This window comes from Myxocyprinus asiaticus, chromosome 14, assembly GCF_019703515.2.
Source record: "Myxocyprinus asiaticus isolate MX2 ecotype Aquarium Trade chromosome 14, UBuf_Myxa_2, whole genome shotgun sequence".
NCBI classification, from domain to species: Eukaryota; Metazoa; Chordata; class Actinopteri; order Cypriniformes; family Catostomidae; genus Myxocyprinus; species Myxocyprinus asiaticus.
Window position 1 is genome coordinate 13830850 of NC_059357.1, and position 125918 is coordinate 13956767.

The 125918-nt window shown below is 38.7% G+C and overlaps 7 protein-coding genes across 16 annotated transcripts in view; 5 read left to right on the top strand and 2 right to left on the bottom strand.

The window, feature by feature from the left end:
- LOC127452363 (trafficking regulator of GLUT4 1-like) overlaps positions 1-5651 on the bottom strand; it is an 11218-nt gene extending 5567 nt beyond the window's left edge. For both annotated transcript variants that reach the window (XM_051717795.1, XM_051717794.1), the window contains exons 1-2: positions 5426-5651; positions 3407-3767 (exon numbers count right to left, since the gene is read on the bottom strand). In XM_051717795.1, coding sequence (XP_051573755.1) covers positions 3407-3671 — 265 coding nt within the window. In that variant the 5' untranslated portion in view covers positions 3672-3767; positions 5426-5651. The remainder of the gene's footprint in view (positions 1-3406; positions 3768-5425) is intronic.
- A 4023-nt stretch (positions 5652-9674) lies between these two features.
- LOC127452352 (major vault protein-like) lies at positions 9675-37993 on the bottom strand. The gene is made up of 17 exons (XM_051717769.1): positions 37834-37993; positions 33122-33286; positions 32294-32489; positions 31497-31620; positions 30214-30345; positions 29190-29284; positions 27934-28170; positions 27270-27395; positions 21055-21249; positions 19856-20091; positions 18737-18934; positions 16740-16884; positions 13416-13627; positions 12842-12958; positions 10995-11121; positions 10375-10563; positions 9675-10190 (listed from the first exon to the last, which is right to left on the bottom strand). Exons 2-17 carry the CDS (start codon positions 33256-33258, stop codon positions 10062-10064), a joined length of 2595 nt encoding a protein of 864 aa, XP_051573729.1. The 5' UTR covers positions 33259-33286; positions 37834-37993; the 3' UTR covers positions 9675-10061.
- A 4491-nt stretch (positions 37994-42484) lies between these two features.
- Positions 42485-48930, top strand: LOC127452360 (prohibitin 1). 5 transcript variants are annotated; one of them, XM_051717791.1, is made up of 7 exons: positions 42485-42602; positions 44197-44299; positions 45137-45298; positions 47603-47745; positions 47933-48049; positions 48135-48230; positions 48713-48930. In XM_051717791.1, the coding sequence occupies exons 2-7, from the start codon at positions 44215-44217 to the stop codon at positions 48923-48925; spliced, it is 816 nt and encodes a 271-aa protein (XP_051573751.1). In that variant the 5' UTR covers positions 42485-42602; positions 44197-44214; the 3' UTR covers positions 48926-48930. The 5 variants fall into 5 exon arrangements, with proteins under 5 accessions (XP_051573751.1, XP_051573750.1, XP_051573749.1 ...); XM_051717790.1 differs by lacking the exon at positions 42485-42602 and adding an exon at positions 42637-42826 and having other exon boundaries at positions 48713-48925; XM_051717789.1 differs by lacking the exon at positions 42485-42602 and adding an exon at positions 42953-42978 and having other exon boundaries at positions 48713-48925.
- A 3445-nt stretch (positions 48931-52375) lies between these two features.
- LOC127452354 (zinc finger protein 652-like) lies at positions 52376-102071 on the top strand. 4 transcript variants are annotated; one of them, XM_051717777.1, is made up of 7 exons: positions 52857-52960; positions 62621-62651; positions 86084-87710; positions 90188-90335; positions 90489-90604; positions 93689-93833; positions 98372-102071. In XM_051717777.1, exons 3-7 carry the CDS (start codon positions 86700-86702, stop codon positions 98947-98949), a joined length of 1998 nt encoding a protein of 665 aa, XP_051573737.1. In that variant the 5' UTR covers positions 52857-52960; positions 62621-62651; positions 86084-86699; the 3' UTR covers positions 98950-102071. The 4 variants fall into 4 exon arrangements, with proteins under 4 accessions (XP_051573735.1, XP_051573736.1, XP_051573737.1 ...); XM_051717775.1 differs by lacking the exons at positions 52857-52960; positions 62621-62651 and adding an exon at positions 52376-52836; XM_051717776.1 differs by lacking the exon at positions 62621-62651 and having other exon boundaries at positions 52846-52960.
- Positions 102072-105300: 3229 nt separating this feature from the next.
- LOC127452359 (probable phosphatase phospho1) lies at positions 105301-108965 on the top strand. 2 transcript variants are annotated; one of them, XM_051717786.1, is made up of 3 exons: positions 105318-105431; positions 106315-106352; positions 107123-108965. In XM_051717786.1, exon 3 carries the CDS (start codon positions 107179-107181, stop codon positions 108031-108033), a length of 855 nt encoding a protein of 284 aa, XP_051573746.1. In that variant the 5' UTR covers positions 105318-105431; positions 106315-106352; positions 107123-107178; the 3' UTR covers positions 108034-108965. The 2 variants fall into 2 exon arrangements, with proteins under 2 accessions (XP_051573747.1, XP_051573746.1); XM_051717787.1 differs by lacking the exon at positions 106315-106352 and having other exon boundaries at positions 105301-105431.
- Positions 108966-112576: 3611 nt separating this feature from the next.
- On the top strand, positions 112577-116722 carry natd1 (protein NATD1). Its single transcript, XM_051717797.1, has 3 exons — positions 112577-112822; positions 115638-115756; positions 115844-116722. Exons 1-3 carry the CDS (start codon positions 112723-112725, stop codon positions 115958-115960), a joined length of 336 nt encoding a protein of 111 aa, XP_051573757.1. The 5' UTR covers positions 112577-112722; the 3' UTR covers positions 115961-116722.
- Positions 116723-118690: 1968 nt separating this feature from the next.
- On the top strand, positions 118691-121773 carry LOC127452364 (transmembrane protein 11, mitochondrial-like). Its single transcript, XM_051717796.1, has 2 exons — positions 118691-118760; positions 120636-121773. The coding sequence occupies exons 1-2, from the start codon at positions 118714-118716 to the stop codon at positions 121150-121152; spliced, it is 564 nt and encodes a 187-aa protein (XP_051573756.1). The 5' UTR covers positions 118691-118713; the 3' UTR covers positions 121153-121773.
- Positions 121774-125918: the final 4145 nt, after the last annotated feature.

The window sequence follows — 125918 nt, forward strand, 5'->3', positions numbered from 1 at the left end:
TTTCATGTCTGTCTGTTAAAACAGTTTGTTTATGTAATGCCACTGTTGATTCTTATGCAAAAAACAAAAAATTAATTATTTTCCATATACTAAATGCTATGGGGAATTTTTATTTTAATTTTTTTATTTTGGATTATCACAGTCTGGGATATGTCAATGATTAGCAACAACATTGATTTTGATGCATTGTTATTTTTTGTGCAGTGTCAGATTTAAAAAAAAAAAAAAAAACTCACACTCAGGACCTTAGAGGACAAAAATGTCCACGTCAAAAAACTGCCATAATAATATTATAGATTAATATTATTTTCCACATTAACATCAGTCCTGATCATAACTACCAAATATTCATTCATTTTCAGGATTTTAACTCTTTAAATGCCAGTTTGTTTACATAATGCCACTGTTGTTGTTTTTTACACACACACACACACATTTCTCAATACACACATACAAAACACACTCTGATATCCATACCAACACACCCACACAATTTTAGCTGCATCATTAATTAAATTGGCCAGCAGTGCTCTATAATACAGCAAACGGAAAATAGGAAAAAAGCATGTATTTGCTCCATAGGCTAAACATGAGAAAAATGGCGGCATCTGGTGGAAAATATTAAAGATTAAAATTTTGAAGCCAGGGCTCCGGAATGAAAGAATAATATCATAGAATTCATGCTTTTATGCTTTAATGGCACTGGGATCAAATATTGCAGTTTTAATGGGTTTCAATGGGGACACTTTTGTCCTGAAGGTCCTGAGTTTAACTATTTTGTGTACACAGTGTATTATAGATGTATTTTAGGAACTGAGGTTAAAATATCAAAATTCCCCCAAAAATACACACCTTTGGCTAAATTTATGCCGTTGGCATTAACACAGCCAGAATGATCGAAAAAACAATAATGAAAAAGACAAAAATGTCCCGAAGGTCGCACAAGGGTTAAATTTCTTATTGGTAGTAGGTAACAGCATCTGACTCATCTACTTGTTGAGAAAAACAGAGTGCGGGGGAGGGGATGAAAGCTGAGATGATACAGGAGAGAAAGTGGAGAGAGGCTATAAATCATTTTGTATGTCAGTCTGACTCCTGGTCTAAAATTGAAAATAATAATAAAAAAAAATAAAGTGCTGAGCGCTCATTTTTCACTCAAGGAGCCCCATTTACACCTGGCATTAAAATGCGTCTCGGGTGATTCTAACACAAGTGGTCAGACGAGACACATCGCTGTTTACACCTGGTCGCTCAAATGTGTCTCTTGTTACAACTTGTGTTCGAATTTCGAGGAGTGTTTCTGTTTCATGACAACATACATCAATCACTAATTCAGTGTGTTACTGCACAATAATAACTCCTAACAAGTCAGGAAAAAAAGGAAACGCGAATAAAACTGCCATGCTCTTTCCCCAGATGCAGCATAAATTAAATCTTAGCACAAACGCAACGTTTCGTGCAGAATTATCTGTTGTTTTAGTAGAATTCCCTTTTAGGTTTTTCAAATTTTCCGATCGGGCGGTTATTTTAAATAACATATAACACATATTGCCCGCACATAACGGGCAAAGTTTAAACTCTTGTTTTAGCACAGTGGTTGATTGACAGGTGAGGTTTGGGAGGCTGATGCTTCCCTGCTGTCCAGGACGCATTCAGGATGAATTAGCGTTTATACCTATAAATGTGATGTGGACTCATGCGTTTTTGACTACCTCCATAGACCTTTTAGAACCCGTTTTCACCTGCATTTAGCGCTGAACACATCTTAATACCAGGTGTAAACGGGGTCAAGGACAGAAGGGGGCAGTTTGTGCATGACAGTATGATTGAAGTGATAATCAAAGACCCCGTGTAATGGCTTGACAAGAGTCATTTTCTTTCCTTTTCTGACTTATTTCCTATTGACACAGGAAGTTGGGGTGGAACATATGAAAGGGCTCCTCCCCTTTTGTTAAAAAGCCAATTAGCCTGTAGTTTACGTCACAGGCGTGAAATATTGCTGCCTTTAAGTGGACCTGGGATGCTCACACCTCCGAATTAGGCATTCGTTACTACGGCATGTCACGCATTCAAGTGGGAAACAAAATATGGAAGAAGCCAAACTTAAACAAATATGCAATGAACGACGGCAAAAGCTCTTTTTCTGTTGTACCGGTGAATAAACATAAGTGAATAAACCTGCATCACTTATGCACAACATAAATTATTTATTAATGCATGGTATTTAACAAATGATTAATTAATTTGCTTAAAACAAAGAAGGGTGAGTCATAAGTTGACTGTCATTGTAGCGAGCAGGGCATGGCCGAGCGAAGATGGTGTGGAGCGAGGCCGGAATAGACACCTGGGGTGAATTATCTCTCGCAGCTGTTGCCGTTTCTGGTGTTAGCGGATGAGAGATAAAGCCGCAGCCAGAGCCGCAGAGGAGAGACACACACAGAGAGAGATATGCACAAAGATGTCTGTGTGTGTGTCTACTGTATGTTGTGGAGGTGCTGAACAGCACACTGTTATGTGTGACACTGAAAAGTGTGTGTTAATAAATGTCTAACATTGTGGATTGTTTACCCGGCTCCCACCTCCTCCATCTTCAAGAGAGTTTGTGATGTGTCACAGTCATATATTGTATAATTCATTAATATTATAAAGTACAGACGTTGAAATAATTTTGCAAAATCATGGCTTCCCATCATCTTTCATGTTGACATGCCCCCTTCCAACATCCCAACTCAGAAACTCGGGAATCATCAAGAATTCCGACTTTCTCACTCGTTAATACGACTTCAATTTGACATTCATCTCCTCGGAACTTGTAATTACTATATTTCCGACTCCACTTGAAGGGCACATAAAATTTGCTACTTACTATTGCTATTCGGAGATAGTTGGTATTAACGGGAGGTTCCATTTTCATTAGTTAGCATTTCATTGGACAAACATTTGAGTGCAAGATGAGTCATTATCTAAAAGTTAATTTTGTCAACTTTTAAGAGTGCACTAGCATCTAGATATCCTCAAAGCTAATAGACATGAACTAAAGCTCTCCAGTTTTGATTTCATTGGGTCTTTAAATTACAGCAGGCCGAAAATCTACTTTTTGTGTTGATTTTGGGACAAAACCTGCAGAATTCTGTGAATGGATTTTAACATCGTAAAATGTATTAGATGGAGCTCAAAGCACTACACTCTTATTGGTAGCTGACATTAACCAAAGTATTTAATAAACAACATGCAAGGGACGAGGGATGTCTAGAACTTCATGAATAGATTCAAATTAATGTACATTCAAATTCTGAAGAAATCTGTTGAGCTTTGTGTGGGTGCAGATTCTATGTGGACCTAAATATGAGGCAGTAGAAGGATTAAAAAAAAAAAAAAATTTTTAAAGAGTTTTTGACTGATTTACTTGTTTCCATCTTCTCATCGATGACTGTCAGGTGAACTTTAGGTGGGTCTTCCTGTGAAGGGATGGGGTCTAAGGCAGGAGTAGGTGTTGTGACAGGGGGTGGATCTTGTTGCTCATTCTTGACTGGCTGTAAGGAGTTAAGGGTGTGGTCAGACTCTGTGCCTGGTTGTTGATTGGTCCCTTGCTCTGGTTGTTGTTTTTGCTGTTCTTCCTCCACTGCACAAGTGGCAGCAGTGGGAACGCTGGCATCAGTGTTCAAAGCCATGCCCAAGGTGCTGAATTCCAGAGATACACAACTTATGTATGCTCAAAATCGCGGTTTTGTGTCCTTAAAAACGTTGGGTTTTTACACCACTGGGAACTGTTGGTTAAAAATAAATAAAAACACTTAAGATGTTATATAAATTGTATTATGCTTTCCCAAACAAATTTCATATGCATATTATGTTCTGGAAACCTTCCTAATTGGTTACACTCATTCAAAAATTGAAGTTGTCTAAATACTTGGCTAGTTCCTAGCATTGCTGTTGTACTGTAGCTGTTCTTATTGGCACTTCAGTTTTATCTTAAAACTCAACTTAAATCCTTGTCTACCTGCTTAAGAAGACACCTTTCTTGTAAGCTGCTATGGCAATAAAGCATTCGGAGAGAACAATGTAAACATAAAGTTACTATGCTCCATCTATTCATTCACTCTCTTCTTTAGTGAGCTGTAACCAGTGGCAGTTTTTTTTTTATAATTTTTTTTTTTACTTTGCAACATTCACATCTAAATCTTAATCTGCCCCTGTCCAGCAGGCTGCATCTCATCTACCTCAGAGCAGGAATCGGTCCTGAAACAATGCAGGGAAAGAAATGAAACACAGGACAGAATAAGCCATCATAACCTTGTTTTGCTCCTGCTGTCCTCATCTTGCATTGAATCTCATCATATACACATCTAGATGGATATTAGATAGATATTCTTTATGAAACTACTTGTTAATGGAACTACACTTTAATCAAAATTTCGGTTTGTCTGTGTTTTTGTGTACGTCACATCATGTTGCTCCAGGAGGACTGCCATTGTAATATGTATAGGCCTAATGTAAATTTCATTGGATGAAAACAAGCTTTCTTACTAGATACAAATCGCAATAAACATTTATGTTATTACATATATATATACATAACATGGAAACTTTAAAAAATCATTTTGATGCACATATGAAAACTAGGGGTATTAATAGAAACACCCTTCTAATATTAATCAATTAGTTTATATCTCATCAGGTTAAAAAGACAACTTCATGAGAGAAAATGAGCTGTTTTTGGCTTTAATTTACTTTGTCAAACCCCAAATCTCCCAGAAACATCCATGGCAAATCTTTGTAACCACAACACCATATAAGCACCATATTCATCCAGTAGCCTATAAATATAAATAAAGTGTTATTTTTAAGTCCATGACAACATGCTGCATTTGAGAATCCTCATAAACGCCATAGTATATCTCAGTATCAGTAGTCAAATCAATGTGTCAAAAAAAAAAAACACACAAAAAACCAAAACAAAGAGCTTCAAATGACACACCCATATCTGTAACTATAATACCTCTGTTAATTTTGAGTGTATGATTTATGGCAGATACATTCCGAAAATGATCATATGCTTAATGAACACAGCGTTTAACATTATGTTCAAATCAATACCATAATCAATCAACCTCACATCAATTACTTTTCCATTTCATCCGTCTAACTCTCTGAAACTGACAGAGGTACCAAACAAGAAATAAGCACATAACAGGGACACTCGCAGGACACGCTTCCTCCGTATGAGTGCTAAATGACATTAATTCATTGAGAATAATTTTTAAACAGTTCACACAGAGACCAGCACACGCACACACACGGAGAATCCAGCAGTAACAAAAGTGACACACCCACAGCATCCGACACACGATTGTTCTACTGATGCGCGAGGACCAAAATGTTCATAATAAACTACAGCAACATGCAATATCGAAAGTGAACCCACCTTAATCTACTGGAAGATGTCTGCAAATATCATTATAATCCTTTTCATTTTGAATTTAAATAAACAGTGGACATATAAAAGTAAGCTCCGCAGAGGATGCTACAGAATAAAGCTTTACACTTTATCCTACATACACTGCTACTGTATATCAGTAATAAAAAAACAAACGTGCAGCGATCTGTATCAGATGCTCCACTGCGTTTCTCGTATCTGAGTCTGTTCTCCCTCACTGGACCTGTGTGCGCGCGCCCGACTCTGTGGCGTGTGCGTGCTTTTTTTAGTGGGTTGTTTGTGGAAAGAAAGATCTGGAGCTGAGATGCATGACTGTGCGAACAGGGTACGACAACACACTAATTTTACACGATGAGTGAGAAGTGAGGCTGCACCTTTATTAACATATTTATTGTTTTTCTTTTTTCGGCACATGTCTCCTGATGATGAGAGATCCGCAGTTCTCTTCACCCGCAAATTATTCTAAGGGCCTACTGCATTAACCACAACAACGTTTGCGATCTATTGCTGGCAGATGCTGTTTGCACCCTGATACAAATAATAGTAGATGCTGTTTGCACCCCTAATTAAATACTAACATACAGTATAAGGGCATCACTGCAGCGTGTCCCACAGACACACTACACCAACCCCTAAACCTAACCTTAACCTTCCTTTACAAAAAATGACCATGGTTTATCCACACAGTAACCATAGTATCACTATGGTATTTTGTAGTAAAATAATTGTAACCCCAAAATGAAACTTGGTTACCATATTAACACCAAATTACTGGAGTAACACCATTGTTAATCGCATCAAATCTATGGTTTCCACCAAAAAACATGGTTACTACAACATTACTATAGTAAAACTATCTTAATATTCATTTTTATGTATTATTATAAGTAATATTAAAGAAAATATTAAGAGTGGAGACAGGAAACAGAATGGGGGGAAAAAGCACGACAAATGCAGAATCGAACCCAGGTCGAAAAGTCAAAGATGCACTGGCATTACATCCCACACCACTGAAACAACAATTATGTATATGCAGTTTGTAATAAGTTTCTATGTTTCCAATACACTATGGGGTGCAAATAGCCACGCTGTGTGTCAGGTACTATTTTCACCTATTTATATGTCCTATATGTGATTTATATACCTACAGTTGTGGCCAAACATATTGGCACCCTTGGTAATAGAAGCAAAGGAGGTAACTGGAGCAAAGAAGGATGTAAAAAATATGTCTTTATTGTTTATCCTTTTGATCTTTCATTCAAAATATTCACAAAAATCTGTCCTCTAAGGGATATCAAACGATTGCAAACACAACACAAGTTTTATCAAAAAACTAAGATTTTTGTCAAATATATGTGTGGCACAAAATGTGTGGCCAAGATAACAGCTCTGAGTCTTTTCTTAAAATTTCTGATGAGGTTGGAGAACACCTGGCAAGTAATCTGAGACCATTCCTTCATACAGAATCTCTCCAGATCCTTCAAATTCAGAGGTCCATGTTGGTGGACTCTCCTCTTCAGTTCACCACACAGGTTTTCTATGGGTTCAGGTCAGGGAATTAAAATGACCTTGGCAGAACCTTGATTTTGTGTTTAGTGAACCATTTTTGGTTTATATTGATATTTGTTTTGGATTATTGTCCTGCTGGAAGATCCAACCATGCCCTATTTTAAGCTTTCTGGCAGAGGCAGTCAGGTTTAGATTTTTTTATCTGTTGGTATTTGATAAAGTCCATGATGCCATGTATTAGAACAAGATGTCCAGGACCTCTGGCATAAAAACAGCCTCAATGGGGTACTTTTCCATATGGCTATCTCTGTGTGTGGGTCAAACCCATCTCTGGTGTTTGCTGCCAAAAAGCTCTATTTTTGTTTCATCTGACCATAAAACCCAGTCGCATTTTAAGTTCCAGTAGTGTCTGGCAAACTGAAGACGCTTGAGTTTGTTGTGGCATAAGAGCAGAGACTTTTTTTCTTGAAACCCTCCCAAACAACTTGTTGTGATGTAGGTGATGTCTGATTGTAGTTTTGGATACTTTTTGACCCCAAGACCCAACTAATTTCTGCAATTCTCCAGCTGTGATCTTTGAAGATTCTTTGGCCACTCAACCACCCTCCTCACCGTGCTTGGAGACAATATAGACACACGTCCTCTTCCAGGTTGATTCTTAACATCTCCAGTTGATTGGAACTTCTGAATTATTGCCCTGATGGTGGAAATGGGTATTTTCAATGCTTTAGCTATTTTCTTATAGCCACTTTCCATTCTGTGAAGCTCAACATCATTTTGCCGCACATCATAACTATATATAATTGGTCTTACCCATTTTGATGGTAGATGGAAGAGAATTTGGCTTGTGTGTTACCTCATATTTATACCACTGTGAAACATTAAGTCATGGCTGAACAATTTCGTGTTCCTTGTTACCCAGGTGTACTAAAAAATGTAAAATATGAATGGGAATATCCTTTAGATATATTTTAAGAATAAGAATTTCTAGGGGTTAGTTTTTTGGAGAACAATATTTAATTATGAGAATTTACCCCCCCTTCAATTAGTTTACTTCAATTAAAGGTTCAATTATTGTGAATATTTTGAATGAAAAATCAAAAGGATAAATAATTAAGACATTTTTCACAGCCTTCTTTGTTCATATTTACCAAGGGTGCCAATATTTATGGCCACAACTGTATATATGAACTATTTAATAATCACTCCGTATTTTATTTACGCAGGCCTATTTCAGAACGCCATTAGCCAAATCACTATTAATCTTCCCCTTGTACAAGCTGGTATGAATAATGATAAGTAAATTATTACTTATAAGCAAACCATAATTAATAAGTGAAACAGAATGAATAAAACTAAAACTAATGTTGGCTTTGAACCATTTTCCGCACTTCATATTACCAAGATTAAACCCATAACAACGTGGCTGCATTCAGGTGGCAGCGCTAACATGTGGCCAAACACAGCTTGATATCAGGACCGTGCACAGACATTTTGAGGGGCAGTAACTCAAACTGAATACAGTTACATGGAATGATTTACAAACTCTTCATAGTCATATTGTTTCTTTTTTTCTCTCTCCCCTTTTCTCCCCAATTTGTAATGCCCAATTCCCAATGCACTCTAAGTCCTCATGGTGGAGTAGTGACTCGCCTCAGTTGCCTCCACGTCTGAGACCGTCAATCCACGCATCTTATCATGTGGCTTGTTGAGTGCATTACCGCGGAGACCTGTCTCCGTGGTGTGAAGTCTTCACGCTATTCTCTGGCATCCACCCACAACTCACCACGCATCCCACTGAGAGCGAGAACCACATTATAGTGAGCATGAGGAGGTTACCCCATGTGACTCCATTAATGTGACCCTCCCTAACAACCGGGCCAATTTGGTTGCTTAGGAGACCTGGCTGGAGTCAATCAGCACACCCTGGATTCGAACTTGTGACACCAGGGGTGCATAGTCATATTGTTAATAATTAGGCTTAAAGGAATATTCTAGGTTCAATACAAGTTAAGCTCAATCAACAGTATTTGTGGCATAATGTTGATTACCACAAAATAATAATAATAATTTCAACACTTCCCTCCTTTTCTTGAAAAAGCAAAAAGTTCGGTTACAGTGATGCACTAACAATGAAAGTGAATGGGGCCAGTTTTTGGAGGGTTTAAGGGCAGAAATGTGAAGCTTATAATTTTATAAAAGCACTTACATTAAATCTTCTTTTAAAAATTGTGTATTATTTTAGCTGTAACATTGTATAAATTGTTGTTGTTTTTACAGTCATTTTAGGATTTTAGTGTTTATGGCAGTAGGTCGTCATGGCAACAAAAATTGGATAAAACTTTTTACAGAAAGGGTTAAGCTATTTTATCACACTAACATAATTTTAATATGTATATTGTTTATATCTTGTGTCTATTCTTTTGAAACAGTGGGTACTTTAACATTTACACATTGGTCCCATTCACTTCCATTGCAAGTGTCTCACTGGAACCCAGATTTTTGCTTATTTTTCTTAAGAAGGAAAAAGTTGAAAATACATTTTTGTGGTAATCAATATTATTCCACAAATGTTGTCGATTGAGCTTAACTTGTATTGAATCCAGAATATTCCTTTAACAAATGCTGGGAGATTATCAACAGTTACACACACGTCATGCCAAATCGCGGCAAAATTCGTATTGGTTATTCGTTTCACCGTTCAGACACGAATCAGCATGATGAACAGTTAAAAGGTTGAGAACATACTTTTATTTGATATCTGAGCAGGTATTATTAGACACTTAAGGCGTTTAATTGTTGAAAATGGCATAGTAAAGAAAAACATATTCACAGGGCACTCAAGGCTCTTTTATCCCTTTAATTTCAATCTATTTGACCCATTCACTTTAACACAAAGTTTTCTTAAGTCAATAAAAAAAACTACCTATTACAATGTTGCATGTATTAGCTCATATAAAAAACACAAGCCAGCATGGTGCTGCCATGCTGCACTTTCATGGCTTTATTGCAATAACTATTGGGAGTGATAATGTGAAGTATTTCATTACAGTTTCATTTATGCATATAATGTAGTATAAGGCCTCTCAACCGCTCTCCTCTTTTTGTTATTTCTTTATTCATTTTGGTCTTCTTTTCCCTGCAGAGCCCCCAGGAAGCCATTGGCGGTAGTAAAGAGATTAATTGGGGAGGATCCATCTGTGATAAGAGTAGACTTTAGACCCAAAGACTGCAGGAGCTTCACCTGAATGAAGGAACGGGATACAGTTTGTGAGATAAATAGTTATTTGTTATATTTAGTCTATTGTCGAACTATTGAAATGACAGAATGTTAGTGCCAGGTTTAGAGGGGGTCATAATCAGTTCTGAATTGACTCTTTAGTGATATCTAAATAGTTTTTCGGACTTGACATGAGGACAAAATATACCTGTAGCTCAGGCCCAGCTCGAGCCATTTCCTTTATGGTTTCTTTGCCCAGACTCTCCACCAGCTTACTAAAGCGCAGGCTCTCAATTTCTACCAGCCTCTGCTGCTTCTCCACCTCCAATTGGTCCATATCCTTCTTATAGGCCAGCTCCTGCTCACGTGCCTTAGCCAGACGGGCCAGCTCAGCATCCTGACACACAAAGCAGGTGAAAAGATAACAAGTGTGTCAATTGTTGATTTGTTTCACATTTATGTTTCGCATTTGGTGAGAATAGGCCTTAAGACCAAGTATAGGTCTCTGCGGAACATTAATGGGTGTTTTCCAATCTGTGGGTGTTTTCAAACCAGGATGGGTGTTTCTAAACTATCTAATCAAAGTAAGGAATCTCAATGTAGAAACCAGTGGGTGTTTCCAAATCAGGATGGGCATTTCTAAACTATCCAATGAAAGAAGGGAATCTCAATGGCTTGAAAACCCCCACTGACTGGGAAAAGCACATTTTTGTTCTGCAGAGACAAAAGTCTCCTTAAGACTGGTCTTAGGACTAACTACATCAAAAATGCATGGTAGGAATGGGTAAAGATGAAAACTAGCACATCAAAGTAGAGTGGATAACATACAGCCTCTATTTTCTGAGCCTCTGCTTTGAGTTTGGCCTCTTCAACAGCTGCTTCTCCCTGTATACGAGCTGCTTCAGCTCTGGATTGTGCCTCAGCCTTTGCTGCTCCTGTGCTCTCCACTGCAGCACTGAGACAGACACACACATTCAAAAACACAAATATTTATTATCAGATTATTGACCCTAAAAACGTGCAGACGATGTTTAAAATAGTCCAAACCAGAGTCATGCTGGACACCCTCGTTGTCTGGTTAATCAAACGTCTAAAGCCTTGTTCATCACCAGCGACAAATATTGGTGGATACATAATGTGGTTCATTCTCGGTGGGGCGCGTGGTGAGTTGAGCATGGATGCCACGGTGGATGGCGTGAAGCCTCCACATGCGCTATGTCTCCGTGGTAACACGCTCAACAAACCACGTGATAAGATGCGTGGGTTGACGGTCTCAGACGCGGAGGCAGCTGGGATTCGTCCTCCGCCACCCAGATCGAGGCGAATCACTACGCGACCACGAGGACTTAAAAGCACATTGGGCATTGGGCATTCCAAATTGGGAGAAAAAGGGGAAACAAATCCAAAAAAAAAAAAAAAATACACTCTACCCTGCAGAACGTTGAAAATTCCTTTTCAAATTAGAATGATATCTTAGTTTTACCGGCAGTACATCTCATCTGTTATCAGAATTTGAAAAGCTATGGCCAGTTGTTCAGTCCAACAATAATGTTAGAGCAGGGGTTCTCGAAACGTCAATCGTGATCGACTGGTCGCGGTGTCTGACAGCCTCAAAAGGGACTTTGCTGACAGGAAGCTTATGTGTGTGCGTTCTTAACGTTCGCTCCGAGAGCGCTCGCGCTAATGCACATTCGCTCCTAAACGGTCAAATACACTTAAAAATTCCATCAAAATGCCTGTCTTGGCAAGGTATTAATGTAAACACAATAAGTTATGTCTAGGGTAAATGTAAATAGTGGGACAAACAAGCAGATATGTATTAAAATATCGGATTTGTGTAATGCAGCTTAGATCTGCCACTTTCGGGTATGTTGTTAATATTAATCAAACAATAACAAGAAAAAAAAAAAGAAAAGAAACACACTGCTCTTGGCTGGATTATTTTATTGACTTTAAAAGGGATTCATGTATTATAAATATATAGTGAACACCAGTTGTATAAGTATTTTTTGGTCTACAATTCCTTCTGAAGTTACTACTGGGTGAGAAACAGATCAATATTTAAGTTCTTTTTTACTATACATTCTCCTCCCTGTCCAAGTGGTGATATGCACAAAGAATGCGAATCGCCAAAATCAAAAGAAGAAGAATGTGAAGTGAAAGTGAAAGTGGAGATTTGTAGTAAAAAAAGGACTTAAATATTGATTTGTTTACCACCCACACATATCATATCTCATCTGAAGATATGGATTTATCCAATAAAGTCAACTGGTTTACTTTTATGCTGCCTTTATGTGCTTTTGGAGCTTCAAGGTTCTGGCCACCATTCACATGCAATGTATAGACCTACAGAGCTGAGATATTCTTCTAAAAATCTTCATTTGTGTTCAGCAGAAGAAAGAAAGTCATACACATCTGGCAAGAGGGTGAGTAAATGATGAGAGTATTTTCATTTTTGGGTAAACTATCCCTTTAAGAATTTGAAACAAAGTTTACTTCATAAACAAATTAGTATTTGTACCCCTGCGTTACAGCGACAGCAGTAGAAACGCCTCCTAGCGACATACAGTACAGTGACTAGGGACATCAAGCAACAATGTCGCTGGCGGTGTGAATAGGACTTAAGGTTTGATGCTTGCTTTGCACTGTGCTTTAAGCCTTTGCAGTGAACTCACCTCTGGGCCTCCAGCTCCAACAGCTCCTTCCTCGCCTTCTCTGCCTCGGCTTGATCATTGATCTTCTGCCTCTCAAGACGACCACGAGCCTCCTGCTCCAGACGCTCTGCCTCGTGTCTGAGAGAAAGAGAATGTGTATTAAAGTGTGTTAAAGACAAATACATGGTAAAACAAGAAAGGAATTTTACTTTATCAATCCATCATTTATTAATCTGAATGCCATCACAAGTGAAATTTCAGAGCTTCAGTATAGGGGAAGATTATAAGTGAATAATGACTTAAATTTCTCATACAAAGATATAGTATGGCTTCAGAAGATTTGGAGTCATATGGACTACTTTTATGGTGCTTTTATGGTCTTTTTTGTTGTCTTTTTTGGAGCTCGACAGATGTGGTCACTATGATCTGTTGATTTGAGGAGTAAAAAACTACATTAAGATCTTTTGTGTTCCACAGGAAAACATATCAGCATATGGGTTTGGAAAGAAATGGAGGGTGAGTAAATGACAGAATTTTTAAGGTTAAAGGTTTAACATTGCATGAGAAAAAGAGAGATGAATTGTTTGGTTCCTACCGTGCCGTAGCCTCCTGTGAATTGGTGGTGATTTCAATGGCTAGTTGCACACTCTTTTGCAGGGCATCACGGGTCCGCTGGTCCACCGGCTCTACAGACTGAATGTCCACGCTGCTGATAATTAACCCATTCTGAGCAAAACGCAGGCTGGACTTCACCGCCAGTTTCTCATCAAAACCAAAGACAGCTGAACAGATGATCCTAATGGAGTTCTTTTAGAGAAACAGGCACACGTGATCAGGGCTACAAGGGCATATAAAAGGCAGTTATGTGTTAAAATTAAGGTTTGTAACATTTGAGCTTTCCGCTCTATTGCCATAGTGTTTAATCACCCCCTAAACCTGGCATCATGATTGCAATCACCAGTTTTACATTTCCTGTATACTTGCATAAGATTTAAAGAAACAGTATTCAGAAAAATCATGAGAGCTTTATGTTGTCCTAGTGAAACATATGTGGTATCTCATCACATTCTGCAATGTGTGCAGTTTGGAAAGTATGTGGATTACTTTCAAATGAAAAACCCCCTATATATAATGTGATTTCTGGGCAGGAGGATTATGGTTTCACTTTTGATTTCACATTCTAGCGGTCCCAGATACACCATCACACTAACACAGAAGTTGAGGATGGTAGGCTTTTAATTTGGAGAAAATAGGACTGGCTAACACTTTCCATGCTTTTTATGGAACCACTATAAATCAGCAATAGAAGAAACCTGTCACCAACAAAGCACTCCAAGAGCAGGGTCTTTTGCAATACACAGTACTGCCGGTCCTGCATTTACAGGTAGGTGGTGTAATGTATTATTCTGGTAAATAAATGTATGAAAAGAAAAAAAGAACTGAACCATTTCAGGTATCCTGAAACCTATTTGACCCATACAGGAATTATTAGATGCTTCAGTAAAAGTAGCTATATGCTAACAGATTTTTGATCATGCCTCATATTTGAAAGTAAATACTGTTGCATTAATACTATTGAAAAATATGTGAATGAATTACATAATTAAAAGGATTACTGTAGTAAAACACTGAGTGCAGAAATGTTTTAAGCCAACAAATACAAATGGTAACAAAATGACAATATGAATGTACAGAAATGGTAACTGTATTGTAACCGTAAATATATTAATTAACAATTAAAGGTGCACTCAGTAACTCCTAAAGACATGAATTGTAATTTTGCAATATATATAGGAAATCATGACCACTCACATTAAAATGACTCCAGTCATAACAGTAACCTTATAAAAACGGTTTTATTCTACATGGAGAGGATCTGCACATGGGGGCTGTCATGTTAGAATCACATGACAAGCCGAATACTACTCGCTTAATCTCAGTAATCATCCTGTTATTTGACACTTTCACTCATTGATTAAAGTAATCATGACTGACTGTGAATACTACATTTCTACAATGGCATCTGAAACTGAAAACTATTGATTTTAAATGATGCTGCATCCAAGCCGCTAGGTGTCAGTGTAAGTCCAAGATGACTCAAAGACAAAAGTTACTAAGTGCACCTTTAATATTAATAATCTTATTATGAAATAATAAGCACTTACATGTGTTGTTTTGCAGAATTTTAAAAATCACTTTTTCTGTGCCAATCACATTTGAACAAACCACAATGGCAGATGAACAGCCAATAACAAAGCTCAATGTATCCACCAACAAGTACAAGGAAGACATGTGTCGAGCTCAAGACTATCAGCTCAAATATAACAATACGGATATCAAGAAAGGTGCTGGTTATAACTGCATTTCTCTTTGGTACAAGAAAGATGCTGGCATGAAACCTGTGACCAGGATCCAGTTATCCTTCAACAACAGCATGAAAACTGGTCTGGTTGCTGCTGGGTATGAGCTGGTTGACAGAGATCTCAATAAATGAGCTGATGGAAATAACATATTTCTGTGGTACTTCTGCGGCAGCACTGAATATGACATTCCCATTGTGAACCTGAAGGTAACCAACGATGCAAAAGTGGAACGTGATCTTCTGAAAGATGGCTGGGAGAGGCTGGGCTGTGATCTGAACCACAGGGCATGAGGTAAATTAATTTACCTGTGGGTGAAGAGAGCGCAGCCAAGCTACATTTGTGACATCACTGCAAATGTTGACTTCTCTAGAGACAAGGAACTATTTGAGCAGGGCTACACTCGTGTAGATGAAGATACCAATCGTGGTGCTCATGGAACTATATTTTCCTCTGGTATCTTTGCTCAACTGTTATGAGCAGAGCTCTCACTGCTTTGGATGTTTCCACTACCCCCGGGATGAGTCTAACCTTAAGGCAAAAAGGTTCAAAAAGGTTGAGATTGACCTTAATAAAGGAGCAGGTGGCAAATATGTCTATGTGTGGCACTTGACAGAAGGATGTAGTTCACAGGTCAAAGCCGTGCTTCTTCTGATCAACCCTGAGGCTTGGGAGGGGTATAAGAATACTGGTGTCGTCGTTGTTGACAAATATCTCAATGAAGGCAACAAAGGCAAGGAAATGTACCTAGCATACAATTAAAAACTACAAAATTGAGGGGCCTGGGTAGCTCAGCAAGGAAAGACGCTGACTACCACACCTGGAGTCGCAAGTTCGAATCCAGGGCGTGCTGAGTGACTCCAGTCAGGCTTCCTAAGCAACCAATTGGCCTGGTTGCTAGAGTGGGTAGAGTCACGTTGGGTTAACCTCCTTGTGGTCGCTATAATGTGGTTCATGCTCTCGGTGGGGCACGTGGCGAGTTGTAAATGGATGCTGCAGAGAATAGCGTGAAACCTCCACACGCGCTACGTCTCCGCGGTAACACGCTCAACAAGCCATGTGATAAGATGCACGGATTGACATTCTCAGACCTTGAGGCAACTTGGATCGTCCTCCGCCACCCAGATTGAGGCGAGTCACTACGCCACCACGAGGACCTAGAGCGCATTGGGAATTGGGCATTCCAAATTGGGGAGAAAAGGGGAGAAAACCTGCTGTCATTGTATTAACTAATGTAAACATTAACACTGTATGGTAACAATATTTTTGTAATTTACTTTCCACCAATCAATCAGTTGTGCCAGCTGAAAGGTCTTTATATTTTGGCAGTTTTACATTTCACTTTTCACAGCAACTTGTAGGGTTAAGCTTTGTGCAACACATATTGATAAACAGGCCTAAAATGGAAAAAAATATCTTGAGCAACTTGATAAAGTTTAACTGTTACTGACTCATTGCCACACTTGTCATCATGGTTAAAGTTCATCACAATAAACCTGTAGGAAACAAGTATCAGAACAATAAAGTAAAAAAAATAAAATAAATAAATTGTGTCATACCTTGTGGAAGTCGTCAAACTGCACTGAGGCAACGGCTCCTCTGATTTTGGAAGCGATGGCCTTGCACGCATCACCCACAAAGTCTGGCACTGAGAACAGAGCAGAAGCATTGGCTGCTTCAGCGGGCCGTTTGATGTCAAAGTGCCTGAAACAGAGAGAGTGAAGTCTAGTCCAGGGGCCAGTTTCACAAAACACTCTTAAGAATAAAATTCTTCTTAACTTCCATTTTGTTTCTTAATTAACCCTTAAACAGGCAACATGCACCACAAGATACATACTCTTTAGTTTCTTAAAAGAGATATGAGAAAGAGTTTCTCACCCAATCTTGTTATCATTTATCATAGTAGGGTCTGTTTTGAGTATGTGGGTCACATGACTTGGTTCAAATTTTCTGTGATCGTTAAGTCAGCCTGACCTAAAACCAACATGGCCACCCATGGTGCAGGACATGCTGACTTTGTGATAATTAATTATATTAATCTTTCTTTTCTTCAGTAAAAAAAAAAAAAATCAAACTGCTAATATTAAGTGTGAACATTGTCTTAAGATGCGGAAGAAGAAAATTAAGTCATATGTTGTGCATGCTGTTATTTAGCACATCTTGAAGATACGTTGCCAGACTGAGGGAAGAAAAAGGGTTAATCCACAATATTACACACATTACACTTAAACATGTCATACATGCAACCTTAAAGCTAAACTTTTCTCAGTTTTGTTACACACACACACACACACACACTCTCTCTCACACACATGTATGATATGTTTTAAATAAAGAGGGGAAGTCAGAAACTCATAATTGTTGCATCAAATAAAACACAGAAATATTGATGACTTTGACTTTTTTGTACATTAATAGGGCAACGTATCCTAGGATATACAACTCACAAAATCCAAAATATATCAATTAATGTCATACAAAGTAAACATAAAAAAGGCTAAATCAATATTTGTTGTGACCACCTCTGCATTCAAAATAGCACCAATTCTCCTAGGTACACTTGGACACAATTTTTCATGTTTTTTGGCAGATAGGATGTTCCAAGCTTCTTGGAGAATTTGCCACAGTTCTTCTATCTATTTAGGCTGTCTCAATTGCTTCTGTCTCTTCATGTAATCCCACACTGACTCGATGTTCAGTGGGGGGCCCTGTGGGGGCCATGCCATCTGTTGCAGGGCTCCCTGTTCTTCTATTTTATTCCAATCTATCTGCAAAAGGATTGTTTGTCTAAAGTTTATGTTTCCCATTGACACACTAAAACTGAAGATATAAATAACCATCTTAAGCATATTATGTGCCAAAGACCTTTAAACAGTACTGTATTTCTACGGTCAAAGTGACTCAAAATGATGGAGAGGATTACAACAATATAACTAGTATATGGTGGTTAATGTCATTAATCTACCACATCTCATGCACTTTACAATAAAAAAAAATTATTGTTAGGTGCTTGCTACTTAAAAAAAAAAAAAAAAAAGTTAATAGATAGATAAATGTATCATTACGATTTACCAGTGTTGAAGTATTGAATTTGTTGTATTAGACAAGGCAACGTCATGAGCAGGCTAGTATGATCAGACAATGTCAAAGCCTGTCATTTTAATCTTAAAATAAAATACAATTATTGAAAATTAAAATAATTCAGATGTTCTTCGAACTTGTGAACATTCTTACGCACCTCTTAAAATGTATCCTAAGAACATTCTTATTTTTTTTCTTAAGAACATTTTTGTGAATCTGGCCCCAGATCCTTAAAGGGATAGTTCACCCAGAAATAAACATTTAGTAGTTATTTATTCACCCTCTTGTTGTTCCAAACTCGTATTGTGACAATTTTCTATAAACTATTCCTTTAAACACATCACCGCTCAATGCTCTACCACTGATCTATAACTCTACGACACTAGCTAGCACAGAAGCATTGCTTGCAGATACTGTTCCATTTTATTTTTTTACTCATAAATAGGGCTTAAAAACACATACAAACACATCATACCAGTTGTAAGAGAGCTGAAGCTGCAAGCGGGCATGGTCGGCTGTCTCGATGGTGATGATGTCAGTGCAAAAGTCTGGGCCAAGCAGGAGACAAATGGTTTTGATGACATTTGGACGTTTGGGTTTGTCTCCAGAAAGAGACAGAACTGTAAACTGCTCGTCAGGACCCAGCATCACCATTTCAGGTCCAAACACCACCCTGTGAGAAAAGCAGAAAAAAAGAGAAAATGGGGAGGAAATTGAAGTAAAGGGTGATTTACAATGTCCAAATCAGGAAATTCCACTTGATCTCTAATTAAAATGTAATTCTTCACAAAAAAATGTAAACCTAATAACTGTAATCATTGCCTAAAGCAGAGTTTAAATAAAATCAACACAAATCACAAAGTCTGCAGATATAAAAAAGCTAGTGCTGATGATTTAACATGTTGATTCAGTGCAAATACTTATATAACCTCCTGAGACCCGAGCGTGACTGCTGTGTGCATTTTCCATTTCCCTTTCTGATTTGTAACTAGTAGCACCCAATAAACATGCAAAAAAAGTGTTTTTTTCTAAAGCAAATAGTCTAATGGCAACATATGTGGACAGCAGGACTAAGTTGTGAAATTTTAAATAATACCAAGCTATAGAAAGTCAGATTTTTTAAAATCAAATTGATTATTATTTTTCCAGGAGTGTTGGTTATTCATGTTTTTGAGACATTACAGACATTACATCAGAAATTAGCATAATTAATTAAGATTCAAAGTAATGGCCCGCATCTTCCAATCACTTCCAACCATGTTAAAATAAAATTATACATTATAAATTCTGAATCTATGAACTGATTACCATTGTCCCCTGCCTGAAACTGAACTTTTAGTCAAATTTTAGGAGTGAATGCACAAAGCTATAGGATGCTCCCTTGCTCCCTATTTAGTGAAAGACTAAACCTCCAGTGTGCTGTCTGTCTGCACGGGTCTCAGAATAGTTCTAAATGTAAATTCATCAACTTAGGAAAGAAAACTGTGATAAAGCCATTTCACTGGGTCTTTAAGTAACCTTTTTATGGTATCATTGGTTAAGATGCTTCATTACTAGACATTTGACAGTAATCCAAGCAAGCATCAAACATTACCTGGCCTTTTTCTCTCTGTAGTCGTACACCTGCACAGCTGCATTGTGTGGGACACGAAAAGAGACCACTCTGGTTTTATCTCTCTCAGCTTGCCCAAAGCTCATTACTCGTTCAGAGCGGTCAGCAAGTGGGTCACGGGCTTGACATAGAAGAGACTCCACATTGGTTGGAAGCTCCTTCTCCCACAACTCCTCATCCTGTGTTAGCATGTAGGTCTGGCCAATCACAGCACGCACCTGAGGACCACACATGAACAAAGTCAGAACTGAAGAACTTTATAGGCATTTATTTAAGTAAGGTTTAACAGTCTAATTCTACAGTTGTTCAGGATAAGGCCTTAAGATCAACTACAATTCAATTCATCACACTCAAAAGAGCAGTGGTAAACAGATATGGCTTTTAAATATCGTTATGATAACTAGAGAGCAGGGTGGCCGAGGTTATACTCACATATGCATAATACAGTGTAATGATGGTAAATGAGATGCACAAAAATTGCTAAAATTAGGTGAATACTCAATTTTTACACAATATATATTTTAATACTCTACAAAATTTACCAAAAGGCTGGAACGGAGACAAGGTTGATATGTGCATTAGCCAATAATCTAAAAATAGCCAAATATTCACAGATTAATTGGCCTGGTCCAGGTTCAGAAATGAACTTTTCCACTAAGGGGCAATATTTGCCCCATGGACTTGATATTCAGGTATGTTTTATACCTTTATAGTACATTTTTTCCCAACTAAATAAAAAAATATAAGGTGTCATCCTTTTGTCAAATACATAAATGTAATTAATCGATTAACAGATTCTCAATATGAATAACTAGATTGAGAATTTATGGCCTCTTATGCATAAATTCAATCAACATCTACTCATAATTTATACATAAATATGTAAAATAAGGCCTACAGTAAATAGAGGAATTCATTATGGGGCATTTTTTGATGCCTGAACCCCCTTTAATTTCTAACCCTGGCCTGGCCCATATATATCGGTCTATCACTACTCAGGAAATTTGCTGAATTTGACTAAGCTAATTCTCAGGTAAGAAAATAATTTGCATTAATTTATTGAATGTACTAACTCCAAGGCCTATTCTTCATTCTTTAAAGGGTTTACAAACTCAATTGAGATCCAGAAAATCTTTATTAATGTAAAGAATTAATTTGCTTGAGCGATCTGAAGATCTTGCCTTTCCAGTTTTGATGTCACGGACGTAAATTCCTTCATTCTCATCCAGCGGGATAGCCTGTTGTCTAAGCAACACCTCCACAGTGGCAGGTGGCACGTATTCGATCGGGCCACGCAGCATCCAGCGATCACCTGGACGACGCTGGGACCCTCGCTTTTTGGTACGGCTTTCTCCTTCCTCATCTTCCTCTTCTTGCTGAAGTGGTGAGAGGGGAAGTGATGGGGTGAAAGAAAGAAGCAGGGAGGAGTAACAATGGCAGACATTAGTGTAGGGTGGGGATGGACATGACAGCACACAAGGCATACTTTGAGACTGTGTGTGTGTGTGGGTGGGTGTAAGGCAAGGGTGATTGGCAAGAGAAAAGTAAAGGTATGCAAAAGATTAAAACAAAAAAATTTAAAATATTTATAAAACAATGGGGATTGGCATTAAATTATTTATAACAAGGAGGGGGAAGAAGGAATAAGTCAGTGAAGAGAGTTGTGCAACCTTCAGACAGACTATTTGAAATTGTGCAAGACTGTAAATATCTGTAAAGTGCTCTTAATGTAAGTGTCTAATCAGGACCTGCACTTGCACAATATATTCACTGCACATTCAGCAACCAAGAATAGAGCTCTTGCTGTTTAAACACATATTTTACAATGGGGTACAAAAGTCAGAAACCACTTGTGAAAATGTGTGTGTGGGGGGGTATCTTCAAATTTTACGTTACAAATTATATTATAAGCATAACAAATGTCATCATAGCATGTTATCATAGCATTCTTAGGGAATGTTCCAAAAAAGCTTCTTGTGCTTTGATGGAAACAAGGAAATCGTCTCCGTTTACACATGTAAACGCGGTTCCCTGAGATGAAGGGAACGAGACACTGCGGTAAACACTTTTGGGGAATTCCTTCTTGAACCTGCCCGTAATAAAGGAGCTTGGACTCACCTGCTGGGTGTTAGGATAGTAAGCTCTCTAGACAGAAGACTCGTGAAGAGATGAATACCACATCTAGATTATAAAACCTCACAACACATTTTGCGAAGACCATCCTGCTGCAAGGTATATGTCCTGCAGGGACACACCATTTGTCCACGCCCATGAAGAGGCCACGCCTCTAGCTGAATGCACTTCCACACCAACAGGGCATTTCATGACCTGTGAATTATAGGTGAGGGCGATCGCGTCAACGATCCAGTGAGAGAGCATTTGCTTAGATACGGACATGCCTTTCGTGCATCCTCCATAACAAACAAAGAGCTGATTTGACAGCCTAAACTGGGGAGGGCGCTCCACAAACGTGTGTAATTCCCGAACAGGGCATAATAAATGCGCTAACTGCTCCTCATCCAAATTAAACAGTGGGGGAGAGAAAGCTTGTAGGTGAACTACTTGAGCACTAAATGGCATGGAAAGAACCTTAGGCACAGCCTTTTTTGGGTTTGATGGTGGCCTTTGAAAGCCCTGGTCAAAATTCTAGACATGAATTGTAAATTGACAGTGTACATCACCTGTGTATCACCCACCCGTTTAACTGATGCCAGAGCCAACAGAAGTGCAGTCTTTAGAGAAAGCACACGCAACTCAACGGATTCTAATGATTTGAACGGAGGGCTCGTGAGCGCCCTTAGCACCAGATTTAAATCCCATGTTGTGACTGCAGCAGGGCGAGGGGGGTTCAAGCGCCTCGCTCCCCTAAGGAACTTTATGATCAGATCATGTCTGCATATAGAGGAGCCAGCCTCTGGGGCATGAAATGCAGAGATAGTCGCTACATATTTTGGTGGATGGTAGGGGTCTCCTCCGCCCCTGGCAGCAGTTCTCCGGCTCCAGGTGGTCGGCAGTGAGCCCCTCCCTGCTTGCGGAAGGCAGTCTTATCTTTGACCCCGCCACGTTTTAGCAGCCGGTAGGGGTCTACTCCAGCCCTGGCACCGGCCCGACTGCTGCAGGTGGTCGGTAGGGAGCCCCTCCTCCCCTCGCGGTTGGCGGTTGTTCCTCTGGTCGCCTTTATCCCTCTCTTCGGCTTGATTAGCCTGATTAGGGCCCGGCCCCGCCCTCCTCCTTGCCACAGGCTCGTTCACTGTGCTCCGTTCATGGGCCACACGCATAGGTTCCACAGCTCCAGCTGGGGATGCCAAATCGTGCCCTGCGCTTGAGAGAGGAGATCCCTCCTTAGCGGTATTTCCCATGGAGGGCCGTCTAATATCTCCATAATTTCCGGAAACCAGGACTAGTTGGGCCATTTCGGCGTGACTAACAGAACCGTTTCCTTGTCCTCTCTGACTTTGTAGATGACAAAGTGAAGGAGATGTACCGGGGGAAACATGTATTTGCTTTCGCCGGCTTGTGAGCCGAGATGTCCACCCCCAGCGGGGCTTGGGTCATGGAGTACCAAAGAGGGCAGTAGCCGATCTCCACGGAGGCAAATAGGTCGATTTCCGCTTTGCCGAATACTTCCCAAATCCTGAGAACCATCTGAGGATGAAGTCTCCATTCCCCCGCCATCGGTCCCTGGCACAACAGCATGTCCGCTCCACAGATCAAGCGGCCCGGTACATATGTCGCTCGTAGGGAAAGGAGATGGCGCTTGCTCCACATGAGGAGGCGTTGCGCCAGGCTCATCATTGGTAGAGATCGAGTCCACTACTGACATGTTGTCCAACTGGAATCAGAACGTGATAATTCGCTATGTCGGAATGAAAAGCCTTCACGGCATTTTGCACCTGCCCCAGCCTGTGTTGGAAGCATCATTTTCACCTGAAAACCTGACCCAGTATAATACCTTGCTGATAAAAGGTTGGAGCTGCTAGAGCAGCCAGACAGCGGCAAGTCACAGTGACGCGCATGCATCCTTGGTGCCAGGCGTGCCGTGATACGTGATGTGTAAAAGACCTAATGGTATGACGTGGATGCTGCTGTCATTAAACCCAGCATTCTCTGAAATTACTTCAGTGGAAATGCTTTCCCCAGTTTGAACTGAGACAGACGCTGATGAATGGGCTGAACAAGCTCACTCGTGAGGTGCGCGCACATGCTCACGGAGTAGATTAGAATTCCCAAAAGTAAAATTGTTGGCTGGGAGAAAGTGTGCTTTTCGCCCAGTTGACATTGAGACTTAGGCTGTTCTAATGGTGAAGTATCAAGTCTCTGTGCTTGCATAACAAAGCCTCTGATCAGGCAATTAATAGCCAATCATTGAGGTAATTTAGAATGCAAACACCACTCATCTTCAAAGGGGTGAGCACTGAATCGACACATTTTGTAAATGTGCAGGGTGCCAAAGATTTTAATTGATATGCAGTTCCTTCAAATGCGAATCTCAAGAACAGTCTGTGATTTGGTACAATTTGAACATGAAAGTACGCGTCCTTTAGATCTATTGACGAAAACCAATCCTGTGGGCGGATGTGCGATAGGATCTGTTTCTGAGTTAACATTTCGAACAGGCATTTTGCAAGTGTGCGATTCAAGCGTCTCAGGTCTAAAATGTGTCGAAGCCCACCGTCTTTTTCGGAATGAGAAAATAGCATCTGTAAAGCCCTTTATGGGCATGGCAATCCAGAACAATCTCTATCGCGTTTTTTTTTTTTTTTTTTTGCGAGGAGACTGTGAATTTCTGCCTGTAACAGTAGCGCATCTCGTGACGGAACTGTGGACGGTAAAATGCCATTGAAGCGAGGTGGCTGGCGTGTAAACTGGATCGTATAACCATGTCCGATCGTTTTTTTGCACCCAATCTGACACACCCGTGAGAGCTTGCTACGCATCTGCGTAATGAGGCAGCGGGTGCATCGGTTCACTCAGTATAGGAGATGAAACGCCGCTTGCCATAGGGAAGTGGTTGAGCATAGTGTGTGGGGTATGAGAAGTGTGAAGAGAAATTGAGCCCTTGCTTTGAGAATGTGTGTCTCGTGCAGCCGCAACGAGCGTTTTTCTCTTTTCTTTTTGAAATTTTTATTTGCATACAACACTCAGAAACAACATTTTGCATAACATCCGGGTCCCAACAAACTTTTGCGGGGAGGGGGAGTGGAACAGCATGTGTGTTGAACCGCGTTTTCTTCTGACCTGATCTGAGAAGAACAACGGGCTCCAGATTCCAAGCATTGAGCCTGTCAGGAACACGCCTACTGGTTTTTCCTTTGGCGCAGGGTTCGTGCTGAGGCGGACGAGGCTTTCACTTTCACCGATGCGCTCAGAGAAGCCTTCCACAGCTTTGCCGAAAAGGCTGTCAGGCAATACTGGATCTCTGTGAGCGTTAACCAGACATGCTGGTCCAAAACCATCAGATTACTCATCACTTTTCCGATGGCCTGCGTGGTGATTTTTGTGGCACGCAGCACCAAGTCTGTATCAATGCGGAGCTCATTAAACATTTCAGGGTTCGGGCCTTGCTTATCTATATCTTTGAGAAGCTTGGCCTGGAAGACTTGAAGCATCGCCATGCTGTGAAGTGCAGAACCGGCCTGGCCCACCGCCATGTAAGCTCGTCCAGCCAGTGCAAACGTCAGTTGGCACGGCTTAGAGGGGTGGGCAAGGCAGGACTTCCATCCCACAGTGGTAGTTGGGCAGAGATGGGCTGCAACCAGCTCTTCAATAGGGGGAAGCTTCAAATATCCCTTCTCCTCTGCATGGTCCACTTTCGGTAGAACTGTGAGACAAGTAGGGTGCCCGCCAGGTCTTCGTGAACTCTGTGTGGACCTCCGGAAAAAACTGTGCAGTTTTCCAGGCCGCAGTCTGCTGCCGAAGGCCGGCCTGCAGGAACCACTCGTCCAAGCGGGACTTTACCGGCTCCTCTGGAGGGGACCACTCGATACAGAGCTCCTCAACCGCCCATGTGAGGATGCGAAGGGGCTCTCTGTCAGTGGCCTGTGCACACTCCTTGCCCTCGCTTGGGGAAGGGGTGGCAACATCCTCCGTGGACCATTTGCCCATTTCTGATTCTGCGAGGGACATGGTATCATCTCTGCCTTCAGAACCACCGAATGTGACAAGACCATGCTCTCCAATAGAGGGCCGGAGTTCGTCACATACATACTGCACTGGCGAGGATTCTGCGTGGGAAGATCGAGGGGCTCACTGGGCTTGCGAGATCCTCCTCGGATTCTTCCATCTCTACCTCGCGGCCCCGTCATGCCTCCTCACGTGTTTCCTCAGAACCGAACACAGTGGATGCGGATGGGAGGGTGCAGGAGGCAGAATCGTCCCTCAGAACCCTCCATCGAGCACCTGGATGCGTACACGCAAGCGGCTCTTTTTGGAACTTTTAACATCCCGTGGATGAATTTATATATATATGATACAGCTCCTGCCGGAACACTGCAGAAAGTGGGTAGGAGTCTCGTTGAGGCACTGTTGTCAAGGCAACAAGCGAAGAACCCGTTGCCGGCTGCAAGGCGGAGAGAATCTTCGCCAGAACACTGCAGGGGGCGGGTGAGTCTTTCGCTGCAGGTGCAGAGAGTCAGGCGATGAATCGTCCTTTTGCATCTGCAGGGAAGTCCCATCCGCTGAAGGGTGTATGCCGACCTTTTGTACAAAGGCATTCACCTGGTCAGTGTTACAATTTTGCTTACCAGTATTTGATTACTTATCTAGGAATAGTGCAGTATTTCATATTCATTTTACAGCATAACATTTCTTTCAAACACCAATAACTTTCAGTGTTTTTCCAGGTTTAAATTAGATTTTTGAATCCCAGATTTTCAATGTGGTCTCAGATTTTTGAACCCCACTGTATATACTGTATACATTTCAATGCCAACTGCTACAGAAGCATGTAAATTCAAGCCCAGTTCACAACACAATAAGGATAAGTGGGTGAAAGAAACCATCTCTTTTTTATCACAGTAAACCTAATGATAAATGCAGTTTTCTAGAACGTTGTACATGAGTTTGTTTCTGGGGATCGGTCATATTAATCAGTGGGTACAAAGAGACAAAGCTAGCATCTTGCAGAACAGGTAATATTGTTAACCTAGGTAAATACAGTCCACCCACTCACTGTTTGTCTTCTCGTTTCACAATCTCTGTTCATTTAATCAGTCTCCACCCTACCACTTCACTATACTTCCGTCCAGTTGTTTTTTTTTGTATGTACTAATTTTCACCCTCTTTATTTCTCACCTTGTCACTTTGCATTTTGTTTGAATACTATTTAAATGAATTTACTAGTTAGTTACCAAGTCATTTTAGTAAGTAATAATGGATAATCAAGTGTGTCAGATACCCCTTCAGTGTCAGTGAAGGCCTCCACGGCACGCAGCACAAGTCCCTCCTCTTCAGACAGCACGTACACATCCTGAATGCCGTTCTCCAAATGCTCACCTGGCCTTAGGAAGAATGAACGCTCACCCTGTGTGAGGAGGAGAGAGACAGAAATTGTTCAAGTAAAGAGTTTGCCATGGTCAATGAATCAAATTTCAAATTTGACCTTCAGAAAAATTAATGAATTACATTGGTTCTTTAGTTAGGAACCTAAACGCATGTAGCTATTAATATAGTAACAGCTATGACATGAAACACATGTTCACTGTAATGTATCTTATTATTGATTGTATAAGTTTCTTAACACAGTGGTTCTCAACCTTTTTTTGATGAACACCCCCTACTTCACTCCCTTATTCCATTCCCTTTAATTATTATAACTGATAAACTCCCCCCATTTGTAACCTAACGGCCCCGTCTCTACTAATTTGCTCTCAGCACCTCCTGGCATCCTTTGAATGCCTCCGTTGAGAACCCCTGGCTTAACAGAATGTTTTAATAAAAATTGGAGATTGAATCTACATTTAATTAAGCAGCATTCAATATAATAAGGCGGTTTAGTAAGATACACCCTTATGCTTTGTAACTGTCCAGTATTTAAGCTAGAAAATAATTCAAACATTCACCTTCACCACTCGCTTCTGTCCAAGCTGAGGTTTTCCATCTGCCCCAACAGGGTCCAGAATCACACAGTACTGCCTGCTGTTTAGAGTCGTCACATCGACAACCCCGACAACCTCCTCTGAAACAGAGGGTATATGGGCTTCTCTGTCTGCCACGGTCACCAGCCACTCTTCTCCAGTGCGGCGGTCCCGGCCTCCGGCGTCACGGAATGGCCGAATAGCTCGCACATGCAAGGCTTTCTAAGTAATCACATAAAGACATTTATCATTAAAGGAATAGTTCACCCAAAAATTGTCCAGATATCTATGACTTTCTTTCTTCTGCAGAACACAAATGAAATTTTTTAGAAGAATATTTCAGCTCTGTAGGTCCATACAATGCAAGTGAATGGTGACCAAAACTTTGAAGCTCAAAAAAGCACATAAAGACAGCATAAACGTAATCCATAAAACTCCAGTAGATTAACCCATGTCTTCTGGAGCGATCCAATCTGAATTGTGTGAGAACAGACCAAAAGGTAACTCAATTTTCACTGTACATTTTGACATCTGCAGTCTACTTGGCAATCAGGATTTCAAGCTTGATTCCTAGCGTCTAGTTTTTGACCCCATTCACTTGCATTATTTGGACCTACAGAGCTGTGATTTTCTTCTAAAAATCTTCGTTTCTGATCAGCAGAAGGCATGAGGGTGAGCAAATGATGAGAGAATTTAATTTTTGGGTTAAATTGCATTCAAAGTGTTCCCTTAAGCTATGGCTTCATTAGTTAAGAACTTGCATCCATAATTACCATGTTAACCTTTTCACAAAACCAATTAACCCTCAATCTCTTGCTGCCTGTCCATTTAATGGAATAGTTCACCAAAACAATTGTTTTTAATTACGTCATCATTTACTTACCCTCTTGTTATTCCAAACCTGTATGACTTTCTTTCTTTCTTCTGTGGAACACAAAAGGAATTGTTAGGGACAATGTTTGTCACCCTTCACTTTCATTACATCTTCTTCCCATACAATAAAAGTGAATGTTGCCGGAGGCATCTCCCTTTGAGTTCAACAGAAAAAAGAAAGTCATAGAGGTTTGGAGCAACATGAGGATGGGTAAATGGCAAAATAATTTATTTCAGGGTAAGCTATCCCTTTAGGAAATAACAAGATCTGATAATCTGGAAAAGAAAATATGGATGGGAACTACAGGGAAAAATGGACCAAGATACAGAGAGGGAAAGAGACAGACAGGAAGTGAGAGGGAGGATACCTTGTCCGTGAGGATGAAAGCGTTGACAATATCCACAACCTCTTCATGAGCTCCAGGCAGGTAAGCTCCCACCTTACTCACCTGCCATTCCTCACCTGATACAAACAAACACAAACACCAAATTTTCTGGCATGTGTTTCGGAGTGTGCATTCAAAACACCAACTATTCAAAAGGTTTGTGTGTTAAAGGAATAGTTCACCCAAAAATGTAAATTCTCTCATTATTCACTTACCCTGATGCCATCCGAGATGTGTATGACTATTTTTCATCAGCAGAACACAAATGAAGATTTTTAGAAGAAGATAGAGCTCTGTCAGGTCCTTATAATGGAAGTACACAGGTGCCAGCACTTTGATGGTCCAAAAGTCATATTTAGGCAGCATAAAAGTAATCCACAAGACTCCAGTCGATCAATGAATGTCTTCTGAAGCAAATCGATAAGTTTGTGTGAAAAATAAATCAAGAATTAAAACATTATTAACTTTTAAAAAGTGCTTCCTGCCAGCAGCTAACGCATGCCGTAAGCATGTCGGCGAGTTCACGCGAGAATTCGAAAGCAGTGCTTATTTACAACAGAAGAACAAACGTCACGCGAGAGTTCGGCCATTTCAAACAGCATCAGAGCTCTGGATGGAAGCGCAAATTTAAAGTTAAAAATGTTTTAATTATTGTTTCTTACATAAACCTATCGATTCGCTTCAGAAGACATTCATTGATCGACTGGACATGGATTAATTTTATGCTGTCTAAATATGACAAAGTGCTGGCACCTGTGTACTTTATTAAAAGGACCTGACAGAGCTCTATCTTCTTCTAAAAATCTTCATTTGTGTTCTGCTGAAGAAAGAAAGTCATACACATCTGGGATGGCATCAGGGTAAGTGAATAATGAGAGAATTTTCATTTTTATGTGAACTATTCCTTTAAAAACATATATTTAAGTATGCATGTCTGTCAGTGTGTACATTTTTGTATTGTTAGTTTGTATGTGCAAAAGTAGGTGTGAGTCTGTGTCTCTTGTACCAGTAACTCTGCGGACTCCACTTCGGTCCAGACCCTCTTTACGGGCTCTGAGGCGAATGGCCTGATTCTCTCTGATCACCGTTGCCTTTATGACTTCCAGCACTGCCACCTCCTTCCTGGGAATGTAAGTCCCTGCCAGACATAAGAAGCTCACCAGTTTAGAGGTCCAACACATGCTTTACCATAAGATGGCATGTCATAATGAACATACAGATGATGCAACATGTTGGATGCAATGCATTATACTTTATACTATGCTGTTTAGATGCTGTTTTTTTTAATCCCATCTTAAAGGAATAGTTTACCCATTAATTAAAATTCTCTCATCATTTACTCACATTCATGCCATCCCAGATGTGTATGACTTTCTTCTTTCCACACAAAAAAAGATTTTTAGAAGAAAGTGAATGGTGACCAAAACTTTAAAGCTTCAAAAAGCACATAAAGGCTGCATAAAAGTAATCCATATAACTCCAGTGGTTTTATCCATGTCTTCTGAAGCGATTCAGTTGACCAACAGACCAAAATATCACTCCTTTTTCACAATAAAGCTTGACATCAGCAGTTTGCTGGGCGATCATGATTTCAAGCTCGATTACACTTCTTAGCGCCATCTAGCACTCTGTATATGTGTTAAGCACTAGGAAGTGTAATTGAGATTGAAATCACAATCATGCCTAGAGACTGCAATGGCAAGATAAACAATAAAAAAAGGAGTTTTGATCCGTTTTCACCCAAAACCAACTGGATCGCTTAAGAAGACATTGATTAAACCACTGGAGTCTTATGGATCACATTTATGCTGCCTTTGTGCTTTTTGAAGCTTCAAAGTTTTGGTCACCATTCATTTGCATTGTATGGATCTACAGAGCTGAAATATTCTTCTAAAAATCTTTGTGTTCAGCAGAAGAAAGAAAGTCATACAAGTCTGGGATGGCATGAGGGCGAGTAAATTATGAGAGAATTTTCATATTTGGGTGAACTATCCCTTTTATTTTAATATGTTACCCATAGGCAAGATGCCTCTTGCTGAATAACCACTTCCCCTTTCATAACTGGTTATCTACTTCATACTTGACTGGCTTTCATTTAAGAGCAATAATACTATGCATAAGTGAACAAGTGAAGGGGAAACCTCTTCTCTTTTTATTATTATTTGTTCTTCACACTTCCTATGTGTGAAACTGAAAAAAAACAACAATAAAGAACATTCTTCTCTTCACGGTTTGCCCCTTATTTGCTTTGAGCAGGTGCAATGGATTCTGGTTGTTCTGGAGTTGTACCTGGACCCTCAAACAGCCACTCATCTCCTGCAACTCTCTTCTCTCCTTCCTCCTCTTCGAAGTCTAGCAGGGCCTGCAGACGCAAGGCTGTATCGGGGTACACAATCTGCAATGGTGTCACATCCTGTGAGAGAAAGAGACAGAGACTCAATATGTAATAATAAGAACATGTAGTTGATAATCATTATTAGGATGTGCAGAAACCTACATATTTACAAAATCGGCTAGTCAACCGGTTGCCTGAATGACTAGTCGACAACTGTCTTAAAAAACCCCTGTATAACTAGAACGATTTCACCTGATCCCGATGGGACACGTTATTATGTTCAAAAACAGCTAGATGGAGTTCAACATAATTTTTTTGTAAAGTTGGACTATTTTTAAATTGACACAGTCTCTTAAAAGGGGCTGTACACTCAAAAAACAACATGAGACACAATACAACAGAGAAAGACATTGGTCTGCATGTGTATGGCAATGTCTTGGCCCAAACTAAAAAAACTAGAATGAAAAATATATAAAGTAGTCGACTGACCATTGTGACCCATCCCAAATATTTATCATGAATATTAATGAAAATGCAATGTGTTAACCACTCCAAAATGGCGCTTAATGTTATTTATTCAAAGTCTTATGAGAGCTGATGGAAATAAATCAAAGGTGTGGTACACAGTTTTGAGATTCCTTAAATAAACCACAATATGTTGACACTCCCCACAAGTCTGAGTCCTTTAGCCACAAACTGAAAAGCAACATATTTCCCATACTTAAAAGAGGCAACATGAGGAACTTCATACTTTTTGAATCTCTTCTCCAGGGTAGAGAGGGAAGGGGTCCTGAGTCAGACGGATCTCCAGGTCAGCATGTCGTAGCTTGGCTTGACCAGATGCATCACACCGAACCCGGCCTTCAGCGTCGCGAGCAACAGGGTTGACCACAACACAGTAGTGCCGGGGTGGCACCATGATCATGCGCACTGGGGCAAAGAGAACCCTGGTAGAGAAAAAAGAGGGGAGCGCAGTTAAGGTATATAAGATTTAAACATTCACATAATATCAGTGCACATACTTTGAGCTGACAAATAAACTTTGATCATTGTTAGTAGTTCATAATGTAATACAAGAACCAATATGTGTGGAATAGAACAGTGCTACTGACAATAAAAACCTTATTATCATTTGCTTAAGTAGGAAACATTTTAAAAATAAAACAATGAATCAGTTTCAGAAACAGCAAGCTAAAAAAAATTGATCTTAAAATAAATAAAAGAAACTAAAATATTGAGCTAGACACTATTAATAAACGTGATCATGTTGTTTGGATTCTAGGCCAAGGAGGCTGTGATAGGCTTGATTACACAGCTTATCCTTGCAGCCCACTCCTAGTTTGAAACTGGACATACCACTAATCTGTAAAATATCTAAAAGCCCTAAAAATAATTCTCCAGTAAATCCCTTACTTCTTTCAACTTCTTTGTTCAGATCAGAAATTATATTAAAGAGATCAAGTCAGAACCTGCTGTATATGGAATCAGGTTCTGACAGTCATGAAAACTACTACTAATGGGAATCTATACTTCTAAAACGACTGTATAATAGCCATTCTACAGCTTCTTTACAGGTTACCTCTCATTCTCCTGGCGGATGTAGGTGAGGGGGCCAGTCTCCACCCGTGCGATGTTGGTGTTCTGATCCAAGACATGAATGTAGTGGTGGGGTGGAATCCTAATGATTGATGCACCGAGCAGTTCATCAGCATTCATATTCCTACCTGAGGGCTTCCTTCACACACTTGAATACAGAAATATGTAGAAGTTAGTGACCAAGCAAATGTTAGAACAAAATAGTTTTCCACTTGCGACTAACACACAAAAACTAAAAACACCTTGGGCTCTATTTTCGTGCGCGCAAAGTGCAGCGCTATGTGCTACGACCTTGCACAACGTCTTATACAATTTTCGTGAGAGCGCTAATTCTAAGTGCAATTTTTGTGCCATCGCAAAGCACAAGTGGGCATGGGTGGGAGTTTTTGCGCTACTGTGGGTTTAGGTGCGCAAACTGTGGGTGTATTGTTTGTAAATGAAGTGGCGCAAAGCACAGTTTGCTATTTTCCTAAGAATTTGGTCATTGCACTAAGACGTTTCAAAACCACCTCTTAACTCAGCGCAAAGTCCAAATTCAGTTCCTGCATTTGTTGTCTGGAGATTCACCAGCAGGTGGTAATAATGTTCATGTCCAAATTCTGAAAGTACAGAATGTAAAATAATGTCTTGATGAATGCTGTTGAAGCCGTTTGTTCAAACAACAAATTATGAGATTTGCAATACATTTTCTAGAAGTCATGGTTTATTTTTTCAATTATTATCATAATGTTTGAGTCACTGCAAAAGGGGCCGGTGGAAGAAGGAGAGAGTAAAATGTTTGGATTTGGTATGATTTTTTTAACCACTTCATTATTTTGATTATATTTTTGTTTCAGTTGAAGTGTACTTTGAATTTAGAAATATTTTTGGTTATTTTTGTCATGTTTCAATAAATGAATTAAATTTTTCAAAATCAATGTCGACCGGTGAATGTGAAGTGCTTGCCGATACAATCACTGTTAATGCTAGCCATGATTTGTGTGTCAGTAGATGAAAATGATTAATACTTATTCATAACGGAGCCTACATCCATATCCTGAACCACATTTTCTACCTGTATTAATGGAACGTGTCCCATTTAACAAAGACGCACAAAATAATGTAAATCCATATTTTTACTCTTCTAATTCATTGCATACAGTCCATTTACACAACCAACTTCTTATGAATGTGCTGTCTTTGTTTATATCGCTGGTGCTTGACAGGGAATGGACTACATAATGGGATGCAGATGGTGCCCGATCAGCGCCTTGAGCATTTGTGGCCCAATGTTTATTACCACAAGAAATATAATTTTGACTCGTCCCTCATTTATTTACAAAAAGCAAAAATCGAGGTTACAGTGAGGCACTTAAATTGGAAGTAAATGGGGCCAATTTTTTGAGGGTTTAAAGGCAGAAATGTGAAGCTTATAATTATAAAAAATTATAAAAGCACTTACATTAATGCTTTTGTAAAAAGATGTATATTATTTGAGCTGTAAAGTTGTTTAAATGGTCTTTTTTTGCAGTGGTTTTAGGGTTTACGGTGTCATGGCACAGAGTTGTAAAATTGGCTATAACTTTAGACAGAAAAGGTAAGCGATTTTATCACACTAAAATCATGTTAACATGCATATTGTTTACGTCTTGTGGCTAAACTTATGAAACTGAGTATTTTAATTTTTACGGATTGGCCCCATTCACTTCCATTGTAAGTGCCTCACTGGAACCCAGATTTCTGCTTTTCTTAAAGAAAAAGAGGGACAAGTCAAAAACAAACTTTTTGGTAATCAACATTATGCCACAAAAGCTTAACTTGTATTAAACCTGGAATATTACTTTAAGATTTAACTGTCTATTTCAATTTCTAATAATGAATGAATGAATGAACATCAATATAAAAGTGGCATTTAAGGAAGGTCTAGGAGGACAAAGTGCAGCATGGTTAGATTTTATGAACATACACACCTCAGCTTGTTAACTTTATCTCTTAGGAAAATTAATGATAACATTACTAGGAGTCAGGTGACATGCTCAGTTCTTCTTCTTTTCTTTTTTTTAACAGATTATGGATACAATTTGTTGATAAATCCTTGATTTCATCATGTCTAAATGAATGCTTGGTGTTTAGAATAGGAAAAAATCCATGTCAATCAAAACTTCACACACTCACTTGCACACTCACACAGATCCCTAAAAACTCCAGGCATGTTACACAACACTCACAATCTCTCCACACCCTACTTCAACATATACAGTCCTCAGTAAAGGCAGGCCATTTGTTGGTCAGCCTAAATAAAAGTTTGTGAAGTGCAAATAAATGATACCAGGTATCAGATTGTGCCAAGTCATGCCACGTTTGGACAGCAACACCCATAACAGCAAAGGCATGATTTGCAATTAAACAAATGATCAGGGTAGAGTTGCACCAGCTGTGCATATGGTCTCACGTAAGTTGGGACGTAAAGTTCACACTAAGGGCTTAGTAACTACTAGTTAGTTTGTAACTAAGTCAGTGCTTATTTTGGTTGCACCACCTGTTCTTAAGGCAAGACTTAACTAGTACATCGTAAGCTCTCCGTAAAGTAATGCATAGTCGCATAATATGACGTTTACCTGTATTGATCCAATAAACAGCCTTCATATTTGTACATACAAGTGTTAAAAAGCCATTAACTTCAATTTGATCTTGTTACGGTTGATGTTCAAACCTTGTTTGCTCACGTAACTGTAAGCTGTAATAAATTATATCCCCATTAAAATACGATACGTAATAAAAGTACATTTGATAAATAGTATACTTGCCCTGTGTAAATAACAATATATAGGAACTGTATCTAAAATAAATAAGGGGTGATAAATAAATACTAATACAACAGGCTGGAAAAACAGACATTTATTCATTTTAATACCCTATATATATATTTTGAATGTGTTGAAACTTGACACCAGGCGATGCACCCTGAAAACTGCACCATTAGAACTGTTTCATGCTGAAGAGCTGTTTAAAAGTACGTTTTTTTCCTCTCTCTCTCTCTCTCTCTCTCGTAAATGTAAATGAATGTAAATGTCAACATCATTTAAAAAAAATAAAAAATAAAATAAATAAATAAAAACATTTAAACTGGATATTAACATACTGTAGAGCAGAGGGCGGGGCCAGGCCGGAATGACGCACGCCTGGACCCAAATCAGCCTGATGAGGCGAGCAAGGGATAAAGGCGACCGGAGACAACAGTTCGGGAGAGAGAGAGAGAGAATTTCAGGTAGCTGTGTGTGTCATTCCGGCCCAGCCCAGCCTCGCCCTGCCCTCCACGCTACACGTACATAACATCAAGAGAAAATTCCACACAATCAAAATTGTATAATTTCCATCTCAGGTACAAAGGATTCAGTTATTCAAATATTAAGATACAGAAAAATTAAACAAATAAAAATAATAATGCCAGAGTATTATAAAACAAAACAAATAAAGGGATAAGATGCCATTTATCTATCAATTGTGAATTTGCAAACAATATTATGAGCCCTGGAAGCTTTTTTTTTTTTTTTACACTTATACAAAATATTACAGTATTGTTTAAAATCATTTATAAAATGAAAACAAATGTGGTTTAGCACCAGACCACTTAGTTTTATGTATATGTAACTTCCCCAGTAAAACTAGCAATTGAATGATTTATACTTTTCTATCCCACAGTCATTTACATTTATCATTATATCACTCCCACACAGTTTTATATCTATACTGAGTTTCCTTTTAATGACATTTTCAACATCAACCCAAAACATCTTTGTGTAAATACAGTGAAAGAATAAATGAAAAATGGTTTCTTTATCATTATTACAGAATTCAATTAGAGTATTCAATATTCAATATGAAACGTTCCAATACATGTTTCACAGGATAAATTATATGCATTATTTTATATGAAACTTCCTTTATTTTTTTATTAACAAAGAATTTATCAACTGTTCTCCAAGCCTTACACCAATTTAAATCTCTTGGGGATATGTAACATTATTTATTATCCTCCCTTGTAATGACATATCCCTTTGTAACCACATATTAAATCTATTGTTGTTGTTTTTTTAATGATTTAATGATTTAAGTCACACTATTTTTGATTGGAATACCACATATATCTGATAAAGTACAGTTTTTCAAGGGAAAAAGAACCGATTGACTCATATTTATTTGGAATCCTGATATATCTGAAAATTCTTTAATACAGTTAACAGCTTTATGAACTTCACGTTCATCTTCCGCGTTCTGTGACGTCAGTTTGAGGGGCTGGGTCCGTTCAATATGGAACAATGCACCAATATACATTTATCAATCCGGAAAGTATCGCATGACTACTGAAGGATTTACCTGAAGCTTTAGTACGACATAGTCTGCTGGCACTATTTTTTTTTTTTTTTTTGTATTTATCTAATATATTTATCTGATTTTGCGACGATCATAAATACGATCATATGATCGTTGAACTGACTATTTTAGTTAAATCGAGTCCAAAAAGACGACAGCCATTCTTCTGCATCGTAAGCGAAGCAGCCTTTTTTTTGCGTCCCTCCCTTATTTCTGCACATTCAAAAGCAGAATATTAGAGAAATTTAGCTGTCCAAAAGTGCATATAATTAGTGCGTCATAAAGTTATGACGTCTATTCTTCAAAATACAGTTAAGCAAAAGTAATGAGTGCCTGACTTACCGTTTCGGAGGAATAAGTCCTTAAACAGCTGCCTGTCAGAGGCTATCAATGCTCTACGTTGCTTTATAATAACTCCAGTTGGCGTGTGTCGTTCTAAACAAAAGTGGGACTTCCCGGAGTGGGATTATCACGTGGTTTTCTGTATCTGGATGTGATTTAGCCAAGTGTATCTTATCTGTAGATCGTGTGGTAACTAATGCATAAGGACCAATTCATTTCACCAACTAATTATAAGCATGTAGCTTTTACTATCACTTATAATTAGCGTACCATTTAAATATTTTTTTGTGGCAAACCCAGCTTCCTGTTTTAAAAGAATGATGTGGTACAAGACAAATGATTTGTCACCAAGACAAATTCCTTGTATGTGTAAGCATGCGTGGCAATAAAACTCATTCTGATTCTGGTAAACTTGTGTATAGGGGTCTGTGGTGCTAGTGGTAAAGTGATATTTAGGACAATTCACGATAATGCTTTGTGATACAAGAAAACTTCCCTCTGGGTGGCGTTTTTTTTTTTTTTTTTTACAGATTTACCTAACTACGGAGCAACATATGTATATAAAAATACAAACCAATTTAGATGAATATTCCGGGTTCAATACAAGTAAAACTCAGTTTGACAGCATAATGTTGATTACCAAAAAAAAAAAAAAAGGTACAAATCGAGATTACAGAGAGGCACTTACGGTTGAAGTGAATAGGGCCAATTTTTGGAGGGTTAAAGGCAGAAATGTGAAGCTTAATTTTATAAAAGCACTTGCACTCACTGAGCACTTCATTAGGAAACTATGGTCCTAATAAAGTTCCCAAAGTGGTCTTCTGCTGTTGTGGCCCATCCGTCTGAAGGTTTGACATATTTTGCATTCTGAGATGCTATTCTGCTCACTACAATTGTACAGAGTGGTTATCTGAGTTACTGTAGCCTTTCTGTCCACTCAAACCAGTCTGACCATTCTCTGTTGAACTTTCTCATCAACATGATATGCTGCTCACTGGATGTTTTTTGTTTTTGGCACCATTCTGAGTAAACTCTAGAGACTGTTTGGCATGAAAATCCCAGGAGAGCAGTTACAGAAATACTCAAACCAGCCCATCTGGCATCGACAATCATGGCATGGTCGAAATCACTGAGATCACATTTTTCCCCCATTCTGTTGATGTGACCATTAACTGAAGCTCCTGACCCATATATGCATGATTTTATGCATTGCACTGCTGCCACACGATTGACTGATTAGATAAACGCATAAATAAGTAGGTGTACAGGTGTTCCTAATGAAGTGGTCGGTGAGTATATATGTGAATTTGTTAATTGCCTAAAAACACCTTGTCTCCTTTATTTGGTACTAAACTTTTATGACATTTACAGTTTTTATGTGTTTTTCCCCCTCATTTTGTGTCTCAGGTCAAGCATTAGTACAAGGTCTAACAAGTGTTCAAAATAGCAAAACAAAATTAGTAATTGATGATTTAAATAATTTAAAATACATTTTTGTCCCTTTATTTCATCGTTCTGAAAATACAAAAAGATGTGGAAAAGAGCTTGAGCTTCCAAGGCCAAAGTTAAAAGGAATATGAAGCTGCTATAATTTCCCACCATGTTGAAAAAGTTATTAATTTACATTTTAACTTTAATGTTTTCACATGGTTCATTTAAACATGTCATTGGTCTTACACTGTTAAATGTTTGTGAGAGAGTTTTATTTATTTTTTTTTTTTTTTACAATTTAATGGTATGATTTATTGATTTTAGTCTGATCAGTGGTACATGTTTTGTGATGCTATTTACAAAATCTTAGGAAATTCATCTTTTAAGAGAATTTGTCACTGATGTTATCAGCACTGGTTTTACAGCCTTTGTTTTATTTGTGAAACAAAATTAGAAAATAAAATAAAAAACGGCAGTCAAGTTGTCCTTTAATAATAAAATTAATGTCAAGATGTTAAAAAATGTTTACCCTCAGCTTTTATGGACTAAAACTAAACTGAACTGTATTAACCCTCCTGTGGTATCTGATCATTTTTGACCGAAATAAAATTTTAATTTAATAAGAATTGTTTCCTTTATCTGAGCAGTACAAGACTTGGTGACTTTTCCTCCATTTGCTATCTGAACATACAAAAAAAAAAAAAAAAAAAATTGGGCTTGAGTGGTCTAAGTGTTCCTTAAAAAAAGGCGACATCTTTGGTATTCGCGGTCAAAAGTGAATATGAATGGGAAAGACAATTTTTGATCTGTCAAATACAATAAATAAACCAGCCACAATGCAGAAAAAAAACAGACATAAATTACAGGGTGAGACTCTAAAACATCCTCGGTGCAAAACATACACACTAGGGCTGCAACTAATGATTGTTTATACTTCTGCCAGTGCAGTAAAGACAAAATATATTTACATTCAAGATATATTCTCTGAAAGCAAGTCTAAATATCTTATATGCTGCTTCTCAGGAAATGTATCTTGTTTTAAAGATTTTTAGATATTTTATAATATTTAAATATTTAAAATTATATTCAACATTCTCAGATAAAAAAAAAAAAAATTACTCTGCAGTATAACTCCTAACGTAAATGTACGTTGTTTTAAAGGAGTTTTAGATATTTATATTGGAAAACAAGCCAAAACAACAACACATCAAAAACGTATTTTGTAGCAGTGTTTAATGGGGTAAGACTACTCTCTCACCTTTTTGTTCACTTCGATCCATTATTAACTCTCTCCTATTAACAGAGCTGCGTATTGCCGATTTTCTTCACAATAAGATACGCACTGCAACACGTATTATGATTCACTACATTGCGAGCCATCACGTTCTAATCTAACTGCAGCAAGTGTGCACGAGGGATGAACATCTCCGTGAGAGATTGTGCATCAGCCGGGTGCAGTTTCAATCTCTCCCCCTTAGATCAGGTCATTCCACATGGCTCTGACCGCACAGAGAAATTTTCTATTGTCGATAACGTCGACTAATCGTTTCAGCCCTAATACACACCCACTCACACACACACACACACACACACACACATACACACACAAGAATGAACTGGTGAGACTATAACACAGAGCTTTTTTTTTTTTTTTTTTTTACATTTGTCAAATAAAACCAATAAATCAGTCACAATGCTAAACATACACACTCAGAAATGAAAAAAGGGTTGAGATGATAACACAATGCAGAACACACACACAAAAACACAAAACCAGGTCATCAATAATTGGAGCTCTATAGCCATCTTCTGGTCATTGTTGGCATTACAAGTCATCTGTTGTTTTCCAGCTGATGACAGCAACCTGACACACACACGTTTGCAAAATAAATTTTTACTATAGAAAGGTTGAAATTGCAAAATGTTTACTCTGATTCTTCTGTTTTATACTCTAATTTAATTTTCAGAATTTTGCAGTTCATTTCTGTTTCTTGATATTCACTTTCTCAATATTATTATGCATTTACTTTGAGTTTTTACATTTTTATTTTTGAAATAAATTATTGGTTGACAAATGCTTATTCTGTGTCTTTGTAACACCATGGTCAGGTTTGATAACAAGCATAATTACATAAACTGCAAAACCTAACACTTTAAATCAATTTTAAAATGCTAAACTTTGACAAATAATAGTTTGATAATGTCTAAATATATATCCAAATGCATATCTTGATAAAATGATAAAATGTATCTATGATAAAATATAAAATTAGGTTACAACAGGCAATCAGTCTACAAAGTAGGTGGCTACAGCCATTGCTGTTACTGGCATGACATGGTTTTCAAGTCCTGTTATTTATATTTTGTTCACCAAATGGCACCAATCTGTCTTTTTTTTTTTTTTTTTTTTTTTTTTGTCACATTCTTATATTTTGTCATGTTTCAACTAATAGAAGTGTAGGTTCTGAATGATTTTTTTTTTGTTTTTTTTTTTTGAAAAATGTAGAAATGTACATGTTAATAAGATCAAAATAGTATGAAATCCCATAAGAAATGCATAATTTTATTGTTCTTCACTGAAGACATTTTTTTATCGTTATTATCATCATCCAAAAAAATAAATAAAATAAAAATAAAAATAAAATAAAATTACTGCGAATTCCAAAAGAAGGTGCCATTGTTGAATACCATAGGAGGGTTAACCTTTTTCAGAAGCTTTTGACATTTTGTTAAATTTATTTTTGTCATGACAGTGGTGGATACCAAATAACCAAGGTTTTATTGCAATAATAATATCTGTAGTAAGTTATGGCATTTTGGCGTAAACCAAAATGTGGTAACCACCATGGTAAGCGTCTGAGTGATAATTATTTTGTATTGTCACATCTAAGCAGGTAGGCAGTAGTATGTTCGATACAGCGCGGTAAAGCTGAAACATTTACAGAAAAATTCAGTACAAAGCAATAACAATATGAAAACATTTACGAAGAGTAAAATAGTAAATAAATAACGTAGATACATATACACATATGGATACATGATATACATATAAAAACACTAAGTACTACAGTATAAACATAAACTACCAATCGTGGATATATTAGTACTGCATCATTATTTCTGTTACCATTTAAGAGTAAACCAGCTCTCCTGTTCTCAAGCGTTGGACAGTGATAAACCAATGAAAATGATCCATACTGACTGGGTCGTTCTCTTCCGCATCCCTCTATCCAATCAGAGAAGTCTATGTTCAAGCTACAGCACATGCTCAAACACCTCTTGTTCATGTGTTTCTTACGCAGGCTCGCGTGGAGGTCATTGGTCCATCATCTCAGTGGGTGAGTGATCACGTTGTAAGAAACGTACGCTATGTAGTGTGTACTTAATGGTTTTACATTTACTTACTAAACCCCAATAATAATAATGTGGCGTATTAGAAGGAAAACAAGTGTCTGAATGGAAAAGTTGGCTTCAGGATATGATTGCATGTCAATTGCAACATTAGCGTGTAGAAATCTAGTAAATTAAACTTCACTTCAGTGGATTTTTGTTAAGCTTAAAAGTAGGTGCATGTTTCTAATATCAGTCATTGCATTATCAGTATCTATTTTATTAGGAAAGTGATGTGATTTCATAATTGTAAGGTTCTTTTCCAATGCTTTGTCGGTGACCATGACTGCTTCAGAATCAGAATTGACTTGACTTTATTGCCAAGTAAGTTTTCACATACAAGGAATTTGCTTTGGTGTTTGATGCATACAATAACAATAAACATAGTAAGATAAATAATAAACTATATTTAAGATACAATATATAGAGAAAAAGTAAACTGACTGGTTTTAATAAAGGAGCTGGACAGTTGTGTAGGGATGTGCAAAATATGAACCATAGAATGTGCAAATTTTCACAGTTGTCTATGGAGGTGGGATAAGAGACAGTGTCAGGGGGGTCCTAGGCCTTTGATGAAGCCAGCTGAGACGGGAAGAAACTGTTCCTGTGGCATGAGGTTTTGGACCTAATGGACCGTAGCCTCCAGCTGGAGGGGAGTGTCTCAAAGAGATTGTGTCCTGGGTGGGAGGGGTCGGCCACAATCTTTTCTGCCCACCTCAGGGTCCTGGAGGCATACAGGTCCTGGAGAGATTGCAGCCAATCACTTTCTCAGCAGAACGAATGACACGCTGCAGTCTGCTTTTGACCTTGGCAGTGGCAGCAGCGTACCAGATGGTGATGGAGGAGGTGAGGATGGACTTGATGGAGGTGTTGAAGTGCACCATCATTGTCTTCGGCAGGTTGAACTTCTTCAGCTGTCGCAGGAAGTACATCCTCTGCTGTGCTTTTTTAATTAGAGAGCTGATGTTCAGCTCCCACTTGAGGTCCTGGGAGATGATGGTTCCCAGGAAGCAGAAGGATTCCACAGTGTCAACTGGAGAGTCACACAGGATGATGGGGGTGGGTGGGCCTGGGTTCTTTCTGAAATCTATGACCATCTCCACTGTCTTCACAGCATTGAGCTCCAAGTTGTTCTGACTGCACCAGGTCACCAGATGATCAATCTCCCACCTGTAGGCGGACTCATCCCCACCAGAGATGAGCCCAATGAGGGTGGTGTCATCCGCAAACTTCAGGAGCTTGACAGACTGGTGACTGGAGTTGCAGCTGTTAGTGTACAGGGAGAAAAGTAGAGGAGAAAGATCACAGCCTTGAGGGGTGAGAGACCCTCATTCATGTCAGTGTCAAGGGTAAAGACAGAATATTGGATCGTTAAAGGAAATTGCAAATTGCAAATTACTGCTCCACTTGAAAGCTAGTGATGTTCTTAAGACCTTGAGAAGTGAAAATGGGCCTGTTATGTGCAATGTCCACATCTGAAATTATATGATCAAGTGATGCTCTATGATGACATAATTAACATGAATATGACTCTCTCACCAGGACTGTCACATCGTTGCCATGGCGAAACTCTTTGAGTCAATTGGAAAATTGGGATTGGCCTTGGCCATTGGAGGAGGTGTAGTTAACTCAGCTCTATTTAACGGTAAGTCATGCTCTTTATGAAACTTTAGGTGCACTCAGTAATTCTAATCCAATACACTTTTTGTCAAATTCTGCAAATATCTCCTCCGTCTACTAGCTGTCCGTTCTGTGGGTGGGCAGGAAAAAAAAATCTAGTATTTGTACACAGCACTGGCTCTGTAAATGGGACAAAACAAAGTGGATCAGACTGATCCACACAACACTAGTCCAGCCAATCAGCAACAGGGGGTGGTTCTTGTGCATGCACAGGATGGAGGTGGGGCAGAGCGAGAGGAGAAGAGCGATGGCAAATCTGGCTGATGAGAACTTTTGAAACTCCAAGGAGGACAAATGGCTGAGAAACAGACCAAGAGAAAAAGGTCAGACAAATATAAACTAAAAAAGAAGGATTATGATAAGTCGAAGGCTAGGAGCCGCGTCAACATCGGTGAGGGTTTTCAGCGGTGGTGAGACCTCTGAGAGGTAAAAGGCTTGAAGATGGATGCAGAAGTTGCTCTTTTTCTTCTCGATAGGTGGGTAACATTTTATGTTTCACAGAACCCATATATGCTGTTGTTGTGATGTTAGATTTAGTAGCAGGGGAGTTGTGAGTGTCTGGAGCTGGTGTGCGTAAAACTGTCTCGTGTGCATGAATTTGGGGGGGCGGAGCTTCCAAAGGAGCACTGAAGAGAGGGGTGTGTTTGTTTTGGCAGTTGTGTTCGAATATCAACAGTGTTTCTCAGGAATTGCTGAGTGCACCTTTAATTGCTATTTACACCACAGATGATTGATTTAAATTGAAAATGATTGTGATGACTGCTAATGTGACATTTAAACTGTGTGGGTTTGTGCATTGTAGTTGACGCAGGTCACAGGGCTGTCATCTTCGACCGCTTTCGCGGTGTCCAAGATGCCATCGTTGGGGAGGGCACACACTTCCTTATTCCCTGGGTGCAGAAACCAATTATTTTTGACTGCAGGTCCCGTCCACGCAACGTGCCTGTCATCACTGGTAGCAAAGGTACATCATGCCACATAGACCTACCCCTAATTCTCTGACTTTTCAACTCTGCCTGCTCTGTTTATTCCCTCATTCCATTCTTTCATTTTTCTTTTTTTTTTTTTTTTATACTCAGTATGTTTACAATGCACATTAAATGTTACATTTCAGTTGGACAAAAACAATAAATCATCTTTTTAAAATAACGTCAATGCTTTAGAGCAACTAAAATTGTACGAAGTTGGAATAACAAATGTTGGTAATGTGATTGTAGTTCTGCTTTGTCCAGCATGTATACATGTTAATTGGACCACAATTGGCCTTGGCATGTTCCACATTTAAGACAGAGGTAAGGCCTATTCACACAAAGTCAGTGTTTTCAGTGCGGATATTCGTTCCTAACAAGCTTTTGAATTGGACCAATGAATTCCTATGCCACTATTCAAAACAGATCCGATAAATCCTAAGGTTTTATTTTTACGGAGAGTGTTCCGATTTTATTTTTCTTCGGACTGTGATGAAAACTGACTGACCAAAGAGATACGAGCTTTTTGTCACTTTTCCAGAATCGCTGCAGCTTCTCACTCATCTCACGCACAAACGTACGAAATTCAATGCAAATATGCCGTAAACAAATATAGAAGCTGTACACATGGAGGTTCTGCAATTCATTTGGACTAAGCTCGTAGTAAAATAACCCATATAAAGACTTACATGCAATATTTTACTATGAGTGTCAGTGAAGGCAAATGAACTGCAGAACCTCACTGCTATTTTTTATGCTAGGATAATATAACAAAGTATTCCTGTTATGTTGCTATTTTCTAACAATTCACAAGAAACCCTGAATTCAAAACAAATATGCAATAATTAAAAACAAAGATTTATTTTATATTAATTTTATTATTATGCATCATATTTTATACAATATCTATTATTCTTAATGTACATTATTCCACATGTATTTATATCACTGTACCTTGTGTTATATTATCCAGGCATTATAAAAACATGTTGGGTTCAGCAGTTCGTTTGGAATGTACTCATAGCAAAATACATGTGCAAATATAAAGAGACAGCACGTATTTATGCAACAGTGCTGTTTCCTCATCTCACTCATAAAAAACACAGATTTTTTTATTCCTCAAAATGCCTCAAAAACATGGGAAGAACATAATGAAACAGTTATGCCAAATAAGGTAAATGCTTTAACAGCATTCAATATATTATACCCAAAAATGATCATTCTCTCATGATTTATTCACCTTTAAGCCATCCCAGATATATATGTCTTTTCTTCTTCAGGAGAACCGAAATGAAGATTTTTAGAAGCACATTTCAGCTCTATGTCCATACAGTGAAAGCGAATGGGTGCCATGATGCTGCTGGCTGTTTGACAGTCCAAAAGGCGTATTTAGGCAGCATAAAAGTACTCCACACGACTCCAGTCGATTAATTAATGTTTTGTGTTTGAAACTCGCTTGAATGCGCCATTGCGTTTGCATCACACGACAACTCTGTCATGGGTTGACTGGTAGCAGGAAGCGTTTTAATTATCGATTTGTCACACAAACCTATCGATTTGCTTCAGAAGACATTTATTGATCGACTGGAGTCATGTGGATTAATTTTATGCTGCCTAAATATGCCTTTTGGATATGATTATATCATAATCATCGGGTTTTGCACAATTTTCACTCAAATTGTTTAATATAATTTGTAATGAAAAATAAACAATTAAATTAGAAAAATGGGGGGGGGGGTTGGTTGTCGGCACAGCCATTGACCAGGAAAATATAAAACATGGCACTCCATGTCAAAAATGTTGCTGACCCCTACTTTAATCTCTCACATTGACAGCTGAATGCTGAAGGGGTCCGGGGAGGAAAGTAGTATAAATATGTTTGTAGAACTGTAACAACAGCAACCTACTGTACAGGGGTGAAATTTTTAGTCATAGTTTTTTTTTATGGTCTTGGTGTGAATAGACCTTTCTTCGAAAATTCGTCACAGATTTGGTCTAGACCGTATAGCAGCTTAAATTTGCCAAGAACCGCCCACTTAGACAGGAAGCCTTCTAACTGACATGAAAAGTGGTCAACCATAATAAAAGACCGACATGGGGAAAACAATCATTTACATAATGAAAAACACAAGAACAAATAGTGGGAAATGTCCAAAAAAAAAAAAAAAAAAAATTCCTGTTGTATCTCAAACTGTGCTTTTAAACCTCTCTCTACGTCAAGATTTTTCCCACTACTTCCACTATATTTTGATTTTTAAAATAGTTAAACTGCCTAATGATCTATCTTTTGTCTCTCTCAGATTTACAGAATGTGAACATCACCCTGAGAATTCTGTTCCGGCCAGTTGCTGCACAGCTGCCAAGGATTTTCACCAGCATTGGAGAGGACTATGATGAGAGAGTGCTGCCCTCCATCACTACTGAGGTGTTGAAAGCTGTAGTAGTGAGTACCACATTGCATTAAGCAGATTCTTGCATACCAGTAAACTTTCAGTAAAAAAAATAAAAATAATCCAGGACACAATGAAAGTTTAGTGGTCAAGGATACATTGTTTTAAAAAAGTAGATTCTGAGAAACTTTAATATATGCAATTGTGTAGATATGAAAGTACATGTGTGAATTTCCGCAGGCCCGTTTTGATGCAGGCGAGCTCATCACTCAGAGAGAGCTGGTGTCTAGGCAGGTCAGTGAGGATCTGACGGAAAGAGCATCCACCTTTGGCCTTATTCTTGATGACGTCTCCCTGGTAAAAATCTTTCCCTTATCCACTTTTATATTTATCTTTCTAAGCCAGTGTCCAGTGTCTTACCCTTAAGTCTTTCTTCCTTCAGACACATCTGACGTTTGGCAAGGAGTTCACAGAGGCTGTTGAGATGAAGCAGGTTGCACAGCAGGACGCAGAGAGAGCCAGATTTGTCGTTGAAAAGGTAAGTGAGCCTCACGATGAAGAGTTAATTTGCATCCAAGTCAAATAAACATGCCATTAACTGAAACAGGAAGTTGGGGCGGGACATATCATAGGGCTTTTTGGTAGCCAACAGCCTTCACAGACATGATTTGCTACTTGCTATTGTTTGTCACAGGAAGGTGGCATTAGGACGAGAGGATTCTCATTCTAGAAAGCATTTTATTGGACAAACTTTAACCATAAGGAGTACATTAGCAAAGCCTCAAATCTAACAGACATGAATGAAAAGTAACAAAACTCTAACTTTAATTTCATGGGGTCTTCAAGTGTGTAGACTATAGTGCTATATGCAGCAAAAGAATAGCAGCGTATCAGGCCTATATGTGTATAGAAAAAGTATTACAGTATATTTTAGAATCTTTATGGGTTTAAACTGGGTTTTTCAAAAGCATCAGGTGATATACTGTTATCTGTCTTTCTCTCTCTCTCTCTCTCTATTAGGCCGAGCAACAGAAGCAGGCAACCATTATATCAGCGGAAGGAGACTCCCAGGCTGCTCTGTTGATTGCTGATTCTCTGGCAGTGGCTGGTGATGGTCTGGTGGAGCTGAGAAAGTTGGAGGCAGCTGAGGACATCGCCTTCCAGCTTAGCCGCTCTCGCAATGTCACTTACCTCCCATCTGGACAGGGCACACTCCTGCAGTTACCACAGTGACCGGGAAACTAGATGCACACACATACACTCACTTCACTTCTGTTATACGTTTGGCTGCATTAGGAAAAGGTGATGTCTGTAGAACCCATGTAACTCTGTAATCAGACTATATGCAAACTTTAAAGAGACAAAGATACCTTGTGTTTTTCTCTCTTTTAGTCTAAGTGTCCTCTTTCTCTCTTCTTGAAGGTGTGGACTGCCACTAGGTGGTTTCAGCAATTGGAAAAAGGAAACAGTTGGGAAGAGTCTGAGTCTGTGTAAATGTGCTGAAGGCAGTGCATCCGGAAAGTATTCACAGCGCTTCACTTTTTCCACATTTTGTTATTTTCTCTTTATTTTGTTTTGTCCCAATGAGCACAGTGGCCTCCATCATCCGTAAATGGAAGAAGTTTGGAACCACCAGGACTCTTCCTAGAGCTGGCCGCCCTGCCAAACTGAGCGATTGGGGGAGAAGGGCCTTAGTCAGGGAGGTGACCAAGAACCCGATGGTCATTCTGACAGAGCTCCAGCGTTTCTCTGTGGAGGGAGGAGAAACTTCCAGAAGAACAACCATCTCTGCAGCACTCCACCAATCAGGCCTGTTTGCCAAAAGGCACCTGAAGGACTCTCAGACCATGAGGTGGCAAGCGTCTTGTCTGGAGGACACCAGGCACCGCTCATCACCTGGCCAATACTATCCCCACAATGAAGCATGGTTATGTTTTTCAGTGGCAGGAACTGGGAGACTAGTCAGGATTGAGGGAAAGATGAATGCAGCAATGTACAGAGACATCCTTGATGAAAACCTACTCCAGAGCGCTCTGGATCTCAGACTGGGGTGAAGGTTCATCTTCCAACAGGACAACAACCCTAAGCACACAGCCAAGATAACAAAGGAGTGGCTACGGGACAACTCTGTGAATGTCCTTGAGTGGCCCAGCCAGAGCCCAGACTTTAACCTTATTGAACATCTCTGGAGAGATCTGAAAATGGCTGTGCACCGACGCTCCCCATCCAACCTGATGGAGCTTGAGAGGTCCTGCAAAGAAGAATGGGAGAAAATGCCCAAAAATAGGTGTGCCAAGCTTGAAGCATCATACTCAAAAAGACTTGAGGCTGTAATTGGTGCCAAAGGTGCTTCAATAAAGTATTGAGCAAAGGCTGCGAATACTTATGTACATGTAATTTTAAATTGTTTTTTTTATAAATTTGCAAAGATTTCAAACAAACTTCTTTCACGTTGTCATTATGGGGTATTGTTTGTAGAATTTTGAGGAAAATAATGAATTTAACCCATTTTGGAATAAGGCTGTAACATAACAAAATGTGGAAAAAGTGAAGCGCTGTGAATACTTTCCGGATGCACTGTATATATTTAAATCTGGAAATGTTTTGACATTGTTTGAAACTCATAAGCCATTTCAGTCATATCGAAGTATTGAAAGCCAGTTTCTCCTTACAGAAATTGATCTAAACCAAAATAATCTCATTTTTGATACCTTAAAGTGTCATTGGTCACGGGTAGTGAGTGACACACACAGACTGCACCCTCTCCATCTGTGTGCTGTGGTGCTGGATAGTTAAAAGATAATTCCCAGATTTCCCACCCACACTCTGCTTCTGCAGGACCTGCTGTGTTGCTTTTTGGATTAAATGTGATTTGTTATAGTTTGTGAAAGAAGGAACACCCTTGCATTCCACAAGGGGCAAATTGATAAAATAATAATCAATAAACAATGATTAATTTATATTAAGCCACAATACAATTTTATGTGTCTCATTTCTTATGGCAATTTGTGTTTCTAATAGAAACACTTTATTATTATTATTATTATTGTGTGCCTTGTTTTAATTCCTGTTTTTAGTTTTTGTTCAAAATGAGAAGACGCTGTAAGCGATCCTGTAAGAGAAGCAAAATAGCACCCTCAGCTGAATCTGTATATGAAATTAAACCTGAACGATCCACTTCTACTACTACATTAGAACGCGAAAAATGATTGACAACCAGTAAGCACATCAAAGTGTTCAGATTGGCTGATCAAAGAATGTTAATTATTTACGTTAACATTTTTGTTTGCTGTTTACGGTCCAATGCTGTCACAGAGACCACTGAGATATCTCAGGACACTTATTTCAGGGATATCTTTCAAGGGAGCAGGAAAATCTTCTATATATATAAACAAATTGCTTACAGCACATTTAAAGGATTAGTTCACCAAAAAAGTGACAATTCAGTAATTGTTTACTCACCACTGTGTTGTTATAACCCTATATAACTTTTTCTTAAAACAAAGGGAGAACTTGTGGAAAAACAAATTGTGCTCAGTGATGTTTACAATCAGGTTTGGTGAGAAACAAACGAAATCAAATGTATTATTTAGTGAAAATGTTCACTGACCGTTGATCTCCTGTGCATGTTCACGAACAGTTCACGCCGCCCCTTTGCGACATTGGGGTGTTTACACAAAACAGAGAACAGAACTTACTAAACATGTCTTAAGAGACTCAAACAAACATAGAGGAGGCTGAATGCAGCCATACCGTGTCTTAACCGGATGGCAAACGACACGTGATAAAAGGTATATTTTCAATTGTAATCAGAGTTTTAGTTCTAACAAGCAATGCCGAGCAATGGTACATTCTAGCGATCGCTTGTTTTCTATTTTCAGCATTGCCCATGTAACTCCGTCAGCTGTGAACTGGTACAGGTCCAAAAACTTTCAAAAAAATAAGGCTAGGCATAGAAATGCATCAATTCTTCAACTACAAATTCTTAAGATATGTATAGTAAGTTCTGTTCTCTGTTTTGTGTTCAGCTGTGTTGTGTTCTGTAATCAACCTGGAAATCATGATCGTGCCTAGAGACTGCAATGGCAAGATTTATAGTGAAAAAAGGGTTGTATTTTGGTCTGTTCTCATCCAAAACCAACTGGATTGCTTCAGAAGACATGGATTAAACCACTGGAGTCTTATGGATTATGTTTATGCTGACGTTATCAGCTTTGGGGAGCTTCAAATGCCTGATCACCATTCACATGCATTGTATGGACCTACAGAACTGAGATATTCTTCTAAAAATCTTTGTGTTCAGTAGAACAAAGAAAGTCATATGTATCTGATGGCATGAGGGTGAGTAAATGATGAGAGATTTTTCTCTTTTTGGGTGAACTATCCTTTTTAACTTAACATTAAAAAAAAAAAATGCTTAGATGCTGATTTTTTTTTTCTTCTTCCATACCTGGATATGGCACAATAAAGTCTTTACAAAGCCAGTGTAACCTGTTTCTTTAAGTAAAACAAAGTAAAATCACTTTTATTTACTGTACATTTCATAAAACAACTCTAAATTTTGGAATTTGGAAAATAATTTCCTTCATCTCATCGTACTACTTTCAGTTCACACTAGGCCTGGAATAATCTGCTGATTAAGACTGCTGTTAAAGTTAGTAGCGTTCAATACCGTTTTGGACGTAATCTTGAACTGCGCTCCATCAAGTTAAGAAGTCTCAAACTGGTTTCGCCGCAGGGAGGAAGAAGGACGCACGCACTAAAGGCTGTCTGGTCTCGCTCTTAGAGTACGGGAAGAAGAAAAAAAAAACCGACGCCACGCGCGTTTTAACCAGTGCAGACAGCGGCGGTTCTGGCGCCTCGGATGAACTCGGAGGCTGATTGATTGGCGAGACTTAGGCCAGCCACGTAGCGATGGCTTGTAAACGGTAACGGCGGCGGGCAAGGACTTTCTAGTCGCAAACTCAAGCTATTTACGATAGATGGGGAATGTCTGCTGATGGATGCGATTGCAAACTGTTCGTAAACACTCACGGTACCCGCCAAGGAGCACTTTGTCTCGAGCAAGAATAAGATCGGTATTTTATCCGATCCCTACACTACTTGAGGTGCACGGAATGAGGGAGAGGGCGCTCGTGTCTCGGGTGAGTACCCAAGCGAAGAGCTCGCTACAAGTTAAAAATCTGCTTTTGCATGCATTTTCAACGATGACAGTTGTTCAGCGCATGCAAAGAAATCAAGGAAATCCTCCCTCGAACATCTGTAAAGGTATGATGTTGTCATCGAGACAAGCCGTGCATGGCACTAGTTACTTTCACCGGTCGAATTGCAATTTGCCATTTTTTTTAAGAATAGGGATCGATAAAACGTTATTGTTTTCCTACCTAATTCTGTTTTGCATACAAACGCGTTAAGATTCCACTTCAAGTAACAGTTCGCAGAATTGCATGCAGACAAAGGGGACATGCAAATACGAATCAGAAAAATCTCAGAAGCAGTACAAATCTGGGCGGTTTTGGGGTGGAAAAAAGTGAAAGTCGTCCACGATGAAGATGTTAGCTTGCAATGAGCCATTGGGTTAAGTAAGCTGGTTGTCGCCTAAAATTATTTGGTGTCAAAAGCACACCAAAAAAGTAATCCGAAGAGGGCTTTTCAATTGCATTGAACAATTTAGCAAAAGCCCGTCCAGCAACAGCTAGAGTCCATTGCACGCAGTTGTATGTGCATGCACTCGGACTGTTAGCTCTGCTAGCCGAACGGCCTGCACGCCTGTCGTCCTGACCAACCAATATTTCCTTTAGATTAACCCTTTCTTTGCGTCGCTTTCCTAAAAAAGTTACTCTTTGCCATTGAGTTGTTGCACACCATTCGCTGCTCTCCTAACTATTGAGACATTATGGAGCTGTGCAACTGTGTTGTATATCAGTATTTTCCCATATTTTTGGGATGGTGATGAAGTTTGGAGGTGTGTTGTGGATGCGCGCGCTAGGCCCTTCACATAAACTGCAGCGTTGCTAAGTGGCGTTAGCTCGAGCGGCTAGCGCTGATTTTCGGAGAAGGGGCGAAGGAATTGTGTGATTTGCTTAACGTCTTATTTAAGTTTATGGTCTTTTTATTGGTTAAACGTCGACTGGATCAGTTGAGCGAATTTGTGGGCCACCACATGAGGCATATGCCTTTATTAGCGCATTATTTGTGAGATTTCTCCCGCTTTCCTTTTATGCAGTTCACAAGCCAGTTCCCAAGATGGTCAGAAGTCTCACCAACTTCATGGGCAAAGAGACGTTTCCCCTTTTTGTCTAATTATCTCGATTCACAATACATTGACACCCCAAACCACATCAGGTCCACATTAGAAACATGAATGTGTTGTGGCAAAGTGAAGTTCACAATGTATTCAAACAGTTTGGAATAACAGTCCTTCTAGTTTTTCCTTGCAAACCCATCTTTGTTTGTTTGAAAATTACTCAAAATCTGGATGAAACAGCTTTTCACATCATCAGGCTGTCTGCCATTTGGCGGTAAATTGCAACTTGCAGTAGTTGCAATCATTCTGAGAAACTGATCAGTCAGAAAAAGGATCAATTTCAATCATGGCCCCACAGCCAAATCATTGGGTTTTTGAGGATATTACACTCAAACTTGTCTTAGATCCCCTCTCTGACTTAAGGAATTTTGTTTTTACATTAGGCTTTGTGTCTTTACACACATTGAGCCTTATAGGAGCTCAAAAACACTTTACGGAGACTCGCAGTTGATAAATTCTAAGACTGAAATGTTCTGGACACCCAATCCAATATTTGCCTAAATATGATACAGGATGATTGTGTTCCACTTCTAAGTTTTTGGTGCATCCAGTTACAGCACTGATGATCTCCTGCTGTGAAAAAAATCTAAATTTTTTAAGGTGTCACCCATTGGCCGCCCAACCTCTCAACCTTTCCACGTTCCCCTGATGCCATTCAAGTCATCATCTGTACAATGACTTGATCTTTGGGTTGATGGGTTAGTTTAAGGGAATAGAGTGGTTAAAGGGATAGTTCACCCAAAAATGAAAATACTCTTATCATTTACTTACCCTCATGCCATCCCAGATGTGTATGACTTACTTTCTTCAGCTGAACACAAAGATTTTTAGAAGAATATCTCAGCTCTGTAGGTCCATACAATGCAGTTGAATGGTGATCAGGCCTTTGAAGCTCCAAAAAGGAGATAGTCTTTTTTCATAGCACATTTCACAACACACATCGTTTCAAAGCAGCTTTACAGAAAATCATGCATTAACAGAAAATGAAACCGTGATATCTATAAATTCTTAGAGTCATTATTGTGTAGTTTGATGAAATATGATTATGAAGTGTATATAAAAATAAGTAATTAATAATTGTATTTAGAAACCAGTGAGCAAGCTGAAGGCGACTGTGGCAATGAACACAAAACTCTGTCAGATGTTGGTTAATGGAGAAAAATAACCTTGGGGAAAAAACAGGCTCACTGTGGGGGCCAGTTCTCTGGCTAACATCATGAATATAATGCCAATATTACTTATTTATGTGCAGTGCAAGTCATGGTTTAAAATGAGTAAACTAAGTAAGTGTTAAGGGCCAGTGTTTAAAGATTTTGTAAGAACTGTAAGATTAATGACTAATGTCTTTGAAGTTCATCCTGGATTAACTGCAGAACTTCACATAGATGCATATTCCTTTGTTAGTTGACTGATGAAGACTTTTGGTGGCAATTAATTGATATTCTATGTATTTCATTTTAAGAGTGTAGTCCATCATTAGACCAAGGTGATGCAGGCAGAGATCAGTGAGGTGCTTCGCAGTTCAACTGGCCGGTAAGTTCGAGGTTCAGGCAATGGCATGTGATGTATCCCATGTCTTTATGGTTGGAGTTGGCATCAGTTCATCCTCTGAGGTCCATTGTAATAGACTGAAGTGATGTCTGGCTGGCACCGGCTGCATTTTGTTGTCATCACTCAGAGACACGTAGCAGTGGAGTTCGATACCAAGTAGGAATGGAGCTGGATCCGGCCGGTTCTGGTGACCTCGGGATAGGGGTCCTGAGGTTGAGACATGGAAACAAGTAGAATAATATTAGCGTAGATGCCATTCAATTTTTTGCGGAGTTCTAGATCATGATCAGTGTTTCAGGTTCTGGCAGACCTAACTAAAGCAGCCTAATTGTGTGGTGAAGAATAAATTAGGTCAATAATAAATAAAGTCAGCGTAAACATAATCCACATGACTCCAGTGGTTTAATCCTTGTCTTCTGAAGCAATCCAGTTGGTTTTGTGTGAGAACAGGCCAAAATAAAACTCCTTTTTCACTGTACATCTTGCCATTACAGTCTCTAGGCACAATCATGATTTCAAGCTCGAGTACACCGTGCGACCCTGCGTCCACATGCGTGGACATTGTATATTAACTTAGCTATACGCAACACATAATTTAAATGAATAAAAACCAACTGAATACTGTTCACAAGACTCTAGACTGTCATTTATAGGGTAAACTTTTGCCTCACCGAGTCACGTGACACAACAGCATGCCGTCGATTTTCTTAAAGCTCTCCTACGGATGCAGCGCCAACAAAAGTTGGCTCTGGTAAGTTTTTCATTGAAACCTGTTTGGTTGTAAAGAGGAGAGTCTCTAGTTTCGTTCGATATGTTGCATTAAAAAATCAGTTTGTTTTTTGCGCATCATCGCCCTGATAAACTTCTGATAAAAGTCTACATATGTGGAAACTCGTACCGCATTTCCTCAAAAGTAGAAAAAACATGTCAGTTATTTTGAATAACTTTGATTTCTAACACATCTGGGGGTCATTTCGTTTATTTTAAATCAAAATTTGTTATATTTTATCACTGTGCAAAACATTTATATTCACTAAAATTAATGCATTCCTATATATTTACTGTGCATTTTTACATTGAGAATAAATGGGTTCATTCAAAAGCTGAAAAATGTTACTTTCAGAGGCTTTATATGGAGTTAGGATGAAAGTAAGGTGCATTTCAAACTGTTCTGAGACCAGTGAAGACAGAAAATTATGAAAATTATGTCAAGCCTTTAGGCAATTAGCTTCTGATAGGCTAATTGGAGGTGTACCTGTGGATGTATTTTAAGGCCTACCTTCAAACTCAGTGCCTCTTTGCTTGACATCATGGGAAAATCAAAAGAAATCAGCCAAGACCTCAGGAAAAAAACTGTGGACCTCCACAAGTCTGGTTCATGCTTGGGAGCAATTTCCAAATGCCTGAAGGTACCACGTTCATCTGTACAAACAATAGTACGCAAGTATAAACACCATGGGACCACACAGCCATCATACCCCTCAGGAAGGAGATGCATTCTGTCTCCTTGAGATGAACGTAGTTTGGTGCGAAAAGTGCAAATCAATCGCAGAACAACAGCAAAGGACCTTGTGAAGATGCTGGAAGAAACAGGTAGACAAATATCTATATCCACAGTAAAACAAGTCCTGTATTGACATAACCTGAAAGGCTGCTCAGCAAGGAAGAAGCTACTGCTCAAAACTGCCATAAAAAAAGCCAGACTACAGTTTGCAAGTGCACATGGGGACAAAGATATTACTTTTTGGAGAAATGTCTATTGGTCTGATGAAACAAAAATTGAACTGTTTGGCCATAATGACCATCGTTATGTTTGGATGAAAATGGGTGAGGCTTGCAAGCCGAAGAACACCATCCCAAACATGTAGCATGGGGGTACTTTGCTGCAGGAGGGACTGGTGCACTTCACAAAATAAATGATATCATGAGGAAGGACAATTATGTGGATATATTGAAGCAACATCTCAAGACAACAGCCAGGAAGTTAAAGCTTGGTCGCAAATGGTTCTTCCAAATGGACAATGACCCCAAGCATACCTCCAAAGTTGTGGCAAAATGGCTTGGGGACAACAAAGGTATTGGAGTGGCCATCACTAAGCCCTTACCTCAATCTGATAGAAAATGTATGGGCAGAACTGAAAATCGTGTGCGAGCATGGAGGCCAACAAACCTGACTCAGTTACACCAGTTCTGTCTGGAGGAATGGGCCAAAATTCAAAAACTTATTGTGAAAAGCTTGTGGAAGACTACCCAAAATGTTTGACCCAAGTTAAAGAGCACCTATTATGGTTTTTCAAATATTACCTTTCATGTAGTGTGTTATATAGCAGTTTGTGAATGTAAAAAATGTCTGCAAAGTTTCGAAAATAAGTGCACGGCAAATGGAGTTATTGACTCCCAAAAGAAAGAACCGATTCTGAACACCTGAAACAAGTCGTTAGTAATTCCAGACTTACTTCCTGTACTAACCTATGTAATTTGGTAACAGAAAACCACCTCTGGTCTTCAGTGGCTGCTCGCAAACAGCTCTCGAACCCGCCCTCAAACACTACACTAAGCGGTAGACCAATCACAACAGACTGGGACATCTGACCAATCAGAGCAGAGTAGGCTCTCTGAAAGGAGGAGTTTAAAATGAATCCTTTAGAACGGATCATTGAACGAGTCGTTTTTGACACTGGGGGAAAAAAAGGTAATGCTGCAATTTAAATTATAAGCAAATTAAAGTGTTTTTTGACCTTGGATGTATGCAAATCTATTGTATGAGACCTTTAAAACAAAATTAGGCACATTTAAAAACCATAATAGGTGCTCTTTAAACACTGTAAATGCAATGCTACCAAATACTAACAAAGTGTATGTAAACTTCTGACCCACTGGGAATGTGAAATAAAAGCTGAAATAAATAATTCTCTCTCCTATTATTCTGACATTTCATATTCTTAAAATAATGTAGTGATCCTAAGTCAGGGAATGTTTTCTACAAATAAAAATCAGGAATTGTTAAAAACTGAGTTTAAATGTATTTGGCTAATGTGTATATAAACTTCTGACTTCAGCTGTATGTGGACATACATTTTTAGGAAAACTATTTGCTAGAATGTGTTTTTTTTTTTTTTTTTTTTTTTTTGTGCTTGTTTATTAGGTGCTACTAGTTACAAATCAAAAAGGGAAATGGAAAATGCACACAGCCGTCATGCGGGGGTCTCAGGAGGCTAGATGGCACTGCAGAAAGTGTAATAGAGATTGAAATCATAATCGCCAAGGAAATTGTTGTCAAGATGTACAGTGAAAAAGGATTTACATTTGGTCTGTTCTCACCCAAAACCAACTGAATCACTTCAGAAGACATTGATTAAACCATTGGGATCTGATGGATTGTTTATGCTGACTTTATCTGCTTTTTGGAATTTCAAAAGCCTGATCACCATTTACTTGCATTGTATGGACCTACAAAGCTGAGATATTCTTATAAAAATCTTTGTGTTCTTTAGAAGAAAGTAAGTCATACACATCTTAGATGGTATGAGGGTGAGTAGAGGGTGAGGGAATTTTCATTTTTGGATGAACTATCCCTTTGATGCAGCATAACAGTGCTCAAGAAACTAGCAGCCCTTAAAGATACTGCTCACTTTAATAGTGAAAGTAAGATTTTAGATTCTCAATACTCTGTCATGGTTGACTGCTCTTGATTGAATAATTAATGAGTTGTGGTCTGGAGTTTTTGGATTTCATCACAAGGCTAGCAGATTAGAAATGGAGACAGAAAGAAATGAAGAACACAATACCTAAAAGAGACATAGAAGTTAAATATGATGGTGAGAGGGTGCAGAAGAAAACAAGACAAGAGCAGAATTTCTCTACTGTCGCAGAGTAAGTGATCATAAACTGTTGCAAGGTTAGTTTTCAACTAGGTTTTTACATTTTATGAAGGAAATGTCAGCGGTGCGTGTGAAATTCACTGCCACAATGCTAAGGTGTTGCAATGTGGTTACTAATGTGTTCTGAGTGGTTGCCTGGATATTTTGGGTGGTTGCTAGGTGATTGCTTTCTGGATCAACTTAAAAGAGCCCACCTCTAAAAGTTTTTTTAATATTTTGGTCTTCATGATCAGGTCGCTTTTCCATGGTGTAGTATCGAAGTATATAGTATTTGCCCTTTTTTCTTTTTTTTTTTTCATTTTTTTTTTTTTCATCTGCCAGGTGAAAATTGTAAGTTTGATTGCTTAAGGGAATAGATCTCACAAAAATTCTCATTTGCCGTCTCAAACTGGTATGACTTTCTTTTGCGGAACACAAAGATATTTTGAAGGAGATGTGATGTACTTATATCCATATAATGCAAGTCAGTGGGGTCCAAAATTTCTAGGAAATAAAGGCAGCATATACAGTTGTGGCCAAAAATATTGGCACCCTTGGTAAAATGAGCAAAGAAGGCTGTGAGAAAAAAAAAAATCTGCATTGTTTATCCTTTTGATCTTTCATTCAAAAAATTCACAAAAGCTAATCTTTAACTGAAGTAAAACAATTGAAAATATCTTATTAAAGAAATATTTTTCTCAAACACATTGGCCACAATTATTGGCACCCCTAGAAATTCTTACAAGCGAAATCTATCTGAAGTATATTCCCATTCATATTTTAAATTTTTTTAGTGCACCTGAGTGACTAGGAACATGAAATTGTTCAGCCATGACTTTTTCACAGGGGTATAAATACGAGAACACACAGGCCAAATTCCCTTAATCATCAATCACAGTGGGTTAGACTAAAGAATATACAACCCCAATTCCAAAAAACTTGGGACAGTATGAAAAATGATAATAAAAACAAAAAGGGATGATTTGTAAATTATATTCACCCTTTGCTATATTGAAAACACCACAACTAAACCATTATGATGTTTTTCCTTGTGAATTTCATTGTTTTTTGAAAATGTACAGTAATTTCAAATCAGATGATTGCAACATGCTCCAAAAAGTTGGGACAGTCGAGTGTTTACCACTGTGAAACATCATTTCTTCTAATAACACTTATTAAGCATTTGGGCACTGAAGACACAAGTTTGTTATGTTTAGAAAGTGGAATTTTCCCCCATTCATCCATTATGTAGGTCTTTAGCTGCACAATTGTACGGGATCTTCGTTGCCGTATGGTGTGCTTCATAATGCGCCACACATTCTCAATTGGAGATGGTCAGGACTGTAGGCAGGCCAGTCTAGCACCCACACACTCTGCTTCACAGTCATGCACTTGTAATCCGGGCAGTATGTGGTTTGAAGTTGTCCTCCTGGAAAAGACGGTGCTGGATGGCAGTATATGTTGCTCCAAAATTTGTACATATCTGTCTGCATTCATGGTGTTCTCACAGATGTGCAAGTTACCCATGCCATGGGCACTGACACACCCCTGACCCATACAGACACTGGCTTTTGGACCTGATGCTGATAACAGCTTGGATGGCCCTTTTCCTCTTTGGCCTGGATAACACAACAGCTTTGTTTTTCAAAAGCTTTTTGAAATGTGGACACTTCAAACCAAAAAAAACACAGTTCCACTGTTCTACTTTCCATCTACTTTCCATCTAAGATGAGACCGAGCCCATAGAAGTTGGCAGAGCTTCTAGACAGTGTTGATTTTGCTTTGCACAGTAAAGTCTTAACTTGCATCTGTTGATGCAGTGGCGAGTGGTATAGACCAACATAGGTTTACTAAAGTTATCCCAAGCCCATGTTCATGATATCCATTACAGATGAATTATGTTTTTTAAGTCGGTGACATCTGAGGATCAGAGATCAGGAGGCTCCTTATATACTATGACACGATTGCCTCACCTGTTTAACATCTCTGGTTTCGCATCACCTTGTTATTTTAACTTGTCAAATTTTTATTAGTCTTAAATTGCCCCTGTCTCAACGTTTTTGGAGCATGTTGCAATCATCCGATTTGAAATTACTGTACATTTTCAAAAAACAAGGAAATTCACAAGGAAAAACATCATATAATGTGTAGTTGTAGTGCTTTCAGTATAGCAAAGGGTGAATATCATTTACAAATCATCCCTTTTTGTTTTTATTATCATTTTTCATACTGTCCCAACTTTTTCGAATTGGGGTTGTAGTTCTGATGTGCGGCAAAAGGTTGAGTATGAGGGTATTTTTGGAGCAAAACAACTGAGCGCCTGTGACAGTGGAATTTGTAGTTGTAGAGATTAGCCACACATGTGTATCAGTCAATTTGAAGTCACAGAGAAATTTTTTTAAGAGTTGCAAATTTGTAGATTTTTTTTTTCTCTCTCACAGATTAAGAAACTCATGTGCTCCCATTTTTGCTACAGTTGCTGCAGTGAATATGGTGTAAAACACATTCACACACCCGCATCAAAAAATCTGAAGTCACGGACATATTTTGCTCATCCGTATATCAGTATGTGAATTCATCCAATGAGAGTTGCACACTTGTAGAATATTTTCTCACCAAAAATGTTTTTCTTGGATATTTTTCTAGCACAAACACAAGTACATAACTACAACTGCTTGAATCTGCTGCTACGAGTCTCAAACACTGTTTTTTTTTTTGTGCTTCTGACAAGTTTCACGCGCTCTCCCTTTTGCACCACATATCTATGTAAAATATGGAGCAAAAGTGATTTGTGCATCTGTAGAGGCAGCGGCGTGCACTGTTCAGAGATCAGAGAATTTTGGCCAATCAGAAGAGCTAGTTTTGGCGCCTATCCGTTGGCGGAAATTGGCGACCGAACGAGTAGGAAAAAAAAAACTTCCATGAGCATCTTCCTGAGCTGGCAGAGGCAAATACCAATAAAGGTATGTTTTTTTTTTTTTTTTCTTTTTCTGAAATCACTCGCCGTTATACAATTGTTTATAGTTTAAATATGCGCGCTGGTCAGCTACGTTGGTAATCAGTGTTTCTTAGTTAGGTTAGCCTTTCTTGTTTCACGAAAGGTAAGCTAACGCTAGACTACCTGCACTGTTTATTCAGATGTCTCATATTAAATGATACCCTCATATTAAACGATATATTCCTTATATTCTCTTCTGCTTTACCTTCTAGAAAAATGACAGAACAGGGTGGGTCTTCGCAGGTGAGTATCATATCATATAAGCAAGGCTCGACAATAAGGACTTCCCATTGGCCCGGGGCCAGTGAGAGAGAGATTTGGGCCAGTTGCTAGAACTGTCAATTGCCCGATCGGGCCAGTGCTGCATTTATAACATTAGTGCAAGAAAACAACAAGCGAGAGAGCACAAAAATTACACTGAGCGAACTAACCGACGAGCGAGCGTGATTCTATTTAGCACGCAAAGTACTGGACGCGCCAAGGCACAGTCGTGTGCAGACACCAAGTGCACTCTCCTAGTACTGTCCTCGCTCTTTTCCAAGTGTCTTAGCAGCAGCTATAACCAATGTGTAGAAAATAGAAGGGAAAAACCCCCACTTAATGAATTTCATAGCGAGATTGCACGTCTTGCGCAACATTTTAAGTATCTCCGCACATTCCGTGTTCACAGTGCGTGAAATCCCCACATTTTTCATTTTTACATGTTGGTGAAAAGCAGTAATCCACACATTGCAACACAAGAAATCAACAGTTTCTTTCTATAGGACTGAAAATCCATGTCTCTCTGTGCATATGTCTCATCATCATCTCCATGCAGCGTAGACTGTTTAACATGCATGTGCTCTCGTAAAGGGACAGAGCGCTAGTTTTATTCCCACTGTAAAAAAACACACATTTCCTCTCATTAATTCGCCTTTAGAGATGAAGCACAGAATGAGAAGTCATAAACTTTGTTAAACCCCAGTTATACACGTGTCTGGAAATCACAAGCTGCTCAATATCCAAAATGTAAGTAAAGATTTAATTAGGTTTGTTTCAAAACTTAAACACTAATTCAACATAATAATAACGTTTGATATGCAAAGAAGCAAAATCACTATGGCTATTAGGCTATTATTATCAGAGCTGTTCAGCTGCAGGGTGATGATGAATATTCAGAACAGTTTACTTCATATCATCCTCATGAAACACCAGTTACATTTCTGGACCATACAGGTATTTTTGTCTTTGTGCATCAGTCTGTGTTGGTCTTTAGGTTGTCTGATTTCATGTTATATACACATTCTTAATTCACAGATTAGGCCTAATCTCCCTAATGTATATTACACGGCACAACCGATTTGGTAGCAAGTCTCTTCTCAGGGATTCATATGTTTATTACATTCAGACAATAATCACATCTTTAACTCAGTGATTAAATCTTTGATCCTGTGTGTGAATACACTACACATGGCCAAAAGTTGCATGACAGCATGACTAAACGGGTGACCGAAAACACATCATCTCCTCCACAGAAAAACTTGTGTAAATGGCAGTATGGCTGAGGTTAATATGATGTATTTATGAATTTATATCTGTAAGTGCTTAAATGGGCATAAATCATATCTTGCAAATTATAAATGTGATTCAATTTTTTAGGACATTGCCTTAAAAACATAATATATGTAAAAAAAAATATTTATCTTTGGACACATTTTTAAAGCCATGATGGTAAAAACAGCTATTTATCATTTTTGTGTTGGGGCCAGTAAAAATCTGAAGTGCTGGCCCGACCAGGCCAGTAGAAAAAATCCTTAGCATTGAGCCCTGATAAGTATGCACAATGTAAGATTACCCTTATGAGAATTTACCATGGTCTGAAAACCATGGGTACCTTTTTGTTTCTTCCTTTTTGTTTGTTTTTGTTTTGTTTGTTTTTTTGGTGGATAGTATTTTTTATAGGAATACCATAGTAAAGTAAAGGGATGTCAGAGTTTGCACTACAGTAGGCAATTTGCCCAGTAATTATTACTCCCATAGGGAAGCAGTCCTGAAATTGGAAGCTGCAGTGAGTCACAGAGCGGGTTAATTAACATTTTATAAAGCCTATAGGCGATTTAAAGCATGTTTTTCATCCAACGTCACTGCAAATAGATGTTCCATATAATATAAAATCAATATTTACATAGTCTAAGAATAGTAAGTTATTTCAATCCCATGTGCCCTGCAGTGTCCCACTAAATCACGTCTGCTGACCTGCAACAGAGGCTTAATCACTTGAAAACAGGTGCTTCCTCACAAAACTAAGCTAGAGTTTAGTGAGTGAGCAATAATGTTAGGTCATATTTATCATTGTTTCTCTGTGCCATGACTATAACAAATAGAATTCTGGTATTTTAATTTCAGGTTTGTTTTATGCAAAACTGATTTATTGTAGTCCATGTGTGGTCCACATTTACATATGTTTAAAATGTTAATTAACCCGCTCTGTGACTCACTGCAGCTTCCAATTTCGGGACTGCTTCCCTATGGGAGTAATAATTACTGGGCAAATTGCCTACTGTAGTGCAAACTCTATCCCTTTAATTACTATCCACCAAAAACAAACAAAAAGAAGAAAAAAACATGGTACCCATGGTTTTCTGACTATGGTAAATTCTCATAAGGGTAATCTTACATTAGGTGCATACTTATGACACTCACCTGCGAAGACCCACCCTGTTCTGTCATTTTTCTAGAAGGTAAAGCAGAAGAGAATATAAGGTATAAATCATTTAATATGAGGGTATCATTTAATATGAGACGACTCAATAAACAGTGCAGGTAGTCTAGCGTTAGCTTACCTTTCGTGAAACAAGAAAGGCTAATCTAACTAAGAAACACTGATTATCAACGTAGCTGACCAGCGCACATATTTAAACTATAAACAATTGTATAACGGTGAGTGATTTCAGAAAAAGAAAGAAAAAACATACCTTTATTGGTATTTGCCTCTGCCAGCTCAGGAAGATGCTCATGGAAGTTTTTTTTTTCTTACTTGTTCGGTCGCCAAGTTCCGCCAACGGATAGGCGCCCAAACTAGCTCTTCTGATTGGCCAAAATTCTCTGATCTCTGAACAGTGCCCGCCGCTGCCTCTACAGATGCACAAATCACTTTTGCTCCATATTTTACATAGATATGTGGTGCAAAAGGGAGAGCATGCAAAACTTGTCATTTGCAAGCGAAAAACAGTGTTTGAGACTCGTAGCAGCAGATTCAAGCAGTTATAGTTATGTACTTGTGTTTGTGTTAGAAAAATATCCAAGAAAAAATTATTTGAGAAAATATTCTACAAATGTGCAACTCTCATTGGATGAATTCACATACTGATTTGCAGATGAGCAAAATATGTCCATGACTTCAAATTTTTTGATGTGGGTGTGAATGTGTTTTGCACCATATTCACTGCAGCAACTGTAGCAAAAATGGGAGCGTATGAGTTTCTTAATTTGTGATTCGTAGAATAGGATTTGTGCACTTGCAATAAAGAATTTGAGAAGGTGTAACTGTTGTGTTTGTGGGAGAGAAAAAAAAATCTACAAGTTTGCAACTCTTAAAACATTTTTCTCTGTGACTTCAAATTTACTGATAAACATGTGTGGCTAATCTCTACAACTTCAAATTCCACTGTCACAAGCGCTCAGTTGTTTTGCTAAAAAAATACACTCATAGTTGAGCTTCAAAAAATGGGAAGTGGCTATAAGAAAATAGCCAAAGCATTGAAAATGTCCATTTCCACCATCAGGGCAATAATTAACAAGTCCCAATCAACTGGAGATCTTAAGAATCGGCCTGGAAAAGGATGTGTGTCTATATTGTCTTCGCACACAGTGAGGAGGATGGTTCAAGTGGCCAAAGAATCTCCAAGGATCACAGCTGGAGAATTGCGGGGTCTTGGGGTCAGAAAGTCTCAAAAAATATCTGACATCACCTACATCACCACAAGTTGTTTGGAAGAGTTTCAAGAAAAAAAGCCTCTGCTCTCATCCAACAACAAACTCAAGCATCTTCAGTTTGCCAGACACTACTGGAACTTTAAATGCGACTGGGTTCTATTGTCAGATGAAACAAAAAAAGAGCTTTTTGGCAGCAAACACCAGAAATGGGTTTGGCGCACACAGAGATGAAGTACCCAATGCCCACGGTTAAATGTGGTGCTTGATCTTTAATGTTGTGAGGCTGTTTTTCTGCCAGAGGTCCTAGAACTCTTGTTCAGATACATGGCATAATGGACTATCAAATACCAACAGATAAAAAATCAAAACCTGGCTGCCTCTGCCAGAAAGCTTACAATGGGCCCTGGTTGGATTCAACCAGCAGGACAGTGTTCCAAAACAAACATCAAAATCAGCATAAAAATGGTTCACTGACCACAAAATCAAGGTTCTGCCATGGCCATCCCAGTCCCCTGACCTGAACCCCATAGAAAATTTGTGGGTAAACTGAAGAGGAGAGTCCACCAACATGGACCTCTGAATTTGAAGGATCTGTAGAGATTCTGTATGGAGGAATGGTCTCAGATCCCTTGAGAAGTGTTCTCCAACCTCATTAGGCATTATAAGAGAAGACTCGGAGCTGTTAACTTGGCAAAGGGAGGTTGCAAAAAGTATTGAATAAAAGAGTGCCAGTGCCAATGCATTTTGGAGAAAAATATTTTTATTGACATTTATTTTTAATGAGATTTCCCCCGTTTCAATTATTTTACTTCAGTAAAATTTTAGATTTTTGTGATTTTTATTTTTTTATAAAAAAAAATTTTTTTTATGAAAGATCAAAAGGATAAACAATGCAGATTTTTTTTTCACAGACTTCTTTGCTCATATTTACCAAGGGTGCCAATATATCTGGCCACAACTGTAGGTAATCCCTACTATTCGAGTGGTTTAGGAACCTGGCGCGTTTTCTCCCTTATTTCGGTTAGTTTAGGCATGTATGAACCCGGCAATCGCACTCTGATCCGCACCACAACAATTGGTCCAAGACAACCTAGATGAGGTGGTCTCGGACAGATTGCAAATTAACCCTAGAATGGTTCGCTTGTTGTGAGAATGCAATCCGACCCAACGAACCAAACATTAACCCTATAAATACCATGAACATACCTGATGGATCTTTGGAGAAAATATCTGTAGGTCAGCACTTCACTGTAATTCATTATCAAAATGCGTATATAGCCTTTTGGCGACTATATTAGATATAGTTGCGTGTTTAAAATAGGAGCTGTTTTATAATTCCTGAGGTAATTTTAGTACGATCGCTTCTCTCGGATAGTGGCAGAACATAGGTAGGATGGCATCAGTAACTTTTTGACAGGTAAATAAATAACATTTCTGTGGCTTCTCTCTGCTGTTTCTGTGAGCGTGTGTGCGAGAGCCAGCTCTGTGATGTGAGAACAGGCACTTTTCAGTGCAGAAATAATGCAAAAGCAACTAATGACGGATAAAAATAGCCATGAGGAAAATTTTACATTGTATGTCATTTGTTTGCCAGATAAAGTGTGTTTGCCATGTAACTTCTGACTGGAACGCTCATTCTGTACCATGCGGTGATGTTTTGCATAAGCGTGACATAACACTTCAAAATGTATTATGGTTGACAAAATGTTTACAGATATAGCATTTTAACCGGTATATCAATGGATGTGCTAAATCCCGGAACAGAGCACAAACATTCTGACTAATAAGGGGAATGTTTGCTTACATGTGACTTTTATTGTCAGAGTTTTGATCCATTTTGAAAAGCGAACCGAACAAAGAGGAAAATGCAACATTGTAACAATTTTAGCCCCTGTTTTGGAACAAATCAAATAAGGTACAGATCTGAAAACGCCCTTGATCCATGTCCTCTGGAGCAAGTTTTGGGTGAGAAACAGACCAAAATGTAACTTCCTTTTCACTATAAATTTTGCCATCTGCAGTCTTCTAGGCACGAGAATGAGAGAAGCTTGATTATGCTTTTTTGCACTTGATGCATGCACAGTCCCCATGAAGTGCCTTGACCAGCGCAGTTTTCTTTGGTTTGTTGACGTATTTTCTACTGAAACAAGAAGTTGGTGTGGGACTTGTAGAAAGGCTTGTGCCTTTTTAAAAAATAAAAATAGCCAACAGGCTTAAGTTTATATCGCAGGCCCAGAAAAAGCCGCGCACACACACACACACACACACACACACACACACACACACACACACACACAGACAGGCACGCACACCCCTGCTGCTTCTCATGCCAGAGCCGGTGTTCAGCTGGAAAAACTGAGAAGGGACTCTCAATACGGAGTCCGATTGTTTTTCTACTGACTTGAGAACCAAACTTGGATCTAGCTGACCAAGTTACTACATAACCAGCCCACAAACAAACATAGTGCATCACGGTCTTTGCTTATGACAAGGCTGGAGCCCTTGTGTAAAAAATGTTTTGAACCACAATATACTAAATATAAAGAACAAAGAACACTTACTGTAACTGTACATCCCAACAACCTCCATAAAACGCCTGTGCTGTACATCCCAAGAACCTCAGAAAAACGCCTGCATTAAACATTAGAATAAACTAGCAACTTTTCACGCATCCAGCTCCCACGTTGGCGCATTCTATTCAGAAGTGATCATCCCTATACCTTATTCCCTTCAAAGACAATTACCATCCACTGTGAGAGCTTCAAAGGTCTGAAAGGTGATAGTGGTCATTCAGAACTCACTATTTAAGTGAATCTTATTGGAATTTCTGTTTGGAATGACCCTACAGCATGAATTGTGCTCCCTTTGAAGTGCCTTGCGATGGCATCATCAGTGCAGGTGAAAACTTAAGTCACTTGCGCTGATCAGATGTAGGGGGAGGTTGTGTTTTCGTTTTAGAAAGTATTTAATTGGACAGTTTTTCATGGCTCTATGTGATGTTATGGTTTTGCCTGGGTTTTTTTAGCTGGAAGAGAGAGACTGCATGCTTTAAATCCTTCTCCCTTCTGAAAAATTATTTTGTCAACGTTTTGAAGTACACTTGCATATAGATGACTTTAAAGCTAGTAGATATGGACTAAAATTTTCTTAGATACCCAGCATGAATTTTAGGCAAATCTTATGGTTCTGCCCCACCTTTTTGACAAGAAATAATCGGCCCTGATCATCGGATGTTTTTAAACATTCTGCTGATGTCCGATAGTGCAAAAAAATTGCTTTTATTGCCCAGTGCCGATGCTTGGCCGATACATCGGTGCATCTCAAGTGATAATTAACTTACCACTAATAATTTAGGATTTTTACTTGGGCCACATCCACACAGGCAGTGTTTTTGAGAGCAAAAAATGAGCTTTTCGAAAACACTCTCCCAAGTAGATACATTTTAAAACGCAGTCTTCACTGTGTAGTGTGGACAGGGGAAATGGAAATATCTTAAACAATGACGTATTTGTCATGTGACACAGTCATGTGATCAATTCAACCCAAAAAAGTCAAGATGGCGGCCCATGGGACGCCATGCAAGGAGCAGACGTGTGAGCGACGAGCTCTGCGCACTTTGCTGAATTTTTGATTATTCTCATGTTATAATCTGGTGAAATTTGTTATACCCAGTTACACATTTGTCCTTTGTTGCAAAACATGGCAAAGAAGTCAAAATCCTCGGGCTCTGGAGATATTAAAAGACACTTACTTGTTCAGGATGAAAGCCCCGAGAGGCCTACAGACCGGGGACTCGATTTGGATGGCATGGCGAGAGAGGAGATCCAGCGTCAGTTGTCCAACATGTCGATGATGTTGACGAAGATTCTTGCTGACTTGGAGGATCTCACTGTAATGCGTCGATCGATCACGGCGATGGAAATAAAATTCTCTGAGTTAGGTACAAGAGTGTCTGATGTTGAAAATCTTCGGAGAGGGAATTATCCGCTAATCCGCCCGCGACCAAAGTTGATTTGGAACATCTCCTTGAAAAGCTTGAAGATCTTGAAAATAGAAACCGCAGGAATAACGTTCGAATTGTTGGAATTCCTGAGCATGAAGAGGGCAGAGATATGGTGAAATTCCTGGACGAGCTCTTCCCGAGTCTGCTCGACATAACAGGCCACAAGCTGGAAATTGAGCGAGCTCACAGATTTGCTGAGGGAGACAGGCCCAGATCGATTCTGGCCAGATTTCTGAGATCATCCGATAAAGATCTTGTGTTGCGCCAGGCAAGGAGCAAAGGGAAGCTTTTTTGGAAGAACCATAATGTTTTCTTGTTCCCAGACTTTGCGAGTTCGACAAGAGAAACGCGATCGGTTCAAGGAATGTAAGAAACTCTTGCATCAGAAAAAGATCTCGTTTGCTCTGATGTTTCCTGCCAAACTGAGAATAAAAACGAAAAACGGTCGCAAAGTATTCACATTTCCAAATCTGGCAATGTCTTTTATAGAATCAATGCCTGAGTAAACCATTGGATGTTTCTCATGTGAGTGGGCCTGACTCGCTGTACCTAACTCTTGAGGAAGCTGGGTGAAATTTTGGGTTTTTTGCGTTGGCTCCACCGTGCAGCTGGAGCTTGTTTTGTGAATAACACTTTTCCTTAAATAAACTTTTGCACTGTTGGAAGATTACATTTGCATTGAAGTTCCCGGCCAGTTTGAGAGTGGACACTACGGATGACCGCAAAATATTTACATGCTCACTCAAAGGATGTCTTTTATAAAGCTGACGGATTGTGTAAGTCATGGTATATACTTTTATGCGGCCTCCGAGTGAATTGACTCGATCATCCGGGGAACCGGGATGCCGGTGTTGTTTCTTTTTGTATTGGTTCCGCCTAGCGGCTGAAGCTTGTTCTATTGAATAACACTCAGCTGTGGATTAATCTGTTCGTTCTTCGTGCTTATTCCTCCTGTTGGCTGGAGTTTGTTTTGAGGTTTTTTTTTTTTTTTTTTTTACGGGACATTTGAATGATTACGTCATTCGCTGAACTCATAACAGCCGGCTCACGGAACATTCGTTTGTCTGTCCGAGGAATCTGAACGGTTTTATATCGGCTGGAATTTGTTTTGTGGAAGATCACACCTTTGAGACAGTTCTGTGAATGAATCTACACATTTTTTTGTGTTCATTCTTCCTATTAACTGGGTTTATTTCACAAAGTATTTTCTGTTATGTAATTTTGCCTCACAAATTGAGCAATCCGATGGCAAAGTTGTCGTGGGGACCCGTGTGCATTCATGGACCTTTTGAGTTTAGAGGGATTGTCGCCGGTTGGCGCTGTCGTGCGCGGGGTTAATGCACACGTTTTTCTTTTTTCTATTTGTTTTGTTCCAGGGGATGTTCGGGGGTTGATTTTTTTCACTAATGGGGAATGTGGTCTTCATAATTTTGTTTTTCACACACAATTTTTTATTTTTATTATATCAATATGTCAAATGTTAATATGAATAAGTTGTCTCTCTCCACATGGAATGTGAAGGGGTTGGGGCACCCCATAAAAAGAAGGAAGGTTATTACTTTTCTTAAATGTAAGAAATATGATATAGTGTTTCTTCAAGAAACACATCTCTCCCCGCAGGAAGCTGAAAAATTTGGGAAGATATGGGGTGGACATGCTTTCTTTAGTGTTGGCTCAAGTAAGAGCAAGGGAGTCATTATATTGATAAATAAACATTTACAATTCAAATTTCTCAAACAGATTAAAGAAATTAGGAAGAGTCATTATTGTTTTAGCTGAAATTCAAGGGCAAAGTCTGATTTTGGCTAATATTTATGTACCTAACGTTGATGATCAAGGCTTTTTTTTTTATAGATCTTGAAGGGATGTTGCAAACTGCTGGCACCCCTCATGATATAATATTGGGAGGAGACTTTAATCTTTTGATAGATTCAGTCCTTGATCATAGTGAAGCTAAAGTGTGTAAACCCCCTAGAGCATCACTGACGCATCATTGGATGTGTAAAAATCTTGGTCTTTCGGATATTTGGAGACTTTTGAACCCATCCGGTAGGGACTATACATTTTTTTCATCAGTCCATAAGATTTATTCTAGAATAGATTTTTTTTTTTTTTATATCCAAATCACTCATTTCATCTGTTGTTGATTTGCTCAATTGGAAACATTTTAGTCTCAGATCATGCCCTGGTGGGTTTAGAGGTGATGCCACATATAGAGAGAAAGAAATCATATAGTTGGCGCCTTAATGTATCCCTTTTACAAAATCCTGATTTCCAACAAATGTTAAAGACTGAAATAAATGTTTATATGGAGACCAACTGGTTCTCAGTATCCTCTGTGGGCGTGGCTTGGGATGCACTTAAGGTGGTTCTTAGGGGCCAGATCATACAGTATGCCTCATTCATCAAAAAATCCAAAGCACGAGAACTTGTGGAGTTGGAAGGAAATATTAAAAGTGCTGAGGCATAGCTGAAGCGCCATATGGCAGCTGATGGCCTCAGAGAATTGACCCGATTGAAATATAATACTATTTTGTTGCGGAAAGTGGAGTTTTGGTTATTCAGGGCAAGACAGTCATACTTTGAGTCGGGTGACAAATCAGGGAAGCTTTTGGCTAGATATATAAAGCAGAGAGAGTATTTTTCTATCATTCCCTCAGTGAAATCTGCTGGTGGTGAAATATTTACCTCAGCCATTGATATTAATAATGCTTTTAAAGAATTCTATATTAGTCTTTATAGTTCCACGCCTTCGCCTACTGATGAAGAGATTAGAAACTTTGTGGAACCATTAGATCTTCCTAAACTGACGACTGAGCAAAAAAACTCTCTTGATTCTGAGATAACCTTGGAGGAGCTTAACGAGGTAATTAAGTCCCTACCTACTGGCAAGGCTCCGGGGCCAGATGGTTTTGCCGCAGAATTTTTTAGATCCTATGCTACAGAACTGGCCCCACTTTTATTAGAAGTTTATACTGAATCATTAAAGAAGGGAAAACTTCCTCCAACCATGACACAAGCCCGGATCAGTCTGATTCTTAAAAAGGACAAAGATCCAAGCGAGTGTAAAAGTTACCGTCCAATATTGTAAAAAATTTTGGCTAACCGATTAAGTAAAGTTATGACATCACTTATACATATAGATCAGGTGGGGTTTATTCGGGGCCGTAGCTCTTCTGATAACATCAGGCGTCTCATCAATATCATGTGGTCAGTGGCGAATGAACAATCTCCGGTCGCTGCCAGCTCACTTGACGCCGAAAAGGTGTTTGATATGGTAGAATGGGATTATCTTTTTAAGATTTTGGAAATGTATGGGTTCGGGAGTACATTTATTGGTTGGATTAAGTTACTTTATAAACACCCTGTAGCAGCGGTACAAACAAATGGATTAATTTCAGATTATTTTACTCTGGATAGGGGCACTCGACAGGGTTGCCCTCTTTCCCCGTTAATGTTCTGTCTTGCCCTGGAACCATTAGCAGCTGCGATAAGAAAGGAGGATGATTTTCCAGGGGTGACAGCGGGAGGTGTGGCGCATAAGCTTCTGCTTTACGCATGATGATTTTATTATTTGTCTCTGAACCTACTAGATCTGTGCCTTGCCTCCACAGAATTATTAATTCCTTTTCCGAGTTCTCAGGATACAAAGTCAATTGGTCTAAATCCGAAGCTTTGGCGCTGACAGCATACTGCCCAGAAACGGCTTTCCAGCCGGGCGCCTTCCAGTGGCCCAAACAGGGCATTAAGTATTTGGGGATTTTATTCCCAGCAAATTTGTCTGATTTAGTTAGTGTTAATTTTGACCCTTTAATAAAAAGGTTTTCGAGCGATGTCAGCAGGTGGGCTTTATTACATTTATCTGTGATTGGGAAGGTTAATGTTATTAAAATGAATTGTATTCCAAAATTCAACTACCTGCTTCAGTCTCTCCCTGTAGATGTCCCCCTCTCTTATTTCAAGCAATTTGATAGCATAGCGAAGTCCTTTATTTGGAATGGTAAGCGCCCCAGGTTAAATTTCAATAAGTTACATAGGCCAATTGACAGAGGAGGGCTAGGCCTACCCAAGATTTTGTTCTATTATTATGCGTTCGGTCTTAGACATTTGGCTCATTGGTCGCTTCCACCTGAGAGGGCCCCTCCCTGGTCTTGTATTGAAAAGGAAGTTCTTGCCCCTATCTCGCCACTGCATAGCCTTTCGATTAAACTATCCGGAGAGGTTAAGTCGCATCCCGTTATTTTGCATTTGCACTCGATATGGACAAAAGTGTCCAGAGTGTTTAATTCTGATATTTATTTAAATGTTGCCTCGAGCATATGGCAGAACCCTAAACTATGTATTAATAAGTCCCCTTTTTGTTGGTCAGATTGGATTGTGAGGGGGGTTAATGCACTTGGTGACCTATATGAGAGTGGAGTATTGAGATCTTTTGAAAATTTGGTTCAACATTTTGGCATTCCCAGATCTCAGTTTTATAAGTATTTACAGCTTCGCCACCTTCTCTGCACTATTTTTGGGAGTGGCACGCACCCCCCTAAAGCGGCAAGTGCTTTGGGAGAGGTGATTGCTGCTTTTGGAAATGGCCATGAAGCATCAGTGTATTACTCCCTACTAACTCAGAGTCTGGGGGATGGAGCCTTGACTTCTCTCAAGAGAGTATGGGAAAAAGATTTGAATTTGGTATTGGAGGATGGAGTGTGGACTAAGATTCTTAAAAATGTCAAGTCTGTATCTAGAGATGCAAGGGTTCGCCTTATGCAATTTAAGATTTTACATAGATTTTATTGGTCCCCCTCTAGATTATATAGGCTTGGTCTTAAAGAAACACCCACTTGCTGGCGATGCAGGTCAGAAGTTGAAGACACTGCCCATGTCTTTTGGGGGTGTGTTAAGATCCAGGAGTTTTGGTTGAGGGTTCAGAGGTATTTGTGCGACGTTTTGCTTTGTCCCAGACTCTGTATTTTGGGTGATGGAGCGGTCATGCATTTAGGGGACAATCATATAAAAAACTGGGTTATGACCAGTCTCATGATCGGCAGGCAAGTAATTTTAAGGGGTTGGAAGTCAAATGGAGCACCCTCTTTTTCGGAGTGGTGTGTGGAAATGGGGAGGGTAGCTGCATTTGAAGAGGCGGTAAGTAGAAGGCTGGGGTTGAGGGACTTATTTGCTAAAAAATGGGGCAAATATTTAGTTTTTTTGGGGGAGTCTTGGGGAGGGGATGTGGAGAGTGTAGTTTAATCATGTATGTTTATTTTATTTATTTGTGTGTGTGTGTGTGTATACATATATATTTTATGTAAGTGTATGTATGTGTATCTGTGTATGTACACTATATTGCCAAAAGTATTCGCTCATCTGCCTTTAGACGCATATGAACTTAAGTGACATCCCATTCTTAATCCATAGGGTTTAATATGACGTCGGCCCACCCTTTGCAGCTATAACAGCTTCAACTCTTCTGGGAAGGCTTTCCACAAGGTTTAGGAGTGTGTTTATGGGAATTTTTGACCATTCTTCCAGAAGCGCATTTGTGAGGTTAGACACTGATGTTGGACGAGAAGGCCTGGCTCGCAGTCTTCGCTCTAATTCATCCCAAAGGTGCTCTGTCGGGTTGAGGTCAGGACTCTGTGCAGGCCAGTCAAGTTCTTCCACACCAAACTCGCTCATCCATGTCTTTATGGACCTTGCTTTGTGCACTGGTGCGCAGTCATGTTGGAACAGGAAGGGGCCATTCCCAAACTGTTCCCACAAAGTTGGGAGCATGGAATTGTCCAAAATCTCTTGGTATGCTGAAGCATTCAGAGTTCCTTTCACTGGAACTAAGGGGCCAAGCCCAGCTCCTGAAAAACAACCCCACACCATAATCCCCCCTCCACCAAACTTCACAGCTGGCACAATGCAGTCAGACAAGTACCGTTCTCCTGGCAACCGCCAAACCCAGACTCATCCATCAGATTGCCAGATGGAGAAGCGTGATTCGTCACTCCAGAGAACGCGTCTCCACTGCTCTAGAGTCCAGTGGCAGCGTGCTTTACACCACTGCATCCGACGCTTTGCATTGCACTTGGTGATGTATGGCTTGGATGCAGCTGCTCGGCCATGGAAACCCATTCCATGAAGCTCCCTACGCACTGTTCTTGAGCTAATCTGAAGGCCACATGAACTTTGGAGGTCTGTAGTGATTGACTCTGCAGAAAGTTGGCACTATGCGCCTCAGCTTCCGCTGGCCCCGCTCTGTCATTTTACGTGGCCTACCACTTCGTGGCTGAGTTGCTGTCATTCCCAATCGCTTCCACTTTGTTATAATACCACTGACAGTTGACTGTGGAATATTTAGTAGCAAAGAAATTTCACGACTGGACTTGTTGCACAGGTGGCATCCTATCACAGTACCACGCTGGAATTCACTGAGCTCCTGAGAGCGGCCCATTCTTTCACAAATGTTTTTAGAAGCAGTCTGCATGCCAAGGTGCTTCATTTTATAGACCTGTGGCCATGGAAGTGATTGGAACACCTGAATTCAATTATTTGGATGGGTGAGCGAATACTTTTGGCAATATAGTGTATGTGTGTGTGTGTATGTGTGTGTATGTATGTATGTATGTGTGTGTGTGTGTGTGTGTGTGTGTGTGTATATATATATATATATAATTTTTTTTTTTTTTTTTTTTTTTTTTTTGGATTGTGTGTGTTATGTGGGACCACAGGGGTGTTCGTTAGGGGTCAGGGTGGGATTGCATTAGTAGGGTTTAAATATAAAATGTTGATTCATTATATATGTGTTGAGTTTTTTTTTACTGTCATATGCTCATGAATCAATAAAAATGTTAATTACAAAAAAGATGGCGGCCCATGTTGTAGCGGCGTTGTTGTGCCTGCTATCCACTTTGATAGCATTGTTAAAGATAAATGTTACTTTGTACAACCTTCACATTGCATTCCTTCAAAGGCAACGGGAAGTTTACTCGGAATTGCTGTCTGGCGACGGAACACGAGGACAATTGCGTTTCTGACCGTACATGGAATAGCAAATGTTTTCGCATGCACGGTAAGGGGATTTAATAGTTTTTATAAGTTTCAGTGTGGATGAGTAACTTCTGGGAAACTCTGTAAAATGGCAGTGTGGACAGAGCAATTTGAAAACTAAAATACCATTTTCAAATGTATCCGGATTAATGTGGACGTAGCTTTAGCCTGCTTTAATTAACCTCATAGTCATGGCCTGTAGTGCACTTTAAAAAAATAACTAGGCCTAAACACCCCTGCATGTCTGACTTTGACATTATAATTTAGCTGCATTATTAATTAAAGTGGTTATATAGTGCAAAAGTGGTTTTGGTGCTTGAATGAGAGTTAATTCTGTTCTTTGTTGAGAGGAAGAGGTGAGATAGGATATAGATGAGTAGATTCTTGATCCTCTGCCCTTGTTTATTGATTACAGTATTAATACTAAAAGGTGAGTAATTTCCTTGGTCATAGAGATTTTGATTCTGTGATTGTCACCCACATCAAAGCAGCTTACTTTTCATGTGCAAGGAAACCCAGGATTAGTCACCATTGTCATCCTCCTACCTGCTCTCTATGATGAGAGGAGCTGCCTGAGGAATTATGAAACTTAAGCTGAGAAAAATTAAGTAATTAACATTGTTTCATACGTCGACTGATCATGTTTCTTCCGTAATGCACCAGGGCACAGAGGCTCTAGGCCAACAAGTCATTACATACTGACAATTTGAAGATCATCTCTAAATAAACTAAACTAAAGCTATTACCTTCATTTCCTCCTCAAATGTGTCAGTAGATGCTTTGTTGCAGCACCCTTAAAGCAGCTTGAGTAAAACGTCTTTCGATGGGTGCCTAGACTGCACTCAGTTTGACACATTACAGAGCTGTATTCACTTTTGTAATTTGATTTAATGTGGAGGCACACCATTTAGTATTTAGTGTAAATTTCACATTTTATTTAATATTTTGGCCCAATTTTATGAGCACACAGAGTCTCGCCAATGGTATGTTTCTGCAAAAAGTCAAAGCTGAAGAACACATCCAGATTTATTTACATGACACCCATAGTGCATTTTGTGCCAGAACAGTGTCTGAAATACACAATTTAGTAGTATATACTGATGTGTTATTACTTTCCTGCCTACATTCCTATAACTACAATGCACACACTCTCTGAGATGTGACCCCTTATGCACCTATTATGTGGTAACAAACACTGTGCTCTCCAGTTCTCAGAAGGTTTCAAAGCACACAGGAAGAAAGGTGGAGGTGTGTGTGCATGGCTGTATTTGTGTGGGTATGTGTTATGTGTGTAAGTATAATTGTTTTTGTGTGGGTGTTTGCTTGTGTATATTTGGTTTGATTTGTGTGGGTGGGTTTAGGGGTGTGTGTGGGTGACCGTTTCAGTCATGTAACTGTCGATACAGGAGAACAGACTACCACTCTCTGACATGATTAAATTGCTGCATATTGCAAATTGTAATAAACTCACTAGTTAACATGCAAGGTTGCCAAGTACCATGCTTTGAATGCAGCTCTGGAAACTGTAGAACTACATTTAAACACAAAGTTTTACAGTCCAAAACTCATAGTTATGTGCCATTGTGTCTTTATAAACAAAAGACGACTTGTCAGTAGTTATACACATAATGTAAAGGCATAGTTAACCCAAAAATGAGAATTCTATCATTTACTCACCTTCATGTTGTTCCAAACCCACTTTGCTTCTCTGGAACACAAAAGGATATTTTAGGCAGAATGTTTGCTTCAGTCACTATTCAATTGCATTGTATGGGATGGGGGTGGGGGGGGGAGATGCAATAAAAGTCAATGATGACTATGGATAACAATCCCCTGAATATATATTTTTGTGTTCAATGGAAGAAATAAAATCAAAGTGGACTGGATTAATTTGGGTGAACTATCCCTTTAATTTAGAGTTGTAAATGTTGACTGAAAAGTGAACTATACGTTATATCCTTTCTCTTCTGACTCTGCATTTCTGTGTAACTGGTCTGTTTCTTTTTTCACTTTTCATCATTCAAATTCTGCATCCCCACCCTCATACACTGCTTGCACAAGACACATGATATTCATGACCTTTCAAACAGAGCATACATTCATAGTATAACCCAATGTAAGAAATCACACAAATATGCATAAATGCATATGAATTTTTTTTATCATTATTATTATTTTATTTTTTTACTTTTATATGTTGTTTTTATAAAGGAGCTGATCTTTGTCCTTCAGAAATTATTTTCATGGGTATTTTTTTTACCTTTATGATTTTCTAACATATTTAGCATACAACTCTGTGTCACATTTCCTTTTGCGTTCCACAGAAAGAGTCACCGGACTGTGATTATCTTGGTGGTCACAAGACTTTAGATTTGATCATATAATACAAGTCTTGCACAATCCGTGACATAAAATGCAGCATTGTTTAGTATAGACATGCTTTTTCATAGAACATTTGTTCAGTTTGCACAGACAAGCAGGCTGGCACACCACACACACATTTGTACATAGAACAGAGATGTTTACAGAGTCACAGGAAGTCAAGATTGAGGCCGTTAAGAGTAGAGCGGATAAACGGAGTTATTTTTCCTGTTTGTGGCTGCCATTGTATCGTTTAAATGGTGGTGTTGTCGTTGGTGGTGTCGTCGTTGTTGTTTTTGTTCGTGCTGACTCAGCATGTAAGTTTGGGTCTTGTGTTTTGACCTTGGCATTAATAAGGTCACTTCGATTTCATTGTTTGATTATTCAAGTGTATGCAAGCCATTGATTGGTGAACCAGTCTCTTAAAGATCATTCCTTGAGCACACGATCACACACGCACACCCTTCCCACACCCGTTTCAAATCACTCACACTGAAACCTGTGGTCTCATTTTGGTTCTTTAGTGTGTAACTGTCCCTGTTGTCGGTTGAATCTGTTTTTTCTGTTTTAGTAAATGTTATACTTGAAAGACAGATGGCTAAATCAGTTGTCTTCTGTTCAGTTTTTAATTCCCATTTTGCCGTTTTTTTTTTTTTTTTAATTTAATTTTTTTTTCTTGAGGGCGCCAAAAATTGCCTGCTTGCATTTGAAGCGAAGACATGTAAACGACCAGTCATGGTTCGTTTTGTCGTTATGTGCCATTGTGTTACTACAATAATAGACCAGTGCTCAACATAGTGTAATTTAAAAGATCCGCATATCAAAACCGCGGCAGACACGTTTGAGCTCATAATGTTAAAGTGCTCGCCTGTTTCATTCTCCCTCTCTCTCCTCAACAGTTCCCTGTAACTTTAACTGTCTTGTCTAATGAGAAAAAGGCAAGTGTCATTAACTAATATCATATATACCATCTGCAAATATTTGCATATCTCGTTTAAACCGATGTAATAAACCAACCTCACGCAGCTTCAGCAGATCCAGCATCCTGTGGAGCGCTCATAAATCTTCCTCTGAAGCACATATTCTAACAGTCTATCCTCAACAGTTCCCTGTAACTTTTCTAATGATAAAAGGCAAATATCAATAAAACTTGTATTATATACCATTTGCAAATATGCCGATATCTCGTGTGATTCATGAACCTCATGAAAATCCAGCGTTTTCTTCCCATTGAGCGCTCTTCTAATATCTTCCTCTGAAGCGTGTATTCCATCAGCCACAATCAAAAATTTCAGAATCAGAATGAGCTGTATTGCCAAGTGTTCTCACGTACACAAGGAATTGTTTTTTTTTTTTTTTTGGTGATTGGAGAAGTGCACGCAGAACATTACAGTAAGAGACAGAATATAAAACAAGGTAAGAGTATAAATAGACATATAATAGGACATATAACAGAATGGCATATGTACATGTGCAAGTGGTAATGTATGTGCAAGGTAGGGGTTTGTACAATTATTGAATTAAATATGTGAATTTACAGATATACATGAGATATGTATTTACATTATTGCACTATGGTGGAGTCCTGAGGCAGTTTAATTGTTCATGAGGAAAATGGCCTGAGGGTAAAAACTGTTCTTGTGCCTGGATGTCCTGGCGCTCAGTGCTCTGTAGTGCCGGACAGAGGGCAACAGTTCAAAGAGGGAGTGGGCAGGGTATGTGGGGTCCAGAGTGATTCTGCCTGCATGTTTCCTCACTCTGAAGATGTAAGATCTTGGAGGGTGGGCAGGGGGCACCAGTAATCCTCTCAGCAGTCCTGACTGTCCGTTGTAGTTTCCTTCTGTCTGATTTGGTAGCTGAACCAAACCAGACGGTTATAGATGTACACAGGACAGACTCAATGATGGCCGAGTAGAACTGTGTCAGCAGCTCCTGTGGCAGGTTGAACTCCCTCAGCTGGCGAAGGAAGTACAACCTCTGTTGAGCCGCCTTCACAGTGGAGTCTGTGTGGGTCTCCCACATCAGGTCCTGAGAGATGGTAGAGCCCAGGAACCTGAATGACTCCACTACTGCCACAGTGCTGTTCAGGATGGGGTCCACTATCATCTCCACTGTTTTGAGCTTGTTCAGCTCAAGGTTGTTGTGACCGCACCAGACAGCCAGTTGATCAACCTCCCATCTGTATGCAGACTCGTCACCTTCGCGGATGAGGCAGATGACTGTGGTGTCATCTGCAAACTTCAGGAGCTTGACAGTTGGGTCTTTTGCAGTGCAGTCATTTGTGTACAGGGAGAAGAGCAGTGGAGAGAGAATGCATAGTGAGGGTCCTGGATGTGAGTCTCCCCAGTCTCACTAGCTGCTGCCTATCTGTCAGAAAGCTGGTGATCCATCGACAGATTGGGGTGGGCACGGAGAGAGCTGGGTCAAGGATCGAATCCTTCAGGATCAAAAGTTCCTCTCATTCACAAATCATGACAGTCACTCCGTGACAATCCAAGTAGGCGATCCAGGCTGTTTAAACTGTCAGGAGATTGAGGCTCATGCTGGATCTGCACAAACATGTGAGTGTAACTTCAAGGCTTTGTCCGAAACCAGGAAAATGCTGCCTCCGGAGGCTGTATACGGAGGTGCAATGAAAATAATGTGCTTTTTCAAACTGTTCGGAGACCAGTTTCCTTAAGAGCTCCATTCATTCAAAACAAATGTCAGTTAAGCCATTAACTGATTAGGCAGCATGATAGCAAGTCAGCAGCCTACGTTTTCGGATGCAGACCAAGTTAAAAGCGCGTGTGCTATAAGTAAATGTCTTATTCACTATGCACTGTATGTACAGTTGGTTTGATATTTTTTGAGTAAATGCGATTGCTAACGTGGACATGCCATTGCTGGATTACTGTGTGTACTGTTATATCCTTCTTCCTAATATATTAATTTCTTCATGTGCAAATAAATTACCAAAATTTTATGACTAAACAGAAATCTGAAGAAACTGCTATCTACCATTTAAAATGCAATATTTTTTAGTTTTGTGTAAAATTTTGTAAATATGGTGGTGATTTTTTTTTTTTTTTTAGCAATTTTGTTTATTTACTATATTAAATTGTGTGATCGGCATCGGCCATTAAAAAACCCATATCGGTGGACCACTAGACCTGAGACATACAGTTGTGGCAAAAAATATTGGAACCCTTGGTAAATATGAGCAAAGAAGGCTGTGAAAAAAAATCTGCATTGTTTATCCTTTTGATCTTTCATTAAAAAAATCTAACCTTTAATTGAATTAAAACACTTAAAACAGAGGAAATATCTCATTATTAAATACATTTTTTTTTTCTCCAAAACACATTGACCATAATTATTGGCAGCCTTTTATTCAGTACTTTTTGCAACCTCCCTTTGCCAAGATAACAGCTCCGATTCTTCTCTTATAATGCCTAATGAGGTTGGAGAACACCTTTCAAGGGATCTGAGACCATTCCTCCATACAGAATCTCTCCAGATCTTTCAGATTCAGAGGTCCATGTTGGTGGACTCTTCTCTTCAGTTCACCCCACAAATTTGCAATGGGGTTCAGGTCAGGGGACTGGGATGGCCATGGCAGAACCTTGATTTTGTGGTCAGTGAACCATTTTTGTGTTGATTTTGATGTTTGTTTTGGATCATTGTCCAGCTGGAAGATCCAACCAGGGCCCATTGTAAGCTTTCTGGCAGAGGCAGCCAGGTTTAGATTTTGTATCTGTTGTTATTTGATAGAGTCCATGATGCCATGTATCTGAACAAGATGTCCAGGACCTCTGGCTGAAAAACAGCCCCACAACAATAAAGATCCAGCACCACATTTAACCGTGGGCATTGGATACTACTACATCTCTGTGTGCGCCAAACCCATCTCTGGTGTTTGCTGCCAAAAAGCTCTTTTTTTTTTTTTGTTTCATCTGACCATAGAACTCAGTCGCATTTAAAGTTCCAGTAGTGTCTGGCAAACTGAAGATGCTTGAGTTTGTTGTTGGATGATAGCAGAGGCTTTTTTTCTTGAAACCCTCCCAAACAACTTGTGGTGATGTAGGTGATGTCTGATATTTTTTGAGACTTTCTGATCCCAAGACCCAACTAATTTCTGCAATTTTCCAGCTGTGATCCTTGGAGATTCTTTGGCCACTTGAACCATCCTCCTCACTGTGCATGGAGACAATATAGACACATGTCCTTTTTCTAGGCCAATTCTTAAGATCTCCAGTTGATTGGAACTTGTTAATTATTGCCCTGAAGGTGGAAATGGCTATTTTTTTATAGCCACTTCCCATTTTGTGAAGCTCAACAACTTTTGCCGCACATCAGAACTATATTCTTTAGTCTAACCCATTGTGATTGATGATTAATAGAATTTGGCTTGTGTGTTACCTCATTTATACCCCTATGAAACAGGAAGTCATGGCTGAACAATTTCATGTTCCTAGTCACCCAGGTGCACTAAAAAATGTAAAATATAATTGGGGATGTACTTAAGATATATTTTACTCATTAGAATTTCTAGGGGTGGCAATAATTGTGGCCAACTTGTTTTGGGGAAAAATATTTAATGAGATATTTCCCCTCTTTCAATTGTTTTACTTCAATTAAAGGTTAGATTTTTGTGAATTGTATAAAAGATGAAAAGGATAAACAATGCAGATTTTTTTTTCCCACAGCCTTCTTTGCTAATTTTTACCAAGGGTGCCAGTATTTTTGGCAACCACTGTTTATAGGGACCAGAATATAGAGATCTGTATGTTTTTGATTCTTTAAATTTGGTCTAATAGAACAGAACAGTCAAGTTCCGAAAGTAAAATCCCATGAATTTTCTGTGGAGGTGAACAAAAACTTTTAAAGACAGACTTACCGTAAACTCTGAGGTTGTCGATCGCTGTTATACAGTATGTTTCTGTGTACAGTCTGTGTAGACTTTTCATTTAAAAAAAATCATGTTTAATTGAGGAATTCCTGGTAAAGAACTACGCTACTCATGATCCTGAAGAGAAACGCGGCCAACAAGTGCTCAAAACAAGCTCTGCAGCAACCGCCAATTTCCATGGCACACGGCAAACGTCGCATTCAAGTCAGTTTCCCCCTACACTCTCAAACCACTTATATATTTGCATATATCTGAATATATTGCAATAACATTTAAATATATTTTTTTCTACACTTATTATCAACAACTTTAAATCAATAGTTTTATATTTGACCATTGTTTTTTATTTGAGCATTTAGCAATGCTTCATGGGATCATAGTTCATGCCCTAATGAAAGATGTGAAGTACACAGTCTTGTACCTTTTGTCTTTTTGACCAATTTTCAAATACATTTTTGCTTCAATTCAAAATTTGTAATGTTATGATTCACCTCAGAAATGATTGGTTTGGTTTATGGCTTTTATGAAGGATTTTATGAAATCCCTATGGAAAAAAATAAATGAGATGGCTAAAATAGTGGGTGGGTACTGTTGTGTTCAATAAGCAAATGCCTTGCAATCATGCAGAACACCCTAGCAACTGCATAACAACGTTATAAACCACTCCGAACAGCTTAGCGTCTGCATAACAACACCCTGTCAAATCACCCCAACACCCTAGGGTCGTGGTAGCGACCTTTGCACAGGCAACCACCACTTACATTTTCTTAAGAAAATTTAAAAATCTAGTTCTCAGTAGAATGCCTGTTATAACAGTGAGTGGTTTTATGAAAGTGTGTCAGATTGTCCCAGATTTGTCAATATTTGAACAAAGAAAGCTCTTGACATTTTCGATGACATTGATATAGATAGAACCTGAAAAATATGTGTGAAAGTGTGTTGTCTCTACTCAGCTTCTTGTGGTTTTAGTTGAAGTTGCTCACACACACCAAAGCGAAACGGTTGCGGTCTGGTGTGTGTGTGTGTGTGTCTGATTAGTAGTGAGATTCTAGACCTCTACACCTTAACCAGGCTGCAGTTTCATTTCTCTTTCTCTTTTCCCTCTCTTATTTGCTCTCTCACTCCCTCTCTCACACACATACAAAGAATATATGACACCTGATGTGGATACGAGAGGGTTTAACCAGATGACAGTCCCTGCATTGAAATTACTGTAATTTCTAAGATTTTGGTCAAATTTGTCTATTGTTCTTCTTTGCCTTTTTAAAAGCGGTAACACACCCATTCTTCAGCCTGTTTTGATGACATCCTACTTTTTTTTTTTTTCTCTCTCAATGGTAGTTGTGGTTCGTTTACTATGTTTTGATGCACAGATTTAACACTGCATGGCATTGTAGTGGACTCCTGAGATAACTGGTTTTCAGTTGCCTTTCATTCCTCTCTCAACCTTTCACTTTGTTTCTTGTTCTCTTTCAGGTAGTGTCTGGCTGCAGGGTGCCGATCTGGAGCAGCTGGTAATGACTGTGAGATCTGATCATTGAGTGCAAAGATGCCATCAGATCACTGACACAGGGGAGGCAGCTTTTGTGTCCGATTCAGCAGAGATTGTAGATGAGACACAGCTATTGTTTTTGCAAGGTAAATGGAGATACTGTTGAGCGACTGAAACTGGGATCTAAAGACAAGAAGACTTGCCTTCAGAAGCTATCTTATTTTGGGAAAATATGTGCGTGTAGATGCATAGTGATGCAGACTTTGCGTGAGTTCTGTTGAGGACTGAAATTAGTCGATCTCTGTCTTCCTGTCTCACATTTTTGGATATTTCTCAGTCTCTTTTTCATGATAGTAAAACTAATGGAGGCCTGGTTTGGCTTAGGCTAATTTGTGTTTGGGTTTTACCTATTCCATCCTCCTGTTTTCCTCTTCTTCTCTTGACCCTTGAATTTTTTTTGCCCTCCTCTCATTCTGGAGAGGAGGGGTTGGTCGCCCTTGCCCCATATCTCCTTGACAGGAAATAGTAGTGATTCTCAAGCTTGAAGAGGGAAACACATAAGACGTTTGAAAAGGCAGCCACTCACGCAAACGGCCGCCAATGATGTCCTGCCAGACACTGAAGGAGGAGGTGTCTGGCCCAGAGACAATGTCTCAGGAGGAGACCCAACCCCCCCAAACCTATTTCCATAACGCCTCCACTCCTGATGCTGAAATATCGGCGAAACTATTCAAAAGAGACGTAACAGCCCAACCATTCTCTTTGGTCATTGACAGCACGATGGGTACTAGGCCAGAGTTGCACATGCCTTCTGATCTGAATCCCCTTCCTACCCCAACTCAGCAGTTTTATAGGGAAGGAATGGGACAATCTGGGACAAAGGGGGTGCCCCAGAGAGGGAATGGAGAAACTTCGGAAGATTCAGAAGCCGAAGATGAAGCAGGGGCAGAGGATGAATTTAAACGAGCACAGATTATCGTGGAGGTCAACCTGAATAACCAGACCCTGCACGTGTCCAAAGGGGATGACACGGCAAATCCTAACACTGCAGGAGAAGACAAGAGCAACAGTGAGGAAGAGGAAGAAGATGAGGAGGAGGAAGAAGACAGTGCAGAAGATGATGATAGTGCTGAAGAGGATCTGGAAGAGGAGGATGAAGATGAAGAGGAAGAGGAGAACAATAGTCGGCGAACAAGAGCACAACAAGCACACAGGGGCAGAGTGGTTAGTCAGCCATGGCGGAAGAGTCGCCACGTAACCACATCATCGACAGGAAGTGCAACTACAGCCACCACCGGTATGACCACCAGGGGACGGAGGAAGAATGCCGAAGTCCTGCACCAAAAGCGTAGACCAGTCAGGGAGACCAAAGGTTCTGCCGCTTCTGCCTCAGGAGCAACGAGCACAGGAGAAGGGCCCAAGGGAGAAGGTGAGGAGGAGACGCTGGCGTGTGAAAAATGTCCACGTGTGTTTAACACCCGCTGGTATCTCGACAAACACATGAATGTCACGCACAGACGCATGCAGATCTGTGACAAGTGTGGGAAGAAGTTTGTGCTGGAGAGTGAACTCGCCCTGCACCAGCAGACGGACTGTGAGAAGAACATCCAGGTAAGGAACATCCATCTTATATTTTTCCCCTGAATTCCAAATGTTAATCAAGATTTCTTGCACCAAAACAGTTGTCATTTAGTTTTACACAATCTTTTTTTCACCTTCTCTCTGAGCTGTTCTTACTACTGTACTTCTAAATCTTTTATGTAAATATTTACCTCTGAAGCCCCATTCACACATGCAGCGACTTTATCGCTTGTTGTCGTTTATCTCTGTTATGTGAAGTCGCTAGTGGGCTTTCCTACTGCTGTTGCTTTAACGTTATTAGTGGACTGCACATCTGGCTCCACCGACAGCGTCTATTGGTAGTCGCTGGCGAAAGTCACTCCTTTATATGCATAAGTTTTTAACTTTTCTCAACTTTCTGAAGTCACTGGACATGCCCACATCTAGTTGCCAGATGTCACTCTCATTGAAAATGAATTAGATCATGTATCTTTTTTGCTAAAAGACACTGCATGTGTGAATGGAGCTTGAGGGTACATTCACACTGCAGCCGAATATGGCACAAATCTGATTTTCATTTTTGTAAGGTTGTTCACTTGACATTTTAAATATAGCCCATATCAGACCCTGGTCTGAGCAGCTGCTGCTCCTAAAGTGGCATGCAGGTGTATAACAAACCCTAGCATTTTCATCATTAAAATATGTATAATTAAAATGATAATTAGCTGTTATTTTATATTTCTAGGGATGCACCGATATATTTATCAGCCAGTTATTGACCAAATTAACACCATCGACATATCGGTTATAAGCATGAAAACGCCGATGTGAAAAAACGATGGTTTATTTATAATTGATTAGTAAAACATTTTGTTTAAACTTTGAGTTCAAATGCACAATCCAGAAATAATAATAGCCACAATATGTAGAACAATTGGCACTCCTAAGAACATGTAATATTTCATTCTTATTTTTTCTCGTTCTCACATTGAGGAAAAAACAGCATTACAGACGTGACCATTGTGAAAGCGGCCCTTACCAATAGGCTACATGATGAAGGAAACCATCCAAAATGCTTGAAACCAGCAGACTTTGACTTCTTAGACATTGGTATGATATCCATTAATGCTGCACAATTGATTAAATTAAGATTGAAATCGCAATATGGCTTTATTTTAAATAATATTACTAAACCTTAAAAGGCTGCGTTTGAAAATATAGTCTGCATTCAGTGCTCCAGTCAGCGCTGTGTAAGCAGCGCCTTCTAGCGGTTTGGATTGCATAATCCATTATCCGTTATGTTACTACAGTTAAATACATAATTTAAAAGGGGGTTTTGTTCCTTTGGTTAAAACGTTTTATTCTTCTATGATGTGTTTGACATTTCCGTGCAATTGCCCAACATATGCATAATATGAATTTGTGATGTTCTGTCATTTACAGTACATACATGTAAAACGTTCTGTTGTTTTGAATTGCAAAAATGGAAGTGCAAAAATGTTACAAAATAACATTTTTCATATCAATCATCGTTATCTTATTTAGTTATTTTCTGTATCTCTTTTTTTTTTAAAATCTTTTTATCTTCTATTTATCTTTTATTGTGGCTCTCTTTAAAATGTGTTAAACAGATCCAATCCATGTTCAATGGAAATTACTTATTGTTAGAACATTATACATGTTAGCAATGCAGATTGAAGAAAAAAGTTGTTTCTATGCAAGTGACACAAGTGAAGAGCACTGTTACATAAATCTACCTCTGTCCGGTATCTTTTTATGCGCATATTTTACTGTGTGTAATTCAACCAAATCGCTGGACTCCACTCTCTTTTTCCTTTAAAAGAAACTGAATTTGTTAACAAGAAAAAGATAAGACTTTTAATTAATAAACGTTTAAAACCATAACGGGCATATATATAGGTTGATGAATGTTGAGGTAAATTGATGTAAAACTCGCATTAAATCCGACCTGGCAGTTCACACTGAAGGAAAAAAAAACAGAGATGGATTTGTAAAACAGTTGATCTATAGATGGGATCAGGGTGGTTTGCGCATTTTGGGCCCTAAGCGAATTCCTACTTGGAGGCCCCCCGGATCCAGGCTCACCCAAGAATGACACCACAATTCAGTCTTCAGGAATATATTAACTTAAAATTGGAATATACAGTATTAATTACACAAAACGCAATAAATAAATAAATTACCAATAAATAACTATACAAATTAACAGTAAATTACTATAAATAACTATGTACAAAAAATAAAACAAAAAAAACGACCTTGCCTTGCAGGGCCCCCTGGTGGCTCGGGGGCCTTGGAAAGCTAGAAACGGCCCTGGATTGGACATGTGGACTAGAGGTTAGGTATATGTCATGCCAGTATCAATGCTTACCAGCAGGGGGAGACTTCAGCCAGGTTTAGTGGGTCATGGAAGCTCACAAACACAATCTCGAAGACTTGAAGTGGCTAACACAACTTATGTGGTGTTCTTAGCTAACAATGCATTGTGTGTCTTTTCTATGTTCCAGTGTGTGTCATGTAATAAGTCCTTTAAGAAGCTGTGGTCTCTTCATGAACATATTAAGATTGTCCATGGCTTTGCCGAGAAGAAATATGCCTGTGAGATTTGTGAGAAGAAATTCTACACCATGGCCCATGTCCGCAAGCACATGGTCGGTACGTAAATGTGCACACCAACACACTGCAACTCTTTCCTTGTGAATAGCTTAGATATCTTGTTAGAGAAGATATTGTAAAGGTGTATATAACCACATGTATATTTTAGAAACATATTTGTGTGTAATACATTCTTCTGTCTGTGCTCTGTAGCTCACACAAAGGACATGCCGTTTACCTGTGAAACCTGTGGAAAGTCTTTTAAGCGCAGCATGTCACTGAAAGTGCACTCACTTCAGCATTCAGGAGAGAAGCCCTTCCGTTGTGAGGTACGAACACACCCCTGCACACAGACGTTTGATCACATACTACATTGTTCGGAAGGGAAACCCTTCCTTTGCTCCAGCCCTCACTGTTTCTCTTTAACAGCAACATGTTTAAGCTTTTGAATTTGCATTGCATTTATATAGATTATAAATATAGTTTTTCGAATCGTCAATATCTTAAACGGTGTTGTAACGGGGGTTAAAATGGGAAAGGAGGAGGCGGGAACCGGCTAAACAGTCAAAGTAATATTTAATATAAAATTAAAACATAAAGACACAAACGCACACACAGCAGCTGCGTGTGGCTCTCTCGAACTGCCACATCCGGCTGCCTTTATCCCTCTCCTCGGCTGATTAGCCCGATTGGGGGCCTGGCGTGCGTAGTCACGGCCCAGCCCCACCATCCTCCTCGTCACACTCCTGCCTCCTTTGCCTCAGGCCAGGAAACCCCTGGCATGATGTACAGGGCGTTGCCCTTTTGGCTGCGCCTGCTGGCAGGCTTTTCCCCACCTCTCTCGAGACCTGGGAGGGAGACAAGGGGAGAGGGAAAGAGCAAGGCAGAGCGACAGTGAAAGAAAGAGAGGAGAGAGAGAAAAAAAATTGCTCGCCGGTTCCCAGACACGCTGTCGCCTGGTCCTCGACCACTCCTCCAACTTCTGGCAGACAACAGCCGCTCCTCCCCGGGCAGACAGCAGCAGGTCCTCTGACCCCTGGTGGATGGAACGCCCCTCCGCGTTCTGGCGGCCGGTAGCGAGCCCCTCCGCCCCTGGCAGCGGCTCTATTGCTCCAGGCGGCCAGCAGCGAGCCCCTCCTCCTTTCAAAAAAACAAAGACACAAACATAAACGCACACACGTTAGCTGCGTGTGGCGCTCTCTCTCTCAAACTGCCACATCCGGCTGCCTATATCCCTCCCGATTGTTGGCCGGGCATGCGTAGTCACGACCCGGCCCGGCCGCCCTCCTCGTCACAGGTATCAATATCGATTCTTAAATCCCAAGATCAGCCTTTTACTCTATGCGCAACTCTCCACTTCAATGAGAGGAAATCACTCAAATTTGATTACTAAATTTCACACTATACGACTAAAATTTATATATTTGTCAACTGGCTGGTAAATGTTTGGATTTCACTTACCAGAGAATGTGTATAATAGTGGTGGAGTATTCAGCAGCGAGATTCTTTCACTGCGTGTTGAGAGAAAAAGTTGTTCCATGTAATGTTTGTCCAAAGACGAGATCCACATCATTAAATTATGTCTCTTTTAATACCCTTTCTGTTCTCTACAGTCAGTTGTTGATCAAAAACAACAAAAAAAGAAACATTTAATTCTAATCATGCATATTAGAGATAAAGCCATTCGAATCTCTTTCGTTAACATGCGCTCATTTAAAGACGCTTTTTACAGAAATACTGGTTTTGTTAAAAACTGGTTTTGCTTTTAGCACTTGTTCAACAAATCAATGTAAATACTTGTAAATGGTAAAAATTATGCAATTAAACAATAAACGTAACAAAAAATAATATATGCAATATAATATTTATTTATTGAATACATGGATTTGTTCATTTTTAAAAGCCTAAATGTGACAAAAATGATAAACTAACATAGTTAGTAAAAAAAATTCTATTTTCTTAATGTACCTATTTAGAAGGTCTCCTGTATAATTAACAGCGTTAGCTTGGAGATAACTTCTTTCATATGCAAGCAGAAGAGACATAACTGACATATACCCATATGAGTCGATATTGAATCGGAATCGAGAGCTTGTGAATCTGAATCTAATCTAATCAGGTTGTAGCTCATATCAGCTTGAAAGGTTAACAGTTGACACTTTATTAATTATTATTAATGTGTCGTTTGAGAACTCTAAAATGAACACGCAGTGTACTACGCAAACACTATTAAAATGATAATGATATTCATAAATGTATGCGGTTATTTTCAGACTGACTTGTCCTATTTATTTTTCATGTTTTGTATTTGTTTTTTGGGGAGCACCATAAAATGCCACGTCCATGGCGGAATGTTGAGCTGTACAGCTCAACTTTTATTTCTGTATGTTTGAATAAGAGCATGAATAAATGTGTAACTCATTACGGTTCATAAATGTTTGTTGCACTCTGTTTGCTGAAGTCTTTGGACACATTTCTTTAACCAGTGTCACCATGAGACTGGAACATCTTTGAAAGTACTGTTAGTCTGTCTAAGACAGCCTAGAGCGCTGTATGTGTGTGTAAACAACTATTTTTTATTTTTTTTGTGAGCAAATGTTTTCTTATAGCATGGAAATGTATGTTATTTCAGCTTAATGCACAGCTCTATGGAATGATTCTGATAGGGCAATGATGTCATTTTGTGGTCAAATATTTTTGTTTAATGATAACTGTATAATTGACTTTTGTCCCATATTTCCACATAGCAGTGCTAGTTTCATGTGTCATGTATCTCTTTACATTATTTTCTTCTCTCATGATCAAATGATTCAACTTAAATCAGTGTGTTTTTGTGCCTTTATTTACTTATTTGGCAAGTAGCTGTGTAAAAATGTAAGGTCCTGATCACACTGGCTTACTGTACATTATCTTTTACATAATATATTACCTTTTTTTTTTCTTTTTTTTTTTTTTTTTCTAAAGGCAAGTGATCAGAGTTAAGGTTAGTTAGCTGCATTCACCCCACCCACATTAATTAGGCTCACTCAGCATCCTTAAAATGAAAGGACTAAGCCACACCCTGAGCAAGTAAAATGCTGATGAATCTGAATTACTGCATTTAAGAGACATTTTCATTTTACTCGGCTGTCCTTTTGAGGCATTTTTTTTTTTTCTATGAAAACACATTGAGTATGCACCCCTCGAGGGTCGTCAGGGTGTGGCTCTGTCACATAATTTTAGGGATGCAGTGATGGAGAGTTAGACTGAGTGTTTTCTATAAATAGTATGTTAATGACAGGCTTATGAGCTGTAATGACAGGTTATTATGGTCATATTACAAAGTCGGGGTTGCTGCAGCATGGCTTTGATTTGACATGAAGTTGAAACTACATCCACCCACACACTGTCTATTTCTGTTTGTGTGTGTGCAGAACTGTGACGAGAGGTTCCAGTATAAATACCAGCTGCGGTCACATATGAGCATTCACATAGGACACAAGCAGTTTATGTGCCAGTGGTGTGGCAAAGACTTCAACATGAAACAGTATTTTGACGAACACATGAAGACACACACAGGTGAGGTACACAAACACGCACAGGGATCAATTAAAACCTTGTGCTTATACCCAATGAATAATGAATAAGACTGTTATCTTTTTCTCTTGTAATATTATAAGTAAATAAAGTATTTCTTACATAAATGCCACCACCTCCCCCATAATTGGTCCTTACTACATACTAGAGGACTAATTTTACAATTCCCTTGACAGAAAAAAAAAGAAAACCAACAAAGCATCCAAAGAGGATTGTTTGTGTTTGTGTTTGTGTGTGTGTGTGTGTGTGTGTGTGTGTGTGTGTGTGTGTGTGTGTGTGTGTGTGTGTGTCTTCATCGGGAGACACATTTGAGTTTTCATTGCATCTGTACTGTTTGACTATACAGAAAATAAAGATTTTTGGATTACTACATCTTGTTTTTCCTGAGACGACAGATATAAATAAGATGTTTATCGATAGTGGGTAATTGAACTAGGGCTGGGCGATAAAATTATCTCTATATATATCGCAATAAAAGAATCCACGATATCGATGATAAGCTTTTGAGTAATTTTCAGTATTTAGCCTATGTTATACATCTAGGCAGTTCGGCTTTCTTGAACCCTATGAAGTTGCTAAAGTTTGCTGTCTTGCTAACGATTAGGCTATGCCAGTCACTGCAATCTGGGTCCGGACCCTGGATTGATTCCATCAGGACCGCTAGATATCATGAAGACAGTTGCGCCCTCTTATCGTCTCTAGTGAGCAGTGCGACAAATCAACAGTGCTGTGTACACCAGATCTGACCTTTCTGTGCTGTGTTCTTGCATATTTTTCTCTAGCACCAAACACGTTTCATTTATGCCCTGTCCCGCTCTACACGCGTTGCCTGAAAACGTGGTTCCAGAGTGCCTTTAGACCATAATGTTTTTTTCCTACTAAATTTAGCTGTATTAATCAGCATTTTACAGGCCTTTAATAATAAACAAATAGATTTCTGTTTTAATTTTGTGAAATTAATCAGATGTTGTCATCATCTCTGGCATGGATATCAAGGAAAGACAAAAAAAATGACTAGTTTGTAGCCTAGTATTTCCCACTTTAATGAAAATCTAAAAATGGTCCATTCAGACTTTTACATTTTCTAAATTTTCTCTCAGGGGATACCCCTGGACCCCCATGCAGTATCATTTCTCAGTCACAAGGGCTTCTATGCCCCCATACTTGCTATCTGAATGTAACAAAATATAAAAATAATTTGAATGTAATAATGATATGCTGTCATTATGCTTAAAAACGAACAGATGTTCTTTTCATATCTAACTGCACTCGATCAACTGCGGTCTCTGGGCCCCCAATGCAGTTTTGTATAGACTATTTTGACTGTTTAGGATTTTTTTTTTCTGCCAACTTGGAAATACAAAATAATGTGCAAATGTGAATGTATATCATGGTAAATATCTATATCGAACTATATGAAAAAGAATTTTGTAATGATATTACAATATCATTGGCCATTTCGCCCAGCCCTGAATTGAACTCTGTTTTACACTAAACCGTCGTGAAATCTAGTTTACATGAGGGAAGTATTGCACGCCTGTCACTGTGTGGTTAACTTGCATCAAGATCTTTTTTTTTAAGTCAATGAGTGAGTATTTCAGTTCAGTAATTTATGTTGAGTCATAAAATCCTTTATTGTAAAAGATTGTGTTGATGAATAGGTTTATGACCACCTCTCCTCTCACTGTGGCTCCGGGATGCAGCATCACTCGCACGGCTCTTGCGCTCAGTTTAAACTGTAACCTGAAGGCACAGACTGTGTCCGAAAATGGGAAAATGCTGCCTTCGGTGCTGTAGAGTTCCATTCATCCAAAAATGCTGTCATTTAAACCATCAACCAATTAGGCAGCTGACTGTTTTCGTATGCATCCAAAGCTTGTGTAAAACAGCCCTAATAAAACTGTAACTCCGATCCCACCGTCCTTCGTCAGTGTTGTTGATTTCGGTGTTGTTGTTGATATTGAATCGCGTGTTCCAACTGTGTCAGAGGAAAAATGGTCGATACTAGATAACATCACTACGCGATTACTTCTGAGAGTCGGAATGCAAAAGAGGAAAAGTCTCCACAGGTGTTCCATTCCTCGTAAGAGTTCTCATCTAGAAGTTACTAAGGGAAAAGTACTGGAACTGTAGGTGGGAAGGGGCCTAATAAGGTTCAATTCATTAACATAAGTTAATGCATTAGGTATCATAAACGCACAATTAACAATATATTGATTACAACATTCATTAATCTTTGTTAGTTAATAAAAATACAATTGTTCATTGTTAGTTCACGTTAGTTCATAGTGCATTAACTAATGTTAACATATACAACTTTTGATTTAAAAATGTATTAGTATATGTTGAAATGAACATTAACCAAGATTAATAAATGCTGTAAAAGTATTGTTCATTTTTAGTTAATATTAACTAATTTTGTTAGCTAATGTTAACAAATGGAAACTTATTGTAAAGTGTTACCAGAATTTCTACTGTTAAGTGAATTTTTTTTTTTCTATTCACACTCTGCTCTAAAAAATGTAAATAAATATGCTCTTTGTTAGAGCTTGTGTAGAGTAGAACTTGCTCCTAAGTCATAATGATATCCTATTTGTGAGTGAATCTTTGTGAACTAGTCGGTTCTTTATAGTTATTTGGTCGAAATGGTTCACAAATCAGTCTGAATTATTTATTAGCGAATCACTCTGAATCAAATATCAGTCTCCTTCTGATATCACAAATAACTGGAAAAGTTATTGAAATTCATTTGTCAAAAAGGGTGCTTTTTCTGTAGTAGACTGATTCAAATGGATAACTTGAAAGTTTGCGGAAGTGGAAGATTCTTTTTGACCGATTCATTAAAACAGTGTTTATCAACAGGTTTTGCTTCGGGACCCAGATTTTACGTTGGACATTATGGGGCGACCCAGCATAGTAAAAAAACGTAACCTGTATTTAATGTAGCCTGGTTTGCATTTTCTTTCTTCTTGCCTTTTTATGAGACTTTATTTAGTATCCCGTTTATTTCCTAATATCAAACATCATTTAAACAAAACTTTCTCCATAATTTGTCCATAAGTCTTGGAGGTCCAGACCTTTAAGCCCTTTATTGACTTGCCCTTACTTTATATTTACAGTGCAATCAGTGCCTCATTACCATGGTTAGGTCAGTAGCTGATAAACACTTTTGTTTTGGCTTTGCATGGTTTGACTCCACATTATCTGTCTGAGTTTATAATTAATTATACCATGATCTCTGCTCCTCCAAATCAGGTCTCTTAGTAATCTCTCTGACTCGTTTAATATCTGTGGGTGACGTGGCTTTTTCTTGTGCTCGCTACCAGCTGATATTTGAGAAGCACAGGGTCTTAGCAAATTTAAATTTTATCTTATTTAAACCTTTTACTAATTAATCTGTTTTTCTATTGTTTTATTATGTATTTTTCATATTGATATGCATGTTTATATTTGTTTATTTTGTCTTTATTCTTATATTTACTTTTTTATATAAAGTGGCTTGAAGCTACTTTTAAAGGTGCTACATACAAATACGTTATTATTATTATTATTATTATTATTATTATTATGATCTAGTCTTTCTAAAATAAATCATAGTATTTGTTATGAATAAATAGTAGCCTAAACACATTTAGAAACTTTAACTACAATTGCCACAGTTGTCATAATAGATTCTTTAATTTGAAACTATAACATTTTTGTCAAAATATTAGAGTTACTGCTACTACTGTAAAGGGTAATGATGTGTCATTTAAAAAAATATATATTTTGACGCATAGCACAGTGTTGCTCTTTTCCTCATCAGTGCTGTTTAGCATGTTTGGGCTGCCTACTGTTTAAGAGGTTTGACTTTCGTCCATAGAGCTTTAACTAGAATATTTTCAATAGAATTCAAGTGGGTCACATCAGTTTTGTGGTCTGCACCGCAATATAGAAGTCCAGTTGATGCGCATGCGCTCCAGAGATACAGTAGGTTCTGTGATGGCTAGTGCCACCCTCGCACGAAAACCAGGTTTCAATCGCATTGCGAAAATACTGCGTTGCCTATGAGTAACAGTTAATGCAGATAAAGCCTCGAATGTGAGATTATCATTCAATTTGTTTGGGTGGCTGCTGCAGAATTGTCAATTGAGGGAGAACCATGGCATTGTTCTTTCCTGCTATCCACGATTCAATTCGAACAGACCTGCGACCCACCAGTTGAGAAACACTGCATTAAAATAACCTGCTCATTTGTCATTCATTCCTGAATCAGACTACACTGGTTGCGCTGTATGTCTTTTTTGCTTTCTCTCCCTCTCTCAAAATTATCCTTCCTTTAGCAGACACATTTAAACTCTTTTGGTTAAACACGCCCAGAATTTCTTAGATATTCTCTGTAATAACGGCATGCACCACATGTTTAATGCAGCCGCACTCAAGTCTGCTGTTGCCTGTGTAACTGTATTGCCAGAGAAGGAAACCTTCTGAAACAAAATCTCATTTCTCTCTACTTTTCCCCTTCTCCTGTTTCTCTGCAGGTGAGAAGCCATTCATCTGTGAGATCTGTGGGAAGAGTTTCACCAGCCGCCCCAACATGAAGCGACATCGGCGCACCCACACAGGAGAAAAGCCTTACCCTTGCGAAATTTGCGGCCAGCGTTTCCGCTTTTCCAACATGCTCAAGGCACACCGTGAGAAGTGCTTTCGAGTCACCAGCCCGGTGACCCTTCAACCTGCCACCATGACTATTCCTATTCAGCTTACTGGCCACACCCCCAGTCCACCTCAGCCCACTCAGTCAACGCCTTCCATTGCATCCGTAGGCCCTGGAATGATTTGTCCTGCCACGGGGCCCCTGCCTCAGAGAGCGGTCGCCACACACGGCTTTACTCATTTGCACATGCAGACCACACCCGTACAACAACACCCCACACATACTCATACTTCTGTCCATCACACAGGACATGCCCCCATGACGAGCCACGCCTCTCAGCATATTTCAGTGCAGCCTTCTGTCCTGCCCCCGCCTCCTGCCCTTTTCAAGAGCGAGCCAATAAACCACTGCACGCATGAGGACGCATACCTGCGACAGGGCGCCACACAGCAACACCACTAAAACCGAATGCGGCTCCAATAAGGTGCTCCTTGGAGAATAGAGCAGAAAGAGACACATTTCTGCATTATACACCTGTCTAATTCACACAAGAATTATCAAACTCAATGAAAATGTGATCTTTATGTGTATGTGTGGGGGGAAGATAGAAAACTGATTACAAACTGATTACAGACTACAAACATACTTGCCACAAGCTCTTGTGACCAAACAGGTTTTTTAGACAGATGAACTCTGTGAACTCAAAACAAAACACAACTTCTGAAAGCATTACTCCGATTCATCAAACTCTGGTTGCACAAAATGGTTGTGTATCACAATGAACAAAACATTGTGTGCCATTGTGGTTTAAATGGCAAAAACATGACCTCTTAGTTTCTGTCTCTCTTAGGGGCTGTTCACACCGAACGTGTTTTTGTTTGTCTGTGCTGTTTTTCTGTCTAAACATGTGCTAGACAGACGTCTTTGTTGCGTGGCATCTAAAAAGAACTTTTAAAAACATGTTTTAAGAGACCTGCAGTCTGTTCTGTTCGTTGCACTGCGTCTTTTTTTTTTCTTTTTTTTTTTTTTTTACGCAAGATCTTGTTCGTTCTGAACAACCCCTTATTTGTTATCAACTCATCTGCTGCTGCAAGGGTTCTACGGGTTCAAACATTTACAGGATAAAGGTCTAAGTTTCAAAATCACAAATCAATAACTTTAAAATGCAGTGTAACTACTTTAGAAATGTAGGTCTTCCCAATTCAAAATATTCCTACATTATGAAATACTGACACAAATACAAATGTCACACATACATAGTAAACAGCACTTAAACTCAGTGTAGTCTATATGACACATTTTTCTGTTGCCCGATTGTGGTTGTTGGTGGTTTTATTCCAATATTGGATTTTTTGTTTTGTTTTTTTATTATTATTAAAATGTGCTTTCTGGATAATGCCTGTAGCTCTCTGATGTGTTCAGTCAGAGTTTGAGACTGTTAAGAAAGACCAATGCTGTGATGTGAAATAGGAGGACTGCACCTAAAGCAGAAAAAGCAAATTCTTTGTTTTACTGTATGTGCTCTGTGATCTAACTCGCTTAACCAATATTTTGATTTGTATAATGTAGAGATAACTTGCTCTGTGCAAATTTTTAAAAGGAAAATGGATTTGTATGTTGAAGTGAGATTGTGAGAGTTTGTGTGATGGATTGGAAGATATGAAAAAGATTGGTTTCTAATCAAGTATTCTACAGAATGTAGGAGAGGAGTGCCGTTATGTGTGCCTGTATGCGTGTGTGACAGATTATGCCTCTGTGGTGCTGGTATCAAAAGCTGCTTTGTAGGTTCTATCTATCTTTTCCTACTACATGATTCTTTATCATGCAGATAATTAAAGGAATAGTTCACCCCAAAAAAATGGAAATTCTATTATTTACTCACCCTCATGTTGTTCCAGATCTGTACGACTGTCTAGCAGGATGTCCATGCTAATTTTTTCCATTAAAAGTGAATGGTGACCACGGCTGTCCCTGGTCCACATCCACTTTCATTGTATGTAAAAGAGTAGTTTAGACATTTTTAAATATTTCCATGAAAAAAAGTCATGGGTTTTAAACAACATGATTTTATTTTATTTTTTTTGGTGAATTATCCCTTTAAAGTATGTGTATGCGTGTTAAAATGGTTCAGGAGCAGCGGAGAGAAAGTAATGGGAAGCCTTGAGCCAATCACTGTTGATTGATTGATTGATTGATTGATTGATTGTGTGATTTTGTTTGTTCTCTCATTAGACTGTCTGCCCTCTGCACTTTACTGCCAAGTTAGAGGTTTGCGCAACTGACAAAGAATGATTACATGTCCAGTATGTTAAAAGGATAGTTCACCCAAAAATGAGAATTCTGTCATTTACTCACCTTGTTTTTCCAACAGGAAATTGAGCTGTTAGTTAGAATTTTAGAGACTGACAGCCTCTGTCACAATTCACTTTTATTGTATGGGAAGAAAATGGTGACTGAGAATGTATGTCCCTAACATTCTCCATAACATCTCCAATTGTGTTTAACAGATGATAGTTACGTGTGTTTAACACAACATAAAGGTCATTAAGTGATGATACAATAAATTTTTTGGGAGGTGAACTATCTGTTTAAAGTTGGCAGGCTGTTGGAAAATGGGGAGAATCACATAGGGACACATTGGGATCTTTCATTAAATGTTAGTGAAATTTTGTCTGTTGCTATAATTCACCCATTCAACCATTTATTTTTCCATCAAGTGCTGTCCCTTTTCATCTGTGAAGTACTCTCATCAGTAAATGTGGCAGTCAATCGTGTCTTTTATTAACCAATGTGTTTAGAGTTATATGCATCTGATTCTCTCCCTTCTCCATCAGTTGACAGAATGCACTTTTTTAATAAAATCTTTCTAGATGAGCAAAATAAGCAGACTATAATAATGTTTATTCTTGTTAGGTGTTTTAAAAACAAATGGACTTCCTCTTCTCATCCAGTCAGTTTCAGCCTCTACACCAACACAAGCAGTGTTTTACTTTGTCATCGAGTCTGGAACAAAAACTTCTTTATAAACTTGTTTGTTTTTTGTTTCTCCAAGAGACCATCATGGACTTGCATTAATTTCAGGCCTTTTTTATAATGTTCATTTAACACACTTTCTGCTAACTTTAAAGAAGTAAAAAAAATATATATTGAATTAGCCAAAAGCAGAACTCACTTGTCTGAATTTTTACATATGTGTGCATACTGTTGGTTTTAAAGTGTGTTCGAGAGAGAGATGGGAGTGGGGAATTTTTAGTTCTTTATTCTGGATAACCAAATGACTCGCTATGAGCTCACTCTTTTTATGTGACCTTTGCCCTTGTTGAGTGAAATCCACAGTGAAGTGCAGGTAACACAGGTTGGTCTTACATTTTTTTTTTTTTTTTTTTTTTTTTGTCAAATAACTTTTACATTTAAATCAGAGGTGAAAACTTTTAAGTAAAGATGAGGATGGGGGGGAACTTGGTTATCCTTTGGGGACAAAATTGTAAATAACTTTTTTATTTATTTATTTATTTGATGAGAAATGCATGGAAATTTCACCAAACACACTTACATATTCAGGTCTTTAGAGACCCAGCCCAAAATTCTACAAAATTTTCTAAATATTTTCAAGACAATTAGAAAATAATAGAGTAAAATATATTTTGATATATTCTGATGTTTTATTTTGCATACAGCAAAGAGATAATGAAATAAATCAGGACAAATCTAGAACAGCATTCATTACTTTCACACTGAAATGTCATGAGTTGCAAATGGCTGTCAAACAGATATTGATTTACACATAATTTACACAAGTATTTTCTCAGGCACTTATTGAGTCTAAATAGGTGCGCAATTTATGCGCAACATAATTTCAGTAGTAGATATGACAATATTCGTATCATTACTGTTCATGTGTTGAACTTCCTATAGTTTACTTCCATGTTATTTTTTCAACAAATAGCAATGTAAAATCACTGAAACAACAGCGCCACCTTGAGTAAGAAATATGTATGTGTACATGCATAGGAGGTACAGATAATTCACCAGTGTTGCACAGAAAATCAACGTGATGTAGCCATTTGAATTAATATAGTTCTCACTTGGGGGGCCTGGGTAGCTCAGCGAGTATTGACACTGACTACCACCCCTGGAGTCATGAGTTTGAATCCAGGGTGTGCTGAGTGACTCCAGCCAGGTCTCCTAAGCAACCAAATTGGCCCGGTTGCTAGGGAGGTTAGAGTCACATGGGGTAACCTCCTCGTGGTCACTATAATGTGTGGTTCTCGCTCTCGTTGGGGCGCGTGGTGAGTTGTGCATGGATGCACGCTACGTCTCCACGGTAATGCGCTCAACAAGCCACGTGATAAGATGTGCGGATCGATGGTCTCATTCATCCTCCACCACCCGGATTGAGGCGAGTCACTACGCTACCACGAGGACTTAGAGTGCATTGGGAATTGGGCATGCCAAAGTGGGGAGAAAACGGGAGGAAAAAAATTATATATATATATATATATATATATATATATATATATATATATATATATATATATATAAAGTTCTCACTTGTCTTGTAATAAACAAATAAATAGATATCCTGTGATGGTGAACTTGTATAGATATGAAATAATTGTAAAAATGTACTCAATCCAAAGGGGGTTGCCATATCGTGAAAAAGTCTTCCCTTAAAACATTCATGTATACATAAGCCAGATATATGAGGTATCATTTGAAAGCTTAGTATCTGAACTTTTCAGAGATAACCATCACTTCTGCATTTATGTTACTTAAAATAACAAAATAAGGCCTCAAAACATTTGCATTGAAAATTTGTGCCCCCCATAGGTAAGGGTGTAGAAATATTTATATAAAAATAAAAGTCCTTCACATAGCACATAAATGGATATGTCGAGTCATATATCAAATGAAAGTTCTCACTCTCAGGAATGTGCTCATACAGTTAATTGTATTAACACAGTTCGAAAGATTTTCAAAAGAATGAGTGAAATATGATTTCTGTATGTCATCAAATACAAATGTCTCTGTTATGCTCCGATAACTGCTGCTGTAAGCCCCAAATAGCTAAAAACGTTATATCTGCTTTTACCTTAGGAAGGTCTCTAAAAATTTGCCATTGTTTATTTGTCTGTGAGCTTGCTTTGCTGAATAATCCAATGTTATATCTTAGATGTCCAGAATATGTCATCCAGAAGGAAAAACATGCAAAACAAATCATCAGGAAAATATGTTTTCGACTATTGATGATAAAATGTATCACGCAAAGAGATGGATCTCAGCTTTCTAATGACACATAGTTTTAGCTTCTAGTCCACTCAGAGGCTAAGATATTCAATGAAACAACAAGGGTGGTGCTTGAACTGAAAATTATACTGAATGTCTATGGACAAGCACAACTTGCAGGCTAAACTGCTTTAGAGCACCACCTACATTTCAGATCTGTATATTGTGATGGAATGTGAAAGAGAAAAAATAGTTTTCTAGTGCTTTCTGACACCTAGTGGAATAAAATGAGACTTTTCAAAGTGAGGTTGAGAGAACAGAACCAGAATTACATGTTTACAAAGTTAGGACAAAAATTACAGTTTTTTTTTTTTTTTTTTTTTTTAAGAAAATTTCTGTTTATCATAAGATTATAAACACATACAATATTATTTATGAATAATTTGGATGGTTCTCTGAAAAATTAGACCAATTTTTTTTGCAATCAGTCCACATTATGTGTAAATGGTGAGCTTTTACATTTGAGAGTGAAAAATTGTGGGTGGCAGCCCAAAAATGCACCAGAGTTTAAGGGGTTAATGGAAGTGCAAAAAAAAAAAAAAAAAAAAAAAAAAAAACTACACTATTACTGGTAGTATTAGGGTCTCTAATGACCCTATACACTTTTGGTACTTTTACAAAAATAAAGGTTTGTGTGTGTGTGTCTGTGTGTGTGTGTGTGTGTGTGTGTGTGTGTGTGTGTGTGTTACACGATTCAGAAGAGAAAGGTTGAGGAATACTAAAGAGGTGTGGGCATAACTCCAAAAAAATGCACGCGGTACATGGGGTGAAATGAGGCCCTGGGTCACCAAAGACTCGAGTTATGCGTTTAAGGGTCAATAATTAGCTTTATATAAACACAATAAAAATCTTATGGAATTGCCTCATTTAGATACTGTTGCTAACATGTGTGTTGAATGCAGAAGTTATGATAGACGTTAACTGATTAAACTCTGATAATGAAATTAAAACAAAGGACATTGTCGTGTATCTCTTCAAAATATCACGCATTTGATTAAGGGGTTCTCTGTGTCGATATAAGGTTACAATTGCAGTGATAAGATCGCCTTGTGTTCTCTGATGCCACTAAATCAATAGTCCCCTGTTTCTCTCTTTTTCTCCCCTGACCCAATATACTTGTTGGATTAATGAGGATGTAGGTCAGACAGAAATGAAAAGCAATCAAGTATTTGTCCTGCCAGTTTGAGTATGTCGATAATGACACACCAGGCTCCCTTTCCCAAAAATAGCTTTAAAAATAATTTATATTATTATTATTATAGTTTTTCCATTTTAAAAACGCGTCTCGAGACATCTCTGTTTTATCCATTGCGCTGCGTTTGTTCGATCTGAACGGCCCCTGAGTGTTAAAATATTACAGTGCAGTTTTCAAATGTCTTATCTGTTATACTTTTGTCTCTTATTAAAGAAATACCTCCGGTCTTATTAATTGTTATTGATCTATACACTGATCGTATAAAAGGCGCTTGGTTCTCAGTAATGTTTAGTTATAGTGATGGATGTGAGGCGGGGCTCGTCCGATGCGCGTCACTGTGGTGTTCCAGAGAGCAGGATCAGAACATAAATCTTCAGCAGCAGCAGCACTTTAGAGCAGCCGGGCAAACACAGAGAGCAGCGATCGGTAGTGTTGACCAACTAAACTGAACTTCCAGTTACAGGTAATCTACTGTTTTACTCCTCAAGGATTCTATTATGTCCAATCCATGTTGACTGTTTTTATGTTGTAGATTTAATACACTGTATGTGAGTGTAATATATTATTTATTTAGAAAGTATTTGTAACGTAATAGGCATGATTTGTGCTAAACTTCAAAGCAATACCTTGAGCCAGGTATCTTTTGCAGCCTATGTCATGGTCAGGTGGCGGAAAAATAGTTGTTGCATCATCTGATATGGATTTAAAATGAAAGCAAGGTCACAAATGTGCTGCGTAACGAGTTTTTGAAGAGCTATGAGAGCATGAAAGAAATCACACTGAATTTTACTTGTATTACCTACAATTCGACAGTATGCTATACCAGAGATTATTTAGCAGAGACGGGCCACTTCTATTAAAATGAATGGTAGAAATTGGAACGCTCAACCAAGAAGCTCTGAGCGCCACACGGTCAACGGATGTACAAAGGAAGTCCCGCCTTACAGTTAAAAGAGCCAATCATCTTTTAGATACAGACGTCGCTTGTCAAACTCTAGAACGCGCATGCGCATTAGCTATACAAGCCGGGAAAATTGCGTTTTTTTAGCGTAATATGAGGTTAAAAATAAAAAAAACAATTGATTCCAGTATTGTCAGATTTTATTGCTGATTTAGAATATGTTCTTTGATCGCAATATTGACCAACCATTTTAGAGATTTTGTTCTTTCTCCATTCAAGTAGATAGGAGCTGCACTGGCATGACTGGAAATAGTCTGCCGGGAGCGTTACAAAGATGGCCGCCAGTTGACTGACTTGCTAGAATGACTTTGGCTATACTTGGTAACGAGTATGCATGATGCTGTTTATACATTCGCATATTAAGTAGTACTGTTTTCTTTTAAAGGTTGACAGTGCTCCGTGGCGAGCTCAAGGCAAACATATGTGAGTTAAATCATTAGCACAGATACTTTGGTCTGAAAGATTTCTTGCATACGTGAATTGACTCTGACTGCTGCTACCATTAAAGCAAAGTTTTGGCTGAAGGAATATTCCGGGTTCAATACAAGTTAAGCTCACTCGACATTTGTGGCATAATTTTGTTTAACACAAAAAAAAAAATAAATAAAAAAAAAATAAAAAAATATATAGGTTACCAGCGAGGGAAGAGATTTTTGGCGAGTTTAAAGGCAGAAATGTGAAGTTTATAATTTTATAAAAGCACTTACATTAATTCTTCTGTTAAAACTCATGTATTATTTGAGCTGTAAAGTTGTTTTAATCGTCATTTTTACAGTTGTTTCAGGTTTTGTTGACATCGTCATGGCAACAAAGTTGTAAAATCGGCTATAACTTTACACAGAAAAGGTTAGTAAGGTTGCTATACTTTTGAAACAGTGAGTATTTTAATGTTAATGGATACAGCCCCATTCATTTGCATTGTAAGTGCCTCACTGGAACCTCGTTTTTTGCTTTAAAAAAAAAAAAAAAAGGAGGGACGAGTCAAATTTTTTAATTAATTTTTTTAATGTAAAAATCAACATTATACCAGAAATGTTCTCGATTGAGCTTAACTTGTATTGCACCCGGAATATTCCTTTAAAACTATACCAGAAATGACCAATCTTTCTTTCTTCCTGGTCTTGCTTCTGTTTCTCACTTCTTATGTCAGCTTGAAATTTGTATTCTGATATAACTGCTCTTTTCATATGCAGAGGAGGAGCAAAACCAGCAGGATAAAGAGAGATTTTTCTGTTCTTCCCTTGTGTCCATGATGCGGGACTCTGTGTTCAACTGCTGTGTTTCTCCACCCCATCCCCCTAGAGGAGTGGACGACCATCATCAACATGGCACCAGAGCTCAGGCTCCGCTCCCTAATGATAGGCGTTTTCTTATATTTTTTGACTTTGATGAGACCCTGGTGGACGAGTGCAGTGACGATTCTATGGTTACTATGGCGCCTGGCGGGGTCCTGCCCGACTGGTTGAAGGACACGTACCGCCCTGGCTGTTATACCGAGTACATGCAGCGTGTGCTGGCCTACTTCGCCGAACAGGGTGTCACTCCTGCAGCTATTCGGGGCACAGTGGAGAAGCTCCCTCCTTGCCCTGGCATCCCAGCTCTGATGCGCTTTCTGCTTTCCCATCCATCACATGACTTTGAAGTCATCTGTGTGTCTGACGCCAATACTGTCTTCATCGAGACGTGGCTGCAGCACCTGGGTTTCCGCCCACTTTTTCTGCGCATTTTCACCAACCCAGCTCACTTTGATGATAATGGGCAGCTGCAGCTTTGCCCCTTCCACTCCCATGATTGCCTGCGGTGCCCAAAGAACATGTGCAAAGCGGTGGTGGTTAAGCAGTATGTGGCCCAGCGCATCCATGAGAGAGGTGGGCAGCCCTACCAGAAGATTCTGTATGTGGGTGACGGGGCCAATGACTTTTGCCCGTCCCTCACAATGTCACCGGGCGATATAGCGTTCCCGCGGCGGGACTTCCCAATGCACAAACTGATCCAAGAGATGGAAGAAGCCAAGCCTGGAGAGTTCAAGGCCAATGTGGTGCCATGGGGCAGTGGAGAGGATGTCATCAGCACACTAAGGAAGATGTTGGAGGGGAGGCCCTAAATAAATACATATACCTAAAAAATGAGGCCCTACAAATATATACACCTTTCCTTGTATACAAGCGCCTCGTTTCATTCTTAACACTTAATTGGCCAAAAAGTGCTATCTGCTGAAGCTGTCAGGCTGTTAAGGGCCTTTTATTTGTATTTGACTATATGCAGATCTTGAAATGACAGTGTTTTAACACTTGATAGATTGACAGTAACTAAAAGATATCAAGCCATCAGACTGAAAGCTATAGTCTGATTTATACACACTTGAACTCACACTCAAATGCACAGACACTAACTAATACATGTTCAACCCATGGATATGCTGTTTATGTAAACTTGCATGAGGAAGTAGTGTATGTAATTCAGCCCCTTTTCTTAGTCTTGTTTCTTCTAATTGCATTGACACTAGAACTGTCCATTAGAGTCTCTCCGTTCATGCAATATTATTATCATGCTCAGGAATATCTGTCTTGTACTGTTATTAACACATAAATCATAATATATTGAACTGTTATTTTTGCAAATCTGAGAGGTGCTATGATTAGAGATTATTTATGTGAAGTAATCTACTAAAACGATTCTTTCTTACAATGAGAAATAGTCTCTAATGGTAAGTGTTTGTTAAATATTGTAAACTTTTAACTGCCTTTTTTCATTTTATTTGTATTTATTTATCTCCATGTTAATTAAATCAAATGAATCTTTGTGGATTGTATTAGTTTACCCAGAATGACTTGTAAACAGAAACCTATCCAAGATCTGCTGAAGCCTCTTAAAGACTGTTATTGTGAATCTTTTAGCCATCTTTGGTTGTGTAGCTGTGTCTTTGTTATATTGTGTGATGTATATTAACTTTCTGAATTCATTAGTCACAAGAATCAGATTATGGATCTTTGATATATGAACCTCACCAGCAAGGATATAAAGCCATTTACTCAATTGTCTGTCTTTCTGAGTGTTTTCACTCCTCCCCATAACATCTGTAAAAATTCTTATATGCCTAGTTCCTTAGGAATAGCAAAACAAAGATTTTTTTTGTTTGTTTTGTTTTTTGTTTAAAAAAAAAAAAAAAAACAATGGCTAGAATTATTACCTTGGTATTTCAACAGAATGTTTATATTTAGACACAAGAGAGATGCTTAATCTTATGCAAGACTTTGTATTTCTAATTAGAATTAATGAATATTCATATTGGTAGCTCTGTAGATAGGTTATGGTTACATAAATCTTATACATATTGATGAAAATGATCAGTAATAGCACTTAAGAACAGCAGCAATATACTATAAATATAAGGAAACCTGATGTTTCTTATGTTAGGGCTGTTTTGAGCTAAAGTACAATAGAAATAAATCAACTTATAATATATAATTTTGATCTTTGTTCTTGATGTGGCATTTGACAGTTTAAAGGTAGTTTTAGGTAAAACAAAAATAAATTAAAAAAAAGTACACATGCTGTGACTAAACATTATAACATGGTCTGAGTCCAAACCATGAGGGAATGTCGCCCAGAGCTCAGAATGTAAATCTCTTGAATGAAGTGACCTACTTCAGTACAGCCTATTTCAATGTTTCTAAACTCCAGTGTTTCTAAATACCCTATTTTAGAATATTGGTGATACAATAACCCCTGGAGGCTTATTAACCTCTTCAACTCTGAGCATTTTAGGCTGCCGCCTGTTATTTTCACACTCAAATTTAAAAGCTCACCATTTACACATACTGTGCACTAATTGCAAAAAAATTGTCTATTTTTTCTTCAGAAAACCCCTATATAAAATAAAAAGACTCCAATTATTCCAGATAATATGGTTTATGTTTACAATCTTATGATGAATAGATTTTAAAAATATATTAATATATATTTTGTTGTTGTTGTACTCACTTTGTAAGCATGTCATTTTAATTTTGTTCACTCCACCTCCCTCCAAAAAAAAAATTTTTCTTCCACTAGATGGCAGCAAGTACTAGAAAAAAATTATTTTTCCTCTATAGCCTTCCATCACAATATGCAGATCTGAAATGCAGGTGGCCCCCTAACACATTTTAGCCCTCACAAATGTGGACAACCATAGACATTCAGTCTAATTTTCAGTTCAAGCACCACCCCTATTGTTTCATTAAATATCTTGGCCTCTGAGTGGACTAGAAGCTCAGTGTCATTAGAAAGCTTTGATCCTCTCCTTTGCAATGATGTATATTTTGTTCTGGACATCTAAGATACAGTATAAACTGATCAGCCACAACATTAAAACCACTGACAGGTGAAGTGAATACACTTATTATCTTGTTACAATGACACCTGTCAAGGGGTGGGATATATTAGGCAGCAAGTAAACAGTCAGTTCTTGAATTTTATGTGTTGGAAGCAGGATAAATGGGCAAGCGTAAGGATCTGAGCGACTTTGACAAGTGCCAAATTGTGATGGCTAGACGTCTGGGTCAGAACATCTCCAAAATGGCAGGTCTTTTGGGGTGTTCCCGGTATGCAGTGGTTAGTACCTACCAAAAGTGGTCCAAGGAAGGACAACTGGTGAACCGGCGATAGGCTCATGGGTGCCCAAGGCTCATTGATGCGCGTGGGGAGCAAAGACTAGCCCATCTGGTCCGATCCCACAGAAGAGCTACTGTAGCACAAACTGCTGAAAAACGTAATGCTGTCCATGATAGAAAGGTGTCAGAACACACAGTGCATCACAGCTTGCTGCGTATGGGGCTGCGTAGCCACAGACCGGTCAGAGTGACCATGCTGACCACTGTCCACCGCCGAAAGTACCTACAATGGGCACGTGAGCATCAGAACTGGACCATGGAGCAATGGAAGAAGGTGGACTGGTCTGATGAATCACATTTTCTTTTAGATCATGTGGATGGCCGGGTGCATGTGCATTGTTTACATGGGGAAGAGATGGCAGCAGGATGCACTATGGGAAGAAGGCAGGCCGGCAGAGGCAGTGTGATGCTCTGGCAATGTTCTGATGGGAAACCTTGCGTCCTGGCATTCATGCGGATGTTACTTTGACACGTACCACCTACCTAAAGACTGTTGCAGACCACGTACTCCCCTTCGTGGCAACGGTATTCCCTAATGGCAGTGGCCTCTTTCAGTAGGATAATGCACCCTGCCACACTGCAAAAAAATTTCAGGAATGGTTTAAGGAACATGACAAAGAGTTTAAGGTGTTGACTTGGCTTCCAAATTCCCCAGATCTCAATCTGACTGAGCATCTATGGGATGTGCTGGACCAACAAATCCAATCCACAGCGGCTCCACCTCACAGTTTACAGGACTTAAAAAATCTGCTGCTAACGTCTTGGTGTCAGATACCACAGGACACATTCAGAGGTCTTGTGGAGTGCATGCCTCGGCGGGTCAGAGCTGATTTGGCAGCACGAGGGGGACCTACACGACATTAGGCAGGTGGTTTTAATGTTGTGGCTGAACGGTGTAATATTGGATTATTTACACAAGCAAGCTCACCGACAAGTAAGAAATGGCTAATTTTTTAGGAAACTGCCTATGGTAAAAGCAGATATAATGTTTGTGGCTACTTGGGGCTTACAGCAGCAGTGATCAGCGCATAAAGAGACGTTTGTATCTGATGTCTTACAGAAATCATATTTCACTTTGTGATTCTTTTGAGAATCCTTCAAACTGTGGTATGAGGGCAACAAAATAATTTTTCTCCTTCCTGAGAATGAGAGCTTTCATTTGATAAATGATATATGTCTATTTAAGTGCTATTTGAACAACTTATATATTCATATTAATATTTCTACCACATGACCTCTAGGTGGCGCTGATTTGCGACACGAATGTATTCAGGCCTTATTTTGTTATTTTATGTAACATAAATGCAGAAGTGATAGTACATTTTGAAATGTTCAGATTCTAAGCTTTCAAACGATACCACATATGCCTGACTTATGTATTCGTAGACTTGAACATTTTAGGCATAAACTTTTTTTGAGATGTAGCGCCCCCATTTGGACCCGCCGGCGGGTCCGCAGAGCTGAAGATTAAAGGGTCAAAGGGTATATTAACTTTTTAACACTACTTTAAAATCCAAAAACAGCTTTTAAAATCCACATATTTTTGTTCTTTTCATGTTATAACTTTTATGATAATAATAAAAATTATAATATTATCTGATTTTACTCTCTTTTTGGGCCAGTCTGTCAGTTAATAACTGTTAAGAATTTATGGAAAGTGATGGGGAAATATGCATATTGAAACAGTTTTCTAAAATTACCACATTACTATATAGCAATAACATCATGTTACTATAGTAATAGGCATGTGTATGGTAATGACTAGTCATAACTATTAATTTTTGCCATGCATGACAAATGATTATTATTGTTTAAGGGCAGCTTGAATTGTTAAAATAATATAAATATGACAAAAATAGCCTTTGGGCCTCCTTGGATCAGTTCATGAAACAAAACTTTCGAGAGTGACCCTTCATCTCCACCTGGCGGCCGAGTGACGCGCGCATCAAAACAACACGTTTTACCTCATTGGCTAGCGGCTTGCACGTGACTTCACAGCTGATTTCCGTGGATGGCGTTTTTTTGCAGGATCAGATGTTCGTCCTAACCTCGTCGAGGCATGAATGCGCCTCTCATAGCTCTCGAATCTGCCGTGGCACACTGACACGCAGCTTCCCCCTGACAGTAAACCCACAGACGTAATGGCCCAGGCTGCACAGATGAACGTCCTTGATATCAACACTCCTCCTCTTCGAGTGGAGCACGACAAAAAACGACGACAATTCAGCATCCGACTGAACGGTCAGTAATGCGTCAGATAACGAGATGGTGGTCGCGGGGGGAGGAGGACAAATCACCGAACTGTCGTCTGCAAAATATGCATTTTGATTTATATCTCGTTTCCTAGTACGATTGACATGTTGCTTGATAAAATCCGCTTTGTCTATATTACGTATCACCTCCTCGCCATTTATGTAAAAATCGTTACATGCTTTAAACAATGGTGAATTGTATATGACATGAAGTATTTGTTTTGCTAGTATGGATCACCCCCCCCCCCCCCGGGTTCAAGTAGCATTATCAACCTCTTCAGAAGTACTCATCTCATGAATCCTGCGATTGTAGTTGTTTTGTTGCAAGGAGCCGCAATCAATCTCGGCTGTCACCAGCCACAGTTTGTTCGTTTGGTAAAATAAACGCTTTGTTTTTCTCTTTTCTCGCTCATTCAAGAACTATGTTGCTAGCCTAGTGGCTAGCCATCCCATCTAGACTTTGTTTTACTTCCTGTTCCTTCATCGTCACAGATTTTTATCTAAAGAAAATAAGCCCCACGTCGTCGTTACTTTGTCAGTGTTGTTCGTTTCAGCTATATCGAGAAAAGCAGAGGTTTCCACGTTCATGCAAGAACACACTTGCGCTGTATGTTGCTTCGGGGTTTCACATAAAAAGGGGTTTGTTTTCATAGCCACAACGCTTTCAGAGAGGTATTAATCCTCCTAATGTATTTTTAAAAATGCACCCATTTTTTTGTGCATTGAAAACCATTAAAAATGCATAAATTCTTGATTAGTGTTCGTCGACATCAATAAATACCCCCCTTAATTAAAATCTGTATTAATGGCGTCCCAAAGTGTATAATGATAGAAAACAAATTAAATATATTGAATATTTATGTAGTAACATATTTTATCTATATATATATATATATATATATATATATATATATATATATATATATATTAGTTTAAAAACTGGGCAAAACTGTCCCATTTAGCAATAATTATGTGCAATACACAGCTTAGTCTTTTTTTCTAACTTATCCCACCTCTTCTGGCATCACAATCCCTTGCACTATCTGTATATATCAGATTTGTATTTGTACATATATTTATGTCTTATTGTGTATTTCTATATATACTTAAACTGCTGTTCAAAAGTTTTGAAACACTTATTATTATATTTTTATTTTTCACATTTTAGAATAATAGTAAAGTCATCAGAACTATGGAATAGCAGGAATGGGATTATGGAAATTATGTTGTGACTAAAAACATCCAAAATAAGTGAAAAATATGTTATATTGTAACATTTTCAAAGTAGCCACACTTTGCTTAGAATTTGCAGACATGTACTCTTGACATTTTCTCAACCAACTTATTGAGGTATCACCCTGGGATGATTTTAAACAGTATTGAAGGAGTTCCCATCTATGCCTGGCATTTATTGGCTGCTTTTCTTTATTATTTGGTCAAAGTCATCCATTTAAAAAAAATTTAAAAAAATAAATGTAAATACAATTTTAGTTTTGAAATGAAATAAATATATTGGCACAATTATATTTTTGTCTACAAAACTCATTTCAAACATTTAAGCATACGCCTTCAGATCAAAAGATTTTTAAGATCATGAGAAACATTTAAGGCAAGTGACCCAAGACTTTTGAACGGCAGTGTGTATTTTCTGTTCGCTTTTTATTAGACAAATTACTTGTATGTGTAAGCATACTTGGCAATAAAGCTCATTCTGATTCTGAAACATTGGCAAAGGATGTCTTGTGCTATGTTTATTTCAATAACTTTTGGCATTTTATAATATCTGAACAAAATTACAAACATTTCTGATTTATTCTGCTTGTAGAAAATAAACAGAACACACATAGTTAAAATTTTAGTACTATTTCACAAGTGAAACTCTATTGCCTTTTCCAGCAGTCAAAATGGGCTCACTTTGCACTTCCATTGCATAATGTCAAACAGTGTGTTGCAGTGTTACAGGTGTTTAGTAAGGTGCTCTAATGTTGTTGTTTTTTAGGACGTCTTGTGTTTTAGGGGAAATAACATCCAGGTCTTAAACTGTATAAAAAATACTCTCTATGTGTGTGGACATGTGTATGTATGGACAAACCCTGTTTGAGAGGAAAGTCTGATATTTGTTGGAAAGATGCTGTACCCAGTGGAGTAGGTGGGAAAGCTAGAGGACAGTTTGGGGCTAGGGGCTAAATGTGAGGAAATGTAAATTATTTTTAGGTAAAATTTTATTTATATATGTGCAAAAAACTATTTAAAGCTGCATAACATCCAGAAAGTCTGAAGGTGAACATTCCATGGCTGGTTCTTCGAATACGGGTCAAAATTGACCCGTTAAGACAATGCAAGGAATGTAGTTTTAAATGGTTATTTCTCTTATTACCATTATTCTTTTTTGTATGGCTTTTTCACTGTGACTCTCTTTAAAATTTTGGCTTTTGTGTTAATCAGATCAAATGTTCAATGGAAATTATTATTGTTAGAACAGCTTTTGGACCCATTTTTAAAGCACAATTCTAAAGTAAAACAGTGATCTGATGACAAAATATGGTAAGTTGCTAAATGTCGTTATAGTTATCGGCCTATAGTTTGTTAAAATCGGTATCTATATCGGCCGAAACTATTTCCCTGGAAAATGCACTCTTTACTGCGATGAAATAAATAACAAAGCACAGCTAGCCTGTTTGACAGAGCACAGTTATTTACTAATGCCAACATGTTCATAAATGTAAGTAATGTAAACTATTTGTTACAGAATGCTAACTGATATACTTGCATGTTTGTGTCCATTGCATTTGTTTGGTACGAAGGTTCCCATGACAAGGCTGTGCTGCTGTATGAATACGTGGGGAAGAAAACAGTGGATCTGCAGCATACTGAGGTTCCTGAAGCTTACAGAGGACGAGAGATTGCCAAACACCTAGCCAAGGTTGTATAAGGTTGCTCCTTCAAAATATTTTTATGTTTAGTGTTCATTGCAGTACATTTTAATTTGATTTGTGTTTGTTGTTGACAGGCTGCAATGGATTTTGTGGTAGAGGAAGACCTGAAAGCCCATCTAACATGCTGGTACATCCAGAAATACGTCAAAGAAAATCCCCACCCCCATTACTTGGAGCACATCATCCATTGAGGGCAAGCAAGAGAGAGATGGGGACACGAAATGAAGATCTCTCAGTTCTAATAGGATGATTTGGGATTGGGCGGGATGTGTATCTGTGGGATGTGGGTGGGGGGGTGGGGGGGGTCCCTAATCTGTCTGATTGGTCTTGAAACTCCACAAAACAAAAGATGTATTTTTGGTTTGCGAGCAAGAGTGAATGCGTTTGAAAGTGGGGAGATATCTGAAGCTATACCAAGCTGTGTAAACGTTTTCTTGGAAGCCTGCACTCAGAGTGTGGACTTTGAGGTGGTCAAGGGATTCAGTCCCCCAGTAATTTCAGTGGTTTTCAAACTTTCAAGCCAGTGCAGAGAAGTGAGAGGATAACACCCAATATGAGCTCAAAATATGATCATAAAAGTGACGTTAGACAGCAAATGCCTCTCTGGCCTCATGCCTTCTGATTTTAGCGGTGCTTACGAGAGAGATGCACACCTAATTGTGTTCCCACATGCACAGACAATCTCTCAAACCATACAAAGTGCACATCCAGCCTGGCATGGATTATAAGGGACAACACAATCTACCGTCCCAGTCAGAGACAGCCATTTTATTATCTGCATGTTCTAGGCTGATTTTGTGCTTTTGCGTGTGTGTGCCCGGTGTAGACTATGGCCAGTGAGGAGCTCAGATTCTGAAGACAATCGCCCAACCTTAATAATCTGCAGGGCTGAACCTCTCAGGATGCACTCTTAATAAAAACAATAAAGCACCTCTCCATAGAGGATTCTGTTACATGTGTGTGTGTATGAGAAAAAAAAAAAAAGTGTTGAATGAATGTCAGTGTAAGTTAGTCTCATAATTCCCAGGAGTCTTATTAAAAGTCAGTTGATGAACTGCATTGATCGAGATCTATCGTTTACAGGGTAAGCAAGCTGAGCAGACTGGGGCATATTCTGCCCTGACACACAAACATCAATGACCATGATATTCCTGGTGATGATAAAGAAGGTCATCTTTTTCAAGGAAACTGACTGGGCTCTGTTAGTCACCTACAAAGATTGTGACTCAGTACAGACTGAATATGCCTGAAATTCATCCATTTTTACACACTTATATAGTCTTGATGTTTCTTTTCATGGTTTTGAATAAAATATATAAATTCGACAAATTTGTTTTGTTTATGAGCGTGATGCAGTATCATAGTGTATGGTGGGGTGTCTTTTGAATAACTCTTGAATTCAAATGCAAAAAAAACAAAAAAAAAAATTGCTTTCTATCAAGGCATACACGACAATGTATTCTGATGTAGAATTCCATTTGGGTCTTATTAGTACCGTTAAAGTTATTTATGCAAAATTAACATGTTTATGATTTTTTTTCTCCCTGTAAAATCTAAACAAAGGAACATTTTGATTTCAGTCATCATTGCACTCTATTAGTCCAGCAATGAATGCCTTATGAAAACAGTGACCAACAGACCACTTTCAGAAGTTAGGAGAAAGTAAAACAAGTGAAAGTGAGAACAAATCTAGCTCTTTCTTACAACCATTCCACATAGCATAGCACAGAGGAATGTGGTGTCTCTGGGATCTAAATAATATTATGAGCTTGACTTCAGGCACATAGACTTAATCCAGCGAGATGCAGTGTATATTCTCCTCTGTGTATCAAAAGACTAATTCTTGTGAGAGAGAAAAAAAAAGGTATTAAAAATTACTATTGAATTGGTTACAATTTAGTTGCATTTATTTATATAAAAAAGTGAACTGTATTAATGAAATTAGTCACATTTAAAATGAGATGCAACATGACTGTCTTGATTATATTATTTCTTAGCACCAAGACCAACCTATTGTGAAAGAGTGAATAGTTATTAAACAGTGAAATTTTAGAAATCTCATCATAACAATTTGACCTTAAAGGAATATTATGGGTTCAAGACAAGTTAAGATAATTTGACTGCATTTGTGGGATAATGTTGATTACCAAATAAATAAATAATAATAATAATTACGACATGTCCTACCTTTAAAAAAAATATAATAATAATAGAAAAAGCAAAAATCGGGTTCCATTGTGGCACTTACAAAGGAAGTAAATGGGGCCAGTCTGCAAACGTTAAAATACTCACTATATCTAAAGTATAGCCACAAGATGTAAACAATAAGGATGTTAACACGATTTTTGTGTGATAAAATCAATTACGAACCTTTATTGTGTAAACTATAACCCATTTTACAACTTCGTTGCCATGACGATGTAATGTCACAGCCTGAACGAGAACCGACCACAATATGGGTGAGTGTCTTATCTGCAATCCCATCGCATCCACGTTTATAAAATGAACGAAAGTTCTGGACACGATACAAACCGTTAAATCATCTCGTCAGAGCACGTTGCTTGTACAACCTTTGCATACATTTTGGGAACGTCTTTCCCTCCTGAAAAAGCCCCATAGTGTTGTCCTTGCATTCGATTGGCCACCTCTTAAAAAAACACCAGTATAGATTATACAGAATATACAGAAGCCATAACGTGTCTACCTCCTTACAGCACTTTAGTCCGTATATCACAAATCTACTGACTAAAACAAAACAATACAAATATTAATAGCGTTTAAACCATCTGTTCAGGTGGTAGGGTCCTCAACCGAGTTGATTCATGGGATTAGTATTCTCGCTAATGTGCTTTACGGCTCTTAAGCACATAGAGCAGGCCTAGTGAACTACATTACCCATGAAGCATTGCTGCGAGTTGTGCGTCAAGTCCGTTGCTTTTGCAAGATGGCGTCGCTGGGAAGGAGGCGCGGTGTCCCAGTCAGCAGGGAGAGGTCAGTTACAAGAAAACCTGTGATTTTATCTTAACACGTTGCACGAAATGCTTAGGCGACCTGTACGTTTTAGGTTTGTTTACTATCGTTATAATTCAGAGTCATTTGGCTCTTAGTATAGATGTAAAGACCAAAAAACATTGCCTGAATAGAGCTCATGTGATGTTTTGATGAGCTTACTGACTATGGGGTCCCTCAACTGACTAGCAGTGCAGATAGCATCAAAATGTCTTTATGTGTCAGTCACATCCTGTTTCTTGTCACTGACCACGGAGAAACATTATGTGGGGCTTTGCGATATTTTTTATCCATACTGACAACAGAGCCACAGGTTAAAGTAAAGCTTCACAGGCATGGCAGCGAGTTTCACGGAGATGTGTTGAGTTAGCAGACATTAATAGCTTAAGTTAGCCTATTATAACTTTTGGGTTCTGTGAAATATATTGTGAAACAAAGATAAATGTGTTTAGTCGAATAGAACGACCGTTAAAATCCGGTTTAAACGCACACGTTTAAACTGACAGTTTGCGCGACATTTCGCTAACAGTTTAGAAAAGGCGGACCGTTGCACTGTCGGTTAACTTTAAAGAGTTGGTTTAAAGTTCGATATTTTAAAAAAAATGTTATTCGTTTAAATAATATACGAGTTTAACAATATAGCTGCCTTTAATTGTACATCTTAACATTTCCCGTATTGCCATTCCGCTTCTATTAACATCGCTAAAAAGTTTCGTGTTTCATTGTGTGAACATAGGGCAGGCCACAGATAGGAGACAGTGGTTTGATCACGTATTTTGTAGATGACACGAAAGGTTCCTGTAGTTACTTTTTCCCCCAGTACAAATGAATTCAATGTGCATGTTAATTTTGTAGTCCTGGTGGATGAACCGAAATTTGACCTCCTAAAGTAGTTCCTATAGTAAACAAAAGGTTGTGGGTTTGATTCTCAGGGAACAAATAAACGGATAAAATGTATACCTTGAGTACACCGCAAGTTGCTTTGGATACAAGCATCTTCCAAGTGAATAAATTATAATGTAATGTAAATTACATGCATTTCGGTTCTTATGAATCAAACATTGGAAAGTGATGTTGACTTGTCTAGACATAAAAGAGAGTGTTCACTCAAAAAAAAAAAAACCTCTAATTTACTCACCCTTATGCCATCTCAGATGTGGATGGCTTTGTTCTGCTGAAGACAAAAATTTTTAGAAGAATATTTCAGCTCTGTATGTCCATACAATACAAGTGAATGGTGACTAGAATTTTGAAGGTCCAAAAAGCACAAAGGCAGCATAAAAGTTATCCATGTGACTCCAGTGGTTTAATCTATGTCTTCAGAAGTGATATGATAAGTGTGGGTGAAAAACATAAATATTTAAGTCCTTTTTTGCTATAAATCTACACTTTCACATCTGAAAGTAAAATGTGGCACCTGTTTAGTTTCTTTTTCACATCTGAAAGTGGAGATTTATGGTAAAAAAGGACTTAAATATTGATCTGTTTCTCACCCACACTTGTATCACTTCTGAAGATATGGATTTAACCACTGGAGTCTTATGGGTTACTTTTATGCTGCCTTTATGTGCTTTTTGGAGCTTCAAAGTTCTAGCCACCATTCACTTGCATAGTGTGGACCTACAGAGCTGAAATATTCTTCTAAAAATCTTTATTTGTGTTCAACATAAGAAAAAAATGGCATGAGGGTACGTAAATTGATGAGGATTTTCATTTTTAGGTGAACTATCCTTTTAAGCAGAGTAAAAACTTGTAACTTTCTCAGTACTCAAAGTTTTTCTTTTTGTGTAACAGTAGATCTTCATTGCAAACTTTTTTTTTTCTTTTTTCTTACTCTTCTTCCTTCTTTCTCTTAAGGGGAGTGATGGCGGCCACAGAGTGCTACATCGTCCATGAGATTTACAACGGCGAGAATGCACAAGAGCAGTTTGAGTATGAGCTGGAACAGGCTCTGGAGGCGCAGTACCATTACATCGTGATCGAGCCCACGCGTATTGGAGACGAAACGGCCCGCTGGGTGGCCGTCGGAAACTGCCTGCACAAAACAGCCGTACTGGCGGGAGCCGCGTGCCTCCTCACGCCGCTAGCTCTTCCTGCTGACTACTCCCGTTACGTGGCACTGCCGGCTGGCGCACTGAGCCTGGCCTGTGCCACACTTTATGGCATCTCCTGGCAGTTCGACCCTTGCTGCAAATACCAGGTGGAGTATGACAGTCAGAAGCTCTCGCGGCTGCCCCTGCACACGCTCACCTCCTCTACGCCAGTGGTTCTGGTTCGACGGGACGACATGCACAGAAAGAGACTGCACAACACGATAGCGTTGGCGGCCCTGGCGTACTGTGCCAAGAAGATCTATGAACTGTACTCTGTATGAGCACAATGGCACATGCACACACATGCATATAGATACTGATATATGCGTACACACATGCACACACACACACAGGAGGTAGGTGAGAAGCACTACTAAACATCCAATACTGGCAGATACATAATACTCCAACATACACACAAGATCACAAAAATAACATGTGGATGGACCGATGGAGAGAGTGAGTGAAACAAAAGGAGTGGCAAAAACAAGCAGTGCTCTCTCTGTTACAATTTGATAAAGAGTTTTGCTTTCAACTGGTTAAAGTTTGGACAGACAGATTGATGGATGGGAGGTTGTATGAGAGGAAGGGTTGGGGTGGAGCTTATAGTTACTAGAAGAAAGATTATTCCCCTTTTTCTGTACTTTAAAGTGATCTCACCCATGCACTTGATATTGCCCCTCTCCTTGCACCTGTCCAGCCTCTTCCTCATCCCACGGCCCTGCCACCCACACGGAGACTCCGCACCTGGGCAGTGACCTGGCGGACTGAATGTGTGGTGGACAGACAGACATGTTTTAAGAATGACTTTTGAATCCTCTCTTTTCTCCCTCTGTGTAGTTTTACTGTACCCTGCCTTTGGTGCGTCACCTTTTCATTAAACAGTAGGAGATTTAACCTCAGTGGCATCTCTGATAGCCTTTATTTGAACCCTAAGGGCTCCAATCCTTTCTTATGACTCATCTGAGTGGTGGCTTTCATGCAGCTCTCACAGTCAGATGTATTTACAAGCAGTGGTCTGTTATGGATCAGTCCATAACTTTGGAACAAAGTCTTAATTTATACAAAGTTATGACAAATGAATTTAAAAGATGAGAAGTGAATCTCATTTGCAAAACAATTAGCAAACAAATCAGTCATTAAATGAAATGGTAACAAAAAGTCTTCTTTGGGTTAACCCTTTAAGCTCGGATGGCGGGCCGCTGAATGAAACATAATTATCAAAATGTATTAACTAAATTAATAACTAGTCTTGACCAACACATAACGGTTATCGTTTTAAAGCTTAGAAGTTGTACTTTACAATGCATATAGGTATTATGACCAAAACTGAATAAGTGCTTTGAAGTGTTTTGTTTTTATAATTTATTAATAATTCTGGACTACACATATTAATGGAATCGGTAAAAACATCAAACTGATCAAATAGCCATGTGTCATATGTTGTTGCAAAGCTCTCAAAGAGTAGAATGCAACCTATTTGTTTTACTCACAGACAAAAATATAGTGAGTAATAGCCAAGTATATGTCTTTGACATGCATGTTTCATGTGAACAGGTGTTGTTTATAGGCTGCATTTTTCACTTATTCACGAAAAATAAGCGGAACATAAAATACCACATATCATTACTTAGAGGAGGTGATTATCTTTAAAACAAGCCTGCACACATCGTAATCGGATGCATAGATCATTAGATAATCCACATGAAGCACAATGTGCACATAATGTGCTATCTGGCTAAAAACAAGTCAGCTTTCCTGGATCTGATGACTTCGTCGGAAATGAAGTACATTGTCCAGCGTCATGGAATGCTAAAACAATCGTATTAGGATTTATGTAGCTGCAACCAAAGGTGGAAGTTATCCAAATATGGGAAGAGAGGATCGCCAGGAGATGGCGCCAAGTACATGACACAGACTCAGTGATAACTCAAATGACACAGAATGGAACTGAATGAAATTTCATTATTCATGCCTTCATGCTTTGAAAAGAGAGCATACCTTTATTCATTGTTGTATTTGCATGTGTAATTAGTTCTTATTTACAATTATTATATTTTATTTGTTTGGAGTGTATTTTGGACACTTGGAGACGTTTTTGGACACTAGGAAAATATATTTTTGTAATGCTATATCTTTTGATCTCTGTCGGATCAACAAAAAATTTTAATCAGTTACAGGTGACATGATTGGGAACAAAAGTTTTTCGGAGCTAACTTATTTACACTGAGATGTATAATGTTAAATCAGAAAAATAAGAAACCGTAAATATTTGGTTTTATACGTTTTTTTTTTTTTTTTTTTTTTTTTTTTTTTGGTGAATTTTCAGCAGTTTCTGAGAGTTTTAGAATTTATCATAATCTATACTATTAAAAAAAAAAAAAAAGTTCTTTAAAATTGTGCCAAACACTTGACTTTCCTTTCATTTTTTTTTTTTTTGTTTGTTTTTTTTGTGGAGTTATAAGCCTTTAATTTTGGGTATGCCACTGAAACAGAAAATCTTTAAAAACACAGTCAGAGCTTAAAGGGTTAATAGATCATAGTTAATAGTAATTGTTCATTTAATAGCATTTACGAGACATTTTGAAAAATATTGTTAAAGGATTATTCCAGGCTCAATACAAGTTAAGCTCAATTGAAAGCATTTGTGGCATAATGTTGATTACCACAAAAAATTATTTAGACTCGTCCCTCCTTTTCTTTAAAAAAAAGAGGCACTTACAATGGAAGCAAATAAGGGCTAATTATTGGAGGGTTTAAAGGCAGAAATGTGAACCTTATCATGTTATAAAAGCAATTACATTAATTCTTCTGTTAAAACTTGTATTATTTGAGCTATAAATGTTTTTTTAAATCATAATTTTTACAGCTATTTTAGGGTTTGGTGACATCGTCATGGCAACAAAGTTGTGAAATTAGCTATACAGAGTAGGTTAGCGATTTTATGACACTAAAATGATAACATGCATATTGTTTATGTGCTGTGGCTGTACTTTTGAAATAGTGATTATTTTAATGTTTACAGATTTACCCCATTCACTTCCATTGTAGGTGCCCTCACTGTAACAAGTTTTTTAAAGAAAGGGAGGGATGAGTCAAATGCAGTTTTGTGGTAATGAATATTATGCCACAAATTCTGTCGATTGAGCTTAACTTGCAATTGAATCCAGAAGATTCCTTTAAATAATGTTTACACTTTTACTGTTTACCATGTTTTTATGATTGCACACTGGCCTGTGGATATACAGTCTCATAAGTAAGAGAAAAAGCTTGAACAATAATTAATCTATATGTTCCTTGACTTATGAGTTAAACAATCGTTGTTGACCATATACAGATCAAAGAAGCCTCTCTCCTCTTTACAGGTTTGGCATTACAGATGGAGGGTTACTGTGTGGTTCTTAAGAATGGCACTTTTGGTCTTGCATATTTACATCTCCTAAAAGTGGCACTTTACAATAAAATGATGCTTAATTCAAGATTAATGATGCTTAATGCAAAAACCAATTTGGGTCATGAGAGTGAAGCAAATTCTACAATATGTCAGTGATGCACTGAAGGTCAGCAGGTGAGTCTGTATGCTTGATAGAAGTCAATAAAGATAGAATTAAACTTGATGCCAGAGAAGTAGAGAAGTATAACAACTGCTTTTATGTTTCTTACAGATCTCATTTGGAACCAGAATGGAATGTGGCCTCTTTTTTTCAGTTACTTAAGGATGTAGATAAATCATGGATTTATTATCAACTTTCAGTAGAGACATTCTGCACTAAATTATGTTTATGTTTTTGTAACTTGGTTTAAAAAAAAAACCAAGGGAGAGGGTCAAACTCATCTTAAGATGCATCTGCAATGTTAACTTTTAGAAAAAATGCAGCAGAATATTTTATACTAAAAACATCTTAATAAACCAGAGAGTTTGGCATGAAACTGTAACAGGAATAAGTGTTAACTGTGTAAAGAATGCTGCACTATGTGTCTTGCTGTTTAGACTGACTGTTGAAATACTATTTTAATTACATTGCTGTGAAAGAAATAGCTGCCGAGATTCCGGAGTCAACTTTTTTGGAGGCAAGTCACCTGGATGTGCATAGTCAAGTCAATATTGTTGGTATGATTTTGTTCAACAGTATTAGCAAAATATTTACAGAGCAGAAAGTTCTGAAGAAATATTCATTTGGACCAATATCACGGTACTCTGGTAAATTAGCAGTCTTTTAAGATGACGAGGAAAGGAAAAATCTTCCTTCCTAATTTAAAAAAAAAAAAAAAAAAAAATATATATATATATATATATATATATATATATATATATAAAACATGTCAGCACTGTCAAGACTAATATAAGAATAAAACTACCTGCAGCTAATACACAATTTGCATCTAATCATGAACAGCCCTCTCTCAGGTTCTTATTTGGAGCTGCATATGTACAACGATCAGCCTCAACATTAAAACCACCTGCCTAATATTGTGTAGGTCCCCCTCGTGCTGCCAAAACAGCACAAATCTGTATCTCACAATAGCATTCTGAGATAATATGCTTCTCAGCACAATTGTACAGAACGTTTATCTGAGTTACCATAGACTTTGTCAGTTCGAACCAGTCTGGCCATTCTCTGTTGACCTCTCTCATCAACAAGGCATTTCCGCCCACAGAACTGCCGCTCACTGGATGTTTTTTGTTTTTAGCACCATTCTGAGTAAATTCTAGAGACTGTTGTGTGTGAAAATCCCAGGAGATCAGCAGTTACAGAAATACTCAAACCATCCCATCTGACACTAACAATTATCCATGCGATTATTTAATCAGCCAATCATGTGGCAGCAGTGCATAAAAATCATGCAAATACGGGTCAGAAGCTTCAGTTAATGTTCACATCAACCATCAGAATGGGGAAAAATGTGATCTCAGTGATTTGGACCCTGGCATGATTGTTGGTGCTGGAAGGGCTAGTTTGAGTATTTCTTCTCACAATTGTGGTGAGAAGAATAGCATCTCAGAATGCTTTTCGGAAATGCTGGTTGGCACTGTTTTGGTGGCACA

Excerpts from the sequence above, each read along its gene's own strand:
- LOC127452360 (XM_051717791.1), top strand. The coding sequence starts at position 44,215 with ATGGCGAAACTCTTTGAGTCAATTGGAAAATTGGGATTGGCCTTGGCC. Across the intron at positions 44,300-45,136 it reads TAACTCAGCTCTATTTAACG|TTGACGCAGGTCACAGGGCT; the intron begins GTAAGTCATGCT and ends TGTGCATTGTAG. Across the intron at positions 45,299-47,602 it reads TGTCATCACTGGTAGCAAAG|ATTTACAGAATGTGAACATC; the intron begins GTACATCATGCC and ends TGTCTCTCTCAG.
- LOC127452352 (XM_051717769.1), bottom strand. The coding sequence starts at position 33,258 with ATGAATGCTGATGAACTGCTCGGTGCATCAATCATTAGGATTCCACCC. Across the intron at positions 31,621-32,293 it reads CTGGAGAAGAGATTCAAAAA|GATGTGACACCATTGCAGAT; the intron begins GTATGAAGTTCC and ends TTTCTCTCACAG. Across the intron at positions 11,122-12,841 it reads TTGGAGCTGGAGGCCCAGAG|TGCTGCAGTGGAGAGCACAG; the intron begins GTGAGTTCACTG and ends TGTCTGTCTCAG.
- LOC127452364 (XM_051717796.1), top strand. The coding sequence starts at position 118,714 with ATGGCGTCGCTGGGAAGGAGGCGCGGTGTCCCAGTCAGCAGGGAGAG. Across the intron at positions 118,761-120,635 it reads GTCCCAGTCAGCAGGGAGAG|GGGAGTGATGGCGGCCACAG; the intron begins GTCAGTTACAAG and ends CTTTCTCTTAAG.
- natd1 (XM_051717797.1), top strand. The coding sequence starts at position 112,723 with ATGGCCCAGGCTGCACAGATGAACGTCCTTGATATCAACACTCCTCCT. Across the intron at positions 112,823-115,637 it reads ATTCAGCATCCGACTGAACG|GTTCCCATGACAAGGCTGTG; the intron begins GTCAGTAATGCG and ends TTTGGTACGAAG. Across the intron at positions 115,757-115,843 it reads TTGCCAAACACCTAGCCAAG|GCTGCAATGGATTTTGTGGT; the intron begins GTTGTATAAGGT and ends TGTTGTTGACAG.
- LOC127452359 (XM_051717787.1), top strand. The coding sequence starts at position 107,179 with ATGATGCGGGACTCTGTGTTCAACTGCTGTGTTTCTCCACCCCATCCC.
- LOC127452354 (XM_051717775.1), top strand. The coding sequence starts at position 86,700 with ATGATGTCCTGCCAGACACTGAAGGAGGAGGTGTCTGGCCCAGAGACA. Across the intron at positions 87,711-90,187 it reads ACTGTGAGAAGAACATCCAG|TGTGTGTCATGTAATAAGTC; the intron begins GTAAGGAACATC and ends TCTATGTTCCAG. Across the intron at positions 90,336-90,488 it reads TGTCCGCAAGCACATGGTCG|CTCACACAAAGGACATGCCG; the intron begins GTACGTAAATGT and ends TGTGCTCTGTAG.